This window comes from Mus musculus, chromosome 15, assembly GCF_000001635.26.
Source record: "Mus musculus strain C57BL/6J chromosome 15, GRCm38.p6 C57BL/6J".
Taxonomy (NCBI): Eukaryota; Metazoa; Chordata; class Mammalia; order Rodentia; family Muridae; genus Mus; species Mus musculus.
In genome coordinates, this window is record NC_000081.6 from 74,794,798 (window position 1) to 74,935,011 (window position 140,214).

General features: G+C 46.2%; 6 protein-coding genes, 2 long non-coding RNA genes and 1 pseudogene across 22 annotated transcripts in view, besides 5 other annotated features; 4 read left to right on the plus strand and 5 right to left on the minus strand.

The window, feature by feature from the left end:
- Positions 1 to 2,076: 2,076 nt before the first annotated feature.
- Positions 2,077 to 5,171, minus strand: Ly6k (lymphocyte antigen 6 complex, locus K). Its single transcript, NM_029627.2, has 4 exons — positions 4,973 to 5,171; positions 4,622 to 4,698; positions 3,738 to 3,836; positions 2,077 to 2,474 (listed from the first exon to the last, which is right to left on the minus strand). The coding sequence occupies exons 2-4, from the start codon at positions 4,677 to 4,679 to the stop codon at positions 2,167 to 2,169; spliced, it is 465 nt and encodes a 154-aa protein (NP_083903.1). The 5' UTR covers positions 4,680 to 4,698; positions 4,973 to 5,171; the 3' UTR covers positions 2,077 to 2,166.
- A 13,465-nt stretch (positions 5,172 to 18,636) lies between these two features.
- Gml (glycosylphosphatidylinositol anchored molecule like) lies at positions 18,637 to 25,252 on the minus strand. 6 transcript variants are annotated; one of them, XM_030248681.1, is made up of 5 exons: positions 23,824 to 25,252; positions 22,276 to 22,421; positions 21,585 to 21,692; positions 19,652 to 19,801; positions 18,637 to 19,102 (listed from the first exon to the last, which is right to left on the minus strand). In XM_030248681.1, the coding sequence occupies exons 2-5, from the start codon at positions 22,400 to 22,402 to the stop codon at positions 18,807 to 18,809; spliced, it is 681 nt and encodes a 226-aa protein (XP_030104541.1). In that variant the 5' UTR covers positions 22,403 to 22,421; positions 23,824 to 25,252; the 3' UTR covers positions 18,637 to 18,806. The 6 variants fall into 6 exon arrangements, with proteins under 6 accessions (XP_030104541.1, XP_030104540.1, XP_011244006.1 ...); XM_030248680.1 differs by lacking the exon at positions 23,824 to 25,252 and having other exon boundaries at positions 22,276 to 22,732; XM_011245704.3 differs by lacking the exon at positions 19,652 to 19,801 and having other exon boundaries at positions 18,638 to 19,102; positions 22,276 to 22,437.
- Positions 24,144 to 51,351, plus strand: Gml2 (glycosylphosphatidylinositol anchored molecule like 2). 5 transcript variants are annotated; one of them, XR_003951355.1, is made up of 5 exons: positions 24,144 to 24,384; positions 25,751 to 25,896; positions 26,480 to 26,587; positions 50,917 to 50,985; positions 51,091 to 51,351. XR_003951355.1 is itself a non-coding variant. In XM_006520453.3 (4 exons), exons 2-4 carry the CDS (start codon positions 25,770 to 25,772, stop codon positions 29,490 to 29,492), a joined length of 531 nt encoding a protein of 176 aa, XP_006520516.1. In that variant the 5' UTR covers positions 24,160 to 24,384; positions 25,735 to 25,769; the 3' UTR covers positions 29,493 to 29,644. The 5 variants fall into 5 exon arrangements, 4 of the variants coding, with proteins under 4 accessions (XP_006520516.1, NP_034546.2, XP_006520515.1 ...); XM_006520453.3 differs by lacking the exons at positions 50,917 to 50,985; positions 51,091 to 51,351 and adding an exon at positions 29,197 to 29,644 and having other exon boundaries at positions 24,160 to 24,384; positions 25,735 to 25,896; NM_010416.2 differs by lacking the exons at positions 50,917 to 50,985; positions 51,091 to 51,351 and adding an exon at positions 29,197 to 29,639 and having other exon boundaries at positions 24,279 to 24,384.
- Positions 40,095 to 46,846, minus strand: Cyp11b1 (cytochrome P450, family 11, subfamily b, polypeptide 1). Its single transcript, NM_001033229.3, has 9 exons — positions 46,571 to 46,846; positions 46,013 to 46,168; positions 44,430 to 44,629; positions 44,108 to 44,311; positions 43,697 to 43,848; positions 42,023 to 42,189; positions 41,712 to 41,790; positions 41,436 to 41,624; positions 40,095 to 41,069 (listed from the first exon to the last, which is right to left on the minus strand). Exons 1-9 carry the CDS (start codon positions 46,813 to 46,815, stop codon positions 40,956 to 40,958), a joined length of 1,506 nt encoding a protein of 501 aa, NP_001028401.2. The 5' UTR covers positions 46,816 to 46,846; the 3' UTR covers positions 40,095 to 40,955.
- Positions 51,352 to 55,820: 4,469 nt separating the features above from the next.
- Cyp11b2 (cytochrome P450, family 11, subfamily b, polypeptide 2) lies at positions 55,821 to 61,434 on the minus strand. The gene is made up of 9 exons (NM_009991.4): positions 61,190 to 61,434; positions 60,633 to 60,788; positions 58,999 to 59,198; positions 58,667 to 58,870; positions 58,242 to 58,396; positions 57,209 to 57,375; positions 56,898 to 56,976; positions 56,622 to 56,810; positions 55,821 to 56,355 (listed from the first exon to the last, which is right to left on the minus strand). The coding sequence occupies exons 1-9, from the start codon at positions 61,426 to 61,428 to the stop codon at positions 56,242 to 56,244; spliced, it is 1,503 nt and encodes a 500-aa protein (NP_034121.4). The 5' UTR covers positions 61,429 to 61,434; the 3' UTR covers positions 55,821 to 56,241.
- On the plus strand, positions 60,404 to 78,599 carry Gm41347. The gene is made up of 3 exons (XR_875415.3): positions 60,404 to 60,815; positions 66,677 to 66,854; positions 78,146 to 78,599. It is a non-coding gene; the product is annotated as a predicted gene, 41347 (long non-coding RNA).
- Positions 61,440 to 61,868: a promoter, noted in NCBI's record as "-425 promoter fragment". NCBI's record gives the evidence for it as "EXISTENCE:reporter gene assay evidence [ECO:0000049][PMID:2783417]".
- Positions 61,488 to 61,511: an enhancer, noted in NCBI's record as "CRE". NCBI's record gives its function as "cyclic AMP responsive enhancer" and the evidence as "EXISTENCE:reporter gene assay evidence [ECO:0000049][PMID:2547779]".
- Positions 61,742 to 61,769: a protein binding site, noted in NCBI's record as "AS-310". NCBI's record gives the evidence for it as "EXISTENCE:protein binding evidence [ECO:0000024][PMID:1406703]".
- Positions 61,746 to 61,767: an enhancer, noted in NCBI's record as "-310 element". NCBI's record gives the evidence for it as "EXISTENCE:reporter gene assay evidence [ECO:0000049][PMID:2233742]".
- Positions 61,805 to 61,823: an enhancer, noted in NCBI's record as "-370 element". NCBI's record gives the evidence for it as "EXISTENCE:reporter gene assay evidence [ECO:0000049][PMID:2233742]".
- A 4,939-nt stretch (positions 78,600 to 83,538) lies between the features above and the next one.
- Ly6m (lymphocyte antigen 6 complex, locus M) lies at positions 83,539 to 86,907 on the minus strand. Its single transcript, NM_025929.2, has 3 exons — positions 86,817 to 86,907; positions 85,878 to 85,976; positions 83,539 to 85,235 (listed from the first exon to the last, which is right to left on the minus strand). The coding sequence occupies exons 1-3, from the start codon at positions 86,866 to 86,868 to the stop codon at positions 85,051 to 85,053; spliced, it is 336 nt and encodes a 111-aa protein (NP_080205.1). The 5' UTR covers positions 86,869 to 86,907; the 3' UTR covers positions 83,539 to 85,050.
- A 41,933-nt stretch (positions 86,908 to 128,840) lies between these two features.
- Gm6610 lies at positions 128,841 to 131,108 on the plus strand (annotated as a pseudogene).
- Positions 131,109 to 131,686: 578 nt separating this feature from the next.
- Gm39556 overlaps positions 131,687 to 140,214 on the plus strand; it is an 8,959-nt gene continuing 431 nt past the window's right edge. Inside the window, exons 1-4 of one of the 6 annotated variants that reach the window (XR_003951655.1) lie at positions 131,687 to 132,228; positions 136,811 to 136,880; positions 136,963 to 137,523; positions 139,729 to 140,061. This is a non-coding gene — a long non-coding RNA (predicted gene, 39556). Of the gene's footprint in view, positions 132,229 to 136,119; positions 136,255 to 136,368; positions 136,881 to 136,962; positions 137,524 to 139,728; positions 140,062 to 140,214 lie in introns of those variants that run through there. The other 5 variants (XR_003951654.1, XR_001781689.2, XR_003951657.1 and 2 more) reach the window with 5 other exon arrangements.

Genomic DNA, 140,214 nt, shown 5'->3' on the forward strand with positions numbered 1-140,214 from the left:
AGACCAGCCTCATTTGAATCTTGTTCTGAGACAGAGGGATATGATAGGCAGAAAACACTTGTAATTCTAGTTTTTGGGTTTTGTTGTTGTTTGTTTTTTGTTTTTTGACAGCCGAGGAGACAGAGTCACAAGTTTGAGGCTATCTTGAGCTACATAACAAATTCCAAGGCAACCTGAAGTATAGAATAAGACCTTGGCAAGGAAAAGGGGAATTCTTTCTCCTTTCCTGCCATATATTTAACAATGTCATTTACTGACCATCACACCACACACGCACACGAACACACTCGTGCACATGGGTGGGGGACACACATGAGGGGGAGCTTCTGTGCCCTCCTGCTGCTCTGCCAGGTTGATTGAAGAATTTCCTGGCCTTTATGGTATCTGACCTTTTCCACCATGTAGGCCCCTGCTCATAATGAGTTCTCTCTCACATAAGATCCCACCCATCATAGCCCCTGACTTTCCTAAGCACTAACCTCCACATCTCCTTCCTTCTGCAGAGAGCCATCTAGAAAGAGTATCTTAACACTAGCAGACAACACACCCTCACTTCCTTCTACCTCTTCATCCCTATGAATGAGAATGTGTTGGCCAATCTGATGGAGACATTTTCTCAATTGAGGTTCCTCTTCCAAGACAAAAATCCAACCAAATAAACAAAACCCCTTCCAAGGACACTGTATTCGTTCTCTGATGTGTTCACCAAGCCCTCTCCCACACACACAGCTTGTTTCTTTGAGTTACTCAAGTTTTATGGGAATGGCCGGGCTGTTGTTCTTGGTCAGGTCAGATTCAGGGTCAACTCCAGTCCTGAAGATACTGTCTGTCCCTCAAGGGTTCTTCCTGATCCCTGTCCCCTAAATAGACCTTGACCCCCTATGGCAGAGATGCCCGAGGCATAGCACATATTTTCTAGAAGATTCTCCAAGCCTCTCTACACAGCTACAGAAGACCAGAGAGGAGATAGAGTGTATAGGTACACCCTGTTCTGACACTAGGCAAAATCCACGGCAGGAGGTCCTTGTTTGGAAAAGGCCAGCACCTATGGATGGCTGCAGCTCGATGGAAATGTGGAGGGCATATACCTGGCTCACGTTTCTGATGGGAAAAAAAAAGAAAGAAAAAGAAAAAGAAGAAATCTATGGGTGGAAACTTAGAGATTTGTGTTCATGTGTCAGAAAGTGGATTAGCTAACACAGAGTTGTTTTCCCTTCATAATACTTACCTCTAATTATTTGTGCCTTCCTTCCCCCCCCTTCCCTTTCTTCCTCTTGCTCTGGCTCCCTCTCGCTCCGGGGCCTGCTTGCTCCGGGCCCTGCTCTCTTGGGCCCCATTCACTCCAACCCCATAGGTTCTTTATTTGTTTCTCGTTACAGATGGTTGTGAGCCACCATGTGGTTGTTGGGATTTGAACTCAGGACCTCCAGAAGAGCAGTCAGTGCTCTTACCCACTGAGCCATCTCGCCAGCCCTCATCCTTCCCTTTGATTCTGGGTCCCTCTGCATATTGTGTTTGTGGATGATATATGAGCTCTCCTTCCACATCAACTCAGAGGCAGTGAAACAGAAAGGGGAGAGCCTAGGCTTAATTCCAGGGACACTGGCCAGCAAAACTGGGACAAGACCTGAGAATGGTCTTCCCATGGAAGAGGGATGTGGAGAGCCATGCCGTGAGCAATCGCCATTATAAGATGGCGCTGGCTTCCACTGTGCCTAACTAGTAAACAAGCCTTATGCGCAAGTGCAAGAGTGAACTCGCGCCTAGTCACTGCCCATCTCGCGGCGTAGTAATGGGGTGATGGGCAAGCAACGAATCAGGAGTTGTCACGCCGCATCAGGTGCTGAAACGTCACGCTGTGGGCTATATAAGCAGCGCCATTTTCCCGGTTTGGGGTCTTCCCTCCTGATAAGTAAGCAATAAAAGCTTTGCCACAGAAGATTCCAGTTGTCCTGAGTGTGTTCTTGCCGGCGGGGACAAAAGCTCAGGATAGAGGGGGAGTTGCTGATGCTGACAGATGTGTAGCTCTGCATCCCACCTGCCCATCCAGAGACAACAGAAGTCAAACCAAGAGGTGACGAAGGAAAAACAAATTTAATTAGAAGGATCCAGCAGGGGTACAGAGAATTCATGACCCACAAGGCATGATCCAGGTCCTTCTGTGACTTACAGCAGGCAGAGGGCTGAGAGGCCATTAGCAGTAAGGACCATGAAGCCAGTCAGTAACAGCTCAATGTATCTATGTCTTCTCCCACTGGCTTTCCCAGGTTGTTCCTTTAAGAGCTGGTCAGTGGGTGGCCCCTCACCATTACATGAGTCCCATTGACAGCACTTATAAAATAGGAAGGGCATGGGTTTTTCTATCAGAAACTCCTTAGGCTCAGATGGTGGATTAGTGCTAGGCGGGCTGACTACGGGGGTTGGACACCTTCGGGTGCACTGTTTCGACACATAGAAGAAACGTTCAAAAATTCCTAATGGGAAAGAAAGAGAAAGATAAATTATGAGTTCAAAACCCCAACATCAGAGCCTCTCGGGATTAACTGTACCCATTGGGGGGTTTTGTCAAATGAGAGCACCAGTCAGAGAGCAGGGCCAAGCTACCTCAGGGTGGACTGTGTGGTCCTCCACATGCTATAAGGATTTGGAGCTCTATTTACAAACACAGGATCCTTGATCTTCTTAAACACAAAGCTGGCTCAAGTGACTGAAACAGACAGATGCCTACGGTGAGGGCTTCTGGCCATCCTGGCTTAGCTGCAGGTGGGAGGCTAGACTTCGAACCTCACCTTGCATTGCACAAGATAGTTTGTTTTCCCCCTGTCTACCGCTTTACCATCCTACAAACTTCCCAGAACTCAGAGAGACAGGGGTGGGGTGTGTGTGTGAGTGTGGTGGTGGGGAGCTGAATTTGAATGCACAAGTGCTGACAAAACCGCTGTAGATAGAACATTATGGGTTCTCAGGATCCGCATAAAGAAACTCTTGTATCCAATATTTCAGTAGTGAATCCTGAGGGGCTGAGTCAGTCTCCAAACATCAAAGCAATAGCCTCTTCTCCAAGAACAGACATTAAGCGGTAACCCTTACCTCTGTCAAGTCCTTCATAAAACCTACCTGGATGCTATTCTCAGTAAGGCATTTGACATCATTACAGGTTCACTTATATATATATAATAATATATATATATAAGTGAACCTGTAATGATGTCAAATATATATATTGACAAATCTATATATATATAGATTGAAGATAAAGCTGCGCCACTCTCCTGGCATTTTTTAATACATTTGACCAACTGCTGCTATTGCACCTCTGCCTGGCTCACGCTACCTAGTGCTGAGGCCTACACTTGCTTCTCGGAGCATTCCTCTCATGTGGTTTATTTGTTTGTTTGTTTGTCTGTTTCTCTGTTTTTTTTGTCTGTTTTTGTTTTTATAAAGATTTATTTATTATTATATGTAAGTATACTGTCGCTGTCTTCAGACACACCAGAAGAGGGCATCAAATCTCATTATAGATGGTTGTGAGCCACCATGTGGTTGCTGGGATTTGAATCAGGACCTCTGAAAGATCAGTCAGTGCTCTTAACCTCTGAGCCATCTCTCTAGCCCCTGTTTCTCTGTTTTTTGTTTTTTTTAAAGGTCACCTTTGATTGGACAGCTCCTATTCCTAAAAGTGTTTCTTGTTCTGCCCACAGGACCCAAGGAAAAACCCAGAATGAACCAACACTTACGTGTGACGGCCAACAAACAGAATTTCTTTTCTCCAGGGCACTGGGACGGATTCGAGCAGGCATAGCTGTTCTGCGCCTCACACACATGGCAGGTGAGCGCTGTGAGCCCACGAGTGGAACATTGGAGAGCAAAGAAGAGAAAATGAGACTACTGTTCATCCTGCAGTACTAAACCTGTCATCCTGTTCCATGTGGCCACCAAGTCCAGTGAGTCCCCACTCTCCCCACGCCCACAGTCTGTGCATGCTGCCTGGCCTTGGCGCCTCTGTCTGGAGGCTCCCTCTCTTTTCCATTGGGTGTTTCATTTTTGGACAGTGTTTCACATCTGGAAACACTGCATGAACCCAAATTCTCAAGCAGACACTCTGGGATCAAGATGCCAGAGGACATCCATTCTCACACCACCCTTTACTTTCAACCCCAGGGTTCCGCAGCCACCCTTACTCCTTCTCCACTCTGCCTGTTTCCAGGTCTCATCTTAGATGGGCAATAGAATCTCTCCTGGGTCAGGATTAGGGCAGCTTTCAGTTTTGGGAAAGGCAATAGGGGCACCCTCTCCCACGAATTGCCCATCCCCAGGCATGTTAAAGCTCCAAGGCCAGGGTGGTCTTGGTTTTCTAGGACTTCTTCACAAGAAGGAAGGTCGATGGGAGAGACAGACCAGGAGCCTCTGGGAATGAGCAAACCATGCTTGCCCCTAGAGGAAACTCCAGATCAGAAGCACATCCAGCCCACCCCATCCCATCCCCAATGTCCAGCTGTAGCTTCATGACCTTGAATCTCACATTCCTGAACTTTAGTGTCCCTTACCACAATGGACTCTCTCTGGAGCCCCTAACCTTCGCCATATTGTATCTTCTAGGGGCTTAGGGATCAGTACTTACCGTTACTCTGCACCAACTGTAAGCCCAGAACTACGAGCAAGGCCACTAGGAACGCCATCTCCAGAGGATGCCTGGTCCTGTTGAGGAAAGGAGCGAGTGGCTAGCTCTGTTCACTGAAGTCCCCAGTCCCGCGTGGCACGGAACGCTCCCTCTCCTGGTCTGGATGCCAGCCCCACCCCCCACCTCGCCGCTGCCCCTGGCCTCCCTATCTCTATGTTCCGCTGACTTCCAAGCCCTCACACCGTGGAGAATCTTTCTCACACTTTCTACCCCAGATAGTCGATGTTCTGGACCGCTTGCCGGCCCTTGAAACGAACGGTTAATTTGCTGGCAACCCTCAACCACACTCACTTCCTCAGCAGCCCGTGCCTCAGCGTGTCCACGGGTCCCTGCGTCTGACTGGCGAAGTCGGAGACTCAGCTAGTTTGGGGTCGCTCTTCCCACACTGCCCCCTACAGGGTGCCGTTGGTCCCCTTCTGGAACATTCCGGCTCCCGCAGCCTCCGCGTCTCATTGAGGTCCGCCCAGGGAGGACGGAGAGCTCAGAGTCTGCAAGACACCCAGCTAACAGCGCCCTCTGCCTGACCCCACGATAGTTACTCACATCTTAGCAAGAACCTTCTTCCTGGCAGCCAGACACCAGACAGCCCCACTCTGACAAGATGTGGTGCCAGAGCCTGTGTTCAGATTAGTTCCGTGAACGAACACAACATGCGCAAGCTACTAGATCGACGGGTTTACGGGAACACAGCTCCTTCAGACTGGCACAGGAAGCGCGTCTGCAGATTTTTTTCGTTGAGCTGTCCCCTAGAGAACTCCAGCCAAACCCGTTCCCATTTCTCTTGCCTCCTTTTGACCCTGCTTTCTCCCCACGGTCCTGTGATAATGTTTTTATTTTTATTTTTTATTTTCCACAGTTGCATGAATTCCCTAGCCAGAATTTAGCTCAGCATGTTTAAACAGTCTCCGTTAAGATAGGAAATAAGTTTTTTGGAAGAATTTGTTATAGGCAGTACTGTATTGTCTAGAATGTCACTCTCAGTGTATGTACAAGGGCAGCTTCCCACCAGTGAGGTGGAAAGTCAAAGGGTTAGATGTATTTGCAACTTAGACCACTATGCCCAAGTTGATTGATAGATCAGTGGATAACTTTGTCCTTATGATAAACATAGGTAATAATATGTACACTATTTGTTTTTAAGTAAACAGCATTCTTATCTATTGTCTGGAGTCTCTCTTATCAGTGCAAATAGGATCCTGGTATATATTTTAGTCTGCATTTTTAATGAACTGGGCTGAACAAGTATCTTATTTCTAGTGTTTGTGGTCCATTTTCCTATTGCTCTCTTCATGGTGAGATTAGTTTGTTGTTTTTGTTGTTGTTGGTGGTGATGATGAAAATTCACCTTTTCCCATTTTCCATTTGCTGCCAGTACTTTTAACAAGTAGAGTGTGTATTTTGTACTGTGTGTCCCACCCTCCTTGGGCAACTCTAACTAAATGCTAGAGAAGAAGTGTACAAACAACAGAGATTTATGCTTGCAGCCATGGAGGCTGGAAATCCCCAAGATCAAGGTGCCAAGAGTCTCTATGTCTACTGAGGACTTGTTGTTTTTTAGATGGTACCGTCTAGGTTTGATTACATGGTAGAAAGAAGGAAGGGTTGAACTTACACTCAGCAAAACCATGCCCAAGAGGAGCCTTCATGGCCTAGCCAGTCCCCAAGGATTTCACCTCTCAGTAACACCACAAAGTTTCTCTCTCTCTCTCTCTCTCTCTCTCTGTGTGTGTGTGTGTGTGTGTGTAATTTGGAGAAACACCTATTGTTGTGATTATAAAAAGATAGAGATATTAAGACATTTTCTTTGGGGGTTTGGTGAGGTGTGGGAAGGGGATGTCTCAGAGGGCCCATGCCAAGGCATCCCTTCCCCCTGAGGGATCAGCCACACAATGATATAGTATAGAATAGTATAGAATAGAGATTATTCAGGGCATGGGAGGAGAGTTAAGAGTGTAGTAGAGGCAGAGAAGGGAAGAGAGAGAGAGTGAGAGAGAGAGAGAAGTGAGAAGAGGAAGAGAAGAGGAAGAGAAGAGGAAGGGAAGAGAAGAGAAGAGAAGAGAAGAGAAGAGAAGAGAAGAGAAGAGAAGAGAAGAGAAGAGAAGAGAAGAGAAGTAGAGGCTGCCATGAACACATGGAGAGAGGGGGAAGAGAAAAGCCCAAGAGGGCAAGAGAGAAGTGAGAGGGAAGCAAGAGTAAGAGAGCGGATGAGGGGGGCAAAGCAGCTTCTTTTATAGTGGGCCAGACCTACCTGGTTGTTGCCAGGTAACTGTGGGGGTAGAGTTTAGACAGAATGCTAACACCTATACTTAAGTCACAGCCAGTGCAGGATATGGATGTCACCATGCTGACCATGAAAAATGGGTCCTGATAAACATCCCCAGCTTGAATTTGGGATCCAGGGCTGACTGTGAAATTCTCCAGGATCCCCCAAATTAATGTAACCACAAACATTTCTCAAACAATGAGAACTAATCCTCTCTTGTAGATTCCTTCAGTCAACAAGGAACAGAATAAGGTAGACTAACAGGTTCTCAAGCTGCAGGTAGTGACCCCTTTGGGTCAATCTGTAGCAATGAAAATACATCCTGCAGAGTATAGAGAAAGAATCAGAACTGTCTATAAATGTCAAGACTTTTAACTCTCTTCAAGAAGATTTTACAATCTTTCCAAAGAGCACCACTAGCTGGAGACTAATGATGCTGTGAGGGATCCTGTGAGTTTACCCCTAAACCATAATACTGGCCCTGCAGCAGAGGATGAGACCCAGCACACATAAAAAAGCATTAGCTAGGTGATTCTGAAAAAGTGTAACATAAAAACAAAAACCTAGGCCTTTAGGCCCAGGCTTGAGAATGTGATCTTTGTGACTCAATGCTCCAAGCCATGCTAATCATAAAACAAGATAGTGACATTCCTCCACCCACCCACTTCCTGGGTTTAGAGAGTGTTTGTTCAAAAAAGGTCACCCTGACCGTTGCTGGAACCCACTATGCAAATGTGCAATTGTTAGAGGCTCATAGAAACTGTCTTGAGAAATAACCCGCACAATTACCAAGTATTATTCCTTGTAACTTCCACTTACTCATGTCTCTTAACTGGTATTTTTGGTATTTTCCAACAACGCCCTGCCCTCCCCACCCCCTTGAGTTGTGTTTTTTCCCTTTAAATACCCCCTTCTCCAGCTACTCAGGTGCTCCACAGTCCTCTACCCCTGTGTCATGTATGACTGTGGGCCCCAGAGCACACCTGGAATAAAAGTCCTCTTGCGGTTTGCATCAAGACCGTTTCTTGTGAGTGATTTGGGGTGTCACCTGTCCTTAGTCAGAACGTGGGGGAGTCCTCACGTTGTGGGTCTTTCAATTCCTTCGGGCTTCTAACCCCATCATCTGTAGTGGGTTGGCCTGTTGCTGCTTGTATTCTAATGCTAATATAGGTTTCTCCTGGTTACCCCAGAGACAAGAGTCCACATGTAGAAGCTATGTGACCCTGCCCCCAAGTTACTTCTGATAGGTAAATAAAGGTGCCAACAGCTAATAGCTAGGCTTGGGGTCTGAGGAGAAGGTGAAGAAGGAAGGAGAAGCCACCATGGGTTAGGTGAGTCATAGAAACATGGCTCTGAGGGCTGGCCAATTGGAGTTAAGAGCAACCCAGTTGGATAATAGTAAGTAATAGCACAGTGTTATCGATAGAAGAGTAGATGAGGGTAGGTATCTGCCCAGCTCTTGTGTTGTTTAAGGCTTACTGTATTATAAAGGTTGTTTGTTCCCTTTGTCCAGGAACTAAATCGTCAAAGGTGGGATAGAAACCTTGGGTCAGAATTAAAAATTTCTACAACAATCATCTGCATGCAGTTGTGTGTGCTGTCAGAGGTTTGTTGACAAATTCAGGCTTTTTCTTTTCCTTTTTTTTTTTCTTTTTGTCACCTCCCTGAATAGACAAGCCGAAAGATGCAGCAGTAGTTGACTCTGCTCGTAGGTCATCGAGGCCACTTAATTTGACTCTTGTGTGCCAATCACAGTCATGTGCTTTCAAGCACTTCCAATGCTTTCCATCGTCCGGCAGGTCATAGACATCAGGATTTAAAGCTTCCTCTTGCTCTTGCTTTCATTTAGCCTTGGGTTGTTCTCACTTCCCAGATATCAGAGAGCACAGCTGTGGCATGGAGATGCCAAGCTGTTTAATGATAATTCAACTGAGGGTCATTCAAAAGAATGCTCTGTACTGACTCTTGGCACAAGGCCCTAGGAGATAGCCTGTGACTCACTCTAGCATGTGGCCTACTGAACTTTTTCTTGCCCTGGTAATCCACCTGACAGGAACAAAGATAATTGGAAGAAGCACCTGTGTCTCTCCTTTTGGTTAACAGACCTTTGAATCAGGTGACCTCCAAGAAATTGGAATGCCCATCAGCAATCTCATGCCGGGGGCGAGGGTGGGGGTGGGGGTGGGGGTGGGAAGAGAAAATACTGAAGCCTGGTAAAAATCAAAGGAGGAACTTGCCTACAAGAAAAGAGATTTCCCACAGTGCTGGCAACTTGTTAGACTATCTTAATGGAGATATAGGGGCCCAGACAATGATGGACAGGGCCATACCTTGACTGGGACTGCTTAGAGAAGCATAACTCTGGCTTCTACATGAACCTTAAATTCAGGACCCTGAAGATTGATTGGACAAGGTTAACAGATCTCATTGTCTCTCTGCCCAATGTGGCTATATTAACCATCCCATATCTATCTATCTATCTATCTATCTATCTATCTATCTATCTATCTATCTACCTACCTATCTATCTACCCAATGTGATATTAACCACCCCATACCTACCTATCTATCTATCTATCTATCTATCTATCTATCTATCTATCTATCATCTAACTATCTTTCTATCTATCTATCTATCTATCTATCATGATCTTGATAGTTTTTACTATTAATCTAGCTTATCATGGATAGATGGAAGAAACCTGGCTTCTTGGGGTATAATCTGTGATCCCTTAAGCATGGTAAAACTCTTACCAACAGCTGGATACCATGAGAGAAGAAAGGCAACCAGAGGAACAAGTGCAGAGTAGCTGCACCAGACTTGGCTTGGACTTGCCTTGGTCCCCAGGGCCCTGAGGAAAGATTCCCTTCCTAGAGTAAAGTTGGGCTGAGCCCAGCCTACAAAGCCACTAAGAGCAGACAGCAGGAGAAAACAGGTACTTTGCTCCTGAGACGCCCCCCTCCCCCCAAGCCGTCTCTGCAGCCTAACACTGAAACATTGTCCTAGAGGACCATGTGCTTTGTAATCACTGAAACAAATGTGGAGTTTCCTGCCCTATGTTCCTGTCCAGCAGGTCCATTCTAGAGGAGTCAGAAAAGGAGGGTGTTGCAGCTCAATGAGTGGTGGAACTCCTCCTGATGGTGGTCCTTCCAATGAACTCCAAAGTTGTTCTAGCCACAGGCTTTTCACTCCAGGAAGGAAGAAAAAAACAAGTGACACTGTGTCTTAGGTCACCAAGCTAAGTTGGGCAAGGTGGAACATTCATGGGTGTGGTGGTTTGAAAGAGATGTCTCCCAGTAGTCTCTTGCATTTGAATACTTGGTTCGAAGTGGAAGAACCTTTTGGGAAGGATTAGGTGTTGTAGTCTTGTTGGTAGAGAAGTGTCACTGGGGCTGGGCTTGAGATTTCAAAAGCGTCATGTCACCCTCAGTGTGATTTCTGCTTTCTGTTTGTGATTCAAGATGTGAACTCATAGCTGCTGCTCCAGACATCCTGTCACCTGCTGCCTCCACTCTACCACCATGAATTCTAACTCTCTAGAACTGTAAGGACAAAATAAATTCTTCTGTAAGTTTCCTTAGACATGGTGTTTTATAACAGTAAAGGAAATAATGAATATAGTGGCCTTCTCGTTTATCCAATTTGTAGGTTTTACCACATGGACCCACATGTACTGTACACCCAGTCTCAATGCCAGCATCCATCCATGTGGACCATTTGCTTTCCCTGGACTCACACAGTCATTGCTCCTACACTTGCTTCTAAGGCCAACCACAGGAAGACAGCATCTATCCAGTGGCCAGCTTCTCCATAAGACCACCAGACACTGAATACTCATCCACTGTAGACAGCCCAAAGATGATTTCTAGTTGGCCCTTTCATTGGGAAAAGCATAGAGAGTTGGATGAGTCTCAGCACATCATTAAATGATTTAGTGTGTCAAGAAGGAATCATTTTTTTGTAAAGTGATTCAGTGTTGGCTTAACAACCGGAGGGTTTACCCAAGAATAAGACATACTTAAGTTTTGGAGAAATCTAAACCCCAGTTTCAAATGTCTATTTTAGTGAAATGAGACAACAAATCTCTTAGTCTTCTAAGTCAATTTTTGTTGTAGTAGAAATTTTTAATCTTAACTTGGGGTTTCTGCCCCACCTTTGACCATATAGTTTTTGGATAAAAGACACACACACACACACACACACACACACACACACACACACAGCTTTTATACTTACAATAAACCTTAATCAGAACTAGACCTGGGCAGATATCTACCCTCTATGTTATTAGAATTTATTTTCTATCGATAAGCCTGAATTATTACTTACTATGTTTTATCTAGGCTGCTCTTAAGTTCAATTGCCCTGCCCTTGGGGCCATGCTCTCTTGAACTCGCCTAGCCCATCATGGCTTCTCCTCCATTTGCCTTCTTCTCTCTCCTCATGGTCTCCTCCAACCCAAAGCCCTGGAATCCTAAAGCCCACCTATGTATCTTCTGCTTAACTATTAGCTGTTAGTATCTTTATTCACCAATCAGAAAGAACTTGAGGGGCAGGGTCACATAGCAACTACATACAGACTCCAGAGCTTGGGGACCCACACTTAGTATTACAATACATAGCAAGACCAAACCTCAACATTTTGTAAACATTGTGAAGAGTTCATCAATACTTCAAAAAAGACACCTTGTTGTCTCAACATTACTTATGTCTCAGTATAAGAGGATTTCAAACCTAGGAATTGGGGCACATTAGTAACCATAAGATAACTGCTTTTTGCAATGTTTTAATGAAAACACCTTTTATGTAAAAATCATCCCACTTCCTAAAGCTCCTTTACAAAAAATACACAGAATACTTAGAATCCTTATATCTCCTCATAAAGAAATGATGACTCATAGTGCAGAAAATTGTAATAATTAACAGAAATTAATTATTACAAATATACTGTAAACATAAGTTATACTTAAAATTAATTATATGCACATTTTAATGTCTCTGTGTGGGTTTTTTTTTTCAGAAAAAAATCTTTTTCTCTTAAAATGTGTCTATACTTAGCTTGTAAAGGTGGTTCAGAACTTAAAAGCACTAGCTGCTCTTCCAGAGGATCCAAGTTCTAGTCCCAGCCCTCACACTGTGGATCACAGACATAGCTCTAGTTTCAAAGGATCTGATACCCTCTTCAGGCTTCCCTGGGCAACATACTGTTATGTATACTGTATTACATTTACAAGGGCATACGTGCAACCAAAATACCCATACACATAAAATAACGATATTTTTTTAATGTGTATGACTTGTCATATCTTCCATTCTTTCTGCCCAGCCAATTCCTGCATGTATTGCACCAGAATGAAGACAGGTAGATCTACCCGCTTTTCCTCTCCACCCAATCTCCTCAACCCCTAAGATCTAGCCTGATTCCCTCATCCAGTGCCCTGGCCTAGTCTGGTCCCCTCTTCTTGGGCTTGGGCCAGGACATATCCCACACACACCCCTCAACACATAGGCCCTTCTTGCCCTGCATTTCAGGCTCTCTGAGCAGCCAGATGCTGCTCACCTTACACCAAAATCTAACTGGATGAGTCCTCCTGATCTTCTCCTCCATGTCCACTCCATGACCCCCCAGATTTACCCTCAAAACTCCAGGCTTGGATAAGGGTGCATATTAAACAGCCGTGTGTCTACTTGGCTTCATTTTACCTAAGTTTTACCCAAACTTAAGGCTCAACTTGGTCCACATATCCTGTGTTCTGGCCTAACCCAGTCTGTCCATATCCAACACAGAACTGACAAAAGAAGTTCCCATGTCCAAACTTCATGTTAAAAAAATACAGAAAATATGAAAAATCAGAGCAGTATCTTCTCCTTAAAACCCACCAGTACTATAGAAATGTTTGCCAATGAGAATAACTTAGATGAAGCCCCAGACACAGAATTTGAAAGAGAAATCCTAAACACTATCAAAGATTTCAAAGAGCTTTAAAGAGACACAAAGAAACAGCTTAATGAACTTAAAGAGAATAAACACTTGGGTGAATCCCAAGAAAATACAAACATAAGACTGATGAAAATGACAAAGACATTACAGGAATTGAAAAAAATTCAACAAAGAGATAAAAAGATTGAGGAGAGCTCAAACTGAAATGAATATATAGTTTAATATCCCAATAACCCAACAAGGAAACACAAGAGGTAGAGCCTTACAAATAGAATGAACCAATCAGAAGATAGAATATCAGGGCTTAAAGATAAAGGAGGGGATCTAGATAAATGAGGCAAAGATTAAACACACACACAAACACACACACACACACACACACACACACACACACACACACACACACACACACAGAGAGAGAGAGAGAGAGAGAGAGAGAGAGAGAGAGAGAGAGAAAGGGAACATACAGGAAATGTGGGACATGGTGAAAAGACCAAACTTTCAAATTATAGCAATAGATGAGGGGGAAGAATAGAAGACCTGGAGCACAAACAGATCTTCAACAAGATCATAGAAAAAAACTTCCCGAAAGTAAGAAAGACATGTCCATAAAGACAACGAGAAACACACAGGAGCCCAACAAAGCACTACTAGAAAACCCACAGTATATTATAGTCTAAACACTAAGTATACAGAACATAGAAAAATATCAAGAGCTGCAAGCACAAGTCACATGATCACCTATAAAGGAAAACCCATCAAATAACAGCTGATTTTTCAATGTAATGTTGAAAGTCAGAAGAGCCTGGAGCCACACATTCCAAGTCCTGCCTAAAAGACCATGAGTGGCAACCTATAGTCTTGTACTTACTTAGTAAAGCGATCTGCCATAATTGAAGGAGGAGAGAGAGAGGAGAAAAAAACCTTCCAGGATATAAACAGCCTAAAATATTAGATACAAGACCCAACCTAAGGAACACATGAGAAACAATATTTCAAGCTGAAGAGAAAAGTAAGTGTAAGCAAGAGACTGTAGAAAGTAAAGCTGCACTTATGGGAGCACAAACTACCACCAGGAACGCAAACGGCACCACGTAAAGTCAACAACACAGTGACTGTAGTAACACTGGCTTTAAGTCACAGTTTTCAATATTAATGGCCTCATTTACTGAGCAAAAGACATAGGCTAGCCAAAAGGATTGAAACACAAAATCAATCTATCTGTTGTCTACAAGAAATATATTTTAGTTTTAACCATAAATATGTTATTAGAATGAGCAGATGCATGAAAGGACTCCAATCAAATGGGATCAGAAAGAAAGGTACTGCTACCCTAATATCTGACAAAATAGATTTCAAATTAAAACTAATCAGAAGAGATGAAGAGGGACACATGATTATAATCACTGGACAGATAACATAGAAGACCTTGCTATGGTAACCATACATGCACCACACTCCACTGCACCCAATTTCACAAAAAGTGAACTACTGCAATTAAAGACATGGATTAATATCACATAATAATAGTAATAGTAATAATAATAATAATAATAATAATACTTGACTTCAGTACCCCACTTTCTTCAATAGTTCATCTAGACAAAAATAAGCAGAAAAACATTAGAATTAAAGAGTTTTATACATAAAACGGGCCTTATAGATATCTACTGTATATCCCACTCAAAAACACACACAAACACAGACACAGATACATGAATGCACACACATACACGTGTACACTCACATGCACTTGCACGTGCATGAACATGTACATATACACACATGCACCCCCATAAAGCACATGCACACACACGCACACGCACACGCACACACACACACACACACACACACACACACACACACACCACAACATTCTACACAGCTGCTCACAGAGCTTCTCTAAAAAAACAAACCACATCTTGGGAAACAAAACAAGTTTTAACTAATTCAGAAAGACTGAAATAACACCAAGTATGCTATCAGACAACAATGACATAAAACTTAAAACTGCCAGCAAACAAGCAAGCCAACAATCTCCAGGGAGTATAGAAGTATACTCATGGAGATAAAGCAAGTCATTAGTGAAGAAGAAAAGGGTAGAAGAAATCAAGAATGAAAAACTTTGGCTGGAAGTAAATGAAAATGAGGAAAGAAAACACCAGAATGTCTGTGAAGGGTGAAAGGAGTCCCGTGAAGGCACAACTTTATGGTTTTATGTGAAACCAATCCTTCCGCCACTTTTTATATAAACAAAAGGCTGGGAACATAAAAATGTGATCATAGAGTCCAACAGCTGCTGAGGCCACGAGTACATACACAGAAGAGCCCTCCCTTGCTCACAGGCGTGACAGGCATCTTACAAAGACCCTGTCTGTAGTCCATGACTAATAGACTTACATGTGCTGGTATTTATCACCTGGGAAAGTGAGTTTACATGCAAGTAGATATTGGTGGCTGCCAGGAGCCATCAAGGAGAAGACTAGCAGGTGATCTTCCTGAGATGGTTCTGCTATGTACCTTCAAAGTTAACTTAATTATTTAATTAGAACTGCTTCTCTAGGCAAAGTTTAGAAGAATTTCATTTTAAGAAAGTTCCCTATTAATATGCATATATATAAAATCATACTAGGTGTTCACACCCTTTTGAGCAGATATCAGCAGAACAACAAAGATGTACTGTTTTATAGAAATGCTATATACAAATAGATTTCTTAATTCTTAATGATGATCCTATAAGAATTCCTAAAATTATTTTAGCAATTATAATTATTATATATTATAAGCTCTTTTATAATAGGACTCCTATTAAAGCTTTTCTGATGTCAAAACTGAAATGAGAACTTTGCCAATATTCAAGTGTCATGAGTTATTTGTTCTTGAGATAGTGAGCAGGCATCTACAACTTAGACCACGTTCCAAGAGGTTGTAAAACAACCAAAGGTCATAAAAAGGGAACAAACTACAATAGGTACAAGAACAGAAGATAGACTGGTTTTATTTGTACAAAACTTCCATGGTAACTTAGTGTGGTTTTTAACTCTCCATGAATCTATAGATAGTGCCAGATGATGACCGTTTAGCCAGATAATTACTTTTAATGGATATGCATGCAAACATTGTCTGTTGTAAACTGCTTATTCAATTTATGATTTGAATTTATGTTTAAACTTCTAGTGAACTTTTGTAAAAAAAATATAAAGGGGGGAGATACTTGTAAAGACCACGTGATATATTCTCCTAGAAAAGGTAAAAAAAGACTAGGAAATATTACATTGGAGGGAATAACATTGAAGAGATAGCACTTGGGAACATAGTAGTGGGAGTGAGGCATTGGGAGCAAGGACATTATTGCATCAGAGCAGGAGAGATCAAAATTAGAAGGAAAATGCAGAGTGGAATGACTTATAAATTATAAGGCAACCTAAAACATTAAGAGAGCAATATGCAGAATGCAGACAGAAAGAGGAAAAGGAAGTTGCAGAGAGAGCAAAGGAGCAGGCAGGCTTCTCCTTACCCTGGGACAGAACAATCAGGTCTTTTCTTAATAGCAAGGCAGGCTTAGTCTTACTAAAGAGAGGAAAGTTTTCTCCTTACAGACTTGGGTTTAATTCATTTAGCAATAAAAGGGTAGAAGCTTTTTCTCTATGTAATAAAGATTGGAGTTCATTTTTCATTCAGAATGAGAAAGTTCTGGATTGGCACTAGGTCTTTTGCTCCAATAACATATATTAGAATGGATGAGTGTGTTAAGTATGTAATTATGAGGTACTATGAAACTGGGCAAAGCTAGTTTGAATTAAAATGTATAAATGTGTATGTATGAATCTATATATGTAAGTTCATAATTTATATAAGTTTAATCCATATTTGCTTGTGTCAAAGTTTTTCCTTCGGCAAGCCTGGAGACTCTTCTCCTGATTCAATAGAAGATTATTTCTGTAAACTTCCACCTAGCCTGACAAGCAAGAGGCATCTGAAAAAGATGGAAAAGTCTCTAGCAATTAACCCATTACTTTACTTCTGCTGTTTTATGATGAGGTGATAAACACCAGAGACTGCAGTTTCTGGTCTCAAAGGAACACAGGCAGATCATCTACAGTAGCAAAGTGACCTAGACTTAATAGGAAAATATGTTTTTACTGTAAAGCAACCCTAAATATCTCATTAAGACCAATTCTCACCCATCAGCACTGTCTCAAGATTAATCAGGAAGAAACTAGACAGCAGGGAATGACCTTAGCAACCAGCTAAACATCCAAAATATGAAATTTGAAAACATTATGCCAGTTCAAGGAAATCATGTAATCATGTGTATGTATCTACTCTCTCTCTCTCTCTCTCTCTCTCTCTCTCTCTCTCTCTCTCTCTCTCTCTCTCTCTGTATGCCTGTCTGTCTGTCTTCCGTCTGTCTGTCTGTTAGCAAAGAACAAGCTCCATAAGAGTTCAATCTTTGGTAACAACCAGAAAATAAAAATGCATAGAGAGAGAAAATGCAATCATACAGGCTGGTTACTGGGTAAGGGCAGCCTGGAGGAGTCAGGGCAGGAGTCACAAATGGCCCTGAATTCATTGGAAGGAAAAAGCATTTGAAAATTGATTATGATGGTAATGGGCATGTCCATAAACACAGTATACAAAAGGCCTGAACTTTACACATTATATGGATGAGTTGTGCATTATGTAATTTGTATCTTACAATGACTACAGTAGCACAAAACAGGCATAGAAATCTCACATGTTTTGACATAGAAGGTACTACTCAAAACAAACAAACAAACAAAAACAAAACCAGACTTACTTAGAAGGCACCAAGGCTCAGTGTGAAAACTGGTAGTGCTTATACATGTCCACTTTGGTGTATTCCCTAAGGATGTGACATAAGCTCAGTATAAACACTCTTGCAATGGTAACTCAGAAATGTGTCTGACTTTACATCGGTAGATTTCCTGAATGTGGGAAGCTTCAGGACAGTCTGTTGAGGGCCTGGTGAGCAAAGACCAAGGGACCTTCAAATGAGATTGTCATCTAGACACTGCAACCTAGACACTCTGTCTAGCCAATTATTCTTTAAGGCAAGTCTTTTCATCTATCTTGCTGATCCTCTGCCTCTCTATGCCACACTCTATACCTGTGTTGTGTATGAGCATGTGCACAGTTCCTGAGCATTTTAGACATGAAGAGACCCCACACCACATGCATAAGGCCATTTGCATGCACACACATCCACGTAAAAATGTAAATGTAATGAAATTCTGAAAATTAGTAGAGAGCACCAGGGGTAAGCAATGGGGGAACATGTTGTCACTTCAGACAAAGCAGGTGGTGTGGCAGAGACAACCCAGTTGCTAAGGAATTTGTCCCATGAAATAAGGAAGTCACAGACGTGACTATCAGGTCCAGGGGCACAGGGGTCACTCATTCCCAAGCAGCATCCCCCTTCCCTTCTCCAATGACCTGAGGAATGAATGGACCTGTCAAGGAATAAGGTCATGTGAGCTCAGCTGGGACCTTCTTATCAGCCCACATACTGACTAGCCTCAGAACACTTCTGCCTTTTGTTCAAAACACTCATTCACCCAGGTTTTCAAGGCTTTGGACCCACCCAAATAATGAGTATTTAGCCTATGGCGATTAAAGGTTGCCAAAGCAACACAAACCATGATACCATGAAGGAACTCCTAAGGTGATGGAGTAGGGATGACCAAATCTGAGCAAAGAACCCAGGTTGAGTACTCAATGCAGCAGGAAAACAATGGCCAAGGGCATTTTTGACAAACGATGCCTTTATTTCTTTCCTACAAGAAATGATGAATGGGCCCAAAAGGTGCTCTTGACACTGTCTCTGCTTCACAAGGAAGCAACAAAGTACATAGGTGCTTTCAACTGTGGGAAGATGAGTACACCCAGAGGGGGGTTATCAGGTCAGTATGATGCTGGAGAGGATCAAGGCAAGACAAAGGAGAAGGTTGACCCACCCCAGACTCACAGCTCTAGCAATTACCTCTTCCTCTATGGAAGTTTCACCTAACAAGTCCCTCTCCATATTTCTGGGTCCTCCCTCATTGCAAACGACACTCCCACAGCACAAGACAAAGTAGAAGCTCTTGACATCTTTAAGCACCCTAGGGAGTTCTGGAGGCACATGCCTTCTATAAATAAATGTGCAGTCCTTGGTGCAGTGCTTGTAGACATAGAGCAGCCGAAGGTTCACACCTACAAAGGAAGCCATTAGGAGAATTAGCACCTTCAGAGTTTCGTCATAAACCCAACACTACAGTAAACCACACAACTAGCTCCATCCCAGACACTGTCAAGAATGCCTGACAGAAACATGCTACTAACCAAGATGGCCCAACTGCTCCGTACCATTATATACACTTAGCTTTCTTTCTATGCATGCTACCTTCTTCACATCTGACACTGTCCCTCCCCAGTTGACTTCTTAGACTCACGAAACACAGATATGCAAATGAAATATCTGACTGAGTTTTGGCTCTGTGCCCAAGTCTAGAATGAAACAGAGACTCCATAGAGGCTTCACAGGAGTGTCCATATTCACAACTCCAGAGTGAACTCCTTCCCAACCCCTCTACCTGGCATCCCAAGCTTTGGACCTGTGTATAAAGCACGGGGCTCCCTGATAACTGACACATTTTCCACAGCAGATTATATGGCCCTTTCCAAGAAAGGCTTCATAGAGAACAAGATCAACATCTCCACTAACTTTAGTCCACTAGAGTTGTCTGACATGAGCACACTGACCACACCCCGCTGGGACCTCTGGGCTGAAGGTTTGAGGCCTTGTTCTTCTTGCTGTTGCTGCTGTTCCTGCTGCTGCTGTTACAGCTGCTGCTGCTGTTTCTGTTCCTGCTTCTGCTGCTCCTGCTGCTGTTGCTGTTGCTTGTTCCCCTTCTAGACGGCATCCATAATTTAGTGCGTCTACTGTGGAATCTACCCAACTACTTTACCATCCACAGCCCTGAGTCGTGTCTGCTGCCAGACCTCAGAAGGGTCTTGTGATCATAAACCAAGTAGCCTCCTCCCACACATAAACTCTGTGGTTATTGACAGTTGGACTTCAGCTATCTGGGCTCTCTACTCACTTTGATAAGTCCTCTCTTGACAAATCACCCAACTCCAAATGTTTCCTTCTCCCAGAGTGGCTTCCTTGTCTACTGGGCTGCCTAGACTGGTTCTCTCCTGACAGGGAGCCGACAGTTCCTTCCCACACAACAATTTACAGTACAGTTGTAGTGCCATGCAGAAATGACTCCACATAGCTCCATATATGAGGACCATCAGTTCCATGAACATGTGGGAAGCATGTGCATTTGCCCATTTCTCTCTTGGTGGGCTCATATGGGGATTTCCATTTGTAAATGGTGGTATCAGACTTCATCTGTTCCAGATGTGAGCAAAGTAAAGCCAGGGGAGGAGGAAATCCAATCCATCATCTATCCCTGGAAACAGACCACCCTTGGACAAATCAGCAACATGCTATCTAGGCCTACTTCCTCCCAGACAGAGGCACAAGCACTAAGACCGATGCTATCTGCTCCTTTCCAGACAAACTCCTTCCATCCTTGATCTAGAGCCATAATGAGTTTAGACTCTGTGGTGTGGCACCTAGACACCACGGGCAGGAGGCGTTGAAAATGGGAACTTCAGAACTGCCAGGTGATCTGTGATTAAGAAATACTGGCCCTTTCCGTGGACATTCCCCAGCCCAGGGACTATTTGCATTGCATGTTACTTGATGTACATATACTAACAGTAGTTACATCTTCATTGCAACCCCTCCTGAAACCTCCAAAAAGACCACTGCTCATGTAATTAATATTGATTTTGCCTGTGTGTGTGCCCTGATCCAGCCACAGCTTTGCCATCTCAGAAGCCAGGAGTCACCCTGAGGAAGCAAGGCCACGCAGTGCTTGAACCAGGCTAGCTGTGGTGTGTGGTGTTTTGAATGAGAATGGTCCCCATAGCTTCCATTGTTGGAATATCTGGTTTCCTCCACCTCACACCACCCCACCCCATTACCCACCCTGGGGAGAACTGTTTGGGAAGCACTAGGAGGTGTGGCCTTATTGGTTTGTCACTTGGGAACAGGCTTTGAGATTTCAAAAGCCTAGCACCTTTCCAAGTTAGCTCTGTCTCCTGCTTGCCAAACTAGTTGTGAGCTCTCAGCTGTTTCTGCCACCATGCCTTCCTTCCACCATAACAGACTCTAGCCCTCTGAAAACATAAGCCCAATGAAATGCCTTATTTTGGAAGTTGTCCTGGGCATGCTGTTTAATCAGGGCAAAAAAAAAAGTCACTACTTCAGGATGTGACTGCACAAGACCAGGAATCAACACACATGCAAAGATTCACAAAAGCTGAACCAGAATGTCTGTCCATATGCATGGAGAGACACTCAGGGATAAAGGCCTAGAAAGGGCCACAGTAGTCTCATTCCCTGGACATCCAGAGTGTGTTGACAGTCAGCCTACCACCAACCACAGGCTCTTGGTGCCATGAGGCACACTATCTAAGCAGTGGGCTGAAACCAGGGCCTGTAAACTGGCTCTCAGTTCCAGGAGCTACCAGAAGAGTGGTGGATCTGGGTCCAGAGAGAATGTCTATACTGATCCTGGTCACTACGATTGTATGGGCAGGTTTATTCACTCTAAGTGACCAAAATACAGATACTTACGTATGGCAACTGTCAAACAGCGTCTGATATCCATGTCACAATAGTGGATATGTGGACAATAGAAGGTGTTATGCTCCTGGCATGAATGGCATCTCATCTGAGGAGTCCCTGCAGAAAAAGAAAATAGTGTTGGACTTTTACCCCAAGAATCCCTTTCGCCATCATACACCCACTCACTCACCCGCATCCCCTCACGGCTGCTCTCCAGTGTAGTTCTCTACACAAGCCATAACTGCAGAGCTCACATTCTGGCATAGTCTAAGGCAGGGCCAGGCCAGCTCCAAGGATAGCAGCAGGCCCATCATGGACCCTTCCTTGTTCTGAAAGGACAGTCACATGTGAAAACGCTGACGTCTTCAAAGAAGTCTCTCTGTCTGTGGAATGGTGACTCCCCTAAGACACCACAATCCTACAGGGCTCCTATGCACTCTGCACCTGCTGTCCCTGCCCGGGAAGGGCTATGGCCAGATGTTCCCTCAGGTCTCCTGGTCAGCAGTTCTCTGTGGGAGCCTTTGGTTCACTCAACCCTGCTGAAAATCAGGAATATCCTGGAGTCCCAAGTTTACACAACAAGACTCATACCACTTGTTTTTGGTGAGCCTAACTCCAAACAAGCCTTCTTATAACCCTAGTCCACTCTACGTGGAATCTCCTTTCATCTGACACACTAGATTCTTCAGATCATACTTACATCTAGGCTCAATGGCATTGTCCAAGCCACCAGTAGTGTTGTCGAATACCAATCCACTGGTATTGTTGATAGAGGTATCCACCCATGGGAGACCCATGAGAATTGACAAGAAGAAGGGGAGCATCATTTCCAACAGATCGTTGAACCTGAAAGTGAAGAGACCTATACTCCCTCAGTGAGGTAAGGCTCCTTGCTCCAGGTCCATGTCCCCAGCATCAATGTACTGAGGAGTCATCTCTGGCCATGGCCTCTGCCTAGACAGCCAGTACACGTGCTCCTACCACAGGAGCTTCAGGTCATAGCCTATTCCTTACTGCTCTGCTGCATATGCAGATCTTGCTTCCATTGCTGGAACTGTCCTGATGGCCCTGCCAGCTTTCCCCTTCTAGACCTTCTCGCTCCCATGGACATAGTCCACATCCTCCCCTCCCAACCTGTCCTCCCTTCCCTAACACTGGATTTGCTTACCATGCCCTTGTTAGAAACCTTCCCTCAACTTCCTGCTTCTCTGATCCTGACTCATCCCCCTGACTCCCCTGAGTGTTCCTCATGGAGCTGCCCTACTGGACTGGAGCTTATGATCTCATATCTGGAACCTGGTTGCTTAACTGGAATCTAATGTACTCTTCTGGAATGTTCCAGGCTAGTCACTCAATCTCTGATAGCACCTCTCAGCTGCTGGCCCCACTGGGCTCATCTGTACTCACAGGAACGTTCTAGAAGGCCCTTCCTGAGGAAGATGGGCAACATCCTCCTTCTGGAGACCATCCTGATGATTGTCCCCCATACAGGGCCTCTCTCTACCTACCCTCCTTCCTTCAGGCTTCAAGCTCTGGAGAAGGATTCTCCTCACTCACGACTCTGACCATCACTCTGAGTGATTCACCCAATACTGAAAGTTCTCACCAGGCATTCCTCCTGCAGGGCTCTCAATCTAGATTGTTGCCACCCTTCATGCCCTGCACTCTCTTGGTGCTCCTTCCTCAGGGCCTCATCTTGATACCTCTGCTGTAAGGCTACCTTCTATTGGACCTCTGCTCCTAGGTTCTGACCACCTCTGACCATTTTCTGGTGCCCTTTCCTCGGGCCTCTGAACACAGTGCTGCCTCTCCCTCTCTCTCTCTCTCTCTCTCTCTCTCTCTCTCTCTCTCTCTCTCTCTCTCTCTCTCTCTCTCTCTCTCTCCCTTCCCCCCTCTGTTTCTCCCTCCCTCCCCACCCTGCCCTACCTCAGACCTCTAAACCTCTTTTGGAGCCCTTACTGTAGGGCTCCAACTCTTTTTGATGCCCCTTGAGTACCTAAAACCTTTTCTGGAGCTCCTCCCTTGGGGATCCAACTTTCTTGGTGCCTCTTCCTTAGTGCTCCCCTGATCTCTCTTGCTGCCCCCCTCAAGGCTCCATCCCTCTCTTTGATACCCCTCCTTCAAGGTAACTAGCTCCCTACCCTCAAGGTTCACATTCTTCTTTTTCAACCTTGCCTATGGGCTCCGACCTTCTTTCCCTGGCGTTTCTTTTGAGACTTTCTCTTAAGATATCTCTCGGTATACCTACCTCAGGGTTCTAACTGTATCTTGGGGCCTGCCTTTGTGTTCCTTTGGCACCTCTCCTTCAGAGTTTTAACTCGCTTAGTGTACTTCCTTTGGGGTTCTGAGCTTCTCTGTAACCCGTCAGGCTCCAACGGTCTTTTAGTGCACTTCCTGCAGAGGCTCTGACTCCGTCTTGGTTCCCTTCTTCCAGGTTCCGAGCCCGCCGCATGGTGTTCTTCCCTCAAAGGTTTCCCAAGAAAGGGCCCGGAACCCTGAGAAAAGGCCGGAACACTGAAGAGAGGTTGGGAAACCTTGAGGGAAGAAGAAACGGCCCGGAACCCTGAGAAAAGGCCGGAACACTGATGAAAGGTTGGGAATACTTGAGGGAAGAACACCATGCGGCGGGCTCGGAACCTGGAAGAAGGGAACCAAGACCGAGTCAGAGCCTCTGCCGGAAGTGCACTAAAAGACCGTTGGAGCCTGACGGGTTACAGAGAGGCTCAGAACCCCAAGGGAAGTACACTAAGCGAGTTAAAACTCTGAAGGGACACAAAGGCAGGCCCCAAGATACAGTTAGAACCCTGAGGTAGGTATACCGAGAGATGTCTTAAGGGAAAGTCTCAAAAGAAACGCCAGGGAAAGAAGGTCGGAGCCCATAGGCAAGGTTGAAAAAGAAGAATGTGAACCTTGAGGGTAGGGAGCTAGTTACCTTGAAGGAGGGGTATCAAAGAGAGGGATGGAGCCTTGAGGGGGGCAGCAAGAGAGATCAGGGGAGCACTAAGGAAGAGGCACCAAGAAAGTTGGATCCCCAAGGGAGGAGCTCCAGAAAAGGTTTTAGGTACTCAAGGGGCATCAAAAAGAGTTGGAGCCCTACAGTAAGGGCTCCAAAAGAGGTTTAGAGGTCTGAGGTAGGGCAGGGTGGGGAGAGAGGGAGAAAGAGAGGGGGGAAGGGAGAGAGAAAGAGAGAGAGAGAGAGAAAGAGAGAGAGAGAGGCAGCACTGTGTTCAGAGGCCCGAGGAAAGGGCACCAGGAAATGGTCAGAGGTGGTCAGAACCTAGGAGCAGAGGTCCAATAGAAGGTAGCCTTACAGCAGAGGTATCAAGATGAGGCCCTGAGGAAGGAGCACCAAGAGAGTGCAGGGCATGAAGGGTGGCAACAATCTAGATTGAGAGCCCTGCAGGAGGAATGCCTGGTGAGAACTTTCAGTATTGGGTGAATCACTCAGAGTGATGGTCAGAGTCGTGAGTGAGGAGAATCCTTCTCCAGAGCTTGAAGCCTGAAGGAAGGAGGGTAGGTAGAGAGAGGCCCTGTATGGGGGACAATCATCAGGATGGTCTCCAGAAGGAGGATGTTGCCCATCTTCCTCAGGAAGGGCCTTCTAGAACGTTCCTGTGAGTACAGATGAGCCCAGTGGGGCCAGCAGCTGAGAGGTGCTATCAGAGATTGAGTGACTAGCCTGGAACATTCCAGAAGAGTACATTAGATTCCAGTTAAGCAACCAGGTTCCAGATATGAGATCATAAGCTCCAGTCCAGTAGGGCAGCTCCATGAGGAACACTCAGGGGAGTCAGGGGGATGAGTCAGGATCAGAGAAGCAGGAAGTTGAGGGAAGGTTTCTAACAAGGGCATGGTAAGCAAATCCAGTGTTAGGGAAGGGAGGACAGGTTGGGAGGGGAGGATGTGGACTATGTCCATGGGAGCGAGAAGGTCTAGAAGGGGAAAGCTGGCAGGGCCATCAGGACAGTTCCAGCAATGGAAGCAAGATCTGCATATGCAGCAGAGCAGTAAGGAATAGGCTATGACCTGAAGCTCCTGTGGTAGGAGCACGTGTACTGGCTGTCTAGGCAGAGGCCATGGCCAGAGATGACTCCTCAGTACATTGATGCTGGGGGCATGAACCTGGAGCAAGGAGCCTTACCTCACTGAGGGAGTATAGGTCTCTTCACTTTCAGGTTCAACGATCTGTTGGAAATGATGCTCCCCTTCTTCTTGTCAATTCTCATGGGTCTCCCATGGGTGGATACCTCTATCAACAATACCAGTGGATTGGTATTCGACAACACTACTGGTGGCTTGGACAATGCCATTGAGCCTAGATGTAAGTATGATCTGAAGAATCTAGTGTGTCAGATGAAAGGAGATTCCACGTAGAGTGGACTAGGGTTATAAGAAGGCTTGTTTGGAGTTAGGCTCACCAAAAACAAGTGGTATGAGTCTTGTTGTGTAAACTTGGGACTCCAGGATATTCCTGATTTTCAGCAGGGTTGAGTGAACCAAAGGCTCCCACAGAGAACTGCTGACCAGGAGACCTGAGGGAACATCTGGCCATAGCCCTTCCCGGGCAGGGACAGCAGGTGCAGAGTGCATAGGAGCCCTGTAGGATTGTGGTGTCTTAGGGGAGTCACCATTCCACAGACAGAGAGACTTCTTTGAAGACGTCAGCGTTTTCACATGTGACTGTCCTTTCAGAACAAGGAAGGGTCCATGATGGGCCTGCTGCTATCCTTGGAGCTGGCCTGGCCCTGCCTTAGACTATGCCAGAATGTGAGCTCTGCAGTTATGGCTTGTGTAGAGAACTACACTGGAGAGCAGCCGTGAGGGGATGCGGGTGAGTGAGTGGGTGTATGATGGCGAAAGGAAGTCTTGGGGTATAAGTCCAACACTGTTTTTTCCTTCTTCAGGGAGTCCTGTGCTTACATGCCATAAGTGCTACATAAGTAACACCTTCTCATGTCCAAAGCTCTCTGAGTGTCCCTCGAATCTCAGACGCTGTATGACAGTCTCCTTTCGTAAGTACTTGTATTTTGGTCACTTAGAGTTAATAAGCCTGTCTGTACAATCTTAGGGACCAGGGCCAGTCTGTTCTCTTTGGACCCAGATACACCACTCTTCTGGTAGCTCCTGGAACTGAGAGCCAGTTTACAGGCACTGGGTTCAGCCCACTGCTTGAGTAGTGTGCCTAATGGCACCAAGAGCCTTTGGTTGGTGGTAGGCTGACTGTCAATACACTCTGGATGTCCAGGGAATGAGACTACTGTGGCCCTTTCTAGGCCTTTGTCCCTGAGTGTCCCTCCATGCATATGGGCAGACATTCTGGTTCAGCTTTTGTGAATCTTTGCATGTGTGTTGATTCCTGGCCTTGTGCAGTCACACCCTGAATTAGTGACTTTTTATTGTCCTGATTAAACAGCATGCCCAGGACAACTTCCAAAATAAGGCATTTCATTGGGCTTATGTTTTCAGAGGGCTAGAGTCTGTTATGGTGGAAGGAAGGCATGGTGGCAGCAACAGCTAAGAGCTCACACCTAGATTGGCAAGCAGGAGACAGAGCTAACTTGGAAAGGTGCTAGGCTTTTGAAATCTCAAAGCCTGTTCCCAAGTGACAAACCAATAAGGCCACACCTCCTAGTGCTTCCCAAACAGTTCTCCCCAGGGTGGGTAATGGGGTGGTGTGGTGAGGTGGAGGAAACCAAATATTCCAACATTGGAAGCTATGGGGACCATTCTCATTCAAAATACCACACACCACAGCTAGCCAGGTTCAAGCACTGTGTGGCCTTGCTTCCTCAGGGTGAATCCTGCCATCTGAGATGGCAAAGCTGTGGCTGGATCAGGGCACACACACAGGCAAAATCAATATTAATTACATGAGCAGTGGTCTTTTTGGAGGTTTCAGGAGGGGTTGCAATGAAGATGTAACTACTGTTAGTATATGTACATCAAGTAACATGCAATGCAAATAGTCCCTGGGCTGGGGAATGTCCACGGAAAGGGCCAGTATTTCTTAATCACAGATCACCTGGCAGTTCTGAAGTTCCCATTTTCAACGCCTCCTGCCCGTGGTGTCTAGGTGCCACACCACAGAGTCTAAACTCATTATGGCTCTAGATCAAGGATGGAAGGAGTTTGTCTGGAAAGGAGCAGATAGCATCGGTCTTAGTGCTTGTGCCTCTGTCTGGGAGGAAGTAGGCCTAGATAGCATGTTGCTGATTTGTCCAAGGGTGGTCTGTTTCCAGGGATAGATGATGGATTGGATTTCCTCCTCCCCTGGCTTTACTTTGCTCACATCTGGAACAGATGAAGTCTGATACCACCATTTACAAATGGAAATCCCCATATGAGCCCACCAAGAGAGAAATGGGCAAATGCACATGCTTCCCACATGTTCATGGAACTGATGGTCCTCATATATGGAGCTATGTGGAGTCATTTCTGCATGGCACTACAACTGTACTGTAAATTGTTGTGTGGGAAGGAACTGTCGGCTCCCTGTCAGGAGAGAACCAGTCTAGGCAGCCCAGTAGACAAGGAAGCCACTCTGGGAGAAGGAAACATTTGGAGTTGGGTGATTTGTCAAGAGAGGACTTATCAAAGTGAGTAGAGAGCCCAGATAGCTGAAGTCCAACTGTCAATAACCACAGAGTTTATGTGTGGGAGGAGGCTACTTGGTTTATGATCACAAGACCCTTCTGAGGTCTGGCAGCAGACACGACTCAGGGCTGTGGATGGTAAAGTAGTTGGGTAGATTCCACAGTAGACGCACTAAATTATGGATGCCGTCTAGAAGGGGAACAAGCAACAGCAACAGCAGCAGGAGCAGCAGAAGCAGGAACAGAAACAGCAGCAGCAGCTGTAACAGCAGCAGCAGGAACAGCAGCAACAGCAAGAAGAACAAGGCCTCAAACCTTCAGCCCAGAGGTCCCAGCAGGGTGTGGTCAGTGTGCTCATGTCAGACAACTCTAGTGGACTAAAGTTAGTGGAGATGTTGATCTTGTTCTCTATGAAGCCTTTCTTGGAAAGGGCCATATCTGCTGTGGAAAATGTGTCAGTTATCAGGGAGCCCCGTGCTTTATACACAGGTCCAAAGCTTGGGATGCCAGGTAGAGGGGTTGGGAAGGAGTTCACTCTGGAGTTGTGAATATGGACACTCCTGTGAAGCTTCTATGGAGTCTCTGTTTCATTCTAGACTTGGGCACAGAGCCCAAACTCAGTCAGATATTTTATTTGCATTTCTGTGTGTCCTGAGTCTAAGAAGTCAACTGGGGAAGGACAGTGACAGATGTGAAGATGGTAGCATGCATAGAAAGTAAGTTAAGTGTATATAACGGTACGGAGCAGTTGGGCCATCTTGGTTACTAGCATGTTTCTGTCAGGCATTCTTGACAGTGTCTGGTATGGAACTAGTTGTGTGGTTGACTCTGGTGTTGGGTTAGCATGCATAGAAAGAAAGTTAAGTGTATATAATGGTACTGAGCAGTTGGTTCATCTTGGTTACTAGCATGTTTCTGTCAGGCATTCTTGACAGTATCTGGTATGGAACTAGTTGTGTGGTTGACTGTGGTGTTGGGTTTATGACGAAACTCTGAAGGTGGTAATTCTCCTGATGGCTTCTTTGTAGGTGTGAACATTCGGCTGCTCTATGTTCTCAAGGACTGCACCAAGGACTGCACATTTATTTATAGAGAACACGTGCCTCCAGAACTCCCTAGGGTGCTTAAAGATGTCAAGAACTTCTACTTTGTCATGTGCTGTTCAAGTATAACTTGCAATGTGGGAGGCCCCACTAATTTAGAGAGGGACTTGTTGGATGAAACTTCCATAGAGGAAGAGGTAGTTGCTAGAGCTGAGTGTCTAGGGTGGGTCAACCTCCTCCTGTGTTTTGCCTTAATCCTCTCCAGCATCATACTGACCTGAGAACCCCTCTCTGGGTGTACTCATCTTCCCACAGTTGAAAGCACCTTTGTACTTTGTTGCTTCCTTGTGAAGCAGAGACAGTGTCAAGAGCACCTTTTGGGCCCATTCATCATTTCTTGTAGGAAAGAAATAAAGGCATCGTTTGTCAAAAATGCCCTTGGCCATTGTTTTCCTGCTGCATTGAGTACTCAACCTGGGTTCTTTGCTCAGATTTGGTCATCCCTACTCCATCACCTTAGGAGTTCCTTCATGGTATCATGGTTTGTGCTGGTTTGGCAACCTTTAATCGCCATAGGCTAAATACTCATTATTTGGGTGGGTCCAAAGCCTTGAAAACCTGGGTGAATGAGTGTTTTGAACAAAAGGCAGAAGTGTTCTGAGGCTAGTCAGTATGTGGGCTGATAAGAAGGTCCCAGCTGAGCTCACATGACCTTATTCCTTGACAGGTCCATTCATTCCTCAGGTCATTGGAGAAGGGAAGGGGGATGCTGCTTGGGAATGAGTGACCCCTGTGCCCCTGGACCTGATAGTCACGTCTGTGACTTCCTTATTTCATGGGACAAATTCCTTAGCAACTGGGTTGTCTCTGCCACACCACCTGCTTTGTCTGAAGTGACAGCATGTTTCCCCATTGCTTACCCCTGGTGCTCTCTACTAATTTTCAGAATTTCATTACACTTACATTTTTATGTGGATGTGTGTGCATGCAAATGGCCTTATGCATGTGGTGTGGGGTCTCTTCATGTCTAAAATGCTCAGGAACTGTGCACATGCTCATACACTGTTGTGTCCGGCCAGCAGACCACAACCTGGGTTCTAGCCTGGAAAGGCATTTTGGAAACCTGGAAGAGAAGATGGGCCAGGTGGCGAGAGAAAGGAATGTTGCCAAGACAGTTACTCTGATCAAGGCTCAAATTTTATTGTTGTGACACTAGTTATGAAGGAAGGGGGAGGGGACCCGATTCCCGCTGAATAATCTCGGGTCCAGTAGAAAGGTGCACGTGTGTGGCTCCTCAGGTTCCAGCAGTGGGCTTGGCAGAACAAATGAGCAGGAAGCTCCACCCCTGAGCAAGCAGGTTTCAGGCTGGGGGAGGAGAGACTACATTTCCTCCCTTTTATTAACAAAATTTAAAAAAAAGAAAAAGCTGGCCTGAGGGGGGAAAAATTATCTATGCTCAATAGTTCTGTCTGGAATCTAGGGCTAAAGAAAACTTGCTTTCGTGGGATTCCTTAACTTTTCTTATGGTAAACTGTATCTGGCTAAGACTGTCCTTTCTTATCTTAGTAAACAACTAACTGAAAAGCCTGGAGCTGTAGGCTCTGACTTTATAATGCTAATTAGTACTTGGTAGGTAACTTTCTAGTTGAATTTTAAGTAGGGCGTTGGAACTCTGGCTAAGTTTGACTGAACAAATGTGAAATACACTATAATAAGAATAACACTAAGTTGATATTCCTCCGCATTTTTGGATGATAGGTGGGAAACAGGGAGAAGGGGTTCGGCCGGCTCTGTAGTACAAGGCCAATTGGCTTTTTTATTTTGGGGTGGGAGGCAGTGAAGATAGTACGGTCTCCAATCTCTCTCTCCCCTATTAATTAAGTTAAATAAGGCAACGCTTAACTGAGGTGATCAAATGATTTTCTCATCCGTAGATGAGTGGGCTTTTAACCTTGGCTTGGGTGGACATTGACCCAATTTTTCCCATGGGTATTGTTAAGACCCACACCTGTGGCTCTCGGTATCTTTTGGGGAGGGGAGGCAGAGCCGAAAAATATTTTTGATTTTTAGCCAAAATTTGATACCAACCTCTTTCAAACAGGGTTTATCTCACAGGAAACTCAGAAATGGTCAAGCTGGACCTTCCCCTGTAGTGCTCTCTGCACCAAGTGATGCCCATACTGAATTTGTATGATCACAAACCAGTATGCACAGTTTTGAGTGCTGTGCAGCTCCTAAAGGAGAATTATCAACCTCAGATTAGCAAGGCCTAAGCAATAATTATGTCATTAGTAACACCATGATTTGTGGCTAAAATAGGAGCTGGAAGTCGTTCCTTCTCATCCCTGTTTTTTCCATAGCCTAAGGACACCTTGCAGTAACAGCAAGGGTGAAAAGCCAGAGGTCAGCTAAGGGACTAAGCCTGTCTATCAAAATAAAAACCAATATTTATTAATATAGAAATATCTACTTTTCTAGCCCTCTAGGAAAACCTAAATTTTACATCAGACTGAAGGCCACGTGCTGGAATGTCCTGAGAATGGAGATAACAGCTGCCACCTGTGTGCTCTAGGGGGGGCAGGGATGCACATCCGCTGGTCCGGCTCGAGAATGTTGATTTACCGGCTTGAAAGACAAAATCTTGACAGTGAGAAAGTAGGAAAGCAGAACTTCTTTTGGGGGAAGTCCAGGTACTTTATTCAAATGCAAATTGTAAAGCTGAGGCTAGTCTCTGGCCTCCTGTCGGGGAGCAGGCTCAGAGAGTAGTTTTTTCAGAGCCTGAGTCCTCAAGCTGACTTTTAAGCAAAGGAGGAAATTTAGTCCTCAAGGTGATACTTTAGAAGATTTAGAATCTGTGTTCATCTGACGAACTAATTTATCTGGCAGCCACCGCGCTCTATCTTCATCTCGTGAAAAAACACAAACTGAGCCCCTACCCCAAATTAGAACTGGATCTGGACCCTTCCATTTGTTAGTCAGAGGGTCCTTCTATTTTACCAATGTATTAAGTGACCAATTGCTCTTTCAATCAATTTTCTTAGGGAGCGGTTGTAACTAGAAGGCTTGCAAAGTTATTAAGAGTCACATGTGCATAATTTATTTATTAACTAGAAATATGCATAAGAAATTGTAAATTTGAGAATTAATAGTATCTGAGGGATGAACAATTTAAGCAATTGTGAGCTCAGAGATATGGCATTGACTATTAATATACAAATTAAGGTTTGATTGTTCAGCATTTTAAAACACCATCTACAGCACACAACTAGACTATTTGTGCTGGAACAGGGGAAACTGTGTGTCTTAAGACTCCACCCCACAGCAACTAGTTGGGCCCACATGGGCCAATGATCGGCTGGGAGGATGAGAAAAATGACTTTCAATAATGTTTTTTTTTTGGCCAAAGAATTGTTTTGGGTACAATCAATTTTTAATTACCAATTAATAGCAATTATAAAAGCTTTCTTTATTTTTTGTAAAACCTTTGTAGTAAACTAAAGCCCTAAGTAATAAAAGGATATTGTCTTTGAATCTATTGGGTGAGAGCAAGGATTTAAGGTAAACTTTCCTTGAGAAGCATTAGTTAATAAAATACTTTTTACTTAGGAAACAATATACACTGAAAGATTAAAACTCTTGGCTTCTTGTATAGAAGCAGAAACAATAAAATTTTTTTTACATAATGTAAAGCTATATTAGCCATACCTAGAGGCAAATTTTCCAGTGATTACAGTTCACTAGAAGCAAAACTCTTTGAATTTAAGCATTATTAAACATCTGAATAGATCTATAACACTGTTAAAAAGAAATTCTCTTGAACACAGGGAAAAAACTTTCTCAGGCACTGTTTGCAAAACAAAAGAAAGGCCACAAGCCGCTCTGGGGCTGCCCAGAGCCATGTATTGACTCAAACGTAAAATACTTTTTAATCTGAGCATCCTGGCCCTCCTGTAATAAGGACCGATTTTAGAGGAACAATTTAACCATCTACGCCTCTAAATTTTGATACTCTTTCTTAAGATGACTTACAGTTAAAACGTTCTTCACAACTTTAGTGTTGTGAAAAAATTGCCCGTACTGCAGTTTCCTGCCAGGCAGCAACTATAACCAAACTGTTTGTCTAATCTATTCACAAAGACAAACATAACTAGATAACTTTGTCACAGTTTGTATGAAGTGAGCTGTATAAGCGCTCTCATAAGATGATTACTCTTGTAATTATCTTAATTACAGTATACAGGTGAATTAAAGATCTTAAATTTGAAATCAAACTGCAAGCTTGCAGTCAATGGAACAATGGCAGTTTTAACCATAATTTTTAAGTTTTTTGTGCAAGGCTAGGATAATACCTATAACCTTGGGAAAGCAAAACCCAAGTTTAAAACAATTTATTATCTTTAAAATCAATATTAGAAGCATTACTATCATATTACGAAGTTTGGATGTCAATTAATACCTATGAATACCTATTAAAGCAAGCTTTAATGCTTTAATAAAGAGACATTGCTTTAAATCTTATCTTAAATTTTACTATTTAGGATACGAACCACATTATTACCTAAACTAGAAATATCTTTAGAGACCCAGCCTCTTGGCCTGCTTTATGCCATGTGTCGGAAGGACTCTAAACTTGAGTTATCAAATTTAACACTAACCATCTGTAGCAATGTAACAATTATTAATCTTAACCAACAACTTATGTGCTGAATGTGAAGACACTCAGAGCACATTACCAATAAAAAAGAACCAAATGAAGCAGTTACATTTAGACCAATCAGAGAATAATAATTTTTGTAGCTACAATCATAGAATAAAAAACACTTTACCATTGTCAAACACATTAATCATGAACCATTTATTAGCTTTTTTACTCTGAAACTAAGAGGCTGTGCACTCGCCCTTATTTCCTAAAACGAACAGTTTTTCCAGCAGGGGCCCTCCCGCCATGTGTCTGACTCCTGGCTGAAACACGTGGCAGCTCTCGGCTTTGCAGATAAAGTTTTTTATACCATCTTTATTATCCAACATAAAACATAGAACATTCATTCATACAGACTGGACACGAACATACATGAATTGAACACGAGAACAGATTGGTGCACCGGACATTAGACAAGACACAAAAGGGAACAGAGTACTCCTGCTATAAGGCCCAGAGAGAAATTTCTCTCTGCTTTTTGGGACATTTTCCTCCCTTATGATGCATTTTTTATTAACTGGGGCAATCTGCCTATTCCTTTTAATAAACCTTTTCTTTTCTCATGCCTCATGTAGCTTCAGAGAGCTACGGCCTACCGCCTGTTACCCAGCTCTTCACTGCTGAACCTAAGTGAACCAGCGCTCGGGTTTAACGCTGTCTCAGCTTAGCCCATACCTTCTCCGGTATGAATTTCCTTTATCCTTTATCCTTTATTTTATGGAGCTCCGAACCAGCAGCGTCTCTTCCAAAAATCCTTTGCCGTTTCTCAGTCCCGCGTTGGTTCGCCAATTGTTGTGTCCAGCCAGCAGACCACAACCTGGGTTCTAGCCTGGAAAGGCATTTTGGAAACCTGGAAGAGAAGAGGGGCTAGGTGGCGAGAGAAAGGAATGTAGCCAAGACAGTTACTCTGATCAAGGCTCAAATTTTGTTGTGACACTAGTTATGAAGGAAGGGGGAGGGGACCCGATTCCCGCTGAATAATCTCGGGTCCAGTAGAAAGGTGCACGTGTGTGGCTCCTCAGGTCCCAGCAGTGGGCTTGGCAGAACAAATGAGCAGGAAGCTCCACCCCTGAGCAAGCAGGTTTCAGGCTGGGGGAGGAGAGACTACAATACACAACACAGGTATAGAGTGTGGCATAGAGAGGCAGAGGATCAGCAAGATAGATGAAAAGACTTGCCTTAAAGAATAATTGGCTAGACAGAGTGTCTAGGTTGCAGTGTCTAGATGACAATCTCATTTGAAGGTCCCTTGGTCTTTGCTCACCAGGCCCTCAACAGACTGTCCTGAAGCTTCCCACATTCAGGAAATCTACCGATGTAAAGTCAGACACATTTCTGAGTTACCATTGCAAGAGTGTTTATACTGAGCTTATGTCACATCCTTAGGGAATACACCAAAGTGGACATGTATAAGCACTACCAGTTTTCACACTGAGCCTTGGTGCCTTCTAAGTAAGTCTGGTTTTGTTTTTGTTTGTTTGTTTGTTTTGAGTAGTACCTTCTATGTCAAAACATGTGAGATTTCTATGCCTGTTTTGTGCTACTGTAGTCATTGTAAGATACAAATTACATAATGCACAACTCATCCATATAATGTGTAAAGTTCAGGCCTTTTGTATACTGTGTTTATGGACATGCCCATTACCATCATAATCAATTTTCAAATGCTTTTTCCTTCCAATGAATTCAGGGGCATTTGTGACTCCTGCCCTGACTCCTCCAGGCTTCCCTTACCCAGTAACCAGCCTGTATGATTGCATTTTCTCTCTCTATGCATTTTTATTTTCTGGACTTTAACAAAGATTGAACTGCCACAAAGCTAGTTCTCTGGTAACCAATGATATGTGTATGTGTTTATGTGTGGTCACATTTGGATGAGTATACACATGATTTCCTTGAAGTGGCATAATGTTTTTAAGTTTTACCTGTTGTATTTCTAGCTACCAATATCTGCTTGCCTGTAAACTCAGTTTTCCAGGGGATAAATCTTAGCACCTCTATGTCTGTTATCTAGTGACCACAGTGTCCCTGTAGGGTGGGTACCTGTCATACTTGTGAGAGTGGGAGGTCTCATCTTGTGGCCCCAGCAACTGCTAGACTCTGGTATCACATTTTTATGTTCACATCCTATTTATATTTATATAGAAATGATTGAGGGCTTGTTTTACTAGAAAAAAAGACAACAGACAAACAGACAGACAGACAGAAAGAGAGAAAGAGAAAGAAAATGGAAGGAATGAAGGAAGGAAAAAAGGAAAGGAAGGGAAGGAAGGAAGGAAGGAAGGAAGGAAGGAAGGAAAGGAAGGGAAGGGAAGGGAAGGAAGGAAAGGAAGGAATGAAGGAATGAAGGAAGGAAAGGAAGGAAAGGAAGGAAGGAAAGGAAGGAAGGAAAGGAAGGAAGGAATCAAGGAAGGAAAGAAGGAAAGGAAGGGAAGGAAGAAAAGGAAGGAAGGAAAGGATGGAAGGAAAGGAAGGAAGGGAAGGAAGGAATGAAGGGAAGGAAAGGAAGGAAGGGAAGGAAAGGAAGGAAAGGAAAGGAAAGGAAAGGAAAGGAAAGGAAAGGAAAGGAAGGAAGGAAGGAAGGAAGAAAGGAAGGAAGGAAGGAAGGAAAGGAAGGATGGAAGGAAGGATGGAAGGAAGGAAGGAAGGAAGGAAGGAAGGGAAGAAGTAAGGGAAGGAAGGAAGGAAGGGAACAAGGACTGCGTTTACATGAAAAGTAGCCTACCGCTCCCAGGTTCAGAAAATACATGGTAAGGTTTCTTAATCATGGCATTATTTTTTTAGAGTATTGGACTTCTTGGTGCCAAAATTAAAAACAAAACCAAAGTAAAACAAACAGGAAAAAGCCCATAGCTCCCATCTCAGAGAGAATAAGAGATAGTTTATTTTATAGGAGGCATTTTGGTTACCATGTCCTTGGCAGACAGATTTAGGTCATCCCACATTTCATGTTTCAACATGGAAGCAGTTTCATGAAGGTTTTATAGTTTTACTTAACAAAGGAAGCCATACATGAAGGTAAGTTTAAAATATATAGATGGGTACAGTGTAGAAGTGCATATAGCCAGATGGGGGAGGAAGCGTTTATGCAGGCCCCAGATATCATTTGGGGCCTATCTGATAACATTTGGGCTTTTGGATTGTTTTCCTAAGTTAATGGATTCCAAGATTTCTTTCTGTTCATCACAGGATAGTATTGTAGAAACATAGGTAGTCAAGGTTATGTTCTTTTAGGAGCTAAAGGTAGCTGAAGATGAAGTAATTTGCCTCTTGAGCTGCATTTAAGCTCTACATAACTGCATGGTCATTTGGGGTGTGTGTGTATGTGTGTGTGTGTGTGTGTGTGTGTGTGTGTGTGTGTGTGTGTATTTTTGTTGGTTGTTTAGTTTTGGGGTGGTTGCCTGCATATATGTCTGCGAAACACGTGTGTAAAGTGCTATTGGAGGGTGTCAGATCCTTTGAAGCTGAAGTTACAGGCCATTGTGAACTACCATGTTGGTGCTGGTCCTCTGGAAGAGCAGCCAGTGCTTTAAACACTGGGCCCTCACTTTAGTCCCAGTGGCAGTTCCAGTCTTAACCAGTCATTGTTGACACAGCTTCTCTTCTGGAATTTTGTTCCTACTCCCAAGTAACTTTTATCAGCTCTCTTCTGCCTGCTTGTCAGCATTTTGCACACGATAAGTGATTTATTTTTTTATGTTGAATATTTATATGTTTTAAAACGTTAACATGGATAAGACTTATAATCAGTCCTAAGCTTATAAAACACTTGTCAGGTGGGCAGTGGTAGAGCATGCCTTTAATCCCAGCACTAGGGAAACAGAAGCTGGTGGAATCTCTGAGTTTGAGGCCAGGTTGGTCTACAACGTGAGTTCAGGACAGCTAGGGCTACACAGAGAAACCCTGTCTTGAAAAACAAAACAAAACAAAACAAAACAAAACAACAACAAAACAAAACAAAACAAAACAAAACAAAACAAAAACCAAACAAACAAATTAAAATTTGCCAATTTTAAAGCAAGCCCATTAGGTGTTTCAGAACCAACTTCTTGAGTTTTTTTTTAATCTAATGGTTTTATTCATACAACTTGTTTTCAAAATATTTTAATTGACCAACAAGTGCATGGTTACCCCATGCAGCTTTTGTACCTTTCTTGGTAACAATATAGTTCATGATCCAACATTATTTAACACCTCTCATGTGGCCCTATCCTGAAGACTGAAGCTAGAGTTTGACTTTCTTTTAATTGGTTCATATGTTCATTTGTTAATGTCACTGTCTCATTATATTAAAATTAATTTAAAAGGGTCAAATGTTAAAAATGGCAGGATTGTCTGGTCCCTGCCACCAGTATATAAGAGTTGACACATGCTAACTTAGGGCACATCATTTTAACTTTCTGGTGGTAACTCTGACTTAACTCAATGAACTCTGACTTCAAAGACTTTGAGATGGTGAGATATGAAGTGAACAAGTTGAGATTTACATATTTAAAACCATGTGGGGTTTTGTCTGAGTTGTGTCTGAGTGTCATGCAAAGGTCATTATATTTGGTTAAGTGTCATAAACAGTAAGATGTGTCCTAAGACCTGGACACTGTTCCATTTATAAAGTGCTCTGAGCTTAGAGTTAAGTCCTGTGCATGTGTATGTGGGAGTATGTTTGTACAGACACATTTTATTTTTAAACTTCTCTTGTTTTCTGTGTGTAGATGATTTGTCTGCGTGTATGTCTGTGATCCATATGTATTCAGTAGTGAGAGTTTTCAGATTGGGGTGTTGATCCCTTAGAACTAGAGTTATAGGTATTTTTGAGCTGCTCTGTGGGTACTGGAAGCCAAACCCATGTCCTATGGTAAAACAGCCAGTGATCTTAATTGCTGAGCCATCTCTTGTTTCCCTCAGGTTTCTAATCGGGAATGTAAAGGTTACTCAATAGTGAGAGAAAATCAAGAACAAGGGGAAGCTTTGGCTTCTGTGTCCTATCTCATCCTGCTCCCTGCAAGGAGAAGCTGGGCAGTCTAGCCACTTGAGGACAAACCATAATTTATTTAACCACTCTCCTTTTTATAAACATGAGCTCATATTACTAAGTCGTGGGAAGGAAATAGCCCATGCGTGTGTTTCTTCTTATTCACTTGGAAGTCATTTTAGAGCTGTAGACAAGGACAAAGGTTTTTTTTTTATCCTATAATTTTTGCTAATTTTCTCTGGAACTGACATCTCATGTAACCACAGGGTATTTAATCAACACAGAAAGATGAATTTTGATGGGCTGAGGAGATGGCACAGTTTGTAAAATGCCTGACATGCTATCATGAGGTCCTGAGTTGGACCCCCGGCTCCTGCATACAAGTTGAATGTGGGGGTTGGTGGGTCCCCTGCACTCACTGGTTGGAAGTGTATTCTGGGCTCAGTGAGAGACCTTGTCTCAATAAATAAAGTGGAGAATGATAGGGGCAGACGCCCAGTACCCAATTGTGTCTTCACACGTGTGCACGAATGTGTGCGCTCTCATGCCTCTTTTATAATGATACTAATTGAATCATAGAACACAATTATCCACCAGTTTTTCCAGTGATATCTGTTGGTTTTGCTTCTAGGATCCAACTTAAGATAGCTCTTGTGGTGTATGTCAGTGTATGTTGTTTCCTCCTGAGTAGCCAGTTTTCACATCTGGGAGAGAATACTACAAAAGCGAAGAACTTTGTATTCTCTCTCTCTCTCTCTCTCTCTCTCTCTCTCTCTGTGTGTGTGTGTGTGTGTGTGTGTGTGTGTGTGTGTTATCTGTTCATGGATTTTTTTTTATTGTTTTACCAAGGGTGTTGATACTTTCTCTCCTTGTAAAAGTGACTTTTTTTTCTTTGCTATTTATTTAGATGTTTGTGATGGGTGTCCAAGAAGTCTAGAAGGGGTGTCATATCCTTAAGGGCAAGAGATACAGACTGTTGTAAGTTGCTTCTCCTGGTTCCTGGGAGCACAGAGCCAAGTCCTCTGCAAGAGCAGCAGAAAAAAAAAGTGCTCCTAACCACAAGAACAACTCCCCAGTCCTTAAAGTGATTTTATATTGAGGGCTTTAAAACCCTTATACTGAATGTTATAAGCATTTTCTACTAATTCATCAGTTGGATTTTGATGGATCAATGGGTGAATTATTTCAATGCAAAAACATGTCTGTTTCTATTGTATGTAAGAGATGCAGTTTATATTTTATTAGGGTAGGTAAGAAACAATGAGGCAAACAGAGTGTGCCTAGGGATGACTGTAACCCAAGGGACATGCCCTCCCTGTATGGTACACTGTGATTTGGCCAGTAGTACATGTAGTCCAAAACATGAGAACTGAAAAGCATTGCACAGTGATTTTCCAAATGCCCCCAAGTGAATCTGACTTATGATATGTGTTCATCTGTTGACCAGAGAAGATGTGGACAGAAACCATTATGAAACGCACTAAACAATTTCTGACCCATATGTTACCACAAGTCTACAGCTTGTCCTGCCACACCTGAGCCCCTTAGCTCTTCACAGCATCCCCTGGATCGGCACATAGTCTGGACTGGAGAATGATCACTGAGCATTTACTGTGTGTGTGAGGTCTAAGCTGGACCACATGGCATCTGAGGTGTGCAACATACACATTAGTTCTGTCTTCCCTCACGCATGACAATGTGTCATGAGTGGTCATAGGCTTTCACTGCTGACATGAGATGTCCTTACTGATGGTGGGTTCCCCTTGTACAACATTCAAACAAAGATATTTTAGAAGGGACAGAAAGAGTGTGACAAGGATGATGGGAACCAGACAGAAAGTCAGAAGATGGGCTCACTTGGATGACCACGGGAGGAGACTGGGAGGTGACAGTTAGGGGACAGCAATTCTCCAGAGCCATTCTCTGACCCCGAATCACAATCTGTCAGATACTAGACAAGAGGCTGAGCATGGCCACAGGCATAGCACTCTAAGGAAGAGAAGAGAGGGCAATGTGTCATCAGAACAGGAAGCTATTGACATCTTGGGACACCAAAAGAAAAAGGCTGTGTGACTAGTTGACAGGCCTGAAAGTGAGGAGAGGACTGGAGCTGGGCATCAAAACGAAGCGGTAGGCCATCCGCACATCCTCTTTCTCTTGTGTCTCCACGTGGAAGGATTTCAGCACCTGGAACAAAACGGGGTGGGGCTGCATCTGGCCTACTCAGCAGAGCAGAGCACTGGCACATCTTCTACTGAACTGCCCAGTATTGTGACTATGCTACAAAGAAAACCACCTTTGGGGCCCTCCTCTAGAGATCACATGCAACTACCAAGCTACCACTAAAGACCTATCTTGGCTCAGCTTGCCCACACTACTGTGCAGGTTCCATCCTATTTGACCTGATTCTTAAGCCTTCCCCCGTCTTGCTACTGGGTGCCTGTGCTGGTGAGCCACACACCTCAGGCTCATAAACTTTGAAGACCTGTCTTAGTCACCATCCAGCCCCTCCTCCCCCATCTCACCCCCAAAACCCCGCCCAGAGCTGCTCACATGGTGAAGCAGGAGCATCATCTCTGCCTCTGCCAGGCGCCTCCCCAGGCACTGGCGCACCCCAAAGCCAAAGGCCAGGTGCTTGAAACTCCTTTTCCTCTCCAGCCAGCGCTGAGGCATATAGCGTTCAGGCCTTGGGAACACTGCAGGGTTCCGGCCCATGGAATACAGATTCACATTGAGGACTGTCTATGGGAAGATGCCAAGGGCAAGGTCAGTTGCCTGTTTGAGGTAATGCAGGGCAGGGCAATGGGTGGATGTATGAAGATCACTCACCCCAGCAGGGACATGGTAGTTCTGAAGCACCAAGTCTGAGCTTAGAATTCTCTCCAGAAAAGTACCAACAGGATAGAGCCTGGAGATGAGGAGGTGACAGCAGAGGCCTCAGATATGAAAGGCTTCTCCTGTCCACATCCACACCTTTCTCCCTCAGATCCTCCAGGGGCTGCTTGCTGACTCTGCTGAGCTCAGCCAACCTCCAGAGGAACCATAGCACCCAGCCATAGGGATAAGAACGGAGAACATGGACCCAAAAAGAGAGAGAGAGAGCACTGAACAGCAGGGAGGGAAGGGTAGTCATCACCTACCTCAAGGTCTCTTTAAGGGCAGCCCTCAGCAAGGGCAGGTCTGACATGGCCTTCTGAGGATTTGCAGCGATGCTGGCCTCAGCTGCCAGGCTCTCCTGCCTCAGGGCCTGCTGAACATCTGGGTTCCGAGCCAGCTCAAAGAAAGTCATTACCAAGGGGGTTGATGTCTGCAGGAGCCAGAGAGCAATCTCAGACACCCTGCCAAAGGACATTGTTACTAAAAAGATGCCCTTCCCTAGGGGAAGTGCATGGATATACCAAGGTGAGGCCTTGGGGGCTCTGACCCCTCTAATGTTCACCTGAACTCCTTACCCTATGTCCTGGGGTGGGTTGGGAAGGGAAATCCCTGACATGGTATTCCTAGCCAACACCTCAGCAACTTCAGAGTTTGATGCTCTGGACCTGATCTAGTGTCCACTGAGATGGACTCTGTGTCACTCATTTCTACCTTTCCCAGTCCCTGATTTTCATTGGCCTTCCACGTGCCCCTTGGAATTGGCCTTATTGTCTAGACCTCTAATTAGTCACAACTCTTCACACTGACCCCTCCTGACCTGTGCAAGCCTGAGCCTCAAGATCCAAAATACCTCTCCCAATGGCATGACTCACAAGAGCAGCCTCTTAGTTCTCTCTCTCTCTCTCTCTCTCTCTCTCTCTCTCTCTCTCTCTCTCTCCCTCCCTCCCTCCCTCCCTCCCTCCCTCCCTCCCTCCCTCTTTCTCCCTCTCTCTCCTTCTCTCTCTCTCTCTTTCTTCCCCGCCTCTCTCTCTCTCTCATCACCAGTCTGTTTCCATGCTGTATACTGGACACATCAACCTGGGTTTCTGCTGCCTGATTGGCATAAGACTATGGTACATGGACTTTCCTAATGGGGTCCAGATTCTTGCTGGCCTCATCTGACCCTGTGTCCAGATTCAGGTATCTTGCTGCCTTACCAAGCCCTGGAGTGTATGCATATAATTCTGCCTTCTCAGACCCCCCTTTCACAGGCTCTCTGATCTCTGTCTGCACTGTTACCGCGCCTCTGGCTTCTCCCACAGGCCTTATGCTGGTCTCTCTCAAGTTCTACTCCATGGTGGGAACATCGTGGCTTCTGTTCTTACTCATTCTTTTCTAGAACTTGAGGCCTCTGTTCCTAACCAAGAAGCCTAGCTCGGGGTATACCCTGGGAGAAGGGTCCTTTCACAGGCAGAAATCTTGCACCTGGGCCTTCATTCCCTACTGAATTACACTGCCATCTTCTCCCTTCTGCACCAGTGGGTAACCTGGGTGCTTATCACTCCCTTGTCCTTGTCTTTCCTTGCGTTTGCCTCAAGTTCACACTGACCTAGAGGACTGCTCTACTATGCAATAGAGAAGACTCTGGGCCACTCACTGTCCTTCTAGGCCTGCAGCATGCTCATGCATTGGGGGAAATGAGGGATAGGCTGCTGCCTGTCAGGTTTTCTCTAACCTGACTTATGCCTGAAACTCAGATATTCAGGCCTTGCCTACACACTGCCTGGCCAGGTCATCTCTTTCCCTTGGCTCAGACATTTCACAAGCTTCACAGCAAATGTCCACAATATGGAGGAACAGCATCGGATGGCCCGGGTGAGGGAGGAACTGTGAGTGACTGTGCTTTGAGGAACACTCTGGGGTGTCTGCGTGGGATTCATGCTCTGGGGGATCCTGACCGTGTCAGTGCTTCCAGCAATGAGTTCCATTGAGTTAGCCTGGATGGCATCCATTGACAGAGTTCTCTCAGCTACCAGCTCTGCTGTGACACTCCAGGACTGTGGACGACCCTCTGCCAGCTCTCGATACACATTCTTGATACATTTGGTGACTGTAGAAGAAGAGAAAGTGTGGCATCGTAATACCGGGGTAGGTCTCTGCTTCCCCCAGGTCCCAAGCTGTTGTGTTCCCTAGCACCTCAGTCTTCCTGCTGCTGTACCACCATGGCTGGGTTCTACAACCCTGAAGTCACTGTGGAGCCACCGGAAGGGCCTTAAGCTGCCACAGCTCTTTGAAGTAAACACAGGTAATTAGGAATCATGTGACCATCATCCCCTGCCTGTGGCACTGCCCAAGGCAGTGGTCCTTACCATATTCAGAGATGAAATCCCAGGACTCTAAGTTTTCTTTCCACACCCTGGTGCTTGTCCATCGGGTCAGGCTCCTGGGCAAGTACAAGAGCTGTGTGGTGGTTTTGAACATGGAGTGCAGGGTGTGGAGGAACTTCAGGCTGTCAGGGCTCAGATCACGGCCAATGAGGCCCAGCCGCTCCCCAAAAAGAACAAAGTGGCTAGCTGCAGAGAGAATATTATCACTGAACCAAGGCAGTCAGTGCTCTCAATGTGGTTTGCTCCTTCCTGGCCTCTGCTATCCCAGTCTCCCTCAAGCTGGACCCTTCTGCAAGCCACATACCTTCTATGGTATAGTTGAACACACTGGACTGAAAGTCCATAGAGAAGCTACCATGGACACTTTCCAGCATTTTCTTCTTCAGGTTATCCACAAAGTCCCTTGCTATCCCATCCACCAAGGGGACAAATTTTTGAACGGCTTTTGGTGACAGAACATTTGGGTTCAGCTGCAGTCGGTTGAAGTACCATTCTGGCCCATTTCTGCAGGACAGAGTAGAACTATAGACATATCCAGGGAAGGCCCCAGACCTATATCCATCTTCCTAACTCTCAAAGAAATTGAGGAAAAGAGATGTTGAGCTCAGAGGTAGACTTTTCAGGTCCTGAACCCACTCCTTTCTTCCAAAGCAGCCTACATATGTTGGGCAGAGGTCACTAAGTCTGAGGTGGATTTAGCACATCCGTTACCCAAGATGAAAGGAGCCTCTGCTGTCAAGCTCTGCCTACCTGGCCTATACCACCACCCCACAGAAAGGAAGCCCTAGCTGAGCTCACTGGCCCTGTCATCCTGTAATGTGTGATCTCTGAGACATGATCCCTGCCTGTCTCAGCTAAGGGATCCCATCTTCCCTAAGGCAGGCACCTCAGCAGAGGACCACTCACAACATCCACAGACTGAAGTCCAGGGTGCAGGGACCCCATGGAGATGCTCCAGTAAATGACAGGCTGGAGTTTGCACACAGAGCCACACAGGCAGGAAGCATATCCTTTTGTGTGCTAAAGTCTGTGATTGGCAGTGATCACATGTATATTTACATGTGTACCCACACAGGACCTCAAAAACATGTTTGAATATCCTAGTCACTGTGGGCATGAACCCAAGAGAACAGCCATACACACCAAGGCAAACACACGTTCCTTTAGAGAGTCAAGTCCTACGTCTGCATACATCACACTGTCATGCTTTCAAATGCATACAAATCAAATACCACAAGTATACAGAGACAAGATGTGTGTGTACTGCTCTGCCCCATTGCCTGTTGAGCACTTCCTTGCTTCCAGGTGATTTCAGACAAGGTTCCAAGGTACTAATTTCTTTAACCATTACTGAGAAAATACTGCTCTTTGTGCGGTCTCAATTAGCTGTGCACAACCTTCCTTTTTCATTCCCAGCAATAATTCCTTTTCAGCTCACACATCCTAAGCCTCTAGGAGCCCCTTTCTTACCACCTGATTCAGGGTTTGATTGTGAGCCCACAAGAGCTGCTCACTTCTACTCTTCACTCCAAGTCCCCAGGATGGTCTACCTCAAATCTCTGTGAGCAAAACATCCCCTAGGGAAACAAAACAGCATTGCTAGACATTGGGCTATGGAAGAAGCTGGCTGTAACCTTGATCCAGGGGGTCTCCCATCCCCACCTTCCTAGGGCAGCCCTATAACCTGTGGGAAGGAGACTGGGAAAGGCATGTTCAGAGCAAGTGCTATTTGGCCATCTCCCTCTTCACCAGATCCCCAAAACTTCCATGTCATGGTACCAATTCATGCTTGTCAGACATTAGTCATCACATCCACCCCAGCCAGTTCTGCATCCTGGGTTCAGGACTCCACTCTCACCTCCCTTCTCATTCCCTATGTCCACTCACAGCAAGAACACACCACGTCCCAGGCCACGGAGTTCTCTATGGACTATCCAGGATTCCAAGGGCATGCGGCAAGGGTGCGTACTCTCTACCTGGTACAGCTTCTCAACATCCTCCGGCAACGTCACAAACACAATCTGTGTTTTCCCTACACTGTGCCTGTGGGATGAAGCACAGAGCCCTGCTGTTAGTGGAATGCCCTCCACCTGAGCTCCCTGCAAAGCCAGCCCTGCCAGTGTGCTCTCTCATCTCATCCTCTCCTGGCCCTTGCTTCCCCCCACAGGAGGGCTCTCCCAGTGTCTGCCTGACTCCCCTCCACTTCAACACCCCCCCACCCCCACACACACTATCCTCTCAGCAGTGAGCAGTGCCTTTCTCTGAACATGTGGAGAACCCATGAGTCAGGCCCATAACCTCCTGTGCTCCCTCCCTGTCTTCCTAAAGATGGAATACCTGGAGATGCCTACTGGAGAATGGCAGCACCTCATACCCTGCAGAGCCTGTGCAACCAGAGGACAGGAAGCTCTGTCTGTGCGTGGCTATGAGTAAGGAAGCCCTTACCTGAAAATGGGCCCCAGCTCCCGGAAGACCTGATGCATCTCCAGGTGTAGGTTTTCTTGGCCCTGCTCCCTCAGGATCTGTATCATCTTCAGCCACTTGTTCCTGGAGTACTGTGGTATGGCTTCAAAGGGCTGCAGGGTCTTTGGGGCCAGTGTTGCCGTGGTGCCCAGTGCCCTTGTCCTGTGCAGGCACTGCCAGGGTCTTGCCAGCCACACATCTGTTGTCACCCTGAGAGCCATTGTCATCTTCCTCTCTTCCTGTGTTTAGTCCGTGGCCTTTTATCTTGTTTTAAGGACATGGATTGCTGACTGATAATGTCACTGGAGGATATGTCCCTGGACTTGCCCTAGAAATGTATTCGGTGCTGATGGCTCTGCTGAAGGTAGAGGAAGGAGGTGGCCTTCTCCCTGGTCCTGCCTCTGCAATGCCTGCTGCTGGGTGGGAGCTGAGGTCAGGTGCAGACTCTACTTGAACACTCAAAAAATGTCCAATGGTCGTTTGAGCCTTCTTTCTCCTCCCCAGGGTGAGAGCCATCAGATGCTCATATTTTGCCTTATTTGGAGCTTGAATGATTCATCCTGACTTAAAAATCACTAGCCAGATTAAGGGCATGGGGTTTACTAACTTCTGATTTACAGTTATGTGTTGGCTTTTAAATTTTCTCATTTCTCTTCAAATTGAGAATTGACAGTGAAATCCATTTGCCACGGGGTGAGAGGATGACTTAATTGGTCGAGTATGAGAACCTGAGTTCAGATCGCTCAGAACCTTGTAAAAGCTAGGCACATTAGTGTGGGAGTCTAACCCCAGCACTGTAGAAGCTGAGAGTGGCAGATACCAGAGCTTGTTAGACAGCCAGTCTATAGTCAAATGTACATACCTGTGCCCACACACATACACATGCATGCATACACACATAGAGACACACACAGATAGACACACACAACACACACACACAGGCACACACGCAGTCAAACCTCTACCCCACACATGTATGTGCATGTGTGTATACATACGTATTTACATAAACATTTCTGATGTTTCTGATACAGAAGAGATTTTTGTGATGGTGGTGGTAGTTATTGTTGTTTCCAGGCAAGGTCTTTCTGTGTAACCCTGGCTGTCCCTGCACTCACTTGTGAACCTGGCTGCTTGCTACCAGGTTCCATTAGATCACAGATGGTGTAGCTGCCCTGCTCCTAGAAATCAAGCGATGCCCTGCTGCAAACAGTTTCTTGAGAAATTTTAAGAGCCAGCACTTAAATGTAAATCAAGACAGTTATTAAACTGCTGCCCTTCCCTCTTATCTGGCTTGTGATTTTTAAGTCAGGATGAATCATTCAAAGCTCCACCAGAAGATAAAATATGTGCATCTGACGGCTCTCGCCTTGGGGAAGAGAAAGAAGGTTCATGCTGTGAGAGAGCACAGAAATTCAGTAAAAGATGGGATGAACACAAACCCTGCCCCTCTCCCTCAGAGCTGCAAGATGAGTCTGTGGTCTCATCCAGTAGCTGGGTCATTGGAAGAGTTCATAAGTGCTATTTCCCATTCCCACTCTGAAAAGCTTTAGAGGTTGGTATTTCCTTGGCTCAGGGGGAGTCTCTGAAGGTTCTCTTTTAGACTCCCCCTTCAGTCCCACCTCATGTATGTCACAACTGCCTCTCGTATTCTACTTAAAGCTTCTGATGGTGCCATTCTCCAGACTTGTGAAGGGAAGCCTGAATTTCCCCTTCAGTTCCAGTGATGTTAGCTCTTATCTTCTGACCTGACTCTCTATCCCTTCCCTCATCTCCCCATATAAAGGTCCAATCATAACCACTGTGGTGTCCGGGTTCTCTCTACTAACACAAGAAGTGAATCTGTATGACCTGCTTCATAGGTGAAGTACAGTTAGAGACCATCAGAGAATCACAAATAAGTGGGAGGTACTAGCTTCCTGACTTCCCTAGCTAGCAGCTTGTGCCTGCTTGTCTAATTGTTCATCTTAGGATTGGAGAGTTACAGATAGTCTGCTACATGACTCAACCCATGTCCAAAATGGGGGGCGGGGGGGAGGGAATCTTGAGTCCCACAAAGGCAGGGACTTTGGTTATCAGGCTATGCTAGTTCAGCGTGGGAGGATTGTAACTCTCTGTCGTATCAGTCTTTTGAAGGGAAAGATGGTAGGAATAGATTTTAGTTTAGGGACTATAGAAAGCACTATTTCATGCCTGTTTCTTTTACATTTTCTTTACCCTGACACTCTTGCAGAATCTTAAAAGAAAACCTGTCTCATGTTCTCTAGAATAAGGGCAATGAGGTCCAGGCTCATGAGGCTCTGGAGGGAGAGCAAGGTCTTTGCTGTGAATGAAGTCAGAGACTATTGTATTATAGTCTAGGAAGCATCTGGCTGTTTCTACCCAGGCCTTGGAAATTTGAATGTGACCAAATCAAGAGTAATAGACTAAGTTGTCCAGTGAAGCTATTTCAAGATAGCCTACCATCCAGGCTGAGTGGGTTGCTCACTGTTCTTAGAGTTATAGTGAGAGAAACAGAAAAAAATGTAAAAATTTGGATTTGGGTGAAAGAAAGGAGCACAAATGGAGTTAATGTTGCACATAGGGGAGACAAGTTAAGTTTGGTCAAAACAGGTATGCCTGTTAGAGAGATGGGCACAAAAGGAGAAGCCTCTCACTTGCACTTGAAGAAGAGGAACAACATCTAGAGGCTAAGACTCAGTACTTCGAGAGCTTGAAAGACCAACCTTTTCTGAGACTCGGGATAGAATGCAAACTCATTTGGAAAGCTTTCATTCCAAAAGAATAGGACTTTACAGAGAGTTTCCAGGGCATCCATCTCCAGCAGCTCCATCTAGGGAAAAGTTTTTCCAGTTACATGCAGGGAGATGCTCAGAGACTATAATAGCTGGGTTAGAAGGGACCTGAGATGGTTTGTGTATGATTGGCCCAGGGAGTGACACTACTGGGTGTGGCCCTGTTGGAGTAGGTGTGTCACTGTGGGTGTGGGTTTTAAGACCCTCATCCTAGCTGTCTGGAAGCCAGTATTCTGCTAGAGCAGCCTTCAGCTGAAGATGTAGAACTCTCAGCTCCTCCTGCACCATGTCTGCCTAAAAACACTGCCATGTTCCTGCCTTGATGATAATGGACTCAACCTCTGCACCTATAAACTAGTTCCAATTAAATGTTCTCTTAAAGAATTGCTTTGGTCATGGTGTCTATTCACAGCAGTAAAACCCTAAATAAGACAGGACCCTTGGCTGTACCTCAAGTTAGCAGCAGAACTTTGGCATCATCCACATGATTTTGATTTCGTAGGCATGCAGCATGCACCAGTATGAAGGTGAAAGAGGCTTGTGCCAAGTTTCCAGAATGTTGCTGAGTCAAGACAATGTTAAACTCTTGAGTGGGCTGTGCAGGAAGCAGTGAGGAGGAATCCTAAGTTACAGTGGAGACCTCAGGATATAGGAGATACCAGAAATGTGGAAGTCTGCCAAGGAAAGCTATAGGTAGAGATAGCATGCTATAATCAACAAACCTATAGAGGCAGGGCTTGCCAGGCCTTCTGAGCCCAAATGATGCCATCTTGAACTAAAGATGCCAACTAAACATGGAACTGAAGCATTTGATATTTGTCCTGCTGAATACCAGTGCTGCTTTGGCTTGATCTTCATTAACTGTGTCCCTGTGGTGGTTAGCTTTGATAGTCAACTTGATGCTACCTAAGACCACCTGAGAAGAGGGTCTCAGTGAGGGATTGTGTACATGTGGTTGGCCTGTGGGCATGTCTGTGGGTGAATATGTCTTAATTAAACTTATTGATATGGAAAGATCAAGCCCTCTGTGGGCAGTATCATTCCCTAGGCAGGAGGCCAAAGCTGTGAAGAAATCAAGCTGAGAGAAAGCAAGTGAACAATCATGTATATGCTTTAGCTCTTATGGTGGATATGATGTGACTAGCCAAAGTCCGTTCCCTCAGTGACAGACTGTAACTTGGAACTGTAAGCCAAACAAATATTTTCCCTCCCAAGTTGCTTTTTGTCAGACTATTTTATCACAGCAACAGACACGAAACTAGGGCAGCCCCAATTTCTCCCTTTTAGAACAGGGACGGTACTCTGAGCCTTTGTATGTGAGAAGTGTACCACTTGATGCTTTATTTATATAAGAGATCACAGTTAAGAGATGGTCTTCAGTCCCAGAAGAGAATTTGAGCTTTTGAACAGCATTGCAACTGCTAAGTCACAGGAACTTTTAAAGTGAACTGGAAATCCTTTGAATTGTGAGCTATGGGCTTTTGTGGAACCAGGGACAGAGTGCTATGGTTTGACTGTGAAATGTCTCCACAGGCTTGTGTATTTGAACACTCGGTCTTCAGCGCATGGTTCTGGATTTGGAGGTTGTAGAATGTTGGGGAGGTAAGGCCTAACTGGAGAAGGAGGGTGTCTGGAGGAAAGGCCTTAATATTTATAGCTTGACCCATCTATGTTTTATGCATGTTTTCTGTTTCCTGTTTCATCAAGATGTAAGGAGGTTAATAGTCCAAGCCTCAAGCTCCTGCCATCATGGAATCACCTGCTCTTTTGCCCTCCCTACCTCAGTGAACTGTATCCCTTGTGAGAGTTGGCTTTGTTAATTTTACACAATCTAGAGTCACCTGTAAAGGGGATCTCAATGAGGGATTGTCTGCACTCAGGTGGTTTGTGGACATGTCTATGGGTGAATGTCTTCATTAAGTTCATTGATGTGGGAAGGCCCAGTCCACTGTGGGCAGAACCATTACCTAGGCAGAGAGTCCTGCCCTGTATAAAAGTGGAGAAATCAAGATGAGCACAAGCAAAGCGAGCAAGTGAATATGTGTAAGCATCTGTTTCTCTTTTACTTTGGGATATACCAGCTGCTTGAAGTCTCTGTCTTGACATCCCTACATTGATGGACTGCAACCTGAAATTCTAAGCTAAAATAAAACCTATATCCCCTAAGTTTGGTTTTTGGTTTTTGTCAAAATGTTTTACCACAGCAACAGAAATGAAGCTAGAACACTTTTCAAGCCATGAACTGAAATAATTTCCCCCTCCTTTAAGTTGCTTTTATCAGATCTTCTGATAAAGTGTGACAAGAGAAGTGACTAACACACATACTTAGTTCACATGCAACTGTTTTTGTGATGGAAAGTTAGTCTGCTCTTTTGGCAATTTGTCAACATACAAAACAGCACAGGTTAGCATTCTGTAAGTCTGTAGAATCGATCCTCTCTGCTGACTAACAGTGTGTGCCTTTGGTCAACAGTTACCTTGTCCCAGGGCCCCAACAAATGGTTACTACTGTTTTCCTACCTTTGGTTTCTTTTCAAAAGTACTTTAAAAGAATTATTTATTTTTTGGGAGGCAGAGGGGAGGGACCTGGGGTAGGAGAAGAGAGGGGAGGGGAAAGGGGAAACATGATCAGGTATTGGAGGGGGAGAACAAGAGAGAAGCCCTGAGGGCTGACAGAAAGAATGAAACCTCTGGAGTGGGAGGGGGAACCCTTCAGAATGCACCAGAGACCTGGGAGGTGAGATGCTCTCAGAACTCAAAGGGAGGGGCCTTATATGAAATGCTCAACAGTGGGGAGCAGAAACTTGTAGAGTCTATCTCCAGTAGAAAGACAAGGCATCAAGTGAGGGATGGGGTTGCTATCCCACAGTCAAAAACTCTGACCCAGAATTGTTCCTGTCTAAAAGAACTGCAGGGACAAAAATGGAGAAAAGACTGAGGAAAAGGAGTGACCAGCCCTATTTGGGATCCATCTCAAGGGGAGGCTCCAAGGCCCAACACTATTACTGATGCTATGGTGTGCTTACAGACAGAAGTCTAACATGGCTGTCCTCTGAGAGGCCCAATAAGCAGCTGACTGAGACAGATGCAGATGCTTCTAACCAACCAATGGACAGAAACTGAGGACCCCTGTGGTTGAATTAGTGAAAAGCTGGAAGAAGCTGAGGAAGAAGGCGGCCCCATAGGAAGACCAGCAGTCTCAACTAATCCGGACCCTTGAGATCTCTCAGACACTGAGCCACCAACCAGGCAGCATACACTAGCTGGTCCAAGGCCCCTGACACATATACAGCAGAGGACTGCCCAATCTGGCCTCAGTGAGAGAAGATGAGCCTAACCTTTGAGAGACTTGAAGCCCCAGGGAGTGGGGAGGCCTGGCGACAGGGTTGGGGTGGGGGCATCCTCTTGGAGACAGTGCGGAGGAGGAATGGGATATGGAACTGTGGGTGGGTGGACTGAGATGGGGTAGCGATTGGACTGTAAAAAATGTAAAAGTGATTTTAAAAATTATTTGTTTTATGTACATGAGTACACTGTAGCTGTCTTCTGACATACCAGAAGAGGGCATCAGATCCCAGCACAGATGGTTTTGAGCCACCATGTGGTTGCTGGGAACTGAACTCGAGACCTCTGGCAGAGCCGTCAGTGCTCTTTAACTGGTGAGCCATCTCTCTAGCCCTCTACCTTTGGCTTTTTAAAGTGTAGCTTTCTTCAACTCACCTGTTCCTTGTGTGCCCACTCTTAGTTTCCCTGGGCTTCACTTGCTTCACCTAATATAACCTCCAGGTCCTTCCATATGACACAAATGCTATGCTTCCTTGCTCAGTGTAGGTAGTATTCCCTTATGTAAGGACCATTTTTATTTTATTTATTAGTTTGGTTGGTTGGTTGGTTGGTTTCTTGAGACAGGTTTTCTTTGTGTAACAGCTCCGGTTGTCCTGGAACTCACTTTTGTAGACCAGGCTGGCCTCAGACTCACAGAGATCCTCCTGCTTCTGCCTCCCGAGGGCTAGGGCTAAAGGCTTTATGTCACCTATTGTCTGTCTTGGACTGTTTTTCTCTAGTGACTAGTTTGAGTGCATGTCTTGGCTCTGTGAATGATGCTACAATTTAGAAAGACTTCCCTTTGACATAAAGATTTTGTTTTCTTTGAGTGTAAACTCTGAGATCGGGACACAACTGAGGGTGCTGGGCTTGCTTTCTGAGGTCCTCCCACTCTTCCTTGTGGCTGTGCCAATTTGCTTTCCCACCAACTGTGTACAGAGGTTCCCCTTACCTCCTCCCTCCCTTCTCGGTGCTTCTGGCCTTTTGCCAATCTCACAGCATCAGGTGTTTCTCACAGTGGGTTGAGTTTGGATGGCGAGTAGGGTTGAACATCTTTTATGTCCCCTCTCTCATTTGTATGTCTTAAGACTATACTATCTGCTCAGACCCTTTTCCCATTTACTAACCCTTTTCCCATTTATTTTCTTGCTAATTGAGTTGATTGAACACTGGGTCCCCAGTTTGTGGTGCTGTCTTTGGAGGCTGTGATACTTTTGAAGGTATATGTCTTGCGTGAGGATATAGGGCTTATAAAACATGTGGCTTGCTTTTCTTTTTCTTCCAGTCTCTAGATTGTCTCTACAGCCACTGGTTGGTTCCTTGTGATCCTATAGGTGTTTTTAGTTTCCTAAACTTCCGTTTGTGAATTCAAAGCTGTGTAGTGGTCTGATTGCTATGTAGAAGTATGAGCTTGAAGTGACTTTTATTTAGCTATGGTGTAGGGAACCATGGATCAGTGCCCAGATGACAAGATGAGTGATTTTGGTTTCTGCTCCCCTACTACATGACATGCCTGTCAGTCAATGTAGTAGCCTGTCTATGCTGCTTCATGAAATTCTTAGGCCAGGAAACATTTGTGGATGATAGCCCCAGCTGATGAACAGTCCAAGGTCAAGAACACTAATATCTCATTGAAGCCTCTTTTATAGACACAAAGAATAAGGCTTACTAGTAATACTGCAAGTAAGGATGGAAATTTTCAAATGCAAATAACATATTCAATGCATACTGGACACCAGTAGTTAAAGGTAGGAGCTGGGAAATCAGAAAATGTCTAACCCAGAAGGAAATTAAAACATAACACAGAAAAACCCAGTAAGGAACAAAATCAGCACCCAGAGAGAAATTCTGTATGCGGATCGTTAACCTTGGTTTCTGTTCAACTTGTTATGTAATCTTTACCATTGTCAGTTTTCACTTCCCTGGCTAATGTATTGCTAAGGGTTATTTTGAGTGAGTGTGAGTGGAAAGTCTTTGTGATTTTTGCCTGAGGAAGTTCAGTATGGATGCACAATATACTTGTCATAAGTCCCGGATCCTAACAGCCCCATCAAGAATACACCCGTGAAGTCCAGCCTTCCTTCCACTGAGCTATAGCTCCATAAAAATCCCACCACCTCACAGTAGTGCATTGCATTGGAACACTTTTCTTGGTGTCAGGGAACTATGAGCCACAAGTACCCCCTGCTTAGCAGATCATATTGGCTCTGACCATCATGGCAAAAGACTTCAAACTGGGACTTCAACAATAGAAGTTTATTTTTCCCAGGAAAGGAGGTGACTGAGTGATGTTGGAGCCAAGAGTGCAGGGAGTTCCAACTGCTTTCCATGGCTTTCAGAAGACTGACTTCTTGTCTTCCACATGGAGACTGGCTCTGTGGGCCTGTGACCTCACTCTCTTCTTGGGTTGCTCTCTGGGGCTTGGATTAGACACACATAGCTCAGGTAGATGTGCTTCAGTGTTGAGCACAGGAGACCCTGTGAAGTAGCTGTCCTTTGACAAAACTTTTTCCCTACATTCTTGCAACTGAAAGGAAACCTGAGAGATGCTCATGTTCGGGACACTTTCACAATTCAAGAGAATAAAGCTTTGTCTAAGTGACATGTGCTGGCAGGAGTGTCAACATCTTGACCTGCTGGAGGAAAACATTTGTCCCTGTAGTGACTTCACACACTATCAGGGTTCCAGCACGTCCTCCTGCCTGTAGCTCTGATACCACCACCACCCAGTCCTTAGCAAGTGCAACTATGCCTACTCTTATAAATGCTGTAGAGTCACCAGCTCATATGCACCAGCTCTACTGTGAAGCTGCTTCTTCAAACAAAACACAGGATATCTGACTATTTATGTATTATCTATCATCTACCTACCTACCTATCTATCTATCTATCTATCTATCTATCTATCAGCTATCTCTAATCTATCAGCTATCTATTATCTAGCTATCATCTAACACCTATTATCTATTATATATTGTCCATCTATTATATATTATCTATCTATTATATATTATCTATTATATATCATCTATTATATATCATCTATCATCATCTATTATCATATATCAGCTATCTATCTATCTATCTATCTATCTATCTATCTATCTATCTATCTATCTATCATCTATCTATCCATCATTTATGCAGCTTGCTGCCCCTACAAACCCATATGTGTGTGAGCCATTTTTGTGGCTCATGTCAAATAATGGGGAACATAAGGAAGGAAATGACTTCTGACTTTACTCTGAGGCCCTTGGAAGTTCATGGACACCTGGAGTGACCATTGGAAAACATGGGGAGGACTACACAGCAGAGACTGCGTATTGCCACCAAGATACTTCCAATCTCCTCCCTGGCCTTGCCTGTCCCTGATGCTGGAGGTCTTCAGCTGTGAATCTTGTCCAGGTGTTGAAGGATGACTGTGTGACCTCCTTCCCTTCCCCACCAAAAATTCTGCTGGCAGAGAAGTGTGACCTTGGGTGTCAGGACAGAGGAAGGCTGGTGGCCGGACTAGGACCCCAGATGCAAAAGTGACTAGCTGACAGGCCGGAAAGTGAGGACAGGGCTGGAGCTGGGCATCAAAACAAAGCGGTAGGCCATCTGCACATCCTCTTGCCTCAGTGTCTCCACCTGGAAGGTTTTCAGTATCTGGAACACAAGGGTGTGTGTGTGTGTGTATGTGTGTGATCCATATGGCCTCCTCAGCAGGGCACAGCACTGGCCCATCTACTGCTAAACTGCTTAGTGCAGTCACCATGCTGAAAATAGGACTTCCTGTGGAAGCCCGAGGACCAGCTATAGAGACCTCACCAAACACAGGAAGCCCAGATAGACCCTGAAGGCCTATGCCTTTGTTCCAAATACTGCTCATCAGCATCCCCACATCTCACAGGCCCCCGCCCAGAGCTGCTCACATGGTGAAGCAGGAGCATCATCTCCACCTCTGCCAGGCGCCTCCCCAGGCACTGGCGCACCCCAAAGCCAAAGGCTAGGTGCTGGAAACTCCTTTTCCTCTCCAGCCAGCGCTGAGGCATATAGCGTTCAGGCCTTGGGAACACTGCAGGGTTTCGGCCCATGGAGTAGAGATAAAGTAGGACCAATGTCTGTGGATAGATGCCAAGGGCAAGGTCAGCTGCTTCTTTGAGGTAATGCAGGGCAGGGCAATGGGTGGGTGTATGAAGATCACTCACCCCAGCAGGGACATGGTAGTTCTGAAGCACCAAGTCTGAGCTTAGAATTCTCTCCAAAAAGCCACCAACAGGATAGAGCCTGGAGATGAGGAGGCGACAGCAGAAGCCTCAGATATAAAGGACTTCTCCTGTCCACATCCACACCTTTCTCCCTCAGATCCTCCAGGGGCTGCTTGCTGACTCTGCTGAGCTCAGCCAACCTCCAGAGGAACCATAGCACCCAGCCATAGGGATAAGAACGGAGAACATGGACCCCAAAAGAGAGAGAGAGAGCACTGACCAGCAGGGAGGGAAAAGCAGTCATCACCTACCTCAAGGTCTCTTTAAGGGCAGCCCTCAGCAAGGGCAGGTCTGACATGGCCTTCTGAGGATTTGCAGCGATGCTGGCCTCAGCTGCCAGGCTCTCCTGCCTCAGGGCCTTCTGAACATCTGGGTTCCGAGCCAGCTCAAAAAGGGTCATTACCAAGGGGATTGCTGTCTGCAGGAGCCAGAAAGCAATCTCAGACACCCTGCCAAAGGGCATCGCTACTACAAAGATGCCCTTCCCTGGGGGAAGTACATGGGCATAGCAGAATAAGGACCTAGGGAGCTGTGACTTCTGAATCCTTGCTCTAGGTCCTGAGAGACAGGCTACAGACATTCCAGTCCTGGCCACTGTCTCAGCACCTTCATGATCTGGTGCTCACAGCCTGCCTAGGTACACAGTGGTACCTGGTGTCACATGGGGACATGGCCACTTTACATTTCCCTCTACCTGAATGACAGTGGCTGTCCTTGGGCCCCTCAGCACTGACCTCACTTCCCAGGCCTGAAGAGGTCCATGTTCCCCACCCTACCTCCTATTGCTTCCGTGAGAAGTTTCAGAGGGAGCCCCTGAGCCTCTATATTCAGATTGCCTCTTTTTATGGCACAACGCACAGAAAGAGCATCTGAAGTCTCTCTGATGTCACCAGCCTGCCTCCATGCTCCACCTGAGCACGCTGACTCTACATTCATCTAATTTGTTATAAGACCTGATGCATGGCCCTTCTTGATGGAACCCTCCCCCTGCTGACCTCATCTGTCTCCCTGTCTCTCATCTTAGGCAGCCAACCTCCTCCCCGCTCCACACTCCACCGCATCCCAGTGAGCCTAATGTTGTAGCATGCGAATGAAAGCTTCCCTTTCATGAGCACTGATCTCTGCATGTTCACCTAAAGACCTCTCTCTTCCTGGCACACCTCTAGGTACAGTCTTCAATCAAAGGCAAGAGGCTTTTGGAAGGGATAGCCTGGGAATGTAGTTTATAGGAAATGCTTTAGGGAACACAAAGAGTCCCAGGGGATTCCCACAGCATGGTCTGACCGTGTCAACGCTCCCAGCGGTGAGCTCCATAGAGTTCGCTTTGATGGCGTCGAGAGGCAAAGATCCCTGAGATATTAGTTCCGCCACAATGCCACTGTAGGTCTGAGAGCTGCCGAGTCTGAGCTCCTGGTGCACCTTCCAGATACATCTGTTGGCTGGAGATGTGAAGTAGGAGCTTGAATACAAGCAGCCACCACTTTCCTATTGTGCATTCCAACCCTCATCACCAATGACAGTCCCTACTTTCCTCCCATTGTCACTAGGTCCTTTCAGTCATAGGCCTGGTAGGAACATGTTAGAAGAGCAGGAAGCAGTGGTTGCCATCATTTGAGATGAGCCCAGTGTAGCCATGAGTAAAGATAAATAGTAATTAGACTGACCCAGTGTCTCCTGCCCCAGGGCACGGCCCAGGTAGTGGCCCTCACCATACTCAGAGATGACATCCCAGGCATCGAAATGTTCTTTCCACACCCGAGTGCTTGTCCAGCGAGTCAAGCTCTTGGGTAAGAACAGGAGCTGTGAGGTGGACTTGAACATAGAATGCAGGGCATGGATAAACTTCAGGCTGCCAGGGCTCAGGTCATGGCCAAGGAGGCCTAGCCGTTCCCCAAAAAGAGCAAAGTTGCTGGCTGCAGAAAGAATGGTAATCCTGAGCTAAGGCGGGCAATCTCTGTCCTCAAGACTGCCTTGGCTTTCCCTGCCACACATGCCAACCTCCCTGACTCCCTTAGGTTGAGACTTTCCCCTGGCCACACACCTTCTATAGTGTAGTTGAAGAGGCTTTGCTGGACATCCATGGTAAGGCTCCCACGAGCATTTTGAAGCACCTTCTCTTTCAAGGTCTCCAAGAAGTCCCTTGCTACCATGTCCACCATGGGGACAAATTTTTGAACGGCTTTTGGTGACAGCACATTTCGGTTCAGCCGCAGTCGGTTGAGACGCCATTCTGGCCCATTTCTGAAGGACACAGAGCAGAACTACAGACACCTCCAGGGAAGGCCCTAGGCCTACATCCATCTTCCTAACTCTCAAAGAAACTGAGGAAAAGAGATGTTGAGCTCAGAGGTAGACTCTGCAGGTCCTGACCCCACTTCTTTCTTCCAAAGCAGCCTACATATGTTGGGCAGAGGTCATGAAGTCTGAGGTGGATTTAGCACATCCCTACCCAAGATGAAAGGAGCCTCTGCTGTCAAGCTCTGCCTACCTGGCCTATACCACCACCCCACAGAAAGGAAGCCCTAGCTGTCATCCTGTAATGTGTGATCTCTGAGACATGATCCCTGCCTGTCTCAGCTAAGGGATCCCATCTTCCCTAAGGCAGGCACCTCAGCAGAGGACCACTCACAACATCCACAAACAAGTCCAGGGTGCAGGGCCCCCATGGAGATGCTCCAGTAAATGACAGGCAGGAGTTTGCACACGGAGCCACACAGGCAGGAAGTATGTCCTTTTGTGTGCTAAAGCCTTCGATTGGCAGTGATCACATGTACATTTACATGTGTATCCACCCAGGACCTCGAAAACATGTAAACAAGTCCCTGTCTGCACAAAACTAACACAACAGCCATGCACAAAGATGTAAACACACATAGAGTCACAGATGCAGATAGCACACACTTTCATATCTATAAAAAAATGGACACATTTACACACATGCAAGAATACTCAGGTACGTACTTGCACACACAAGGACTCCCTGCTTTCTCAAAGGTACATACTCACACTTTGCCCACAGCTGCCAGACTCCATCTGCTAAGTGCCTAACCCATGTGCCTGTTTCCCAAAAAATATTTTGTGAACACAAGAATTCCCTCAAAAACGGATTGATGTGCCTGTGTGGCTTAGTAAGCCTCCCGATACCCACTAGTGACCTCTTTCCAGCCTATCCACTCCACGGACCAGGAGCTCCTGCTTAGCTCTCTAGACATATATCCAGCTGCAAGAGGGAACTCTCTCCTCTCTTACCACCTGACTCAGTTTTGATGGTGAGTCCACAGCAGCTCCAACTCCTTGTTCTCTACCCTCTTCAAGCCCAGAACAGTCTTATCTCTGGAAATAAAATTACCCCTACAAAAGAAGGACTTCATTGCTAGCTATCAGGCTGGGACAGAAGCCAGCTATAGCCTTAAGCCAGTGGCAACCCCTTCCTGGGACAACTCTGAAACTGGTAGAAAGGAGAGCCATGCTCTAGAAAAGCGTATTTGCAGCAGCAGCTTGGGGCAAGAGGCATTCCTCTGCTACCTCCCTCGTCCTCAGGCCTGGGATCTGCATGGCATGGTATCAATCCATGCTTGGCTGTGACTGGTCTCCACAGCGCCACCGAAGCAGGATCTGCATCTTGTGCCTGGGTCATCAATCTCAACTCTCTCCTCTTTCCCAATGTCCACTCACAGCAAGAACACACCACGTCTCAGGCCACGGAGTTCTCTGTGGGCCACCCAGGGCTCCAGGTGCATCCGACGGGGGAGCATACTCTCCACCTGGTGCAACTTCTCAGCATCCTCCGGCAACATCACAGATACGATCTGTGTTTTCCCTACACTGTGCCTGTGGAGTGAAGCACAGAGCCCTGCTGTAAGTGGAATGCCCTCTACCTGAGCTCCCTGCAAAGCCAGCCCTGCCAGTGTGCTCTCTCATCTCATCCTCTCCTGGCCCTTGTTTCCCCCACAGGAGGGCTCTCCCAGTGTCTGCCTGACTCCCCTCCACTTCAACACCCCCCCACCCCCACACACTCTATCCTCTCAGCAGTGAGCAGTGCCTTTCTCTGACCATGTGGAGAACCCATGAGTCAGGCCCATAACCTCCTGTGCTCCCTCCCTGTCTTCCTAAAGATGGAATACCTGGAGATGCCTACTGGAGAATGGCAGCACCTCATACCCTGCAGAGCCTGTGCAACCAGAGGACAGGAAGCTCTGTCTGTGCGTGGCTATGAGTAAGGAAGCCCTTACCTGAAAATGGGCCCCAGCTCCCGGAAGACCTGATGCATCTCCAGGTGTAGGTTTTCTTGGCCCTGCTCCCTCAGGATCTGTATCATCTTCAGCCACTTGTTCCTGGAGTACTGTGGTATGGCTTCAAAGGGCTGCAGGGTCTTTGGGGCCAGTGTTGCCGTGGTGCCCAGTGCCCTTGTCCTGTGCAGGCACTGCCAGGGTCTTGCCAGCCACACATCTGCTGTCACCCTGAGAGCCATTGCCATCCTCCTGTCTTCAGTTCACAGCCTTTTATCTTGCCTAAATATCCTGCACTGTTCGACTAATCACGTCATGGAAGAAACTGTCCCTGGACTTGTCTGAGACATTTGGGCTCTGGTCATGACTGGGGCTCAACTGTCAGTAGAAGTATATGACCATCTCTCTAACACCTGCACAGCCTGCTAGTGGTTAGAAACTGAGAGCAGGTATAGTGTCCACATAGGAGATTGGGTTGCCTGAGGTAGAGGGGGCAGAGACCACTCTCTCGTCCCCCTAGATGGAAAAAGGAAGACGGATGGATCCTTTCTCTTTTGAAGATATCATAGAAGACCTTGGTTTCTTTTAATAGACTTGGTTTTTTTTTTTTGTGGCTTTAGTGAAAATAAATCTAAGGACTAGAACGTTTATAAAAGCATTGTATTTTTCCCCAAACAAGCTTGAATTCAGTTTCTGTAAAAAGGAACAAAGCTTTCATTGTTGCTACATGTGAAACCAGAATAACAGTTGTGGCATCCTGGTGGTGATGTCACAGTGGCACATGAGATCCTGAGAGCAAGCCTGCTCCTGGGCCAGGACTGTCCTCTCCATCATCCGTGGTCTGGTTGGACAAGTCTGACCCTCAGCTTCCATCTCCCCTCCTTAGACTTGTCAGATCTTCTAGCTCGTAGGGTGTCTGCTTTCTTGGTACCGTGGGGCTGTACAAGACTAGCCTCCATACTGAACCTCAGCATCTTCAGGGTTTCTGCTGGACCTGGTCACAGAAGATCATCACATCTGAGTCTGTTGATTGTTGACATTCCCTCCCAGAAGGACCCTTGCCTGAGTATCCCATCACCTCTCCAAACCCACTGCATGCCACTCTTCCCTAATTGAACATGGCCTCAGGTTCATTCGTGTGGGGGTGTAGATCTTTAGAGGATTGCCTGCAATGAAGCTGGTGATCTGTTTAGCATGATGGGGGACTATGACGAGAGAAGGGACTTCTAGACCTTTCTGAGAGAGGCCAGAGTCCATATGAGAGGAAGATCTAGGAGAGGGCTTCCATCTTCACAGCCATGGGGGAGGCCAGCATCCCAGCTGGGTGCAGACCTCCCAAGGTAGCTTCTTTAAGGTCATTTATACTCCTACCCCAAAAGCCCTCACCCATTGCTCTGTAAGTCTAATAAACTCATTAGTTTCCTGGGGGTAAACTTTGGTAAGCTCCTACCTTGACTTGCCAGTGGGACTTTATGAGGAAGAGATAGACCTTGCCTAGATTCCTCACCTTCCACACCTAGAGAGAGCTCTCAGGACTCATGGCAACACAGCCCCTGGAATATGTCCATTCAGTTCTCTCACTAGTTAAACAAATAGTGTTAGCAGGTCAGAGTACACGGGGTGTTGGGAACATTCATGTGGGGGTGTAGATCTTTAGAGGATTGCCTGCAACAAAGCTGGTGATCTGTTTAGCATGATGGGGGACTATGACGAGAGAAGGGACTTCTAGACCTTTCCTTAAGGACTATTTGGGTTTATTGGAAGAAAATTAAAAAGGATCAGAAAGTACAGAGAAGTCCCATGAAAGCACCTCCCCCAGGCATAGCCTCCCGCTGGAGCCCAGCGATGCTGCTCTTGATAGTCGACAAACCCAGCCTAACATATTTCCATCATTCCATGACCTTAGCTTTCACAGGGGTTTGGCGCTCAACATGCTGTGGGGTTGACACCCATAGAGGCACCATAGGAGCCTCACACAGGATGCCTTCATCTCCTTAGATGTCCCCCTCTACCTGTTCATGCCCCGTCACACATCTCTGGTGACCACTGACCTTTCTTCTCACCCACATTTTCCCCTTTAAACTTGTTCGTGAGTGTGTGTGTGCATGTATTTGTGAGTGTGTGCATGTCTATGGCATTGTGCAGTGGAGGTGTATGTGTGCATGTGTGCCTCTGTGTGTGTGTGCATGTGTGCGTGTGTGCGTCTGTGTGTGTGTGTGTGTGTGTGTGTGTGTGTGTATGGGTGTCTATGTGTTGGGGAAGGGTGTGTGGGAGTGTGTGTGTGCAAGTGTATGCATGTGTGGTGTGTGCCCAAGTATGTGCATGTGTTTGTGAGTGTGTGTGTGTGTGCATGTCTATATGCATGGTGTGTGTGTGTATGTATGTGAATGTAGAGGCCAAGAGACAACTTTGGTAATCATTCTACACACACCACCTACCTTTTTCTTTCTCTTTTTGAAAAGGAATCTCTCACTGGCCTGAAATTTGCCAAGACAGAGGGGCTAGCTAGCCAGTGCGCCCCAAAGACCCACTGTCTCTACCTCTCCAGCATTGGAATTAAAGTACATGCCCCATACTGGGCTTTAAAAAAAAAACAAGGCTTAGTTTATTGTGTTTAACTGTGTATATATGTGTGTGTGTACGTGCATGTGAAGAGGGTAGAGGTGTCAGGTTACTCCTGGAGTTCATGTCATAGATGGGGCTAGAAGGGTGGGGGGTTTGGATGGGACGGTGGAGGAGTGAGGAGTGGGGGGTGGGGGAGGGCAGCTCCCTGACGTGCATGCTGGGAATTGAACTTGTGTGATCTAGAAGAGCAGTAAGGGCTCTTAACCATAGAGCCATCTCTTCAGCCTGATGCTGGGCTTTTTAAAAATACAGGCTCTGGGGATTGAATTCAGATGTTCCTGCTTGCGAGGCACGTGTGTCACCAAGCAGACCATCCCAGGCCTCTCTCCCTGTCTTCTTCTCTCATAGTGTTCAGCCATATACCTTGTAGACTTTCACATTGACTTCTTTCTCATAGTCATTTGGGTTTTCTTTGGTGGACCCATCATTTCCTTTTAGAACAGACAAACACCCCAGGTTCTGCCTAAGCCAGGGTTTCTCTGTTTACCAACAAAAGAACACCTTGACTTCTCTCAAGTTTGAGAACCAGGGATAAGTCTACTAGCAACCTTTTTTGTGAATCCGACTTGCAATTCATTTGAATAAACACCAAGGCGTGCGCTTGCAGGCTGTAGCCTGTCTTGAGCATGTCTTCCAGAGTGGCCGCATCTGAGTTCTCATCCAAAAATGAATGAAGACTCCTGGTGCTCAAAGTCTTTACTTGATGAGGCCATGACCGGGTGCTCCCAGAGTCGAGGGCCCCCGGCTGAGGACTGCAGCTATCCCAGGGTGGGGAGGTGGGGAATGGGAGCTCCAGCTTTGCTCATTGGCAAAGGTCCTAGGTTTGGCAGTGATTATGGCTGGGAGCCCAGAGGCTTAGGCTGCAGCTTGGTAAACAAAGGCCCCCTCCATATTCCCCGTAGTGGTTCTCAATGAAAGATACAGTCCTTGGCTCCAGACTGTTTATTGGTTGTTCATTCAGGAAAATGGATACATACCATACCTCTCAGAATGGACCTGAGATTAAATACCTTTTGCAGGGAAGAATGTCTGGGAAGGGAAGCTTATTGGTGAAACCCTCGGGGCCTCTAGGTACCTCATTAGCAAGGAGAACTCTGTTCTGGGCCTGTGGTCAACAATGGGTGTCTTCTTCAGTCACTTTCCATGTGGTTTTCAGAGACAGTCTCTTGCTGAACCTGAAACTCACCAACTTAACTAGCTTGCTGGCCAGCTACCCCGGGCTCCTCCTGTCTGCCTTTCTAGGGCTGGGATTACAGATGTGTGCCACACTTGGCTTTACATGGGCACTGTGCATCAAAGTCGCTCTTCATCCTTTGTGTGGCAAGCAGTTCACCAACAGAACCTTCTCCCCTGCCCCTGTCCCTCCCCCTTCCCCTCCCCTTCCCCTCTGAAACATGATTATGTGGAATATAGAATTCCTTGTCTCAGGGGTTTTCCTCTCAATTTTTTAATTGCTTCTTTCTGGTGACTTTCTAAGACACTAGACATGATGTTGGTTTTTGCTCCTGCACAGTCCAGATTTTTGTTACTCTGATTTATTATTGCTATTTTCTTTATGTTTGGTGCAGTTTAAATGCTATATACTTAGGTGTAGGGAGTTTTGTTTTGTCTTTTAAAGCATTAATTATTTGGTGAGGGGCACACAGTTGGTTGATTGGTTGGTTGGATTTTGGTTTTTGAGACAGGGTTTTTTCTGTGAAGCCCTGGCTGTCCTTGAACTTACTATGTAGACCAGGCTAACCTCAAACTCAGAGATCTTCCTGCCTCTATCTTCCAAGTGCTAGAATTGAAGGTGTGTGCTACCACCGCCCAGCTGGTTCTGTTCTTTAACATATTATATTTCTGACAAAATAAGACAAGTTTAAACATTAAGGTTTCAACGCCCCTTATAGGTCCTTTCATGAAGGATAGTGTTAGTTAAGTGTTCTGCTACTATGACAAAATGCCAAAGAACTTATAAGAGAAAAGGCTTGTTTGGACTTGTGGTTTCTTCATTGTTTTTGGACAGTGGTGAGTATGTTGTGGTTAGAATGTGCATGAGAGGAAACTTCTTGCCTCACAGCATCCAGGAAGTGAAAGAGAGAGAGACAAGAAGGGTCTGGGTCTTTTCAATGTCACACTCCCAACGTGACATAAGTTCCTCCCGCAAGGCCCCAACCTGTAAAAGTCCTACTATTTTCCATTAGTGCACAGGGGGATGACCATATCTTCTATGAGCCTTTTTTTAAAAGACACAAATGCATGTTCTAATTAGAGTAAATATGCCTAAAAATTGCATTCTAACTAGAGTCAATATGCATGAGATTTGTGGATAAAGCTGCTCCATACTAACTCTGCTTTAAACTGTTTTCTTAGGGATGATAGAAATGGCTCAGCAATTAAAAATGTTCTGTTCTCTATACAGAGAAACCCTGTCTCAGAAACAAACAAACAAATAAACAAACAAAAAAGGCCTTGTTGGGAGCCATTACGACAACACAATTGTCCTGATCTCTGAATTGGGCCTCTCCCCCCAAGAAGAAAAGGGGGTCAAAAGCGGGCCACCGACATACCGATTCCAAGAACAACCACAGATTGTTCTAGCCCATGTCCTGACCACACCCTGATACCACCAAATTCCTGCTTTCCCGTGTAGCTGCCAAAAGAAAAATTTCTATTGCCCCCACCCCCACTGATAAGTACTTCTCCTTTTACTTGTATTGCCCCACCCCTCCCTCTGATAAGTACCTGTACTTCCCCTTTTGCTTGTGCATTTAAACCTTGGGCCTGGCTAATACATTTGGGGCTTTCATGCAACTCAGAACGTTTCCGTGTCGTTATTCACACAGGGCCCTCATCTCTCTCTACCCCCCATTTGGTTCTTAGGAGAAGGTCCCCTCGAGACCCTCGAATAACTGAACCTACTGGATGGGTCAAGTGGCGCCCAACGTGGGGCACGAGGTACGACCGCCCTCTGGACAATGGATTAAAGAGGTACCGCGCAGACAGTGAGACAGTGAGACAGTTCCCCGCCACTTCGCTTAAGTGTCGCGGACATTGGGAGGTATGCCTAGGCATTCAGTTGTTGTTCCATTAACCATGGGGAATGTTCTGTCCAAAGAGACAGTTTTTAGTCAAGAGATGAAGGGGTTTCTTTAGGAGAGAGGGATAAGAGTTCAAAAAAAAAGGATTTAATACAATATTTTTGTTTTGTGGACGAGAGATGTCCATGGCTGGTATTGAATGGTTCTGAAATACACCCTTTAACTTAGAATAAAGTAGGCAAAGATATTAATGCTCTGATAAAACAAGGAGAAGATGTCCCTGAGTCCTTTTTAGCAATTGGGGAATCATCAGAGATCTCCTTAAATAGGCAGAAGAGGGCGGAGAAGGTGCTGGCCTCCTATCCCTTACTGAAGATTTTTTAGAAAACTCCCAATCTCGCCGATTATACAAGGACCCCAAGAGTCCTATGCGCAGTTTGTTGCCAGATTGCAGGAAGCAGCTGAGAGAATTTTGGGACCTAAAGAAAGTGAGGGTCTGTTAGTCCAACAACTTGCTCTTGAAAACGCCAATTCGGCATGTAGGGCTTCCCTGAGAGGTAAAACCAAGAGTTTAGATATAAATGGTATGATCAAGCTTTGTAATGAGGTAGATGTGTTTTCTCAACAAGTTTCTAAGTCTATTAACCTGGCCATTGGGGCTGCTATACAACTAAATATAGGAGAAAAAAACTTTCTATAGATGCAACCAACCTGGACATTTTGCTAGAGAATGCCCTACACAAAGACAGAACACCCTAGTAACTGCGGTCCAGGGAAATGGCCAGAGGGCCCCCCTGTGAGGCCCATCTCCCCTAATAACAACTGCAGACAACCCCCTAATCCCCACGGGAGATTGTGCAGGGTTCCAGCAGAGAGTGCAGCGAGCTCAGGCGTGCGGCCTTCTTTGCCCCGGGCCCCTCACAGCCTCGGCCAGCGCCAGGTGAGCCCAAGGGGCCCAGGAGCAGCCTCAGTCCCTACCTTGCGGACGCCAGGAGCCCTCGCCCTCAAGGCAGCCACCGGCTAGGCCTGAAGGCTGAGGCTGGGCCTTCGGGGCTTCTGCAGCCTAAGGCGGCGGGTCTGAACAAGAACACTCTGCCATCACAGGCCCGCCCGTGGCCGAGCACTCAGACCTAGATGAACTGAGGCCTCGATGGGCCTAGACGCAGGTGGCGGGGGGGGGGGGGGCTCTTCCACTGATTTACTGTGGTCTATATTGAATACTTCTGCTTTAACCTTGTTGGATAAGACACAAAGAGATAATGCATCAGAATTTGAAGATTGTTGGATGTGCTTTTCTGCTTCCCCGCCCTTTTATGAGGGCATAGCCTTATTTAGAAATTTTACCCTGCTTTCAGATGCTAGGCAGCTTCCCTTCGAGTCAGTTCAGCTTACCTTGATAGAACTCTCTGGGGTAGGAAGTTGTGTTGGGCCCAGGCATGCTTCCGCCTCGGCCCTTGCTAGAGATTTGCAATAACACGTTTAGAGTAAATAAAAATGGGTTTTAAAGAGACTTCATAAAGGTCAAAATATAGCTCAATTCTTACTATTACCTTATTTACAACTCCCCAATCCTACATTGTGTCAAAAAATTCATAGATTAGGTTTTATTGGAAGTTAAGAAATCATTTCCTAAAACATATATAATTCATTTTGTTGATGGTGTTTTTGTTGGTTGCAGAAAATAGAGAGCGTTTTTGCAGATGGCTATAAAATATTTGACTAAGTGTGGACTGATGATGGCTTCAAAAAAGATTCAGCATGGTAAACTTTTAGGCTATTTGAGACATTTAGTGTATAGAGATTGTGTGTTTTCTCAAAAATTTGCCCTCAGATTAAATAAATTAAAAGTTTTGGATGCTTGCCAGAAGCTGTTAGAAAATTTTGGATTTTAATCTTGGTTTGACAAGCTGCCTCATACAAGCAGGAAAGGAAAGGAAGGGATAGAGGAAAATGGATTTTAGAACTCTCCCAGGGACAGAGAAAAATCGGGGGACACCCTGTTTTATCCTCTCTGGCCCCTACAGGAGAAGTTCTTTACCCTCTTTATATTGTCTATGTTTGGTGCACCAATCACGTGTCAATTCATGTATGTTTTTGTTTCATTGTCTAAATGATTGTTTCGTTGTCTGAATGACTGACTGTTTTATGTTTCATGTTAAATAAATAAATAAATAAATAAATAGTTAAAACTTTACCTGCTGAATCACTCTCAGTTTGCACAACTGAGGCTGAGAGGCCCCTCCCTTTAGCCAAAAATCAAGCACAGCAAGAGAGGTCCTGCTGAAAAACTGTTTTTAAAGAAAAAGAATCTGCAACCTCTTAGTTCTAAGGCAAATAAGCTGATAGTTGTTTTTTCCTAAAAAATTCTCTGCAATTTTGTGATTATGTGTTTAACAAATTACAAAGTGCTTTTTTTAATCTTATAATTATAGCTATAAAAAGTAAAATTCTTTGATTGATCTAAATTTATAAGATTCATGTAGCCACTTCATTTGGTTTTTGATTGGTCTTAAAGGTATAAATATGATCTGTATATCTTGGTCATAGAGAATTGGCTTATAAGTTATTTGGGTATGATTAAAAAGGTATAACACTGGTTACAAAGTTAGCTTAAGTAATAACTCAGGGCTAGAGTCATTTTCAAACAAAAGCACCTGGCATAAACCAGCCCAGAAAACTAGTCCTCTAAAGATACTTCTAAATTGAGATAAAATTTTATGTAATTCTTATCCTAGAAAGTAGACTTATAGAGATAAGATTTTAAAACAACATCTCTTTAATAGAACATTAAAATTTACACTGTCATGCATTCATGAATTGGCAGCCAAACTTCGTAACGTGATAGTAATGTTTCTAGTATTGATTTTAAGGAGAATAAATTGTTTAAAATTGGGTCTTGCTTTCCAAAAGTTATAGATATATTCTAATATTGCAACAGAATCTTAAAAATTATGGTTAAAATTGCCAGTGTCCCATTGATTGCAGTTTGCAATTTGATCGAAAGCTTAAGATTTTTAACTCACCCATATATTGTTAATTAAGATTATTACAAGAGTAATCATCTTATGATGCACTAATGCCGCTCACTTTGGCCATTCAGCCATACAAAGCAAGGCAGAGTTAACTAGATATATTCATCTTTGTGCAGAAATTAGACCCTCACACAGTCAGTTTGGTTATGGTTGCGACCTTACAAGACCATAAAAGGTTATAAAAGAAAATGTTTAAGGTATAAGTCATCTAAAGAAATATTGTCCAAAATCAGAGGCATGGACAGACAGTTGAATTGTTCCTCTGGAATCTGTCCTCATTACAGGAGGGCCAAGATGCTCAGATTAGAAAATATATACATTTGGGTTGATACAAAGCTTAGAGCAGCCTCAGGGAAGCTTGTGCAATGTTTCTTGTGTTTTGCAGACTGTGCCTAGAGAAGTTCTTAAAACTTCACCCCTCCCTGTCTTCAGGGGGATTTCTTTTCAGCTAAACAACTTTTTTTTTCCAGATCTACCCAGGTGTTGTTCATAATAAAGTCTAAATTCAAGATTTATAAAAGGTCAATCAGGCTGTAGAACTTATAAAGGCATTACAAGATAGCTTGCCTACTTCATATAAAATTATTATAAATTTGAAAGATTATTTTTTCCTTTACATCCTGTTAATTGTAAAGAGTTTACTTCTAGTGAACTGGTGACCATTAAAGGGTTTTGCCCCTAGGTATGGCTAATATAGTCTTACATTATGTAAGAAATTTTCATTGTCCAAGCTTCAATACAAGAAGCTAAGACTTTGAATCTTTCAGTGTATATTGTTTCCTGGGTGAAAAATATTTTATTAGCTAATGCCTCTAAAGGGAAGTTTACTTCAAATCTTTGTTTTCACACAGTGAGCTTTAAAGTTCTGGGGAGTAATTGTTGCTCCATAAGATTCAGAGGCAATATTTTTAATATTTAGGGTTTTAGTTATACTGGAAAATTGTGGTACAAATTTGCTTCAAATTTTTATTTTCAAAAGCTTCCAGGAGATGTTAATTGGCTAAAGACCCCACCTTAAACTCACCACAGGAGAACCTAAGCCTTTGTTAGGTGCTATCAAGTGAGATTCAAATTAACTGGTGAGAACCAAAAAGGCTTTAACAGAAAGTAGAGGAAACTTCTGTAATCTATTGGTATCTATTATAATTGGAGGTAATCAAATATTAGCTACATATTCTAGTTATTGTTATTAAATATGTCCACAGCTATTCTTTGGCAAGAAAACACATTAAGGTAAAATCATTCTTCTTCACCTAAAAGTTTTAACATCCTATTATAAAGCTGCCTTGGTGATAATTAAGAATTCCTTGTTCCAAACAGCAATTGGTTATTATAAAATATTGATATTTGACTTATTACATACCATCATTTTAAATAAAATTGATACTCATCCTAAAAATAAGTTAAAAATTGCTTATATGCATGCTTTTGTATCTTCTATAAATTCATGCATGCATGCATCCCATTTACTGTATTTAAAAACATATACTATATGGGAGAAAAGTATATGTAAATTAGATCACATGTTTATTCTTTTGAGTTTCTGCCTGCTTCAGCACTGATAATTAAATTATGTGCTGTAGATGGTGTTTTAAAATGTTGAAGATTGCCTGGAAAAAAACCTCTTAAGACAATGCCACGCTAGATTTATATCCCAGGTAGATTATGGATCTTATACAAAAATAATTGGCCATATAATCTCATTCTTTACATCATCAAAATAGTAATGGCTTAAAATAATAATTTGGTACTTAAAATAAATAAATAAATAAATAAACAAACAAACAAACAAATAAATAAATGTGCATGTCATATTGTAAAGATTTGCTCTCAGTGTCCTCAGTTTCTACCTGTTCCACACATTGGTGTTAATTCTCGAGGACTTATACTTAATCAATTATTGCAAATGGATACTCATTTTTGATTTAAAAAAATAAAATATGCACATATGACTATTGATACCTTTTTAGTATTTCTAATTACAACTGCTTTAACAAGAAAAGCAACTAAAAGTATAGTTAGTCATTGCCTATGTTAATTTATTTTTTTGCTTGCTTGGTGTTCCAAATCAAATTAAAACTGGCTAGTATAGCCAAGGATATGAGATGTTTTGTCAACAATTTAATGTTACACATGTTACTGAGATATTTTATAATTCTCAAAGACAAGGTATTGTAAAACTTTAAAAACTATAGCTTCTTTAAAAACAAAGAAGGGGGAATTATATCCCTGTGCACATTATTTAAATCATATTTTTATTTAAAAAAAACTAGATATAATGATGTCTAGGGCAGATAAAAAGGATCCACTTATTGGCACATGCCATGATCCTGTTCAGATACTTAATATGGGGAAAAGGGGGAATGTTTCTGTTTTTTCCACAGAATGCTACAAGAGCATACTAGCTTCCTATGTGACAGGCTGACCTGTGACCTGAGAGTGCCCTGACAGTGGTGACCAGAAAGCTGTGTTGAGTGCACAAAAGAAGAGAAATCAGAGAGCAGCCACTTACAAACAAATAAAGAAACTTCGTATCTCCACAATGGGCTGCAGCAAGGAGTGCCAACTTGGTGCCAACTTAAAATAAAAACAACTTAAAAAGCTGACTTGTGAGGCAAAAAGACTGGTACAGAGAATGTACAAGATGCTTTTGTCAGAGACACTGTTTTTGGCCATTCAGATCAGCTCCTTATAGCTATAAATGTTTGTGTACCTTACCTATATGCTTATTTTTTAAAAATTTTAAGAGTCAAGATCACCAATCTTGGCAAGTCTTTTCATATTCATTGTAATTCTTGTCAATTAATTAATTGTGTAGATTCTAATTTAGATAAGGAATCTGCTGTTATGTTTTTGTTAGAGACCTGCTTATGTTTTGCTGCCTATTAGAGTTAAGAAACAATCCTTGGTTTAAAAGTCTGGGAATGCAAACTTTGAAAAGTTATCTACCACAGCCTTAGTTCAACAGCTGCATACTGCACATTTTGTTAATGATAAGCATAGGAATATTTCCATAGCTTTGTCAGAGCAACATATTATATAGATAAAAATTTGGAGGCAAAGGATGTCTTAGAAGTAGTAGTCTTAGCATAGGACAGGATATAGCATCCTAGAAAGTCTTTGAGCTGACCATGGGCTTGGAATTCAGGAAGAACGTTGCCTATTCAGTGACATTCAGAATTGCCTCTGGCATTACACTATCACTTTGAATAAAAGCTAGGTCACTGCCTTACACAGGAATTTACCATCATCTAGGAAGAAGGAAGTTCGAGACCTAAAGAGGAACCTGAGTAGATACTTAGAACTATAGATAGCTGAGTTACACACACACACACACACACACACACACACACACACACACACACGTATTTACAATGGCTTAGGGGAAAGGTGGACTACCAAAACTGGTTTTCAACCTCCCCCTGGCTTTTGACCTTGTTGCCCTCACTTTTAGGGCCCCTATTGGGACTCCTATTATTGATCTCCTTCGGTCCTTGGGCATTTCAGAAATTGACCCGATTTGTTAAATCTCAAATTGATTCATCTCTTTCAAGCGCATTTGTTTCAGTTCATTACCATCGGCTGGACGTTGGTGATAACAAGCAGGTTACTGGAGAAGAGTCAGACATGGATACCGCTTCATCACCCTCGTCTCAGGGAGAGAGACTCAATTTCCATAAAATGCTAAAGTAAGCTCATTCCCCTCCCCCTAAATTTGGCCATCAGTCTCATGCCACGAATCATTTATATATTGCCGTAGTCTGTGCTTCCGACATGGTAATATACATTCTCGCCACATTGGAAACTAAACAGTCATCCCAGGCTAGACACATGGAAAAATTAGAACTTGAAGCCATCGCCCGTGAGAGTTGTAAGACTAAGTACTGCACAGAGATTAGTCTGGAAGCTGTTAGACAGTCTCTGAGAGGCATGTCTGATTGCATGAAGGTTGAGTGCCCTAGGGTCCTTCCCCCAAGAAAAACGGCACAAGAGCAGGTCAGGGTTACTCTGGGTAAAAATCTGTGGGCCTGAGAGTCAATCCTGTACATGGCCTCTAACATTACACACTGGGGATCAGACCTCTACCTCTACCCACGGAGCTTGCTTCGTTCCTAAATCCCTTGGCTAGCCCAGGTTAAACCCAACAGACTGGAACTGTTAATTCAAGCCTCATAGATGACTTGTCCTTGTGTCCTTCGTGGTTTTAAAGAATCACCCAGTGAGCAAACAGACGTTTAGGCGGTCATTAAAAACGTGGCTACAAATTTATTATACAATATGCCTTTATAAAAATATTAAAATGGGAGAGATGTTGGGAGCCATTAAGACAACACAATTGTCCTGATCTCTGAATTGGGCCTCTCCCCCCGAGAAGAAAAGGGGGTCAAAAGCAGGCCACCAACACACCGATTCCGAGAACAACCACAGATTGTTCTAGCCCTAAGTCATCGCCCATGTCCTGATCACACCCTGATACCACCAAGTTCCTGCTTCCCCATGTAGCTGCCAAAAGAAAAAAATTTCTATTGCCCCCCTCTCACTGATAAGTACTTCTCCTTTTACTTGTATTGCCCCACCCCTCCCACTGATAAGTACCTGTACTTCCCCTTTTGCTTGTGCATTTAAACCTTGGGCCTGGCTAATACATTGGGGTTTTGATGCAACTCAGAACGTTTCCCTGTCGTTATTCGCACAAGGCCCTCGTCTCTCTCTACCCCCCATTTGGTTCTTAGGAGAAGGTCCCCTAGAGACCCTCGAATAACTGGACCTGCTGGATGGGTCAAGGTCTGTTCTTGCAAAGAACTCAAGTTCCCAGCACCCATATCAGGCAGCTTGAAACTGCCTGTGACTAACTCGAGGGATCCAACTTCCTCTTCTGACTAATTCAGGCACCTATAGTCACATATCCAACCCACACACAGATACATACATGCAGACACAGACAAAGACTCACACAGAGAGAGAAACACACAAAGACTCTAACAGACACACACTCACACACTGACATACACAGACATAGACACACAGACACACTCACACAAATGCAGACACATACACAAAGTCACACAGACTTAGACACATAAACACAGACACAGATACAGAAACACACACAGAAAGAGACACAGGCACACACACATACACACATACACAGACACACACACACAGACAGACACTGTGTTGGTTTGAATATGCTTGGCCTGTAAGGAGTGGCACTATTAGAAGGTGTGACCTTATTAGAGGAGGTATGGCCTTGTTAGAGGAAGTGTGACACTGTGGAGCTGGGACTTTGAGGTCTTAAATATTCAAGCTACACTCAATGCGAAACATATTCAGTCTCCTCCAGGTTATCTCCTCCTGGTAATCAAGATGTAGACCTCTCAGCTGCTCCAGCACCATGTCTGCCTGCATGCTGCCATGCTTCCCACCATGATGATAATGGACTGAACCTCTGAACCTGGAAGCCAGGACCAATTAAATGTTTTCCCTTATAAGAGATGCCTAGGTCGTGGTGTCATAGCAATAAAGCCCTAAGACAGACACCATACACTTAATTAAAAAATAAATAAATTTCCTTTTAAAACCTCCTTTTAACCTTTGTTTCCCAAATGAGTCCAGGGGTAAACTTGTGTTGTTTCCATTTTAGCTAAGACTGATTAGAAAAATAAACTTCAAATTTTTTATTCTTATTTATTTTATTGAATGTCTATGTATGCTCTTGTGCCACATTACATGTGTAGAGACTGAAGGTCAACTTTCAAGAATCAGTTCTCTCATGCCACTGAGATCCAGAGACTGAACTCGGGTCATCAGACTTGAATGACAAGTGCTATTACAACATGAGCCACTGAAGAACCAACCTGCCTCCATTTCAGGCTTCAAAGCCATCTTATAATAAAGACAAACTAGGCTCATTCCAGTTTATGATTAAACCTCTGTTTCTCAAGGGTTGGACACCTGTAACCTCAACTAGAAATGATTCAGTTGGACACTGTCTGTTCCAGGAATGGCAATCATGCCTTTGCTTTAAAAAGGCACGGAGAGCTGGAGAGACGGCTCAGAGGTTAGGAGCACTGACTGCTCTTCCAGAGGTCCTGAGTTCAATTCCCAGCAACCACATGGTGACTCACAACCATCTGTAATGGGATTCGATGCCCTCTTCTGGTGTGTCTGGAGACAGCTGCAGTGTACTCATATACATAAAAATAAGCTTTTAGCCGGGCGGTGGTGCCACACGCCTTTAATCCCAGCACTTGGGAGGCAGAGGCAGGTGGATTTCTGAGTTCGAGGCCAGCCTGGTTTACAGAGTGAGTTCCGGGACAGCCAGGACTACACAGAGAAACCCTGTCTTGAAAAACCAAAACCAAAACCAAAACCAAAACAAAACAAAACAAAACAGTCATGGATAGCCATCTTGCAACCTTACCTTTGTTTCAAAAGGTTATCTGACCACCAAGATATAAGATACAATTTGCTAAACACATGAAACTCAAGAAGAACGAAGACCAAAGTGTGGACACTTTTCCCCTTCTTAGAATTGGGAACAAAACACCCATGGAAGGAGTTACAGAGACAAAATTTGGAGCTGTGACAAAAGGATGGACCATCTAGAGACTGCCATATCCAGGGATCCATCCCATAATCAGCTTCCAAACGCTGACACCATTGCATACACTAGCAAGATTTTGCTGAAAGGACCCAGATATAGCTGTCTCTTGTGAAACTATGCTGGGCCTAGCAAACACAGAAGTGGATGCTCACAGTCAGCTATTGGATGGAACACAGGGCCCCCAATGGAGGAGCTAGAGAAAGTACTCAAGGAGCTGAAGGGATCTGCAACCCTATAGGTGGAACAACATTATGAACTAACCAGTACCCTGGAGCTCTTGACTCTAGCTGCATATTTATCAAAAGATGGCCTAGTTGGCCATCACTGGAAAGAGAGGCCCATTGGACTTGCAAACTTTATATGCCCCAGTACAGGGGAACGCCAGGGCCAAAAAGTGGGAGTGGGTGGGTAGGGGAGTGGGGGGGAGGGTATGGGGGACTTTTGGGATAGCATTGGAAATGTAAATGAGGAAAATACCTAATAAAAATATTTTTAAAAAAGGTTATCTGACCACTCACGACTGCCTTGGTACGACTACCTGTTGTTATGACTACCTTGTTATGTCTACCTTGCAACTGTGTCTTTGCCCCAGGAGGAACCAATTTGTTATGCTAGTGTTCTACTCCTGAAACCCCACCTGTTTTACATTTGGAAACCCTCTACCCCTAAGCTACAAAAACCTTGTTTTCATCACATCTAGTGCTGACCCCTTAAACCCCGCCTTAGGGGGGGCGGCAGCCCATGTACCCAGATTAAAAAGCCTGCTTTAGTTAATTGCTTACTTTAATTAGTTTAGCCATGATGATGTGAGCCAGTAGTCTTTCTCCTCACATCTTTGAAATTAGCACCATTTCCCATCCCCTCTTGAAAAATATTTATTTATTTTATATGTACGAGTGTTTTGCCTGCTGTGTGTGTGTGTGTGTCTGTGTGTGTGTGTGTGTGTGTGTGTGTGTGTGTGTGTGTGCCTTGAGTCCTTGGAGGTCAGGGTATAAGCTCCCTTGGAATCAGAGCTGTGGATGGTTGAGAGCTACCATGTGGATACCAGGAACTAACCCACATTCAGGTAAAAAAATATTTTGGAAGAACCTTTATTTTTCTCCCCATTTGCTTGGTTGGCCTCCCTCCTGACATGCAGTTGCTGTCTCTGCTGCTGCTGCTGCTGCTACTTACTGCAAAGTTCTGGATGGAAAAAATAGCATTGGCGATAGTCTGTAATGTTTGGGGTGTCTATGGGGCTCCACTGGTCAAAAACTCAAAAAGTGGTAGCCTACTTCTGGTACTGAGGTTTTTATTTGGTAGCATGTGGTGTTTAGTTAGGGTATTATGCTTCTATTACAAGCTCTTTTAATATATGTATATGTATACATATGTGTACTGTATATGCATACATGTGTGTATGTATATATATTTAGGGAGCTCTCTAAAACTACTAAATGGGCTTCGTCCTGGTTTTGTTTTACCTCTGTTATGGCTCCCCGATCCATGGCTCTAGACAGTTTGTCCTGACTGCTTTTATTACCAGAAAAGCTCCTCCTTTGTAACCTTTGGCTTTATTTATTTATCTGTGTTTTAAGGCGTGCTTTCTAGTTACCTTTCTGTCGCTGTGATAAAACACTCTGACCGAAAACAACGTAGGGGAAGAAAAATGTATTTCCGTTTATTCTTCCAGCTCACAATCCAGTGTTGAAGAAGTCTCGCCAGGAAGTGAAACGGAAACTGCTGTGGAGGGATGCTGCTTACTGGCTCCTCCACCAGGGTTGCCAGCACAGAGTCTCCCAAGGCTCCATACAGACCTGAGCCCTGGGATTCCAAGGCAGGCGCAGAAGACGCACTACCCCAGGCCTCCACCTGGAGGCGCTCAGGAGCTGCACTTCCTGTGGGCCGCTATGGCCCCAACCAGGAAGGATTCCCTTTGAGATTTGGTTCACACATCTGCATCCCTTCGGACTGTCTGGACTCAAGTTGAGATACTTCCCAAGTGGCAAGGGGCTCAGGACACCCCAGCAGAGGTCCTGATCTCTTACAGCACGTAGGACTCTTGCTTGTGTGTCTTGCTGCTGCTGCTACAGTGAGACCCTGAGGCTAAAAAGGAGAGTGCAGGGGAGGTTAACTCCACCCAAATGTAAGGGGAGAAAAATGGAGCTGCCAAGGAGTTGGAATGGAAGAGTCCTATGGGCAGAGAGAACAGGAAATTTCTCCATTCAAAGAGTGCATAACCAGGAAGAACAGGGAGAGAGGGTGTAGGGGGAGGGGGAGGGGGAGTGGGAGGGGGGAGGTGGATGAGAGAATCCCAGGCGCGGTGCTAGAGCCCAGCAGCGCCAGGGTGCTTTTGTTAGCCAGGAACAGTCATGATCCTGCTGTGCTCTTGTTACCAGCTCCCCACCCCCCATCCTTTCCTGAGGGATGGCTGAGGAGAGGGGTGTAGAGAACTGTCATGGATCTTCTGTAGGCCGCAATACATGGCATGTCTGCTGTGGACCTCAGCCAATATGAGATGCGGGGTAATCTTGGCAGATCCATGCAGCCTGGATTCTTTGTACGTCCTTGGGGTGGCAGAGCAGCCAGCTCATCTCTCCTGTCTCAGAATGTCTGTTCTCCCCAACTCTAGCTTCTTGCACAATCCCTGCCCATTCCTGGAGGGTTTCTGAGTCACATTCCATGGCCCTTCACAGCTCACCCACAAGGAGACTGGCGATCTGGGTCATTAGAGGGTGCCCAGGGGTTCCATCAAACACTTGGCTCTGTAGCCCTAATTCTCCAGATTCCAGCATCTGGTACCTGGGTCTTGTGGATAGGAACTTTTCCTCCACTTCAGCATCTCTATCTGTTTCTTCCACTTCTCTAAAGAGTGCTTCTGCCAGAGCCATACTGCATATGAACTACTTGGCTTGGGGAAGGGGGGGGGGGGATCTTAGAGTTTTATTGCTGTGAGGAGACCCCATTACCAAAGCAGCTCTTATAAAAGAAAAACATTCAATTGGGGCTGGCTTATAGTTTCAGAGGTTTAGTCCATTATCATCATGGTGGGAAGCATGGCAGCATGCAGGCAGACATGGTGCTGGAGGAGCTGAGTTCTACATCTTGATTCATAGGCAGCAGAAGACTGAGCCTTACTGGGCATAACTTGTGCATATAGAAGACTTCAAGGCCCACCTCCACAGTGATACACTTCCTCCAACAAGGCAACACATACTCCAATGAGGCCACACCTACTAATAGTACAGCTCCCTGTGGGCCAAGCATTCAAACACATGGGTCTATGAGGGACCATACCTATTCAAACCACCACAGGGTGGCTCATGACTGCAATGTCAGCATTCAGAAGGCTAAGATAGATAGATTCCTGCAAACTCCAGGCCATCCTGAGCTTTGTCATAAATTCCAGGTCAATTGAGGCCCTGTCTCAAAAAAAAAAAAAAAAAAAAAAAAAAAAAAAAAAAAACCTAAATAGTGAAATGAATAAGCCTTAAGCCTGTGTAAGGGCATTTACCTATCTCTCTGGACAGAATGCTCTTCTCTCTGAGACCTAAGGAAGGAAGTATTAGGAACTCTCTGGTTAACAGCAGACATCCTTATCCTTGCTGCCTTGGTCTTTTCCCGGGCCAGACTGAAAATGTGACACTCCATTCAGGGCACTGACAAGAACAACCCAGAGGAGGAATTCAATGATGAAAGTGTAGTGTTAATGATTGCCCCAGGTGTTGAGAATTCTGCCGTAGGGCATCCAATGAAATCAACCGTTTTTTTCAAACAGAGATCTCAAAATAAAAATCAGTCTCCCTTGTGAGCAAATCAAACTGTCCCAAAAATGCAGACATAAGGGACCAGTCCTTCCCCTATGGGCTGCCCTGTTCCTGTTAATGACACTCTGAGGGGCTGAGTACCCTCGACGGTTTGGCTTGAGTACCAGAGGCAAAACAACAACAACAAAACAAGAGGTTTAGCTGAGATTCCAGAGGTATGCATTTCCTCACCAAAAATAGGATACTCTTAGTGTATTACCTGAGGCATTGAAGCCAGGCACCAGGAAGGAAGGATGGAGGTGGGGTGGGGGGAAGAGGCCTCAAGACAGTTGCAACACGTGTAAGAGAGGGGGTGACTTAGAGTTGAAGTTGTAACTTCAGCTTAGGAGAGGGGGCGACTTAGAGTTGAAGTTGTAACTTCAGCTCAGGAGTCCATGTTTGGAGCTTGGGACAGAATTGCACAGGAGTCACTCAGCCTGGAACCGTGAGTTGCTGTCCTCTTCCCAGTGCTTCCCAGTGCTACAACCCTCAGGTGGCAGGTGCTACAATGTCCATGGTAGACTGCTCGCTGCAGATATGATATGACAGGCTGGGGTCTCCTGAAGTTTCACATGAACTAGACCTGGGTCAGGGATACTTCCCAGACCATGATCTCTCTCTTCCTGTTACCAGCCTGTGTTCTTCCATCGCCCAGGAATAGCGATAACACACCACATTCCAGTGTCATGTGTCACCTTTCATGGTGACTATCTACTGTCAACCTAAGCTACAGGAAGGTATGCTCGCATGCATAGCCTAATTATTTTAGTAACGTCAAATGTAGACATGATACAATTGCTTGTGGCAAGAACAGGACTCGTGGAGGTTCAGTGCCACCACCCATCTTGTAGGTCAGACATCAGGAAGGGTGACTCTGTGGAAACACTCAGAGGGACTATTGCTCACGGTGCAGTAAACGAGGTGACACAGGGGTGTGTGTGGTTGCCCTGCCTATCTTTTTTCAAATACACAACAGACACAATGCCCGGAAGTCCCTGACTCAGAACATTTGGGTCTACAATGTCTTGATGTTGTGACAGTGTGAACATACCCAGGCCCCATTCTATTCTTCACTTCAGTTCGAGATTCAGTAACCTGAGCAAGCCAACGTGTCAATATAACGTGGGCCTTGGATTAGGTGACTTTGCCCAAATCCAGGAGCAACTGTGTATCCTCATAGTTTCTGCATAGAAGGCCAATAATGAAAAAAAAATGTATTAAGAGCCCACAGGACAACAGCTTTTATGGCTTTTAGACTTAAATGACCTAAATTATGCCTTAGCAGGACCATTAAATGTCAACAGATGATGGCATAATACAAGAAATGTACAAAGGGGACACGGCCATTAACCTGACCAATGTAAGTTCAGCTCAGTGTCCATGCAAGAGACATTTCAAACGGCAAGTGACGACATCAGTTTGGCAATCAGAAGACCTTCATCCTAAGAACCCTCTGAAGTTGCTTTCAAAAAGAAGAGAAAATAATCACAGATAAGATAAGGAACAGGAAATTCAGGAGAACTGCGAAATCAATTTTGCTGACTCACACAGATACTGGTTGATAAGAGAGGGACACGCTGGACAGAAGTCAGGCAGTGACTGATGGCAGCTAGCTCGGATGGCATCAGCAGCTCAAACGAGCTCCTCTCCTTGGACAATCAGGAATCGCCATCTGCACTGAAAGATCCCTTTGGTCTGCAGTGTTTGAGCAGCATCACCCGTGTTAACCCTCTAATGCATGGCTCCGCACACGGTGCAGACCCAGGGTGGTCAGTGAGCCTGTGCCTGTGGTTCAACCTCTCTGGTCCTCATGGCTTCCCTTAATCTGCAAAGTGATGCTGCAAAGATCTTATCAGTAGTTGGGAAATACACTGTCATAACAACAACAACAAAAAACAGATTATTACACAGTTTTATAAATTAGACAAAATGAGACTATAGCATAGTTTATTTGTTTGTTTATTTTGAGCCGGTCTCTTATCTCCCAGGTTTGTCTCCTCCCTAGGTTCAAACTTTCTATCAAGCCAAAGACGTCCTTGACCTTCTGACCCTCCTGCCTCCACAGACAGAACCATAATGTTCCCTTGACCCTGAGAGTGGAAGCCAGGGATTCCGAGCGCTTTACCATCTGAACCACATCTTGGGCCTTAGCTTGTTGTTTCTACCCTTTTGACACAAAGCCTTGTGTTCTCGTTTTACTGATAAGCAAGTGGAAAGTCCAGAAAAATTATAGAGCCCGTGCCTGAGGACACAGGCATGAGTGGCAGCAGAGGGTAACCCCTTCCAGGTTGGGTCTGAGGGATGGAGGCCTACAGCATGGAAAACCATTCTGGAGTGAATACTGGAAGGATGGACACTGTAATAAAGTAAAATTTCCGGGGCCTCTGGAGCCTGTGGAGCACCAGCCCCTGACCCAGGCGGTCTCCTGACCTCTGTGGTATCAGTACTGGGTGTGGGAACCTCAGCAGCAGAGGGTCCCCAGCGCATGCGCACTACCAAGAAAGCCAGTGAAATCCTGGATTCTGCGAGAAGCGTGACTAACGAGATCCCTGCTCAAGCAGTCCACTGACCTGGGGAGTTTAGAAACCAGACAGGGCACTCACGGAGATCTCCATTTCAATAGTGACAAGGCCCCTCACACAGTTCCACACACTGTCTTGCATGCTCTGCTCTCATCTGGTGACTGTCCCTCTCTTGGGGTCCTCTGCTCTCATAAAAAAAACTCTAGTCTAAAAGTTTGGTGCTGAGATGAAAGGATGGACCATCTAGAGACTGCCATACCCGGGGATCCATCCCATAATCAGCCTCCAAACGCTGACACCATTGCATACACTAGCAAGATTTTGCTGAAAGGGCCCAGATATAGCTATCTTTTATGAGGCTATGCCGGGGCCTAGCAAACACAGAAGTGGATGCTCACAGTCAGCTATTGGATGGATCACAGGGCCCCCAATGGAGGAGCTAGAGAAAGTAACCAAGGAGCTGAAGGGGTCTGCAACCCTATAGGTGGAACAACAATATGAACTAACCAGTACCCCAGAGCTCGTGTCTCTAGCTGCATATGTATCAGAAGATGGCTTAGTTGGCCATCATTGGAAAGAAAGGCCCATTGGTCTTGCAAACTTTATATGCCTCAGTACAGGGGAACAACAGGGCCAAGAAGTGGGAGTGCGGGGGAGTTGGGGGAGGATATGGGGGGACTTTTGGGATAGCATTGGAAATGTAAATGAAGAAAATACCTAATAAAAGAAAAAGAAAAAAAAGAAATACTAGTCCTATTCAATTCAGTTTTAAAAGGAGATTTATTCTCAAATTTGAGTAAACTGTTTTATGAAAAAAAAAAAAAAAAGAAACTCCAGTCTACCAAATTTCAGTTCCAAGCACCACTCTTCAGCAGAAGGCTGTCGTTCCCTAGGGGCCTTGGGACCTGCACCAAGTAAGGATCTGAGCTCGTCCACCAGCTTGCCCTTCCCAATCATGTGTCCAGGAGCAGCCTATCTGCCTTCATTAAGTAGTACTGCACTTTGACACTCACTGAGGTGACAAGCAGGCAGTCACCTGAGTTTGGCCCTCTTTTGGTTCCCAGGGCCTCACAACACACCCTTGTGTAAGAAGGAGGGAACAATGCCATGTAGGCACCTTTCGGTCAAGCCTGGCTCTAGAGAGTTAGGGAGAATCCAGTCAATGGAGTCACCCACCAAAACTGCTGCCAGCTTAGAATCTAGTTCCCAGATCCATTCTCTTCACTGGGGCAAGGTGTTGGCCAGGCTTTCAGAGATGAGGAGAGAGGCAGGCACGCACTGAACGGGGACAGGCTCTCTTTGATGGAGGATGTACAATCCCTAGGGCTGACTGATGGCGTCCTGGAGCTGGACCACAAGCAGAGAAGAGAGGAAATGCTTCAGGCTTCACTCACAGTTGGACAGTTCTGGATGCTCTTTGCTCCAGAATAGACTGGGGTTCACAGGGGCTCCTGAAGTCCTGAGGAGCTTGGTGTTGCCTCAGGATAGAATCCTCAGGGTCCACCCCAGGAGTGAGGTATGCTGGGACTACATGGCTACATGGCTGGCGTCTCGTGCAACAATCTTACTGAAACCAGTCTGACCCACACCTTGTTCAAACTAATCTGTCCCAGCATCTGCCCTTCTCCCACAGCCAGAAGGGAGGCCTCTCCATAGGGTTTCCATCTGTCAAGCGTCTTTGAATTCAGGTTAAAGTAGCACACTTCACTACTGGGCCACCAGTCAGCAGGTACAGATGCAATGAAGCTCAACTCTTTTGAAGTGGTTCAGTTCCTCTGAGGTAGTTAGAGGGAGCCATGGGATGTGGGGGGAAAAGCCAGGCCAAAATAGCTTGTTGGGCCTCCTGAGGGGCCTACCTCAGCCCCCAGTAACAGGTGACAGCTTCCTTAAACCAGCTCTTGGGGGCCAGCAGATGACCAGCTTGCAGACAAGAGTTCTGTTTTTTGTTTTGTTTTGTTTTGTTTTGTTTTGTTTTGTTTTTTTGAAACAGGGTTTCTCTGTGTAGCCCTGGCTGTCCTGGAGCTCACTTTGTAGACCAGGCTGGCCTCGAACTCAGAAATCCACATGCCTCTCAGACAAGAGTTCTGAATGCAGCACTCTGGACAGGGGCCACGGTCTCTATCAGCCACATCTGTGAGGTTGCCTCTTGGAATCCTTCTGATTGGAGTTCAAGAAGTGCCCCACCCATGGCTACACATTCCGGTTGCATGATGGCACCAAACTCCAACTCTTAACTCTGCAGCTTGTGAGCCCCTGTGGGAGCTCGGCACCTACTGGCTGAGATAGATATAGCAGAGGCCGAGGGCCAGCAATCCCCAACTGACGTGGAGGTTCCTGGCACTATTGCAGAGGTCCGTGTTGCAGCAGGAGGACTTGGAGTTGGCTGTGACATGATTAATGTCAGGGCAGGTATATGCACATGTTTTTGTCACAGTCGTTTGCTGACCTGGCGGTGCTGGAAACAGAGGGAAGAGGGTCATTTACTGAGTCCTGTAAAACCCACTCCTGGCCCCGTCAGCAAACCCAGGTCACCTGCAGCCTCCAGTTCAAAGGGTCAGACAGCCAGATGTCAGTAGGGTTAAACTCAGGAGGTAACCAGGTTCAGGGCTCAGGATGTGGCCAGGATTAAGGCTTAGTATGTAACCAGGGTCAGGGCTCAGAGTCATGAAGATCCAGGCTCAGAGTGTGACCAGGATCAAGGTTCAGAGTATGATGAGAATTGACTCAACGTGGGACCCGGGATCAGGGCTCAGGAATATGACTAGGGTTACCCACTCCCCTACCTCCTCCTTTCCTTTTTGAGTAGCTAGCGCTCTTGGCAACAGTTAGAATTGCATGCTATATGTGCCTGTTCTGCACACAGTAGCCCATTTGGAAATGGGTTTTCCACTCTTTCTAAGCCAGCAGTGTTGGGTTTCATTTTGCAGGGAGGACTGGGATACTCAAAACATTTTCCTGAACAGTTGCAGGAACCTCTCAGGGCCATATCTGCCCGGCTTCCCCAACTCTACTAGCAAGCTTTGCCTTAGCTGGTATCCCCAGGTATCAGATTCAGGTTCTGTCCCCTGACCCACCTACTTAGGACCAAGATACTCACTATACCAGTTGGTCAAGCAGTAGAGGCTCTGGCTGGAGCAAGTCTTAGGCTTGTAGCAGTCCTCTATACCACTGCATTCATGACACTTCAACGCCTGGGCTGGAGAGACACAGCTGGGGTCAGAGACAGAGGCACTCGATAACCACACCAGACAGCACAGGACCCAGCTCTGAGGAAACACTGACCACCAAGTAGCCCATCCTGTTCTCCAGCCACCCACATGGACAGCCTCCCTCCCAGCAACCAGACTGAGGTGCCAGCACATAGGGCCCTGACTCTGGGACAGAAAACCAAGACTCTGAGCAAACAGCAGTCCATGCTGCTGGCCATATGTCACAGAATGTCACCAGGCAAATGATGCTAATTCCACAAGACTTTGCAAAAGAGACAGCAAGTCTAGCAGGACGGCTAGGCTTAATGGAAAAGGTGAGTAGGGGGACCAGTGAATAGAGGCACTTGTTGCCAAGCTTGAAGACCTGAGTTCAAATCTCCAAAATCCACAGTGGAAGAGAATTGGTTCCAACAGGCTGCCTTCTGACTTCCACATGCACACTTTGACATGATCACATGTATACACACACACACACAAAAGGGAAGAGGGAGGAGAAGGGGAGAGGGATGGAGATGGAGGGGAGAGGGATGGGGATGGAAGGGGAGGGGAGAGGGACGGGGGGGGGGGAGAGGGATGGGGAGGGGAGGAGGAAAGAGAATGTTAATATACTATAAGAATTTTAAGGTGAGTGGAGGTACCCATGAAATGACTCTGTGTCTAGACTGTGGGGCCTCCAGCAAGTCCGGTGCCCTATGCCAACACCTCCTCTGGACAGCAGGACCGCATCATCTGGGGGAGGGGGGTGCAGATCCAGCCAGGTCACCCCACACCTCAGGATGCCAACCAAGGACAGGATGCTAGACAGGGGTTCCCACTTCCTTGCTTACCAGAGGATCCCAGCAGAATCAGGGGCAACAACCAAAGCAGGTGAGTCCTCATCTTGGGCAATGAGAGCAAGCAGAGCTCGTGTCTCTGTCCAGCTAGCACTGGACCAGCCTGTCTTTATATCCCTCTTGCTCTGTGGGTGGGGCCTTGGTCCGTCTCTCACTCCTGACTACCTACATGTGTCATCTCTGGGTGTGTGGTTGGGAGGTAAATACCTCCAAGAATTCTTTATCCAGCGCTCCAAACCCTCTCCCGTACCCATCCTCCCTTTCCCCTGCTCCCTACAAAGCCCCCAACCCTGACTCCAGTCAGCTGCACAGCGCTGACTCTAACCAGGCCTTCACTGAGGAACCATTGTCTGCTCTTTGCCCATCTTTTTAAAAAAAAGTACCAGGCACGGTTGAAACACACCAGCAAAAGAATCCCAGATCAGAGAGCCCATAAGGGGGCATCCTCTCAAAGCTCCACTCCTTGGTGTATAGATGCCATTTCCCCCTCATGTCCCCAAGGCCTCTTTGGGTCCCTCAGCTCCTCCAACAAGCCCAGTGAGGTTACTCTCCATGGCCTGTGAGGAGATAGAAAAGGAATCAATAATGATATTCATTCAATAAACAGAAAAGAAAGGAGACACCATGGAGAATCATGGGTTGGGGATGCTTGGCGTTGGTGGGCTGGGGATGCTGGGGGTCATCAGGCTGGGATGCTGAGCTTTGGTGAGATGAAGATATTGGGGTCCAATAAATTGGGGATACTGGACATCAGTTAGTTGGGGAGTTAAAAGCAGCATACTGGGATTGTGGGAGACAAGGGGTCGGAAGGGGGTCAGTGACCACTGGCTGACCATTGATTGAACAGGACTCAGCTCTGTAAAGATATTTAAGCATCCCAAGTGTAGAAATTGGTCTTTCTTCCCAACTTAAAGCATTCTAGGTATCCATTGTGTCTCCATATTATAACAAAGAAAGGGGAAACAGCCAGGTCACAATGAAGTTTAGGGCTTCTCACCCCCTGGATGCTGTGTCTGCCTGTTACTAACAATTTTTTCCATGGCAGACTTGAGGCTCCAAGATAAAGAAAGCACCCTTCTGTGCCACATGCTCCTGTCTGGCTCCGCTATGCACAGTGACAGCTATCACTCTCCTGAGGACCAAGCAATATTTAGACAGGCTAGTAACCATACCCATCCTAGACTGTCATAGGCAGACACATTGGTCAGGACTCAGGAAACACCAGTGTCAGGGTCACATCCCACCCATACCTCCACCATCAACAGGCACAGCAACCTTCTGCACTGGGGCAGCATTCAAGCACACAGGGAAGTGGCAGACCCCTTAGCAATTCCCAGACAAAACAGTCTGCAGTTGAAAGCTGTGTGACCTCTGCCACTCTGCTGTCACGTTTACCTTCTCTAAACTAATGAGGAGTCAGGGGTCAGCCCAATGAGGCACAAGTTTCCTGATAAGGATCTTGGGCAACACCTTGACCAGTCATAGCTGCCAGTCTAGAAAGCCTGTTTGTTGTCTTGGTCCTCTAGACAACCTTCCCAGAACAGTAGAAAGTCATAATATCTGCAGAACATTGGGAGCTGTGTACATTCCGAGCCTAGAACATACAGGTACACTGTCTCACCCTAGGGTTGTTTACCAGAGTGGAATAAACTAAAGATTTAGGCATAGGAAGATGACACTGGGAGCCTTAAATGTCATAATGGAACCTTCACAGGAGTGAGGCAGATGGCTGGGAAGAAGGCTCAGTCAGCAGAGTTTTGTGTTTGCAAGCATGAGCACCCGAATTTCATCCTCAGAACCCATGTGAGAAGCTGGGCGTGGTGGTATGTGCTTATAATCCCAGCATTAGGAGAGTAGAGATAGACGGATTCCTGGGATTTGTGGGGCAGTCAGTCTAGCCTACTCAGTGACCTCCAGACCAGTGAGAGAGCCTGTCTCAAAGAGAAACAGAGAGAGAGAGAGAGAGAGAGAGAGAGAGAGAGAGAGAGAGAGAGAGAGAGAGAGAGAGAATGTTTACAGTTTATAGGACACACAATGGACCTTGGCCTCTAGTCTCCATATATATGCACTCATGTGTTCATGTACACATATGTGTAAGTACCACATGAACAGAAAGAGAGAGAGAGAGAGAGAGAGAGAGAGAGAGAGAGAGAGAGAGAGAGAGAGAGAGATGAAGCTGGAGGGTCAGAAGACAGGGCGTGCAAGCTGAGGACAGAATCAAGAAGAGGATACACCAGAGAAGCTTCTAGAAGCTGGAAGCAGGGCAGAGATGTTGCCCTCCAGAAACAGGGCTGTGTGGCTCTGTTGAGGTAACCCAAGGACCATCACTTGACCTCAGAAGTGTAAGCAGTAAGTAAGTACACAGCATTATTTCAGGCTGTTGGATTTGTGGTCTTAGCTGCCACAAGTGGCTAAACCATCGGGCGTCCACTTGGCCAAGTGAGAAGTGGGCCCAGAGTGAGATTCTGCCTTATGGGGAAGTTGATGACCAAAGTGCAAGGGCTCCCCACAGAGAGTTAAGCTCTGCCACAGAATGGATGACAGAGGCCTTCCAGGTTCCATCCCCACTTCTGGAGGCTTCATGCCAGCATTGTACTTCCCCCAAATTCACATGCAGCAAGTGGGTGTGAGTAGACCATAATAGTCTACAGTTGTACTCCGAAGTCAGATCCAGGCCCATCCCTACTACACTCGTAGTCCCTGGGACTCTGAATCACTGTGACCTGATGTAGTCTTCCAAATGATGCACCTCTAGGACAAGGTGTGCCTGTTTTCTGGAAGTGTTTTTGTTTTGGTGTCTTGTAGCCCAGGCTAGACTTGAACAATTGATCTTCCTCCCTCCACCTCCAAAGAGCAGATAGCACAGGTGTGTCCTGCCATGCCCCGTGTAGTAAGTTTGTTTTTAATAAAACTTTATTATGGTGGTAAAACACACATGAATCAACCTTATCTTTGTAGCTACTTTAAACTGTTGGGTGGCAGTAGGGGCATTAATGCAGAGCTACCATCACCACCTGTTCATCCACAGAATGTTTTCCAGCTCTCCAGACTGAAATTGTCATCATTAAACACTGAAACCCCACCACCTTTTCCAGACCCTTGGACCCACCATCCCACTTTCTTTCTCTATGGACCACACTCCTCCAGGGGTCTCTCAAGGATTTCAGACAGCCCATGCCAACCTTGAACTCACTATGTAGCCAAGGGTGATCTTGAATGTCTGAACTTCCTGTCTTTATGTCCCCAGTGTTGGGATCACTGGAAGATACCATTGTGGCCATTTCATACAGAAGTGTCACAGCCTTGTGCATGCTAGGCGTGGACTCACACTGAACCACATCTCCAGCACGACTTTTATCTTTTTGCAGCCTGGCTTGTTTTATTCAACAAGACTGTCTTCTGTTCTCTCATGCAGCAGCTCATGTGTTCACGTCTGTTCTGATGGTATGTTACTAGGTACTCGAGTGTTGACATCGATACATTGTCTTGCTGTGTAGCTCCTTTAATGTATATCTTCTTTGCCTAGAGTTAATTCTGATCTGCTTCTGTGTGTCAAGGGGGCCATCTGGCTCCCTTCTGCCTATAATTTTCTACATTTTTTCTTTTTCTGCCCATTCACTTTTAACCTGTTTGTGTCTCTGTAACTGAAGGAATTTGGGGTCAGAGGGTGTGGCTTAGTAGTAAAGACTTGTCTAACATGCACAAGGCCCAGGATTTGACATCAACACAGATGATAGATAGACACAGAGAGAGGGGGAATAGATACATAGGAAATAGATAACAGATAGGTAGACAGACAGGAATACATACAGACAGAAAGATAGATGATAAATAGATAATAGGTAGACAGACAGAAATACATACAGACAGAAAGATAGATGATAGATGATTGATAGATGATAGATAATAGATAGATGATAAATAGATAATAGATAGATAGATAATAGATGATTTATAGATGATAGATGAATAGATTATAGATAGAGGCTAGACCAGTTATTCCCCTTTCATCCAGTTCCTCATGTTGTGGTGACCACCAACATTATTTTTGTTGTTACTTCATAACTGTAATTTTGCTACTGTTGTGAATTATAATGTAAATACTTTTGGGGATAGATCTTTGCCAAAGAGGTCACTACCCACAAGGTGAGAACTGCTGTGATAGATGACTGACAGACAGACAGACAGACAGACAGACAGACAGACAAGGTGAGTCTCTCACAGACAGTGAATAGTTGGGTCATTTTTAAAGCAGATTTTGCCAATTTCCATATCTTTTTTGCAAAATGTATGCTATGCATGTGTGTATGTGTATGCACATGTATGTGAGCTGCTGTTCACACAGAGACACAAGGCTGATGTCAAGAGTCTTCCTCAATCAGTCTCTATCTGATTCACTGAGACGAGGCCTCTCAACTGGACCCAGAGCTCACTGATACAACTTGTCCGGCCAGTTTGCTCCAGGAATCCCTTGTCTCTGTCTTCCAAGTGCTGGGTTTCAGATGGACTGTCACACCCACCCAACTGCTCAGGAGATCCGATTTCAGCTCCTCAAATGTCCATGACAAGCACATTGTCCTCTGAGCCACCCTCCCAGCCCAGCCTTCATTGAGTTTGACAGCAGAACTTATTCATAATGAGCTTTCTTTTTTAAAAAATTATTTTATTAGATATTACTTTATATACATTTCAAATGCTATCCCAAAAGTTCCCTATACCCTCCCCCAACCCTACTCCCCTACCCACCCACTCCCACTTCTTGGCCCTGGCATTCCCCTGTGCTGGGGCATATAAAGTTTGAAATACCAAGAGGTCTCTCTTCCCAATGATGGCCAACTAGGCCATCTTCTGCTACATATGCAGCTAGAAACACAAGCTCTGGGGGTACTGGTTAGTTCATATTGTTGTTCCACCTATAGGGTTACAAACCCCTTCAGCTCCTTGTATGCTTTCTCTAGCTTCTACATTGGGAGCCCTGTGTTCCATCTTATAGATGACTGTGAGCATCCACTTCTGTATTTGCCAGGCACTGGCATAGCCTCATATGAGACAGCTATATCAGGGTCCCTTCAGCAAAATCTTGCTGGCATATACAATAGTGTCTGGGTTTGGTGGCTGATTATGGGATGGATCCCTGGGTGGGGCAGTCTCCGGATAGTCCATCCTTTCGTCTTAGCTCCAAACTTTGTCTCTGTAACTCCTTTCATGGATATTTTGTTCCCTATTCTAAGGAGGAATGAAGTATCCACCCGTTGGTCTTCCCTCTTCTTGATTTTCTTGTGTTTTGCAAATTGTATCTTGGGTATTCTAAGTTTCTGGACTAATATCCACTTATCAGTGAGTGCATATCTAATGACTTCTTTTGTGATTGGCTTATCTCACTAAGGATGATATCCTCCAGATACATCCAGTTGTCCAAGAATTTCATAAATTCATTTTTTAATAGCTGAGTAGTACTCCATTGTGTAAATGTACCACATTTTCTGTATCCATTCCTCTGTTGAGGGACATCTGGGTTCTTTCCAGCTTCTGGCTATTATAAATAAGGCTGCTATGAACATAGTGGAGCATGTGTTCGTATTACCAATTGGAACATCTTATGAGATTTCATGTTTCGTTTTGTTATGTGCTTTCTAAGAACCTTCTCATTTTTACCCATATTTTTATGTGCTTCTCTAAGAACCTATTTCCTGATGACTGTGGTCTTTCTGTGTAGCTGATTTTCACAATGATGCTCATATAAGCACACGGTGTAGCAATTTCTTGTGGTTACATCAAACACTCTGAGCATCAAATACACTCAATATTCAGGAGCATGTAAAACCCTTCTCCCTTGGGAGGGATCTATCCTCAGCCCATTCCAGTTATCAGTATCACAGCATTATACTATATCCACCTGTCCACTCTAAACCATACATTAACCATTGTTTCAATTCTCTAATTTCTGCCATATGTTTAAAAAAATGTGAGTTGCCAAATCGAATTATAGTAGTGGCAACTTTAGAATAATTTTCTTCTGGTGCCTCAGTCTCATGAACTGTACAAAAAAGCTGGAGTCACACCCCATTGTTAATGTTGCTTCCTAACGGCCCACATGATTACCTATAATGAGACTTTTATTCTTCCTGTGGCTTTTGGCTGCTGCATGGTGTCCTTTCATGCCAACACAAACTCCTTTGGCTGCTTGCTTCCTACAAGGCAGGCCCAGCAGTGACAACCTCCCCCAGTCCCTAGGAATGCTTTCATATTCCTATCTCATAATCCTAAAGAATAGGATACTGAAGGCAAGCTTTAGAGCTCTCTCTCTCTGTCTTTCTCTGTCTCTCTCTCTCTGTCTCTCTCTCTGTCTCTCTCTTTCTGTCTCTCTGTGTGTGTCTCTCTCTCTCTGTCTCTCTCTCTCTCCCTCCCTCCCTCTGTCTCAGCTCTCTCTCAGCACTTTAGCAATCTGTAGCCTTGACCCTCTGCCTCCAAAGCATCTAAGCATCTGTGGGAAACTGCCTCACTGTGGACCCTTGTATGTGAGGAGTGCTTTGTTGTAGTAAATATTTATTTGGGGTTTCTACCCCGTCATTGATCACTTAACTACCAAATAAAAAACAGAAAGCCTTTATACTTACAATAAGCCTTAAAGTACTAGAGCTGGGCAGATATCAACCCCCTATGCAATTTTGTCTACTTCTCTGTCAATAATCACGAGCTATCACTTGCCATGTCCCACCTGGGCTTCTCCTACTCCAACTGGCTGGCCCTCATAGCCATGTGCTCATGGCCCACCTACCCCATGGTGGCTTCTTCCTTCCCCTCCGCTCTCTCCTTAAGGTCTTTGCCTCAGACCTCAAGTCTGGGAACTGAAGACCCGATTACCTCTCTTCTGCTCACCTACAGGTTGTAGGCATCTTTATTCAACCACTAGTTTTACATTAAGGAGCAAGGCTTGCACAACAAAAACTGGCACACTAGATCCACTCTGGGCCACCAGTCCTTGGGATACAGAATTTAGCATTACAATGCATAGCAACAGACCAAACCTTAACAGCCCTCTAATAGCTCTAATAACCCCCTTAATAGTTCTCTCCTGCTGCTTTAAAATTCCCTTGGTCTTTAGCTTCAGACTTTTGACTCTAATGCCTCAGTGTAGGTCTCTGTGAGGCCATCTTAGAATCCATTGAACTTCTTGGATGCTGGTATTCTTTCTTTTATCAGACTGGGGACTCTTCAGGCACCTTTCTCCTAACAATGCTGCTAGTTCTTTCTCTTATTCTTCTCCTTCCAGGGCCCTATAATGTGTCTTTGGTCTGTCTGGTGGCAGCCTTGGATTCTCTGGTTCTCCTACCTTTAATCCACTGTTCAGGTCCTTGGTCTAGTCACTGGAGTCTTGATTTACCCTGGAGCTGCCTTTAACTGACATCAACTGTCCATTTCCAAAGCCTTCCTTCTCCACCTCAGGTTGACTCCTTTTGTCTTTTCTCATGTTCTCCCCACATCTTCCCTCAGCTCTCTGGGCACTTTTAAGAGAGTGTCTGTGTCTAATGTGTCTGCCATCTTGCCGTTCTCAAGCAAAGTTTCTGTGAAGATTTTGTTGCTGTTCCTTCAAATGGGATATATGTTTCTTTATAAAACCTGGGATTTGGGGATTGAAAATTTAACATTTGAATCTAACAGTGTGGCGACTCTGGAAACCATCTTTTCCTCAGGGTTTGTTTGTTTTTCATCGTGAACTCTCTCTAGGCTAAGGACCAGCCCTCAGTGTAAGCATTAGATCCTTTCAGGTCCTAATGTGTGCGCTTACACGGGAATAGGTGTACACATGACAGTGAAAGCCGGAAGTCAACCTGGAGTGTCTTCCTAATCATTCTGCACTTTCCTTGCTTAGACAGGGTGTCGTCGTCACTGAACCTGGAATTCACTGATTGCTTAGAGTGGATGTACCCAGCAAGCTCTTGTACATCTGCTTGTCTCCACTTCCACGCCCCACATCCTGAGCTAAGATTATAGATGCATGCCACTACACCTGACTTTTCACATGGGTTCTAAGCATCCAAACTCAAGTTTTTGCACTTGTAGGCAAGCACTTAAGCCATCTCCCAGCTGCTCCCCTTCCCCGCTTTTTTAAAGTGTGCATTCCTTAAGTGGATATAGTGACCCTCTAAATAGTCCTGTTGATGTGGTTACTTTGAAATGTCCAAAACTTTAAGTGCCTGGCTTAGAAGGGGGAACAGAAGAGACGAATGAAAGGTGGATAAAAAAGATGAGTATAAAAGACTCAGCCCATTTAACCACCAAGAAGCATCTTTAAGTGAGAGGCTTAAGATCCAAGATGAGAAGATGCAATCTTCCATGAGAACACAGAGCCCCAGGGTTTGAAGAACAGAGTCCTGTTGCCTCTCTCAGACCCCCAAAGCTATGCACAAGCTGCTTCCAACTCATATGACTGTCTGTCTGCCACAGGAGCAGGAACTGGGAGATAAGTAGCTGCTACTATGCTAAGAACCAAAAATTGGCCAAAATCAGCCATCTAAGTGAGCCTACCACAACCATATCAGATAGATATGCAATTGTTATTTAGGAAAGGCGACAGGTTTCTACTGCTTTCTGGTCTGTCTTCTTCCTAGAACAAGGTCTTAATATGATAGAGGATGAAACATTTGGGCTGTGTGGAAAGAAAAGGAAGGAACTCCAAGTAAAGAAGCCTCCTCGGCTTAGAGGAGGCCACAGACATTGTGAGTGTAGATGTCTTCCATAAATTAACTTGCTTTCTTTGTTCACAACTCTGTGGGGTTTGCTCTTATTCAGAGGAAGTGATAATACTATTCATGATTAGTGATGGTGGTGGTGATGTAGTGATGGTGGTGGTATTCATAACAGTGGTAATCAGGGTGGTGGTGGTGGTAGTGATGGTGGTGGAGATGGTGATGATGGTGGTGGTGGTGATGGTGTAGTAGTGATATTGGGGGTTGTAGGGATGATATTACTGGTGGGGTAGTAAAGCTGGAGACAGTAGTGTTGTCTTTTCTGACTAATGGTAGTGAAGGAAACAGAGGAACATATTCCAAACTTTTCCTGACGTGAGTCAATATCAAGTGTTAAAGTTGTGTTAACCTTTAGGATCTTAAATACTTGGACTTGAGCCCCAGAACTTATTCACAGCATGATGATAGATATGTTAGTCATGTTGTGTGCCTCACTCACAGCCTTCAAGTCAATGTGATGGGGATCATAGGCTGAGAATTAACAAATCACTGTGAGCCTAGTGCAGAAATGACGTGAGAGTCTTACCCCACGCTGTGTCTTCAATGATTCTATTCTATGTACCAGGATTTCTCTGGGTGTGGTACTAGCACCTGCAATCCCATTCCTTAAGAGACTAATACAGGAGAACTGCTGTGAATTCAAGGTCTAGCCTTGACTACAAAGTAAGACCCTATCATGCACACACAAGAAAAGGACCTAGATTTTAATTATTCCTGGCTCTGATCCATGCTGGTGATGTTGCTATGATCCACCCATCTGGACCTTTGTATACTCTCTTCTTCCTCAATACAGAGGAAAGGCATTCCCAGCAATCTGATCCCACCCCACCCCTTTTGTAGCTTCTACTGAAAATGCCTCCATAGTGTCATTGGTCTGCAGAGTTCCACCCACTTAGCATTTCACCTGTGTAGTGGTGATGTTGCTGATTCGGGTGGTGGCCGTGACAATGTGGGGGATGGGGAGAGTATTACCTACCCGTGGAGTGATGAAGACGCAGGCAGCAGTGGTTGTTTTTCTGAATCACGGTGGTGAAGGAAGTGGAGGGGGCGTGTATTGCAAGCTGTCCATTTGTTTCTACCATACTGTCTCAGAACAGAGCATGCCCACCTGTCTCTCTGCCACAGCCCATTTTCCTCGACAGACATTGACTAAGTCACAGCCTTTCGAGCTTTCCCTAGTGCCCATTTCCCATCGGATGAAGTCTACTACCCCAGCCACTGTGGGCTATGAGGTCATTTTCCTTTGATCATACTCTAGCTCTGCCACTTCTTGCTGTGTGCCTTTGGGCAGGTTATTTCTTGCTAAGCTTCATTTCTCTTTGTAATAGCATCAACTTCTAAGGTCTAGGGGAGAATCATGTGAACTTGATAAGCACTGGCTCCTTAAAGGTGACTCTTACACCTTCAGATAGTGTTTCCCACCTTAACTGCCACAGCACTCACACCGCCCAAGCTCTCGGTCTGCCAGGAAGCCCCAGGCCTCACAGAATCTCTTGGCAGAAGTTAGAAGGGGGACCTAGATCTCTTGTTGCCCAGGTCCAGTTGACCAGCTACTTTGCAATGAGGTTAGAACGAGGTGTGACAGATTGGGAAGGGAGAACTGTCTCCTGCCTAGAATGGCAGGTTCTAGAGTGGGCCAGCTGAGGATCCCAGGCACAGCCCAACCCCCAGCCCAGAGTGTGTTCCTTCAACGTGACACACTACAGACCAGAAAGGAAGCTAAGGGCTACTGGGAAAGAGGCCCATTCGTTTCCACAGTGATGGTAACGTGTGGCCTTGACTCCTTGATTCATTGGAGTGTTCCGATGAGTCACAGCACCTTGACAGCTCTACATGGGAACCTGGAAGTTAGTCAATCACCTGTGGCCCTGTCTAGATCCCTCCCTGGTCTCTGGCTTCTAGCCCAGACTCTATTCAAGCCCACGCCTAGAGGACTCTGGCCCCTGGAAATACCGTAACAGGTTTGGTTTGCCTGCATCTGCAAGGCAGTAGGGTGTTCTGTAGATCTGACATTAACCCCACACCCCGAGAGAAATGGAGTCATGACGGACAGCCTACTGACAACTCCCTGTGGAACCTGGAAGTTGTGCCTGAATTTACGATACATCCAGCCAGAAGGTCAGCCTGCCCTGCTTTGCTTCCAGAAGTCACTGCCCTCAAGGTGCCCTCTGCCTTTAGCCCCCATTCTGATGCTTTTTCTCACCCTCCACAGTCTATCAGGACCTACAACCTGTATTCAGAGGCTGGAGTGAGGCATGCACTGACTCCATGCCACTGCCTCCCACCTGTCAGACAGAGATAGGTGATGTCTCTTTGGACAGGTGAAAGAAAGTGGTTTACCAAGAGTGTTGGGCATGCTGCAGGCAGGCTCAGTGGTGTCAGCATTCTTGTCTGGATCCCCCAAACTGCCTCCAGTACCCCTCTCCCCTCTGAGGCTCCCACCTCCTCTCTGTTCCTTGCTGCCTCTTCCCCTCACTCAGTTCCTGCTCTCCCTGCTGGATTTGACCGGGCAACCCCACTACACACTCTCCATACTGCAGCTCTTTCCTTCCCAGTCCACTCCCTCCCTCTCTCCCATCATCCTATCTTCCTCCAAATGTCCCTCCCACACTGTTCCAGGACCAGCCAGCCCTTCCTGGGTGCCGCTCAGTCATTGTCCACCAGACCACTTATATCATTCCTCTGCCTCAAGCTGGCTCCTCTCAGGTCCCCATGTCACTCAATCATAGGCCTGGATCAGCAGAGTCCCTCTGGGTTGCCCAACCATGAGCTAGCTGGTCTCAGTGGCCCACAGTATACAGCCCCCTTTCTCACCATCCATGCTAGCTCTACTGATTCAGTTCCTGCCTCGTGACCTTCCTGCATCTACAGGCTTCCTATCCCTCGGGACCAGCAAAACTGGGAGTTGTCTCAGACACCCTTGGCCTCATTTAGACATCCCAGGTCCTGGGTGCACTCTGTATCTGGGGCTTTCCTGAGTACCTTGCTACTGTTGTGTTTTCTTGCCTATTAACCTATGACATGTGACATCATCCAGAAGGCACATAAAATGCATCTGTGCAAGGTGTATGTCCTATGGCTTTCACATGGTTATACCTGGACCATGTCTACAGCCAGCCCACGGTCTTTGGATCTCATCTGTTCTTGGATGGAGCTCTATCTTCTACCGAGTGGTACCTGGGCAGTGTGTTCTACATGTGTCACTGCTTATAACTATGCCACAAGGTCTTCATCTTTTCTTCTGTTGATGAACAATCAGGTTAATTCCAATTAGAAATGAATATGCTTAGTAAAGGGTTTTGAGAACACTTCCTTTTAATTTTTCTTGTGTACCAAAGTCTAGCATCAAATTGCCAGGACACAGGGAGGCTGGTGTTGACAGTATATAGTTGACAGTTGTTAGTATACAGTAACATAGCTTTCTGTTACTGTAACAAAATGCCTGTCACAATCAAGTTGTGAAGAAAAAAAAAGGTTTGTTTGGGCTCAGTTTCAGTCCATGGTCACTTGGCCAGTTTGTCTGTGAATCTGCGAATATCCTCAATATGACAAAAGAGACAAAGAGACATATATATATATATTGTGTGTGTGTGTGTGTATGTGTGTGTGTGTGTGTGTATACTGTCCATCATTTCTCTCAAGTCCAGAAGTAACTGGAACCCTGATAAGGCAGGGTTGATGAGGCAAGGAGGAACATGTGAGGAGGGAGTTGTGAAGGAGACACGAGGCCTGATGTGGAAGGAATGTGAAGCCTCACATGAATGAAGGTATGAGGCAGAATATGAGTGCGGGCGGGAGGGCAGGCAGGAGGGAGGGCTGCCTCCTGAGCAACTTGTGAGTCCTAACAGGAAGGGTTACATTTCTCTACTAAGGTTGTAATCTACCCTGTCCAGACAGCCCCCCTGAGCAAAATGGAGGACTCCCATCTCTTAGTGGGGCTTTGTCTTAGTCAGGGTTTCTATTCCTGTACAAAACATCATGACCATGAAGCAGGTCGGGGAGCAAAGGGTTTATTCAGCTTACACTTCCATACTGTTGTTCATCACCAAGGAGGTCAGGACTGGAACTCAAGCAGGTAGGAAAGCAGGAGCTGATGCAGAGGCCATGGAGGGATGTTCTTTACTGGCTTGCTTCCCCTGGCTTGCTCAGCCTGCTCTCTTATAGAACCAAGACTACCAGCCCAGAGATGGCCCCACCCACAAGGGGCCTTTCCCCCTTGATCACTAGTTGAGAAAATACCCCACAGCTGGATCTCATGGAGGCACTTCCCCAACTGAAGCTCCTTTCCCTGTGATAACCCCATCCTGTGTCAAGGATACATACATATACATACACATACACGCACGTGCGCGCACACACACACACATACATGCATGCGCGCGCGCACACACACACACACACACACACACACACACACACACACACATATATATATGAAGTGTATGTGCACAAGCTGTTTCGTTAACTATTGTTTAAGAGAGCTGTTTTCTAAAACATCTGTAGCATTGAAGAACTGTAGCTCTGAGATCCTCAGAGATCTCCTCCCTGCAGCACTCAGTGCCTAGACAGGGATCCTGCTGATCCACCCCCCCATCTGTTCTCGGCTTCCCTTCATCCATCCCTGCATCAGGGCCTGGACACTCCAAGGGAAGATGTGGACCTCAGAACTCAGCCCTGCTCCATCCTTCCCCGCTTGGTATGCATCAGTGCCTGGACATCCCAAGGGAGGATGCCAAAAAAAAAAAATTAATTAATTAATTAAAATAGAGAGCCGGGTGTGGTGGAGGACTCGGGAGGCAGAGGCAGGTGGATTTCTGAGTTTGAGGCCAGCCTCATCTACAAAGTGAGTTTCAGGACAGCCAGGGCTACACAGAGAAACCCTGTCTCGAAAACCAACCAACCAACCAACCAACCAAACAAACAAACAAACACAAAGAAAGAAAGAAAGAAAGAAAGAAAGAAAGAGAGAGAGAGAGAGACAGAGAGAGAGAAAGAGAGAGACAGAGAGAGAGAGACAGAGAGAGAGGAAGGAAGGAAGGAAGGAAGGAAGGAAGGAAGGAAGGAAGACAAAAAATCAGAACCGCAGGGCAGAGGCATCTCGACTGTACCATGCTGACTCACCATCCCCACAGGCTGCCTGGTGGGACAGGCTTTCATTGATTTATCTGCCAAGGTGAACCTAGCAAGATGGAGGAGTTTGGGGAGATGCTCCTCTGTGGCAACCAAATGGACTTCTCTTTGCAACCATGACAACCAAATGGACTTCTCTTTGCAACCATGTCACCCTCCCCTGTGGCAAGGCCACAGATATGTAGCTGCAGAGCACAAGTCTGTTGGACTGGTGGAGTGTTTTTCTATCTCTGAGGTGATGGAATGGCTGCTGGACCGTGTGCCCAGCCATGATTCAAGACTCTAATGATGGAGCTGATAATTTAAAAACCCACCAAGCGGTTGTGGGGACTAGAGGAATGGCTCAGTGGTTAATGGTGTACACACTGCTCTTACAGATGATATGAGTTTAGTTCCCCAATTGAGTTACCCTAGGGAGGCTTGAAGCCCTCAGTTTATCCTAACACACACATTCCACCCTCCTACACACACACACACCATTCACACATACACCATACACACATGCACACCACATACCACATTAAACAAACACACACACTCATACTTTGTTTCTCTCTCACAAACACAAACACACCATTATACCATGTTCAGAAGCAACACTCATGAACATACAGGCACACCACATACAACATATTTTGCAAAGCATGCATAACACACGTACACACCTTTGTACATCATACACACAATATTCATACAGGGATTACATATAAATGCAGATCACATACCACAAAACATCATTTGTATAGCACAGGATATGTAGAAACCTTCTATATAGAACCACACCATATACAACACATGGACCAGACAGGATATAACACTGCACACATACTACCCACATACTGCAAAAGGCCCCCACACACATCACATACACACCATGGGCTTACACTTTACACTACAAGCACACCCATGCACATAGTTCTTTGAATTCTATTCAAATTATTTGCTGGCTTATCACATGGCCAAGACTGAAAAAATACCATGGATGTGAGAGCCGTTGCCACCAGGGGGCGCATGTAGCCTAGCTCAGGACCCTGTAACATCGTGGGAACTTCAGCTCCACCTGGGAATTACACAGAGCCCAGAGCTAAGCCTGATTCCAGCTGCCCTATGTATGAAAAATAGGAGGGGCTGGGGGTGAAGTGAGGGTGGTGCTTTCAGCCCTCGAGCTGGCCACCAGCTTAAAGCCACGGGTCTTGCCACGGAACAGCAGGAGACTACAGAATCACGCATGCAACCCCTCTGTCTGCCCAGCAGTAAGCGGAGGATCTTGGCACAATGATCCCCAGAAACTAGCCTGGAGTCTCAGCTCCCAGAATACAGAACCAGAGATAGCAATCACAGGGCCCCAGCAGATTCCCCGGGGCCCCAGGATGGGCTCAGAGACTGTTCTAGAAGTTTCTGCTGCTGTGACAAAGCACTGACAGACTCCAACTTGGGGAAGGATTTATTTACTTACTGGCTACAGTCAACCATCAGGTGAATCCAAGGCAGGAACTAAAAGCAGCAGAGGACCGCTGCATAATGCCTTGCTCTCCTTGGCTTGCTCCGGCCCAGGCCCACCTGCATAGAGATGGCCCTGCCCATCGTGGTCTGGGTTCTCCCACATCAATTACTGGGTAAGACAGTGCTTCACATGTTCACAGTCCAACCTGATAGCATCTGTTTCTCAGTTGAGGGTCCCTTTCCCAAATATGTCAAGTTGACAACCAAAATTAGCTAACACAGAGACCTTCCTGCATTCAGGCTGTCCTTCCAAGTGGAACCTAGAAGCCGCCTCTGGTGTGCTGGGCTCTCCAGTGCCCATGAAGACTGGCAGGGGTGTGGGTGACGTGGGGGGGGGGAGGGCTTGGTCGAGAAGGGGAAGGAGGGAAGAGGATAGGTCCAAGCCCCCAGTGGGAAGTCCAAAGGGGCCCAGGGAGCCCCTAGAAACTGAGGTACCAAGCCCAAGCTGTTCATAGCCGCCCAGTGTGTAGAAGACTTAGCATCTCAATGAGAGACCTAGGCCAACAGACTAAGCACCCTTTGAGGTCACAGCAGGGTTTGGAGGGAGCAGAGGAAGGTCCTCTGGGGAGGATCCTCAGCTGGCAAGAGCAGGAGACAGAAGTGCCGAAAGGACTCAACACCGCCAAAGCCCGAAGAAATATGTCTGTGGGTGCTGGAATGCAGTGGGTTCGTGTGCCTGGGCCATGAAACAGATGACTAGGACCTAACCTAATCCAGCGTGGGCAGGGCAGGTGGCTCCACACTGGCACCTCACCCTAGGCCTGAGAGCCCGCCTTTGTTCTCCCCACCCCCTCACCTCCCTCCTCACTTCTGGAAATGAAACTCTGCCCCAGGCTCCTCCCCTCCCTCCCAAAGCCCCGCCCTCAGCCTGGACTCCCTCTTCTGCTCTCCTGGCTACCACCTCCCGTGGGAGGATTCCAGCAGAACCTACGGGCTTGGCTAAGCCCCTCTGGCACGTGGAAAGCCAGGATGAATGGGGATACATGAAGGAGTGGACAGAGCCAAAGTTTTACAGAGCCATCCTTAACCCCAAGAGACAGATGGCCACCAAGAGGGTAGGAGGGTAAGGTCAGTAGAGCCTCCAGGCAGAGAGCTACAGTAGGAGCCACCAGTCGGTCGGGCAAGTAGGTTGGGCAAGTAGGTCGGGCAAGTAGGTCGGACTGCCCAAGCTGCTTCGCTGATTCTGGGCGTAAAGCGCTTGGTCTGGTACGCTCTAGATGTCCAAACGGGATTGGCTTGCTGCAACCCAAGAATGCACGAGGCCAGTGACCCGCCTCTTCAAGCCCTCCTTGATGTCCCAGGTCTCCGATGGCAGGCAAAGTCCACCCCCAACTTCCCAGGACCCCGCTTTACTTCCTGGGGGCTCCACTTTTCTTCTCTGGGCCCCTTTGAATGTCCTCGAGAAAGACTACAGGGGCTTCTGTGAGGGCCTGGGGCTCCCAGTAGCTGTTCAGACTTGTCTCTCTGCTGGAGTTCAACACAGACTCCTGGAGAATGGTTCTCAGAGGTTCCCACACCCTTCCCATTCACCACTGAGGGTCGCGCAACCTACTGGGGGCCCCTCCCAAAGTCCAGAGCCCATCTCTAATTACCAACAACCCACTTCAGACTGAGTCCTGCAGCTTCATCTCTGAGCCCATCTCAGGGTGGGTGGGATAGGAGGTGTCGGCTACAACTGGGGCAAGGTCACAGGGACCAGGTGACCCTGGGTTTTGTTGTTGTTGTTGTTTTGTTTTTGTTTTGTTTTGTTTTGTTTACAGGGTTTTTATTATTGTGGTGAAACACTATGACCAAAGCAACTTGGGGAGTTTTATTTGGCTCCACATCACAGCTCACCACCGAAGGACACCAGGATAGGAATCAAAACAGGGCCAGAACCTGGAGCCAGGAGCTGATGCGGAGGCCACGGAGGAGTGCTGCTTATTAGATTGCCCATTATGGCCTACTCCACCTGCTTTCTTATAGAACCCAGGATCACCAAGCCAGGGATGCCACCACCCACAATAAACTGGGTCCTCCCTCACCAGTCACTAATTAAGAAAACACCCTACAGCTGGATCTTACTGAGGCATTTCCTCAAAGGAGGTTCCTTCCTTCCAAATAATTCTAGCTTGTGTCAAATTGCCCTAAAACTAGCCAGCACGCCTGGCTGGTATTCACAGTCGGGGCTCTTAAAAATATTTAATACGATTTTGGGTTCCAAAACAGAGAGTAATTCATGTAGGAGGATCCTAGTACCGAACACAAGAAGGAGCAGGTGACCCCAGAACCAACAGAGGCACCTCTGGTTCTCACACTGGGAGGTTGAGAATGTAAGAAGCAACATGAGGCCTCTGTGACTGAAGGCAGCCGCTTGGGGCAGGAGCAAGGGATGGTTAGGGACACCTCTGACCGCCCACAAAGGCCTTTGCATCAGTAGGACAGTGTATCTTGTTTATCACCGTTCACAAAACGCTCTTCCTGCTGGGGTAAAAAGGCCTCGCGCCTCAATCTAATCCTTAGACTGCTTAGTTCAGATCCCTTATTTCAGCTGCAGTCCTTCCAGCTGTCTGTCTGCCATCTGTGGCCTGGAGAAGACCTGGTCCCTGATTGAAGAGGTTACATTTGCGGTGTAATACAACTCTGTCCTGGCTTCCTTGCTTCTGAAGGCTCGAGAGCATCATTGTGTCCAGAGTTCCCAGTGGATAGCTGGCCTGTAGTCACTCAGAATAGGACCCACCCACTCACTCTCAGAGTACACACTGGGGTCCTTTGCTGAGTCAGTGGGGCAGACCAAGAGTCCATGAGTAGGCTTAGGGTGAGCCTGTGACCAGGTAGAGGGAATGCTAGTATCCATGCCAGCAACACTGCCCAAGCCTTCCTCGGCACTGGCTGGCCTTTGCTGCTGTGTTCACTGCCTGGTTAGGGTCTTGGTTGGCCTTCACCTTTATCTGACCTCCTCTTCGGCTTGCTGTTGTCGGCCTTGGACTTACTCTTGGTCTAGATTTTATTTTTTTTTTCCATTTTTTATTAGGTATTTAGCTCATTTACATTTCCAATGCTATACCAAAAGTCCCCCTTACCCACCCACCCCCACTCCCCTACCCACCCACTCCCCCCCTTTGGCCCTGGCGTTCCCCTGTACCGGGGCACACAAAGTCTGCGTGTCCAATGGGCCTCTCTTTCCAGTGATGGCCGACTAGGCCATCTTTTGATACATATGCAGCTAGAGTCAAGAGCTCAGGGGTACTGGTTAGTTCATAATGTTGTTCCACCTATAGGGTTGAAGATCCCTTTAGCTCCTTGGGTACTTTCTCTAGCTCCTCCATTGGGAGCCCTGTGATCCATCCATTAGCTGACTGTGAGCATCCACTTCTGTGTTTGATGGGTTGGTCTAGATTTTAGTCTTGAATCGAGCCTTGGCTATGTGCCTTGACCTACTCTGTACACAGGTATGATAAAGAGTATCCATGGAGATTTACTTTCAGTTCTAATGTGTCGACATCTCAGAATAAGTCCCAACAAGTCATTGGCTCTCTGAAAGAGAGATGCACGGTAGACCATTAGTGAATGTGGAAGTTCTGGAAGATGCTGTGATGGAGTCTGGCATTGATGAGTAAGTATCCCGGGTTGCTGGGACACCCAGGCAGGGCAGCATCCAAGCATCCAAGACAGAGTTCTGTTTGCAGAGTATCCCACTCTGCCACAGAGAAAATGGGCACATCAAGAGCCTAGTGGTACAGGTAGAATCAGAGAGAGCATGGGTTACGGTAGGCCTGGGGCCCAGTACTTGCCCTGCCATTTATTACTTGGGTACCACTAACAAAAGATCACCCGCTTCCCAGCAGCCACTGGCACACTTCAAAACTGAAGGTAGACCATCACTGCTGTTTCACAGGCTTGGGACAAATAGTCAATTATATAAGCATGCCAGGCTCCTTACAGTGCTCAGAACACAACAGATGCTTCACACACACACACATACACCCAAAGAAAGATCTACCCGCCTAGGCTAAGCAGAACAAACCAGGAGACTGCCCTGCCCGCCGCTGCCTCTGATCATCAGGGTCCATGCTTCTATGTCTTTTCTGCCAGGAGCTGCCATCCCATGCCCCTCACTTCCTTCTTTACCCACCTGCTTCCACTCTCTCTGGTAATTTCAATAACATGAGCTCATTCTGCAGCCTCCAGGAGAACAGCTTCAAGGAGACTCATTTCTACCTTCAAAGATGGACCCTGGAGTGTCTTGCAGCCTAGGAAGTGCCCAGCCTAGAAAGAAGAGCGAGGTTACCAGCACTATGGTCCTACTATGCTTAAGGTTGTCACAAAGGTCTGCCTAGGGCTGTACTGGAAAATAGAAAGTTGTGTCTCAGTACTGCTGTTTTAGTAGGAGTGGCCAGTAGCTCTGGGGTTGGGGACTGAGGTGCCATGGGACATTACTGGGAGGCTCTCTAGCCAGCAAAGAAGTGGCCAGAACAAAGATCCACATGAACTAGACAGAGGGTCTAGAACACTGGATTGACCTTTCTAGTTAGGCCAGTCCAAGATGGACATTCCACAAATACCCATCAAACAACTGGTTGCATAATATGCATCCATTCAATACATGAACACAACCCCCACTTTTTTTTTTAAAAAAAGTGAGAAACCAGTGATGTATTTATAATTCCATCCTTAGGCTAAATCAAGAGGATCACAAGCTTAGCCGCAGTTACATAAAAAGATTGTTTTTTTTAAAGAAAGTCAAGTGTCTATAAACTACACACAGACCTCCTGTCCTTTGTGATAACCCAGGCTTTCCTCTTCTACTCCAGGAAGTTTTAGCACAAATACTTCTTCTCCGTGTGCACATTTTTTTCAGGTTTGTTGTGTTTGTTTGTTTGTTTGTTTGTTTGTGACGGAGTCTCACATAGCCAAGGCTGGTCTCAAACTCCCTAAGTTACCAAGGATAACCTTGAACTGATCTTCCTGCCTCTACATCCCAAATGCTGCGATTATGGGTATGCTGCATCAGACTGTTTCATCGGATGCTGGAGATTGGACCTATGTCTTTATTCATGCTGCCAACTGGGCTATATGCCCAGCTCTTTGTCCACATTTTAAAACCTTTTTTAAAAAAATTTTTATTTTATATATATGAGTTTTTTCCCTTCATGTATGTCTGTGTACCCTGTGTGTGCCTGATGGCTGAGCAGGCCACCAGAGAATGTCAGATCCCCTGGGACTGGAGTTACAGGCATTGTGAGCTGCTATGTGGATAGTGGGAATTAAAATCAGATCCCCTGGAAGAGCAGCCAGTGCTCTAACCACTGAGAAACCTCTCCAGCCCACTTGTCCATGTTCACACAAGCATTTCTCCTGTGGCATAATAACCTCTCGACATCACTGTAACAGCTGCAAACAGCCTGGAGGCCAGACTGCGTTGCTTAGCAACGCCTTTACTCTCTGGATCACTTGATCTGTTTATCTGAAGCAGAAACAGTCAAGCACCTCCTGATTGGTCCCACAAAATACCAACCCATTTGCTCGCTCCACTGTTTTCTGTCCATTTATCATCCATCCCTATGCCGCTCTCTACACAGATCTTGGGTTTGGATATGGCTATTCCTACTTGTTCTCACTTGTTGGCCTTGGCTGTTTTTGTTTTAAGAAAGTATTTTCCCTGAGGTTGTAGCTTAGTGAGGCAGCAACATGCCTAGAGCACGTCACCTTGTCGCAGGATTTTCCCTGTCCAATTACATTAGTGCAGAGGAGGCCTGTAGTTGGACAGGGAAATGGGGAGGTAGAGCTAAGAGAGAGAAAGAGAGAGAGATACAGAGAAAGAGAGACAGAGAGAGACACAGAGAGAGCATCTCAGAGCAGGGAAAGAAGAACTGTGGTTGTGGACGTGGATGTGGACGTGAACCCCCATGGTGATTACCAGCCACAAGTAGCTATGATTTCACAAGGTTAGAAATATTGGGATAAAGCTTTTATCATTATCAGTTGCCTCTGACATTATTGTATTGGCACCTTGTAAATTGTGATATTATTGATATATAAATCCAATTGGTTAGCTTTAAGCTTAAGAGTCTTGATTTTACCAGGTTACTGGGTATTGTGTTATCAAACCTCAAGGATGGCAGATCTATTTGGTTACTGGAGTGTGGGACCGCTTGTTACAGGAGATTATAGCAGAGATGGAACTAGTAGCTCCCGGGAAAAGTGAGCCAGATGCTGTGGGGGCTAGCTCCAAAGAGTTGGCGGCGGTGGCAGGAGCCCAAGAGTGTGGTTGGACCATGTAGAGAGCTGGCAGGTTCATTTTTTAATATTTCCTGTGTTTGAGTCCTACCCCTTTAGCCACTCTGGAGAAAGAGATTTGACCTTTTCTGTTTGACCTTCCTGCTTTCTAAATCACACATGTCCTTTAACTCTCAAGGCTGTGGTGTTTGCTGAATCTCTCCGTTTACAACAGACCCTCTTTGTAGAATGGGACCTGTGGGCTTCTCTGAGTTAGGGTAAGTATGAGACCCTCAAACTCTGACCTCTGTTTCTAAGAAAACTTTGGTTTCCGCTCATCAGAGCTCTTCAGACCCACGTACCTCACCCCCATCCCCTGCCTCAGCCCTAATTCTGGTCATGGATTTGAATTCAGTGGGGGAAGGTACAATGTCAAAGACACAGGAAAAGATCAGAGATGAAGAGATGGCAGGGAGGAAAGACAGGAAGCCTTGGGCACTCAGGGGAAGGGGCAAGAACAGGACAGGACATGGAGAAAAGCCTCTACAGATGGAGAACCTGAAACAAGGCCCTTGGGTCCTTGGCCCAGAGCCCTGTCAAGCCCACTTCTGTCCTCCCGGTAGGGTATATGGTATGACTATATGCATGTGTGAGCAAGCCTGTGTTCCATCTTTACCACCACAAAGATGGCTGTGGGCCTAGCTTACCTCTCCAGCCTGTGTTCTTTCATCCTGGTCAGCTTTAGGAAAACCCGTGTGCTGAGCCAGGAGCCAGTGGGTGAGCTAGAGCAAGCAACTGAGGCACGCGTGCTGCCAACAGCTGCTGGGTTTGGGCGAGCTGAGGGTGAAGATTTCAGAAGTTCTGTAAAGTGATTTTAAACATACATTTAAAATGAAATTTCTGACCAGGGAGGTGGGTCAGTTGGTAAAGATACCTGCTACCAAGCCTCATGCCCTGAGTTCAATTCCCAGCACTGGAATGGTGGAAAAAAAGAACTGACTCCATCAGGTTTTCTGACTTCCATATTCAAACCAAGGCACACACTCACACACATGTGCAAGCATGCACACACACACACACACACACACACACACACAAATAAATGTAATAAATAATTTTTAAAATTTAATTATAAATTTTGGGTGTAGTGGTACACACCTATAATCCCAGTATTTGGGTAGTGGAGGCAGGAGGATCAGAAGTTGAAGCAACCAGACTAGATTATACGAGACCTTGTCTCAAAAAACAACAAAAACAGAAATGGCTCAGGGGTTAAGAGCACTGGCTGTTCTTACAGAAGAGAAGGGTTTGATTCCCAGCACCTGTTAGCAATCTGTCTAAGTTCCACCTCCACAGTTGCCTGGCAACAGTCAGGCTTGCCTGACTCACTATAAAAGGGGCTGCTTGCCCCCTCCTCTCTCTCTTGCTCTTGCCTTCTTGCTCCTGCTCTGTCTCCTTGCCCCTTCCCCCTTCTCTCTCTCTCTCTCTCTCTCTCTCTCTCTCTCTCTCTCTCTCTCTCTCTCTCTCTCTCTCTCTCCCCTCCCTCTCTTCCTCTCTCTTTCTCTCTGCCTCTACTACCCTCTTAACTCCCCTCCCCATGCCCTGAATAAACTGTATTCTATATTATACCATCCTATGGGTGGTCTCTAAGGGGAAAGGGATGCCTCAGCATGGGCCCACCGAGGCACCCCTCCCCCCACACCTGACTATACCTCCACCAAAACATATCCCCTCCTCTCTTTATCTTTTTATAAACACATTAGCACCCACAAGGCAGCTCACAACCATCTGTAACTCCAGTCCCAGGAGATACAGGGTTCTCTTCCAGCCTCCACAGGCAATGCATGTACGTGCAGGCAAAACATCCATATGAAGTATATATTTTGTTTGTTTCTTTTTTTCTAGACAGGGTCTCCCTGTGTAGTCTTGGCTGGTCTGGAGCTTGCTCTGACCTTGAACTCAGAGCGCCACCTGTCTCTGCCTTCTGTGCCACCACTGCCTGCCCAGCCAAAACAAGTTTTTAATGAAAAAAAAAGTTTTTAAGAAAAATTAATGGCACGAGCATAAATAAATAATTGCACCACTAGAATAGGGAACAAAATACCCATTGAAGGAGTTACAGAGACAAAGTTTGGAGCTAAGAGAAAAAGATGGACTATCCAGAGACTACCCCACCCGGGGGTCCATCCCATAATCAGCCACCAAAACCAGACACTATTGCATATGCCAGAAAGATTTTGCTGAAGGGACCCTAATATAGCTGTCTCGTATGAGGCTATTCCAGTGCCTGGCAAATACGGAAGTGGAATGCTCACAGTCATCTATAGGATGGAACACAGAGCCCCCAATGGAGGAGCTAGAGAAAGTACCCAAGGAGCTGAAGGTCTGCAACCTTATAGGTGGGACAACAATATGAACTAACCAGTACCCCCAGAGCTCCTATCTCTAGCTGCATATGTAGCAGAAGATGGCCTAGTTGGCCATCAGTGGAAAGAGAGGCCTCTAGGTCTTGCAAACTTTATATGCCTCAGTACAGGGGAACACCAGGACCAAGAAGTGGGAGTGGGTGGGTAGGGTAGCAGGGAAGGGGGAGGGTATAGGGAACTTTCGGGATAGCATTTGAAATGTAAATAAAGAAAATATCTAATAAAAAAATAAGAAAGTAATTACATAGGTACTGAGAACTAGACCAAGGTCCTCTTCAATACCAACAATGAACCATGAACAACAACAACTCTTAACCATGAAGCCATGGGGGGGGTGTGGTATAGGGGTCTTTCGGAGAGGAAACTAGGAAAGGGGATAGCATTTGAAATGTAAATGAAGAAAATTCTAATAAAAAAAAGAATAAAAAATTTGCACCAGATAAAAAATAAGTATTAACAAATCTTGAAGACTGTGGGAACAACAACGGAGCTAGAATAATGAGCCCTCAAAGCCTGTTTCTGGGGGAAACTGGGAGATCTGGAGGCCACCTGTGTCAGCCATGTTTCCAGTGGAAACCGCAAAAGTTCTGCTTGGTTTTGTGACGGCCCGTGGGACATCTGAGATCTGTTATATTCGTTTACTTCAAGGAAACCAATAGACACCTTATGAGCTAACTCTGTGGCTTTGGGTAGGGGCAATGCAGCTGCCATTTGGTTACCGGTGCTCCTGTAAGGAACCCCCAAGGGACTCGCCAAGCTTCAATAGAATGTTTTCTTTTTTTACTCTGTCACCTGTGTCCTATTTTAGGCAATTAAGCATGTGTTCACATCTCCCCAGGGAAAGTCATGACACAGTCCTAAAGAATTGACCAGGGTCTTCTCTAGTGTGTCTGTGACATGTTTTCAGGAATCATGTAGTGGGGGGAGGTGTGCTCCCCATTGAGGTCCGACATCAACAGGCTGGGTGTCCCGATGGAGCAGGAATCTGTAAGAAAGGGGAAAGAATGACTCTTCCTCCCCACGCAACTCCGTTTCAGTCGTGGAAACGTCATGCTTCTGTCTTTGAGCATGAACTTGAGCCATTGGACCCCCAGGGGACTTTGGGGCCTTTAGGCATTGGCTGGATCACATTTTCTGTAGTCTTGAGTCTCATTGCTTTGATGATAGCTTCCCCAGCTCTGAACACACCTTCTTTGGAACTTTCCAGTCTCACAGGTGGATCTGATGATTTCCATTTACATACATTTTATTGGCTTGTTTCCCTAAAGGAGCCTGACTAATACATTTTGGTTGCAAAATTTTGGAGATGGAGGCAGAAAGATCTGGAGTCCAAGACCAGCTTTAGCCTATATACAAGTATGAGGGCAGCCTGAGCTACATAAGACCCTGTCTTAACAACCAACTAAGAAAAAAAATTATGAAACACATGTGCATACACACACTCAGACATATACAAGCACACTATAGTCTACTTTAATTCTACCCCAGCCTCAGGCTGATCCAACCCTGCTCACTAGACTGTGAAATCTCTGGGTCACTGAGTTGAGACTCCCAGTCTATAATGCTAGTCTACTTTGCCAGCCTGGCTGCTGAGTTCATTTGGCCTTGCCCTTAGCTTTGGCTTGGTCCCAATCCCAGAGAGTATCATTTGATGTCAGCCTCTGCCCATACTGTGTCCCTGGTCATATTTCGTCTTCGTTTTCTCCTTGACATTTAGACTTCCACAAGTCTTGATCATTGGTGGCCTTGGACTCTATCTTCTTCCTGTCTTAGTCATGAGTGTGACTGTTCTCATATGGCTCTGCTCTTGGCCTTGGCCTTCATCTAGGAAGCTTGAAGAAATCTAAACGTATGTCTTCCTATGCCTCGTGGAGCCAGCAGAATGTGCAGCTCCCTGTGGATGGCTCTCCTGTCATCAGATTGCATCTTCAGCTGCTCACGTGGATTAAATCTTCAAGACTGACTGACAGCCTGGAGTACTATCATAGGTTGTACTCAGAAGGTGTCTTGGTTGCTTTTCTATTGCCATAATAAGACACACCATGACCAAGACAACTTATAGAAGAAATAGTTCATTAGACTTAGAGTTTCAAAGGGTGAGTCCAAGACTATCTTGACAGGGGGCATGGCACCAAGCAGGAATGGCACTGGAGTAGTAGCTGAGAGCTTCCATCTGATCCACCAACATGGGGTAGAGAAAGATCACTAGGAATAACATGATATTTTTAAACCTCAAAGCTTAAATGATTTCAACAACAGGGGACCAAGTATTCAAATATATGAGCCTATGGGGAACACTCTCATTTAAACCACCACAGAGGGAGATGCCTTGGCAGAGCATCTGTAAGGGACTGGGCGGAGTGAGGTTCCCTGGCTGACATCTCTCTCTAGGGCTAAGGAATAAGCCTATTGTCTGCTTGCAGATCCACCCCACACCCCCAACACACACACACACACACACACATACACACACACACACACACCACCCATATACATACATACATACATACATACACACACACACACACACACCACATACCCCCCCACACACACACACCACACATACCACACACACACACCACATATACCACACACACACACACACACCCCACATACCACACCTGTGAGACCTGGGCAGGGCTGGGAACCTGAGCCAGGAGACCAAGCTGTAATATAGCTGCACTGATTCTCAGCTTATCAACAGAGGTTAGGGGCAGTACTCCTTTAGGAAGTTGATCACTGCTATGCCACTATGACAGAGTAAAGTCTAGGGCAGGTCTCAAGTTGTACCCCTCAAGGTTTGGTCCCATAAATGCTGCCACCATTTGTCCCATTAAATGGTGGAGCGAGCTTGTGAGTCTGAGATTTTTCTTTTTGTAAAAGATTTATTTATTTATTAATTTATTTATTTTATTTATGTGAATACACTGTCACTGTCTTCAGACACACTGGAAGAGGGCATCAGCTCCTAATTACAGATGGTTGTGAGCCACCATGTGGTTGCTGGGATTTGAACCCAGGACCTCTAGAAGAACAGTCAGTGCTCTTAACAACTGATCTAGACATCTGGGCCATGACCCCACCGGCTTCCAGAGAAGGACTCTAAGGTTGAAAGTGGAAGGTCCTATGGGATCCTCCCTGCCTGCCAGAGAGGGGAGAATGATATGAAGATGGCGCTCTGGGGAGCAAAGGAAGCACTTTACACGCTGTGCTTTTGTTGTTCACTGACCCCCAACCTCCACAGCCTCCAAGCTGCCTATGCACAAAATCAGAGCCACTGGCACCACAATGCAAAGAGTCTGAGGAGATGGTAGGCAAGGAATGAGGGCGAGAGGGTGTGCTGAGCACCCTGTCTTGAATCTGGCCTTCTTACTACCTGTATCCAACCTACATCAACATGATAAGCTGAACACAGCCACCAGGCTCCAGCCCTTTCCAGTGGCCTTGCTTGCTTTCAAGCTGTCTGTACCATTGCTGGGTTCCATTAACTGTTAAGACTCAGTCTACCCCAGCCCTGTCTGTCTGTCTGTCTGTCTGTCTGTCTGTCTGCATATCTATCTATCTATCTATCTATCTATCTATCTATCTATCTATCTCTGTCTCTCTCCATTACTTTCTGTTATCTTTTTCTTTGTCTCTATTTCATCCATCTCTGATATCTCCCTCCCTACTTCTGTGTCTCTGCCTCTCTCTGTCTCTCCCCCTCCACCTAGGCAAGTGCACCCAAGCTGTCTCTACCTTCATAGAGCAACCTAGGCATACAATGGCCTCTTCCTGATCCTGAATGGCAAGTCTGATCCTTCTCACCCTGCACTGACCTTGTAATGTTTCCAACATTTATAACACCCTCCGAAGTAGGGGCAAACAGACCTGACTCAGGCCACAGAGAGAGCTTCAGAGTTTGAGGTCTGAGCATTGAGCAGGCAGAGACAGTCTAACAGGGCAAGACAGACTGGTGTGTCCCCACAGAACTGCCACAAGGGGGCCTGAGGAGGAGAACACTCCACAAGCAAGCACTGTCCTGGAGGGGCCACCCAGGGGGAACAGTGAGAAAACATTGGGACAAAGCAGGTTCAAGCATGGGGGGCTGGCATGCAGGGCAGGCTCCAGCTCTATTTCCTGTGGAAGTAAGTAGCGTCTACACTGCGGTGTGGCTTCCTCAATTTTCCAGGAAGCTCTTCTATTTGGAGTCTCCATTGTTCCCATGTGTTTATGGGAAAGGTATACAACCCAACCCGCCTCTCCATCCCACCTCCCCTTCTGGTTCCATGGCTGGAGTTGAGGTTCAATGATGATGATTGATGGGGGAGAGCCAGATATGATCTGTAGTCTCTAATCTGGGGCTTGGCAAACTAGGAACAATGGCCAATACTGTTTTCCTACAGTCTCCTATCTGCATCTCACTAGGAAGAGAAGGCCCTCCCCTTTCTGTTATATCTTCCTCTAAAATCTCCTAGTATAGCTAAAGGTACCCCAAGGGATGGGCAGGAGTCCAGCCATCACAGCCTGGGAAATGAGTAGACAGATGGCCAAGCCCCTCTGTCAGTCTGTGGCAGACCAGAGCCTTCCGGCTGATGCAACCATGACTTGTCTGTCTCAGGAAACATTGGCTGAGAACACACCTGCCACACAGAAACCATGCAAGCAGAGGGAACCAGATGGACTCTCTCAGAACCGCTAAGTGTTCTGGCTAAGAGAAGTGGTCTCCCAAACCCAGCTTCCACCCTCAACTCCTAAGCCAGGGAGAGGCTGAGAGAAGGCTCAGGTACATATCAAGAAAAGGAGAAGGCCCTTGATCCTCCCCCTGAAGTCATTCACTACACTCCCAGGACCACAAGACCATGGGATCATGGGAGGGCAAGGGCTTTTTGCCCTCCATCCTTTCTGGGATCCCCCGAAGCCTTCTGAAGTGAGATTCGGAGCCTGAAGGTCCTTCACTCGCCGGGACTTTGAAGGAAGAGGCTTCCAACTCCCAACCCAGCCCATGTGTACACAAACATACACTCAAGGCCAAGTCTTGATTCTCTAATCCCCAAGCTTCACTTTGTGTTGAAACAGTTCTGGAGACACAGGGACACAGACCCTCCCACCAATGGTAGTCAATTCACAGTTCTTCGTCACAGACCCAGAAGGAGGAGAACCTCCCAAGGGCTCCCAGCATGGGTGCCTATGGCTCAGTGTCCCTCTGTCAGCTCATCACATCCAAAATCAATTCCCTCATGCTGAGATTCCTCCCCCAGTAAGCTGCTACACCACAGTTAGCAAAGCGTTATGCACTGAGGGAAAGCTTTGGTAGGATTCTAAAGAACTGGAATAAAGCCAGGAAGGGCCAGGAAGCAGGAGTGGGTGGGTTGGGGAGCGGGGCGGGGGAGGTTATAGGGGACTTTCAGGATAACATTTGAAGAAATGGAGAAAATATCTAATTAAAAAGTTGTTTAAAAATAAATAAAAGACAGAAGGAAATGGCAAAAATAATCTATTCCAGAAAATAAAAATATTAAATATATTTTTAAAAAGTTGAGCGTCGAGTTTGGGGGTGAAGATGTTAGTATTTCCCTTCGTGGGAAGGCCCTTCTGTACTTTACCATCAAGAGGAATTTGAAAATCCTTTCAGGCAGCCTAGAATTTATTACAAGATAGATACCATTGTGTGAATTTAGGGGCTGGTGAGATGGCTCAGTGGGTAAGAGCACCTGACTGCTCTTCCGAAGGTCCGGAGTTCAAATCCCAGCAACCACATGGTGGCTTACAACCATCTGTAAGGAGTGTCTGAAGACAGCTACAGTGTACTTACATATAATAAATAAATAAATCTTTTAAAAAAAGAGAGATTAAAAAAAAAAGGACTGAAGGTTTGTCCCAGAGACTGTTTAGTGCTCAATGTTTTGCTCACAAGTGACTATGAACAGATTCTCAAAGCAGCTCGGCTACTCCCAGCCTCAGTTTGCTTGACCTCGGTTTCTGAGGTCACTCCTAGTGCCATCCCCACACCAGGTACAGCATGAGCAGAGTGAGCCTGTGGGGATAGAAAATATTCAGGGAAACATGCACTTGACCTGAACACACCTGGCTAGTGTATGCATTGCGTGGCATTAGCTGTCATCTACAGAATACAAGAAGCATAGGATGCTGCAGGCCCTATGTGTACAATGCACCAGCCCATGTGAGGGACTTGAGCAGACACGACTTAAGATATCCATGATGTCCTGAGGACACTGAAGACTGACCATGCCATTAAGTAAGCCAATGAGAGAAGCAGGCACAGCCTTCCTGAGACCCAGTCACACATTTCCACTACCCAGTGAAGGCCTGGCCTCGCTCACAGTCTCTCTCCTGTTTGATTTTCTTCACTCGCAGTTCTGAAGCAATGGCTAATTTTGATCATGAAGGTATAGCAAACACGCTCGCCCAGCACCAGGAATCCTCTTCCCCCTAAGCAGACCAGAGATGTCCTCTGTACAAAGGCTAGGCAGTTGGACAACATCTCAGCCCCTAAGTACGGTAGCAGCTGCAGAAGTCTTGAACCAGGAGATCTTGTGAGACCCCCGGGACCAGCTAGAGGCTACCTCCTCCCTGCACAGTGGGCCACTTGGGTAGTGGGTGGAAGAGCTGGGTCACCTCCCCAGACATGCAGTCAGGTGGAGACATAGCCAGCATAGAACCCATGCAACCAATGTCACAGCACAAGGCTCTGGCCACCAGAGAGACACTGGGCAGAACTTGCTGAGACCCACCCCAGAACTAGAACTATCAAACACAGCTGCTCAAACACATGTGCACATACATGAACAGACATTCAGGCATGTACACAGATGTACACACACTCACAGCATGTCCATAAATACATGCATTCAAGTACATACTCACAGGAACACATACCAATAAATACTTGTACACTCACCTACACACAATACCACACAATACCACACACACACACACACACACATACACGTTTAGAATATATCATTTTAATACATCTAAAGGTATTGACCTAATAGCTAAATATTTACTCTCATTTAATGCCTAAAGAAGTTATCCTATATTTCTTAAATAGCTGAGTCAAGGAGGGTAATTTTCTCTTTTTAAAAAAAGTGCTTACCCGGCTGGGGAGGCCAGATGAATGACACCAAAGCACCCACCCTGGGCTGGCTGGCCTGTGGTGGCCCTAAGAAAGCCACCAAGCACCTGCCACGGGCACCACTGTGATGGATGGATGTATCATGGAGGGATAGGAAGGATGGTAGAGAAAGCACAGCCGAGGAGATGATACACGGTAGAGAGAGGTGAACTGGAGACTTGTCGGTGGTGAGGAACAGGCAAAAGAAGAGGTTTTTGGTCAGATCCTGGCCCAGTCTGTCACCAAGGGCCCTGTCTGGCTCCATGGCTCTCCTCCAGCTTGCGTCTGTGTCAATGTCTGTGTCCTGAGTTACCACCAAAGGCCAAGCGTCTGTCCCTGGTATGGGCTGCCACCAGAGACCATGTGGATATCCGAGGGCCATGCTGCCATGGGGAACATGCTCATCTGTGCTACCAACTGAGACCATGGAGACATTTGGGACCATGTTGCTGCCAGAGTCATGTCTGGGTCTGTGGTCCGGTGGCAGTCAGGGTCTGTGTTGATGTCTCAGGCCCATGTTACCACCACAGGCCATGCAGATGTCTCTAGCTGGACTGAGGCACTGTGCTAGGCTGGCTCCAAGGTCATGAGAGTGAGAGAGCTGTCGCTGCCCCTCACTGGCTGCAGCACTTGGGAGAGCAGATCCTGCACCTCACCTGGGCAGCTCAGTAAAGCTGGCCCTGGTGGCAAAGGTGTACATGAGCTTACCCCAAGGACATGAGAGCAGGAGAGCTGACCCTGCCCCCTTGCTAGCCAGGGTAGTGTCGGAGAGCTCACCCTGGAGGTATAGGTACAGGAGAACTGGTAGGCTGACCAACTCAGCTACAACCTAGGCCCAGATCTAGGGTTTTGAGTTGACCTATACCAACATCTACCCCATCTATGATCTGCTGGAGCATGTGAAAGGGCCGGTCCTGCAGAACCAAAGCTGCAGGATCCCCACGGCACAGGGCAACAACAGGATATCTGAAAGGAATTCCTAGGAGGATCTAGTACTGATAGTGTAGCAGAAGTCAGGGGCCTGGAAACAGACCAGTGATTCATTGCAGTGAACGTTTGCAAGTGAAGATGTGGGGACAGAGGGTGCACTGAGGAACACACCGTGACACACTCTGTCTTCCGTGGCAATATGTTTTGTTTTGCTTTTTAACTCCTATTTTATTTTATGGGTGGAGGGAGGTTGTAAGGGGGGGAATGGTGGATACGAAGGGATGAAGAGATGAGTGGGATTCAGGTGCATGATGTGAAATTCACAAAGAATCAATAAAAAGTTTTTTTGTTGTTTTGGTTTTTTGTGTTAATGTTTACATTAGTATGTGCGCGCGCACGGGCTTGGGAAGTAGCAGCAACACCACACCTGCTGTCAGGGCTCTTTCTTATCTATGAAGCACTCATTCCTCAGCTCAGAGCTTACATTCACTCACTTCCACAGTCCCCTCCCCCACTAAGTAAAGCGTCCCTTTCAGCTCTGCCAGGTCTGACCCCCTCTCTCCTTGCTCCCATGTCCCCTTCTGAAGCTGTCCAGGGCAAAGGGTGGGTCCCTCTCAGGAAGGGGAGGCTGGGAAAAGCTGGCAACCGCCTAGATCTGGTCAGGCTGCTGTCCAGAGATTGGTTGTCTGTAACAGGGTTTTAGCAGAACCTTTGTATCTGGCATGAATCTGGAGTGGTGGCCTCTAAGCTTTGAGGTAGCCTTTTGTCACTGATCATTTTCTGGAATTTTATGGAGTTAGTCTTTTGAAGGGTTCTCATAGCCTTTGCAAGACAAAGCCTGGCAAACCAGGATGAGAACTGCTTAGGAGATGAGTCTTTTAAGACAACCCCTAGATCAGATAAGAAGCTTTAGTGTGTGGAAATTGACTTATGCCTTTTGTATAACAATAAAAAGAGTTAAGCCTGGAGCTGGGGGAGGGCAGAGCAGGTGGGGAGAGCCACATAGCGGAGACAAAGTGGCAGGGGAGTCAGAGTATGGGTCGCTCAGAAGCCATCCCCAGAAAAAAGGCTAACAGGCATATACTATACAGATGTCTCCAAGTCCCCGAAATAATTGTTCCTTTCAGACAAACTTTCTGGAAGCTTTTCCCTGCTCTGGTGACCAATGTTTCCTTGGGTGACAGTTCTGTAGACACAGGCAAAGAGCACGGTGCCAAGAAAGGTACTCAGTCCTTCCCTCTCACCTCCACAGCCAGAGTCCACACCATCCAAAGCTGGTGGGATTGGAAGCAGCCTGCCACCCTCTTGCCTGGACTGCAAGGGCTTGGCTTCTCACGCAGAGGCCAGGGGCCACCAGACAACTCTACCTTGGTGTTCTCTCTGGACATATTCAAGTGCTGGTAGGACCCCTTGTTTTTCTTCCTTACTAGGGTTGGACTTCAAGCCCAGGACGAGTGGGAAGCAAGTATGGAAATCACAAGTTCTGAAGGCCCAGTTCTGAAGGAAAGTGAGGGCTTGCCAGAGCTCCACACTCTTCATTGCTAGGATACAAGGCCTCGCTGGGCAGCACGATCATACTATCCACCATACCACCGACCCTGTACTCTCTCCCTTTCTCTCTCCTCTGCTCACAACATGTATAAACACATTGCCCATGGCCTAACACATCAGCCACAACTTATACACACGCACCCCCATATTCATTACTCACACACACCCAGTGTTACACCCCTCACATGTACATAAACATATCCCAACCACAGCTTGCACACACATACACACACACACACACACACACACACACACACACACACACACACCACACGGCTCATTGGTCAGTGGTGAACAGCAACGATCCACCTAGTGAGCTTTCCCAGGAGAGCCCAGCCTGGCCACCCTCATAGACAGTGTGGGCTGATCCACCTCAAAGCAGAAAGTCAATGTCTGAGAAGACTGACTTCATTAGATCATGTGTGCATCTGTGTGTGGGCCTCTGTGTGTGTGCACACACCCTATAATTATAGCTGTGCACCTGCATGCCCAGTTTGTAAAGTGCTAGGGATAGAACCCAGAGCCCCGTGTATGATCTACTAAACTTCATCCCCAACCCTGAAGGTATCACACTTCTGTAGAGCCAAGCACAAGCCACCTGCCACAGGCACATTGTCAGGATACTGGGTCATGAGTTCTTGGCCAGAGGCCTGACCAGCATGAACAGTGCATAGTTCGTCCTAAACTCAATCGGAGTGGCTGGTTCTTATGTGAAGGTCTCATAACACATCCAGCAGTCCTTTGAGTTTGCCTTATGCATGTTTCTATACTGGCTCTTGACACAGCTTGAGGTCCAAGCCTGCAACAAGTGGCCTTTGGTGCTTATCCATACTGTGGTGAAGGTTGAATAGCCCCTCCAAGCAGAGGGCGCAACACTCAGTGTTGACTGGTGTTCTGAGCTGTAACTACTAGAGTATATAGCAGCATATGTCCCAAGGCCCGAGAACTCCTGGTCTGACATTTGGTTCTAAGCAGAAGGTGATTCTTGATTAAAGATCAGGGGAAAGAGAAAAGTCCATTTTGTGCAGCTGTCTGTCTCACTGTCCCCTCTGAGGTACCAGCAGTGCGCAGCTCAGACTGTTCTTCCAGAGAACTTTCTGTGGGAGTGTTCAGCCTTTCCCAAGCCCTCTGCATGTCTCAGCCAACAATGGAGTAGGGCAGGCACCAGATATGGCCACTAGACAGAACCCCAAGAACCTTCTGCCCCTTTTACTATGTGGGGCAAGTAAAGCAGCCCTTGGCAGACCTTACATCTACAGAGGCCTCAATCTGGTGCCAATCCAGAACTTAGCACCATCAGCTCCTATTGGTTATCTGCTACCCAGTCTTAAAGACTGAAGACTGGGCAAACTGGTGTCAGGAATGGTGTGGGGCTGTGACAGATGTTGCATACGTGGGAACAAGATGATGGACAGACTAGAATTCTGAGCAACAGCAGTAATCCCATCCTTCTGGAGATTGAGGCAGGAGGATGCTCAGCTTGAGGTCAGCCTGAGCAATAGAATGAATTCAGGGAGACAGAGTTAAAGGCAGAGACAGAGAGTTTTAATCTCTGTCTCTTTAGTCCATGAAACATATTAAAGTAGTAAGGCAGACTATTGAAGACCATCCTAACAAGTGCCCACCCTTGTGGGATTGTAGGTGGGGTATTGGTCTCAATTCTCAATTCAACATGAACTAATAGTGGTTTAGAGCCAAGGGATAGAAGACTTGGTGGATGAAAAACCTAAAAAAGAAAACATCAGAATGCAGAGGACACTGGCAAGCCAGGGTCCCTAGATGTCACCTGAAGGATGCAGATGAGGAACCTGCTCAGATATGGTGTGGAGTCTCTTTTTTTTTAAGATTTATTTATTTATTATATGTAAGTACACTGTAGCTGTCTTCAGACACTCCAGAAGAGGGAGTCAGATCTCGTTACGGATGGTTTTGAGCCACCATGTGGTTGCTGGGATTTGAACTCCAGACCTTTGGAAGAGCAGTCGGGTGCTCTTACCCACTGAGCCATCTCACCAGCCCAGGTGTGGAGTCTCTTAATAAACTTACATAGCAGAGTCCAGAGGAAGAACCCAAAAGAGCCCAGGTTTCCGAGCCAAACTATAATATATGGTTAAACCATGAGTCTTTGTCACCTTAAAGGTGATTCCTGTAAGGACTCAGCAAGAAAGGAGACAGAGATCATGGCATGGCCATGGTTGCATGGCTGGGAAATGTCAGCCAATCCTCTGAGGAGCTGCAGAGTGAAGGGGGACGCGGCTGGGAACTGGAGGAGCCACTGCCCTCATTAGAACGTGGAGAAGAGCTTGGTCTAACTCTGTTCCTATCCCAATATTTTTAGAACTTGCAAGTGAAGAATTAGATATTCAGCTGAAGGCATAACTGAGCACTGTGTGGCAGGCATGGACTGATGCTTTTGAAAGCTTAGAGCAGACTGGAGAAAGAAAAAAAAAAGGATTCCAAAGTAGAATTTTTAATCAAAAGAAGAGAAGTGTAAAAATGTACAAAATTCTCCACCTACTCATTAAAGAAATGGGAAAAGTTGCTCAGGGAGAGCAAAAGTGTGGAGCCCGATGGTCTTGCTACAGTCAGGAACCATCCATTCCCAAGAAGGAAGAATGATCACAAAAGTATCGGCAAGATCACCCAACAGCCCCTCTGTCACAGGCCTGCAGTTTCCGGGGGCCTTAGAGACAAATTTATTTCAGGTGTTGGGGAGGGAAGGGAACAGGGGTGCTGTCGCTTGCTCAATCCCATATCACACAGCTAGCTTCCCACTCCACCACTTCACTCCTCAGCGGCCTATGTAGTCTTCCCCAAGCCTCAGTGCTATAATGGCATAGCTGTATGTCTGCCTACACTGCAGAGGGTCCCTGTGAGCTTTTAAAGCTAGGCAGACCCACTGTGGGAACCAGTCCAGATTGTCCCAGATACTACAGTTCCCCACAGAACTGGACGGGGCTGTGTGTCTTGCTCCTTACACAATACCTGAATGTGGACAGCGTGGTCCTCAGGCATGGATAGACCTGCTGAAGGCACACCCTCCCCCACTGGGGGCCATGCAGCAAGATCACGGACAGAATTCTTGGAAACATCCCGGACACCTTCCCTTGCCTCAGACTTCAACAATCCTACAATAATCACAACAGGATACTGGTATACCAAGCCTGCTGCCCAGTTTCGTGCTTCACCGGGAAGAGATCCAAGGCTGAGTAAAACAAAGTAAGCTCGGTGTTACACCCTTTAGGAATTTCAGGTCCATTTTATCTGCCAATTAAAAAGTTTAAAGATGGGGGGTCGGGCAGGGCTCGTGGATCCCAGACACAGTAGACAGCAACAGGCACAGGGAAAGTACCTACCAAGCAGCCAGGGGATTCCAAAACTGAAACCCAGTCCTCTGAGAGGTCTTGGGTTTTTTTTTTTTTTTAAGTGGTTTTGGTGGTACAGAGTGGAGGCATATTCTACAACACTGCCACTTCTCGTTTTCTTTCTGCCTCCTTCTCCGTAGTGTTCTCGGAGCTGAGTGGAGTGCTCAGCACTTACTTGCTACCAGCACTTCAACCCGTTAGGACTGTGCTGCTCTGGGGAATGGAGGTTTTGATCAACAGCCCCTGGGCTGAGGGGAAACCCTTCCTCCATTTCCTACCTCTAGCCAGAGCTTGACTGAGATCCTGTGTATGGCAGGCCAGACTCCTGCAACACCCCCCAACTTCTTACACAAAGTTTCCCTTTGTTATTGTTATCATGAGTTTTGAGTGCTTTTAAGGGCCTTATGGGGCTAAAAGAGTGGATCAGCAGTCAAAGAGCTCTGGACGCTCTTCCAGAGGACCTGACTCTGATTCCCGGCACCCACATGACGGCTCACAACCCTCCTGTTCCAGGAGATCCAACGCTTTCCTCTGACCGGTGTTGGATACAGCATGTATGTGGTGCACAAGCCATACATGCAGGCAAAACACCCATACACATAAAGATAAAAATGGAACATTTTTAGCTGTAGCCCAGTGGCTGAGCACTTGCCTAGCGTGTTCTAGTATCTGACTATAGACACAACACCTCAGAAGAGAGGAGAAGACTGGGGTGGGGAGAAGGGAGCTACTTCTCTTGACAGCTTTTTGCCCAAAATAACAGCCTCAAGATTCCCTCTTACTGGCCCTTGGTCCTGTGAAGGCTCTATGCCCCAGTATAGGGGAATGCTAGGACCAGGAATGGGAGTGGGTGGGCTGGGGAGCAGGGGGGAGGGGATAGGGGATTTTCTGAGGGGAAACTAGGAAAGGGGATAACATTTGAAATGTAAACAAAGAAAATATCTAATTAAAAAAAAGATTCCCTCTTACTTTCTAATTCAAATGACATTTTAAAAATGCTGCAGGCAAGATAATACCCATAGTTCCCTTGGTTCCTCTGCCCTCTACTGGTGAGGTCTCACCCTTGAAAACTTTCCCTTCCCACCAAAGTCTGAGTGTGCACACAGGACACTCCCACAGGAACGGGCGTGTGCATTCTGGTCTCCCCCAGCAGGAGGGGAATCCTGTTGGTCTGCATGGGATAGAGTGGTGACTTCACAGACAAATCCCTGTTCTAAAAATGTGATGAGGCCAAGAAAGAGAGAAAGCCAACAAAGCGGCTGGAGGTGCCCTTGCTGGCTGAGCACGGCCTGCAGGGAGGGGCCCACGGGTTCCAATCACACCCGGTAGAGCCCATGTTGCAAGTGATGGGGCCCTATCCCTGCTGCCTTAGTTAGGGTTACTTTCCCTGTGAGAAAGCACCATGACGAAAAGCAGCTTGGGGAAGGGAAAGTGAAGGGACTGAGGTAGCAGAATAAGCTCCATTTTGTTGAAGACTCCATTCTAAGTTAATTTGCCCTTAGAGAGGCATGGCCACTACCCTGTGAGGTCTGAGAAAAAGCATGAAATGTCCCTGGCAGTTGCAAAATAGACACAGCAGCTGCAGCGAGCTGATAACAAGAGAGTGGACTAAGAAAACATAAATCAGCTGGGCAGTGATGGCATATGCCTTTAATCCCAGCACTTGGGAAGCAGACGGATTTCTGAGTTCGAGGCCAGCCTGGTCTACAGAGTGAGTTACAGGACAGCCAGGGCTACACAGAGAAACCCTGTCTTGAAAAAAAAAAACAAAACAAAACAACAAACAAACAAGAAAGAAAGGAAGGAAGGAAGGAAGGAAGGAAGGAAGGAAGGAAGGAAGCATAAGTCTTTCCTAGGTCAAGATGCTCCTTTTGGAAGTGTGGTCGCTCCTTGTGGTATAACCAGGGTGCTGTAAAACAATTAGCTTCAAGACCAACATTCCTTTACCCTCTCATATAACGACAAGGCTTAGAAACCCCTGCCTGCAGCTTTTCCCTGTATAAACCCCCTTCACCTACACCTCGGGGCCCATTCTCCTATCCCGTTACATCAGGAAGGTGTGTGGCCCAAGTTCAAGCTTGAATAAAGACTTACATGTGCTTGCATGGGAGTTATGGTTCCAGGTGGTCTCTGGGGTTTTCCTAGTCTGGGTACCACAAAAGACACACTTCACTTCAGCTTCCCCATCATTGTCTGCCATTAATGGAAGTCTGGGCAGAAATTGAACCAGTAATTTGTTTCTCTTCCTGTTGCGGTTATGCAAAATAAATCTTTCACTTCTCATTATTACTTGTCGTTTTAGTGGTGTGGGAGTCAAGGCCTAGGCTCTGTCTCTAACGGCACCTACCACAGAGGGAGCATAGGAAGAAATCAGTGAGAAGATAGATTCAGGAGGAAGCCAGAGATAGAGGGCTCAGGGGCACAAACCCCAGGGGCTCATTGCCTTCATTCAGTCTTCTACCTCCTACCATCTCCCATTGATTAAATCAGAACCCTCAGGATCTAACTGTTTACAAACGCCTCACCTTGAGTTTTACTAACCTGCCAGGTATTTCCTGACCTAATCTAGTTGACAACCATCAGGCACCCTAAAATCTGTTTGGGAGAAGAGTTTCCATGTGGGTATTCATTTGTGGATCTGAGGAACCATTTACTGGATAATTGTGCTATCCAGATAGTTGGAGCTGGACCTCTGGGATGACTCAGCAGATGAAGGCACTTGCCTAGCAAGCCTGAAGATGTCGATGCCATTCCAGTAACCCACCGAAAGGTGAAAGAACAGAGTTAAGCCCGCAGAGCTGTCCTCCTAGCCAATGTTGGGATAGACACCGAGCTTCGTACGTGATGAACCGTGACCACAGTGGAGGTGTGGGGGTTGGGGAGACAGTAGAAACAGCACAATAACTTGGCAGAGTTGGAGTTTTCCTGTTTCCTTCCACAGTGGCTTGCTATTCCCCACCCCTTCTGCACCCCCACATCCACTGAATATCCCATCAGCTGTGCCTTCTGCCCCACTGGGAGCAACTTCAAGAAGCTCTGACTGCAATATCCTGAGTTCCACCCTTCTTTCTCCTGTGGCCCTAGGCTGAGAGAAGGCAAGAGCCATGCAGTGTGACTCACAACCCTGGCATCTACTAATCATAGTCCTAGGGAATATTTTATCATCCGTCCCTACTATGTGGAGGGTTTGTTTCTCTGTGTTTCTTATATTTACCTTATACCCAATTGCCAAACATGTCTTCCTGGTTCCAAGAGTCTAGTAAACAGCTCTGGGGCCTTTCCTGGGCTTGGTTTAGTTTTGTTTTGCTTGGTTTTGTTCTTGTTGTTTACCCACTCGCTACTTACTGCTCAGTCTAGCCTGGAACTTGCTGTATAGACCAGGCTGGCTTCAGACTCACAGAGATTCCCTTGCCTCTGCCTTCCAGAACTTAGAGATGTGTTGTAAGTATATGCCTTTGTTTTGTTTTGTTTTTGTTTTTTCAAGACAGGGTTTCTCTGTGTAGCCTTGGCTGTCCTTCTCATTTTGTAGACCAGGCTGGCCTCGAACTCAGAAATCCTCCTGCCTCTGCCTCCCAAGTGCTGGCATTAAAGTCGTGAGCCACCACTGCCCGGCAAGTATATGCCTTTTAAAGGTAAATTGTTTTCACTTGCGCAGAAGACACCATGACAAGTGGCCGGTGTTGGCAAAATAGTTATTGCCTTTATTACCAATAAAGGTTTAAAATGTATCCTTTATTGTGGTACATGGTTCAGTAACAAGCGAGCTGAACATGAATTAATTCGTGACATTTTTCTTAACTTCTACACACCCATTAGGCAAGAAGTCACATGCTTTATGCAATAAAATGTGAGAGGTAGTTCCCATTAAATAGTACTCCCATTAGAAGAATCAGTCCAGAGCCCACAGAGGTCATGTGGCAGAGTGACCTCCAGAGACTTCAAAGCCAAGGCTACTAGGAATGCTGTGACTTCAGCTATGCTCCCTGTGGGGTCACACACGTACTAAGGAAAGCCAGCCTGAGGACACAGGGCCTCCCTGCAGAGAAGACAGAATGCAGGCCTCCAGCTAAGGACCGTCACAGCCTGGCCTGCAGCAACTGGTCTGTGTGTGGCTCTCTCTGGGCATCAGCTTGAGTAGTGTCCAGAAAGTGGTAAACGGCCCCTTGCACTGTGTCTTCGAGGGCACCAAGCAAATCCTGAGGTAAAAGCTATTACCAGTAGCTTAACTGGGCTTTGAGAATCACAGCCTCAGACAGCTCCAGCTGGGACCCAATCTCTTGCTCTCCAAACAGCCTGGGAACTGCCATGTGGCTTCCCACTTTCTGGAAGAAGTAGAGACCAAGCCTTGGTCCAAAGCAACTAATGTACTAAAATCTGGCCTGTTGGCAGCCTTACAACAAGTGGAGAAATACAACCAGGTCAAAAAAGATCCAACACTTACCCAAGCTCAGCTACCAACACTGTGGCTGGCAGCAGCCCCGTGTGTTTCTCGACTTCAAGACCAGGTTAGTAGGAGCATTCTCCTACTGGGAAATTACTCACTCCCACGGGAGGCTGCTGAGGGCATGTAGGTATCCACATCTAACCTAGTTAATCCTGGTGGCTTTGCGGGATGCACAATTCGCCTTTTGGTCTCCCAGAAGCCAATGGCTAGTTTTTATGCTGGTGGGTTACTCAGTCGCTGCCATCCTGTCCTGCTGAAGGAGCTCAGCCTAGCTGGGTACCACGCAGCAGGCAGAGCACAAGGTCAGCTCTCCGGGATCCCAGCACCAGCGCCTGTCCCCAGGGGACTCCTCTTCCATACCAATATGAAGACATCTTACAGACTTTGAAGATTTGCCTGGAAAAAGGAACTCCACAACAGAAGATGAGGCCATCTGCTAGGCCAGCCAGGGGTCCTATGGACGGACAGCTGAGAGCCCTTTGAGATAAAATAGCTCGCTTAGAGGGGACAAAGCCAGCCAGTTCCCTTAGCAGAGTGAGTTCCCTAATATAGCTCTCCTGTCTCTGGGCTGTGATTTCCTTATGGCCAGGGAAGTAGGGCAGTAATGAACGCTGCTGCCACTAGAGGGCGCATAGGATCCTGGGTTGGGGAAGCAGGGAGGAGGAGGGCTCAGAGGGCTCAGGAAGGCAAGTGGGGTACAAAAGGGAGCTGGGAGAAGGAGGTCTGTAGAAGAGCCTCTAGAAGTGGGGTGGGGGGAAAGCAGCCAGAAGGAAGAAGACAGGAGGAGGCATATGAGATAAAGCTCCCTGGGAGCTGAGCCAAGAATCCCAAGGATGCAGAGGTCATCCGAGGGCAGAGGACAGATAAAAACCAGACACCACCTAATGGGATGGGGGGAGGTACTCCCACCATAGCTGGAGAATCCAGAGACCCTATCTCCCATGAGTTCTGATATCATGAAGACTTTATTGAGGAGACTGGGCTCTACTAGGAGGCCAGAGGCCACACAATCTGTACAAAGGGCGTGGAGACTCTTGGCAGAGTTCTGGCCCCTTTCTTCTCTGCGTCTTTAGGAAACCAGAAAAGGAGCCAAACTGCTGTGAAATCCCCATAGCCCTCAAGAATAGTTTCTACTTTAGTTAAGAATAAGTTTCGGGGAGGTTCCAAGGCTTTGCTTGTGCAGATCAGGCTAAAGGCCGAGTTCAGAGGAGGCCGACGAGAACCTGAGTCCCTGGCCTGCAGTCTTTTGACTTTGGCGTCCTCTCTGGAAAAAAAAAAAAGATTTCTGAGCAGGAAGTCAAGTGTGGCCACTTTTCTGAGGTGCTGGAGGAACCTTAGTCTGTGTGTGAGCAACAAGTGTGGCCATCAGCGCCTGAGCGCTTCAAGGCTGAGGCTACCGTCAAAAACAATACATTAAAACCATTCACCTACCCATTTCCAGAGACAAGGTTCCTTCATGCAGGACCCAATGTGTATAAGTTCAAAATCAGATATGGCAACAGTATCAGAAATATAAGATCTTGCAAGTTTTACAGAGAAGACTTTGGGGGGAGGGGGCGAGCAACCTTGTACCAATTCTCAAACACACTGTGTAAGAGGAGAAGAAATAGAGGATAAGGGAGTTATCATCCAGGAGCTGGAGGGTTCTATCCGTGCAGTCTTGGCAAACATGGACAGCCTGCAGCCCTTTGTTACAGAACACTTCATTGTATTTCCCTATAAAAGCAAGTGGGAGAGGGTTTCCCACCTGAAGTCTAAACATGAAGAAATCATCCTGACCCCCTGACCCGTTTGTTTTTACTTTGTATATAGAGATGAAATGGTTTGCTGAAGACCTGCCTTCAGGAAACCAGCAGATGATATTCCTCTTGAGCTGGTCCTAGCTGGGAAGGAAGCAGAAGAAGCCACAATGATGAAGTGGAAACGGAAACTCGTGGAGGAGCCCAGCTCCCCTAGCAGGCCAGGGTCACACGGGGCCAAGATGGAGACTTCTAGTGAAGCTTCCAGCAATAAGAAGCCTCTGAAGGAGAGCAAGAGGAGCAGGGACGAAGAAGCCCAGCAGGAATACCAGGATCCCCCAGCTTCTAATGCCATTGCTGTCAAGGAACAGGGTGCTATGTTGGGGCATGGCCTACAAGGCTTGGTTGTCCCTCCACTGCAACACAGCAGTCCACCACCCCTGAAAGAGCCAGGAGCCAGAGGCTTCTTGAGGTTTCTAAATGCTCTCTTCCCGTTCCAGTACTTCTTCAAGAAGAGCAGTCAGTGAGCCTTCCAGGACCACAGCACGGGGCAGGGGTCAGCATAGAAAAGATGTCCTCTTGCAGTAACTCCCCCTGAGCTACCACACCTTTTTTGCTTTTGTTTTATTTTTTTTTTCTTGCATTTATTTTGAGACAAGTGTTATTGTATACAGCCCAGGCTGGCTTCAGTCTGTGCCTCGGCTCCCAGTGCACTCTCACGTGCCATCCTTTTCTCCTGACCCCGGTCAAGGTCATGGGGACAAGGGTACCAGACCGAGTCCTCCCATGAGTTTATCCTGTTGTTTGCCTTTGGTGTTTCCTATGCAAACCAGTAAGAACAAGGCTAGAGAGATGGTAATTGAGTGCACACTGATATTGCAGAGGGCCTGAGTTTGGTTCTCAGTACTCATGGCAAGCAACCTGTACCTCAGCTCTATCAGGATGGCCTGGCGCTTTCTGGCCTCTGCAGAAACTTACGCGCCCCCCCCCACGCCCTGTACCCTCATAATCGGAAGAGCAAAACAAAACAATACTAAGAAGGGCCAGAAAGGCATCTTGATGATAAAGCATCCGCAGCCAGACCTGACAACCTGAGTTCAGCCTCCATGTATGTACCATGGCATGTGCCCCACACAGAATAAAATGTACTTTTATTAAAAACTTCAAAATAAATAAGTAAATGAAACACTAAAAAAAAAAAAAAAAAAAAAAAAAAAGAAGAAGAAGAAGAAGTTTCTGTTTCCTAAACCTAAGCCCTACAAAACATGTTTTTCCACCTGCACTAAACTCATGACCCCATGACGTATGTGCCCTCTCTCTTGCAAACTATGTCTTCCGGATACTTTGATCTATAGCCATGACCACCCCATAAAGTATGGGTCCCTTCCCACATGGCAAATGTTCCTTCTTCTATCTTACCTGTCGAGGTATTTTTTTTCCCTAACTACCAATTATCTTACCCCTGTAAAGATACTTACAGATTTTTTTTTTAATTAACCTTCTGGCTCTTCCCATAAAAGAGACATCATAAAGCCAGTGTGGAGCTGTTCCTAAAAGCCGGACTTAGGGTAAGACAGCTGAGGTCAGTCCTGGGGGAGGGGGCGCCTCTAAAATAAGCATGCTTCAGTGGGACGATCATGGATTGGCTCCTTCTCCTCACAGACTTGGGCTAAACATTGCACGAATAAAAAAAGGCTTGCTTTAATTAATAGGGCCATGATGATTTGAGTCGATAGTTTTCGCCTCTCATCTTTGGTATCGACAATCTTTACATCTGTTGGGTGGAGGGGCCGCAGACTTGACCATAGAGAGACATGAAGTGTGAGGTCTGCTGCCTGCCCCAGCACACACACACTGGTGCGTGTGCGCATGCGCATACGCGTGCATGTGCGCGCGCGTGCCTCAGTTCCCCCATCTCAGTACGTTCTGGTGACTGACTCTCTCATGCTGAGGAGAAGCTTCTGCTGCTGCAGTGGTGGTGCAGAGGTACAGGACTCAGTGCAGAGCAGGAGGTGCTGTCTACAATGTCCTCAGAATGAAGCTTCTGCGCCTTCTGCTTCATTGGCCTACAAGATCACTCCCTCCCTGGCTCTTGTTCAAGTTCTTGCGTAAGGTTCCCCGAAGCAGATGCCTCATCCGCACTTCAAGTTCCCTTACTCGCAGCCAACCACAGTCCCAACGTATCAAATAGAACATTCCAGGGACAATTCGAGGGATTCTGGCTAAACCACCCTAGCTACATTCTCAGTGAAGGTAGGCCAGAGAACTCAGGCCAGATGGGAGTGGGGATTTTGGAGGGCTAGGATATGGCCCCGTAAGATACGGAGACTAGTCAGGGTGATCAGGTGGGGAGGGTTGAGGGAAGCAGGCCTTGACATACTGACTCAGCAGGGAATCTAAGGGTATCTTAAAGGAAGTTAGTACCCTGGTGGACCCAGGAGAACATTCTGGAAGTAAGGCTACTGGAATTTCACCATGACCACACACCTGCATTCCTCTTAGTAAAGAATAGCAACTTCCTGGATGCTCATTCAAGGTTGGCTCAGCCCCGGGCAGAGGGAACAGCTGAAGAGGGAGGCACAAGTGGGCAGAGGGCCCCAGCCAGCACCTTGCCCTCTGCTTTGGAGGCATTGAGAATCTGTCTCCAAGCTAGCACCATGGACAGGAGGCCAAGCCCTACCTCACACAGTCCCAATCATTCCCAAAACAGCCGGTGAGGAGATGGCACAGGTAGGACAGGAAAGAGGGCTGGGATCTCTGAGACTTGACTTAGGAAATAATTGGGAAGCAACAGAACCTTCTTCCTATGACTATGACATTGTGTTATGAGGTTCTTTCTCACCACAACATTCCACCCCAACCCCACCCCCATTGCCATGGTTTGGTTTGGTTTTTTGTTGTTTTTTGTTTGGTTTGGTTTGGTTTTTCAAGACTGGATTTCTCTGTACAGCTCTGGTTGTCCTGGAACTCACTCTGTAGACCAGGCTGGCCTCGAACTCAGAAATCCGCCTGCTTCTGCCTCCCAAGTGTTGGGAGAAAAGGGATGCGCGCCGCCACTGCCCGGCCACTGCCACAATTTGCTGGTAGGCAGACAGATGGAGAAGGGGATATGACTAGGGAATCAAGGTAGTGACCTTCCAAGATGACAGGCTTCTCCCTCATCCTCTGGACCTGAGCTGACAAAAGCCAAACAGCTTAAAGCACAGATCTTGCAGGCTTTTGTCTCTCAAGGCAGACCCCTTGCTGAAGGACTGACAAGTCCCAGGCCAGATCCGGAAGTTACAGAGCAGTTGTGGGTCAGTCAAGCATCCTTCCTTGAAACCAACCAATTCTGAACTGGGAGTCGGGTGGGAAGTCTTTAGAGATGCTAAAAACTTCAGCCCTTGGGAAGAGACTGGATTGTTTCCGATACCCAAGCAGAGGGTCATTCTCTATGTGTCTGATAAGTGTCCATGTCTCCTCGCCTTCAGGAAACACCTTCCTTTATCTACTGATTCTGTCTGCTCTGTCGTGTTGGAAATTTCTCCATTGCTACCTGTTACTTGAGATTTTCCTGCCTTTTTGTTATTTTTTAAATTAATAAATTAATTAATTCACTTTATATTCCAATAGAAGCCCCCCTCCCTCCTCTTCTCCTATCCCCCCCCCACACACACACACATCCTCATTCCCCCTTCCCCCGGGTAACAACCAGCCCTAGCACATCAAGTCTCATCAGGACTAAATAGGCAGAGAAAATGAATCCTATCAAGACTGCATCAGTTGCATTTAAAGTACACACCAGAGATTTGTGCCCACTGGAGGCTAAAATCTAATATGAGGTGAGACAAGAAACTCATACTGGTACAGTAAGGTGCCAGGTGTTCCTATGGTCCCAGGAGGCTCACCTAGGGACAGGAAGGACATAAGGGAGGTGAGGAAACACACTGTAAGTCACTTCAGCACAAAGATTGGGAACAGCCTGTGCAAAAGCCCGGAGGTAGCTATATAAAATGAGAGGAAGCTCTTTTTTTGTTGTTTTGGGATTTTTTTGTTTTTGTTTTGTTTTGTTTTGTTTTGTTTTTCTGAGATAGGTTTTCTCTGTGTAGCCCTGGCTGTCCTGGAACTCACTCTGTAGACCAGGCTGGCCTCAAACTCAGAAATCCACCTGCCTCTGCCTCCCAAGTGCTGGGATTAAAGGCGTGTGCCACCACTGCCCAGCGAAAGAGGAAGTTCTTAAGGGAGGTTCCTGGGGCGACTGTGCTTGAGCCACAAGTGTTATATGAGCACTTTGTAGGGGTGGGAGTCGGGTCTATAAACCTGGGGACTTGCAGAGGTGTATCACTGTCTTGAACCAGTTATCAAACAATTCTTCTTTAAGGTAAATGAGAAAATACCTTTTTTTCTGAGGCAAATGCGAGTGACCAGAACCAAGGACTGTATAGTGAGGTCACCCAGAATGGCATGCTTAGCTGGGCGGTGGTGGCGCACGCCTTTAATTCCAGCACTCGGGAGGTAGAGGCAGGGGGATTTCTGAGTTTGAGGCCAGCCTGGTCTACAGAGTGAGTTTCAGGACAGCCAGGGCTACACACAGAAACCCTGTCTCGAAAAAAAACCAAACCAAACCAAACAAAAAAACTCAGTTACATAACTATGTTTTTGTTTTAATCCCAGATGTGAGATAAGCTGCTGGTTCACGCAGGTGATTATAATTTGCCTCCTCGTGTACTAGGTGTGCGACCATTTCATTCTGGAGACTCTGGAAAGGGTGGAGAGGAGAGCGCCCTGAGAAAGTCTGAGGCAGTTGCTGCTTCCCCTATTGCTCCTGGCTGCTGTCACTGCTGTTTGTCAAGTGTTCATGAACAAAGAGAGGAGGAGGCCACGTTGGAGTTCTGATTATTAGTATTAAGGTTAATTTAAGGTTAAATTAAGATTATTAGTATTATTAGTATTAGTATTAAGGAACTCAACATTCCTAATCAGCAGGAAGTAGTCTAAAGAGGTCAACACCCCCTTTCCCCTCTAACCTTCTTCCTCTCCTACCTAGTGTTGTTGGGGATTGGAAGGGAGGGAGGTATAAGAACCCAACAAAATAGCTTAAAACAAACAAACAAACAAAAACCCCACAAGTAACAAGTGGTACTCTATGTGCTGATAGGCAAAATGAGAAACTTGACTTCTAATGCCTTAGAGGAGACAGCAGGGTACAAAGGAAGAAATACACTCTTACAGGATATCAGTAAAAGGTTTGCTGTGGCCACTACCTCTGGGTTGTCTCCTGCTTTGCTCCCAGAGGGGATTCACTGGTTTTGCGGCTGCTTCTTCCTATATTCTGTCGAAGAAGAAGAAGAAGAAGAAGAAGAAGAAGAAGAAGAAGAAGAAGAAGAAGAAGAAGAAGAAGAAACAGAAGAAGAGGAGGAGGAGGAAGAGGAGGAGGAGGAGAAGAAGAAGAGGAAGAAGAAGAAGAAGAAGAAGAAGAAGAAGAAGAAGAAGAAGAAGAAGAAGAAGAAGAAGAAGAAGAAGAAGAAGAAGAAGAAGAAGAAGGGAGTTGTTGTTGGGAGGATGGCTGAGCAATTGGAAAAAGTTCGAGTGGAAATGGAGGGATCTGAGAGGCAACTGGGGAGGTTAAGGTAGAGATGGAAGCACTTGGGAAGTGAATAGCACAAAAAAAGACAGAAATAAAAGGTTCAGAGTAAGTGAGCAGAAGCGTCCCGCAGGATGAAAGAGCCAAGCCAGCTGGGCTAGAGCCAGGTCTGGCACCCAGTACTTTCAGTTTCAAGTCCCCACAGCCCCTGGGTGTGGAACCGAAACCAGGGAAGGCCATGCAGGGCGACAGGGTCAAAAATAAATGGCTGGTTTCGAAAGAAAGTGTTAATCTTGAACAAACCGAGTCGCAGGAAAGGCAGCCTCTGGTTACAAGATCCCCGCCTCTAGCTTTCTCAGTAGCACAAGGGCTTAAGTTTGGTAAATGTGGTCATTTGAAATTGTGACCAAGCCACTAAAAACCTCAGAGTTCAACATGCCAGGTGCATTAACTCCGAGAAATACAGTACTTTCCACAGGAGAAGCAAGCAAGTTTCTGTCGGCAATGGAACACCTAGGCTTTGCAGAGTTTGCAGAAGCTGTAGTAGGGTTGGGTGTCGGGGGTGGGGGTGGGGTGTCATTGGATAAGTGAGTGTAGGTCCAAGAGGGACATCTGAGGTAACTTTTTGCAATAGGAAGTGGCTTTGGGGTACTGGCTAGAAGGCCCACAGGAGGAAGTTCAAGCTGTTTCAGACTGGAGCAGCCAAGACTCACCAGGTTATTAAAAGCATAATAGGATAAAAGGTGGATTATTTGTTGGCATTTCTTCTAGGCTCCTCCCAACAGTTACCTGGCAACAGCTAGGCAGGCCTGGCTTGCTATAAAAGGGGCTGTTTAGCCCCTCCTCACTCCCCTTACTACCCCCTTCTCCTTCTCTCCTCTTCCCCCTCTTTGTCCACGTGTTCCTGGCTGGCCTCCCCTCTTCTCTGTCTCTCTGTCCTTCTCTGTCTCTCTGTCTGTCTCCTCTCTTCCTAACTTCCCTTCCCATAACCTAAATAAACTCCATTGAACACTACAACCGTTGTATAGCTCTGGTACCTCAGAGGGAAGGGATGCCTCAGTGTGGGTCTGCCAATGCACCCCTCTCTCCTCAGCACACTGCACTCCACAAAACACATACTTGAACTTTATGTTCTCTCATAGAAATGATTCTTTGATTTCTAGGATGGGACAGGCACAAAGCACCCCGCTGGGTTGGTCCTGAATCATTTGCCTAGTCGCAGAAGACATCAGTCTGGTTGTTCGTCCCTGCAAACTAACCCATCTTTTGCAGGAGTGAATGGCCCACCTGTAAAGTCGGATGGCCTAAGGAGGGGACTTTCCATCTCCCCGTCATTTACAAGGTGAGGGTTTAGTTTATGAGGCTTGGGGCACCCAGAACAAGTGCTATGGGCCTCACTGCTCCCCACCCTTTTTCCTCTAAAGGATGGTCAGCCTCGGCCCCCTGCCTTGCTTCCTCTTTCAACTTCCAAGAAGTCCCTGTTCCTGTTTCTGCTGCCCCTGCTGCTGCTACCTCTGCCTAGCCAGCACAGGCAGAAGAGGGAAGAGCAGCCCCTGACTCTTCTGACTTCACTTGGAGTCCACCTCACACTCTGGCCCCAATTGCCTAGATAGTGAGCCGACTCTACCATGGTCTTACTTCTCCAGTAAGTACGGGACCCCCAGATGCTCAGGGAAGACAGTTCATGTCATATGTGTTATTTGCCAGTAATGATCTTTACAGCCAGAAGTTACAGAACCCCCCCATTTTTAGAAAGACCATCAGCTCTCACGGGTCTTCTAGTTTCAATCATGCTGACTGACTTACCTACCCTGGATGACTGTCAGCAACTGCTCCTGGTCCTCTTCACAACAGAGTGGGAGGGAGAGGATCCTGGGACCCCGCCCAGAAATTTGGTTCTGGGAGCAAATGGACTGCCTACTCTGTTCAGGCTGATATCTATCGATGCAGCCTTTCATTTGACTGGGATTTTAACGCTCCCCAAGGTAAGGAGAGGTGAGAAGCTCCGGGTCTATGGCCAGATTCTAACGGGCGGCCCACAAATTTATCTAAGGTGAGCCAGGTGATGCAGAGAAAGAATGAGAGCCTCAGAGAATATCTAGAAAGACTTTTTGAAGCCTATAGGACCTACCCTGCTTTTGACCCAGAAGCCAGAGAACACCAATAGCTGTGAACATGGCTTTTGTTAACCAAACTGCCCCTGACAGCTTCAGCCACACTGAATAGCTTTGTGGCCTGCCTCTGGCACTCAAAGCCAGTTTCTATTTGCGGTTTGAATGGCAAGACTTGCAGAGGGGTTTTAAGGGACAACTGACACACCTGCCTCAAGGATTCAAAAACTCACCCACCACCTTTGAGGCACTGCGTAAGGACTGTACTCCAGTATGTATTGTGCCTCCAACCCCAACTTGGAGACCTTCCAGGAAGGCCACATGAGAACTGAGTCAACTTGGCTACTGAGTGTCTGCTAAGAAGGTCCAGATTTGTCAACTTGAGGTCACCTACCTGGGGTACATATTCAAGGGGGGAGGGGCTGGCCAATGCATGCTGTCGGTCGCCTGGAAGCAAACCGTCCTTAGCATCCCAGCTCCATCAACCTGAAGGCAAGTATGGGAATTTCTGGAATCTGCCAGGTTCTGTAGTCTTTGGGTACCAGACACTGAGATAGCTAAACCATTAGATGAGGCCCCCAGAGGCCAAGAAGACAAAATAAAATAGATCTCTGAGATGGACATGTTTTTTTTTGTTGTTGTTGTTTTGTTTTGGTTTGTTTTGGTTTGGTTTTTGGTTTTTCGAGACAGGGTTTCTCTGTGCAGTCCTGGCTGTCCTGGAACTCACTCTGTAGACCAGGCTGGCCTCAAACTCAGAAATTCGACTGTCTCTGCCTCCTAAGTGCTGGGATTAAAGGCATGCGCCACCACTGCCAGGCTGGACATAGCTTTTAAGACCCTAAGAAGAGCCTTATTGGAGTGGTCAGCCTTAGCCCTTGAAGAAATACAGTTTTCAGCTTGGCTATTTCACCAAAGCTATTTGCAGAGCTTGCTTCCCCTTGTCTCCTGCTGCAAGCTGTTTGCAGTGCTTCTCCCCATCTCCTGCTGTCTCCTGCTGCTTAAAGAATTTTCCCTGTTAGGGGTGGTGGCACATGCCTTTAATCCCAGCACTCGGGAGGCAGAGGTAGGTGGATTTCTGAGTTCAAGGCCAGCCTGGTCTACAGAGTGAGTTCCAGGACAGCCAGATCTATACAGAAAAACCCTGTCTCTAAAAACAAAAAAACAAAAAAAACCATAAAACCAAAAAAAAAAAAAGAATTTTCCTTTTCCCTGCCAGTGTAAACAAATTCAAGACCCAACCCCTTCCCTATCTACAGGGACTGACTAAAGGTTGAAAGACCCCCAAGCTGGGTGGTCAATCACTCTGAGGAGACCCTCCCAAGGATCAGCGAGACCACGATTCGGATGCAAACAGCAAAAGGCTTTATTGGGAACACGGGTACCCGGGCGACTCAGTCTATCGGATGACTGGCGCGCCGGGTGTGGAGTTTTTATCCTTTTTATAGGGCTAGGGCTGGGGGGCAAAAAGCGCGGGTACAGAAGCGAGAAGCGAGCTGATTGGTTAGTTTAAATAAGGCTTGGGGTATTTCCCGGTCATTTGGGGAACCTGAAACTGAGGTGGGACTTTCCAGAAACTGTTGCTGGTTTCGCTTTATCTGAGTACCATCTGTTCTTGGCCCTGAGCCGGGGCCCAGGTGCTTGACCACAGATATCCTGTTTGGCCCCTGTCCCGGTATTATTCAGCCTTATTCTTTAACTAAACTTCCTTGTAACTTTTGAGAACTCAGCTCTGGTACTTTTTCATGCCTTGCAAAATGGCGTTACTGCAGCTAGCTTGCTAAGCCTTATGGTGGGGTCTTTCAAGGTTATGATGACTACAGCTGCCAGAAATAACAGTCCTTGAGAAAACTCCCCTACCCGCCTCAGTCTGAAAACCACAAACTGCTTAGATCTTGCTGACAGAGTTTTCTGCCAAATTAAAAATGTGCCGCTGCTTTGCTAAGCAATAATAAAATAACTGCATGACCCCCCTTAAAAGAGTATCAAAGAGGTGTACTTTTTACAAATCGGGGTTGACTCTCCCTGCGAGGCTGAGCAACCCTACGCGAGTCGTCGTAATAAAACCTCTTGTCATTACAGTGACCTGTCATCAAGCGGAGTTTCTGGGGGTCGAGTTCTCTACACCTGGGCCTCTGGAGATCCAACACCCTCAGAGAAAGGGGATAGCAAAAGGGGGTGCTCACCCCCTGTATAGCCCTGGCTGTCCTGGAACTCACTTTGTAGACCAGGCTGGCCTTGAACTCAGAAATCCGCCTGCCTCTGCCTCCCGAGGGCTGGGATTAAAGGCGTGCGCCGCCACACCCGGCTTGTTATTTTTATAGATACCGTTTCAGGATGGGTAGAAGTCTACCCTACAAAGAAGGAGACTCCCAATGTCCTGGCAAAGCAGCTTCTGGAGGGCCTCAGACCCAGGTATGTATGGCCTGCCTACTCAGCTTGGGTCTGACAAGCTCTAGCACAGGTGCTGGGGACCAGTTGAAAATTGCATTGTGCATCCAGACTCCAGCATTCGGGGCAAGTAAAGAGGATGAATCAGACCCTGAAGGAGACCTTGACCAAATTAAC

Excerpts from the sequence above, each read along its gene's own strand:
- Ly6k (NM_029627.2), bottom strand. The coding sequence starts at position 4,679 with ATGGCGTTCCTAGTGGCCTTGCTCGTAGTTCTGGGCTTACAGTTGGTG. Across the intron at positions 3,837-4,621 it reads ACAGTTGGTGCAGAGTAACG|CGCTCACCTGCCATGTGTGT; the intron begins GTAAGTACTGAT and ends GTGGGCTCACAG. Across the intron at positions 2,475-3,737 it reads CTGTTTGTTGGCCGTCACAC|GAATTTTTGAACGTTTCTTC; the intron begins GTAAGTGTTGGT and ends CTTTCCCATTAG.
- Gml (XM_030248681.1), bottom strand. The coding sequence starts at position 22,402 with ATGATGCTCCCCTTCTTCTTGTCAATTCTCATGGGTCTCCCATGGGTG. Across the intron at positions 19,802-21,584 it reads CTGTTTGACAGTTGCCATAC|AAGGGGAACAAGCAACAGCA; the intron begins GTAAGTATCTGT and ends GATGCCGTCTAG. Across the intron at positions 19,103-19,651 it reads AGAGGTCCCAGCGGGGTGTG|GTGTGAACCTTCGGCTGCTC; the intron begins GTCAGTGTGCTC and ends CTTCCTTTGTAG.
- Gml2 (XM_006520452.3), top strand. The coding sequence starts at position 25,346 with ATGAGGAACACTCAGGGGAGTCAGGGGGATGAGTCAGGATCAGAGAAG. Across the intron at positions 25,429-25,750 it reads AGGTTTCTAACAAGGGCATG|GTTCAACGATCTGTTGGAAA; the intron begins GTAAGCAAATCC and ends CTTCACTTTCAG. Across the intron at positions 26,588-29,196 it reads CTGTATGACAGTCTCCTTTC|GTGTGAACATTCGGCTGCTC; the intron begins GTAAGTACTTGT and ends GCTTCTTTGTAG.
- Cyp11b1 (NM_001033229.3), bottom strand. The coding sequence starts at position 46,815 with ATGACAATGGCTCTCAGGGTGACAACAGATGTGTGGCTGGCAAGACCC. Across the intron at positions 46,169-46,570 it reads GAGCTGGGGCCCATTTTCAG|GCACAGTGTAGGGAAAACAC; the intron begins GTAAGGGCTTCC and ends TTCATCCCACAG. Across the intron at positions 41,791-42,022 it reads GCCCTTAAAGAGACCTTGAG|GCTCTATCCTGTTGGTACTT; the intron begins GTAGGTGATGAC and ends CCTCATCTCCAG.
- Cyp11b2 (NM_009991.4), bottom strand. The coding sequence starts at position 61,428 with ATGGCTCTCAGGGTGACAGCAGATGTGTGGCTGGCAAGACCCTGGCAG. Across the intron at positions 56,977-57,208 it reads GCCCTTAAAGAGACCTTGAG|GCTCTATCCTGTTGGTGGCT; the intron begins GTAGGTGATGAC and ends CCTCATCTCCAG. Across the intron at positions 56,356-56,621 it reads TGATGCTCCTGCTTCACCAT|ATACTGAAAACCTTCCAGGT; the intron begins GTGAGCAGCTCT and ends CTTGTGTTCCAG.
- Ly6m (NM_025929.2), bottom strand. The coding sequence starts at position 86,868 with ATGAGGACTCACCTGCTTTGGTTGTTGCCCCTGATTCTGCTGGGATCC. Across the intron at positions 85,977-86,816 it reads GATTCTGCTGGGATCCTCTG|CCCAGGCGTTGAAGTGTCAT; the intron begins GTAAGCAAGGAA and ends GTGTCTCTCCAG. Across the intron at positions 85,236-85,877 it reads CTGCTTGACCAACTGGTATA|CACCGCCAGGTCAGCAAACG; the intron begins GTGAGTATCTTG and ends CTCTGTTTCCAG.